Here is a 136,044-nt window from a genome sequence, read left to right as displayed (position 1 = left end):
TAAGTTAGAAAAACGTTAGGATAGTTAGTAGTAAGGATAGATAGAAGTGATATTAGAGAGAAGTAATTGGTTTAGCAAGAACTTGAAAGAAGCAGAACTTGGAATAGCAACTGGTGCGCATAAAAAGAAGTTGGGCTGGGGAAAAAGTGCGAAAGAAGTGTGAATATAAAAGACTTACGATAAAAATAAATTTCAATTGGAAAAGTTTGAGATAACTCAAGAAGTTGGAATATGAAGAAGGTTTAATACGAAAAGGTAAAAAAAAATATATGAATAAGAAAAAGGGGGAAGAAAAAAGTTTAAATAGCAACAAGTTAAGGGTAGAGAAAAATAAAAATATAAAGAATTAAGAACAGGGAAAATGTGGATATGAAAAAGTTAGGAAAAGAAAATTTAAATAGGAAAAGGTGTTGGAATATGAGGAAATTGAGCTCGAAATATTTTGAAGGAAGAGAAGCAAGGATCAGAAAAAGTCTGAATAGAAAGAGCTACGATAGTAGCAAATAAGAGATTGAAAAATATAACCATTAAAAAAATTGTAATATAAAAAAACTATCAACAGAGCAGCAGGAGAGCAAATGTATTTTCAGCAAACAGCAGATCAAGCTTTATGGCTCTAGATTATTAATATTGAATTATGCCAGAGTATGCAATTAAAGGGTATTAGCTAATCAAGCACTGCCAACTGTAGCAATCTTACTTGCTTTTTTCAACATATTTTTTTTGTGCCAGGATGCGTTGCATATGGCAGCTGGGGTGGGGGGCCGGATAAAGGCTGTGGCAGTGCGGCAGTCCATCAAAACGATTTGAATGCGTCGCTGACGTTGATGAGTTTGAGTGAAAAGCGTATCAGGAGCCGGTGGGCGCTGGTGGGTGGTGAGTGGTGGGCGTTAACAACAGTCAGGCAGGCAGGCAGGCAGCCAAGTTCGTCAATCAAAAGCCAAACCAAAATCTCCTCATGCGTGGCAGAGGAGCAGAGCAGAGGCAAAGCCAAAGGCTGATGAGGATGCCATTGCTGATGCCGACGATGATGCGTTCAGCTGTTTGTTTTGTTTTAATTTTCTCGATTTTTTTTCTCCCGTTTTTTTTTTTGCTTGCCTTTTCCGCAGCTTTTTTTTTTCGTTATTTGAAAAACTCTTCAGTTTTGAATTGTTGCCATGTTTTTATTGTTGTTGAGTTTGGTTTAGTTTGTGCGTGGCGCATGAGGCATATGTGGGGGCGCAGCTCTAAGCGGCAGCCAGTGTATCCGCATCCGTATCCGTAGTGCCTTACACACTGTTTGCCCGGCCAGCGGAAAGGGTACACGTTTGACATTTCATCAGGCGACTGGGCGGGCGACTGTCTGAAAATGCGAATGCTGCCGCAGCTAAGGATTTGATTTGATGTGCGTCCATCAAAAGGGAGTTGCTGGCAGCAACAATGCGCTGAAAATTGCATTGTTAGCAAAACACTACAATATGGCCAAAGTGCCCGATATACACACGCCTAATACACATACGCACACACACGCACACGCACCCATACGCATGCACTTGACAAGTCAACCAGGCTGGCTGGCTGGCTGGCTGGCTGACTGGCTGGCATCCCTGCATACACATTTACTTCCGTTTTTAATTAAAAATAAAAAATAAAAACCCAAACAAACCAAACAATAACCCACCGCAAAATACCAGAGAGAGAGAGAGAAAGATTCACAATTATTTGCGTATAAAATATAAAAAAATACACGCTCGTCCATATATAGGCAGTAAAAATATAAAAATAAAAAAAAAGTAAAATTGAAAACCACACAAATACATTTACTACATCAACAGCCCAGGCCAGCTCGGGCTGCCTGCCTGCAAGGGTCGTCCGGCACTCACATTCGTTTATTTGCATGCGTATCCTGCAGCTACGCACTTTGGACTGCAGCTAGCTAAATGGACCTTCGGCAGCTGGAGGGGGGCAGAGTGACAGAGTCGAGTGGGTTTGAGTGGGACAGCAGAGGCAGCAGCGGCAGCAGCTCTTAATTTGTCGGCAAATGCAGCAAACTAATGAAAATTACGCAATTTGAAAAATGAAAAAATAGAAGAAGCTAGCTTTGCTGGGGCATGCGCGACTAGCAAATACCCAGCTGCAAGCTAATGTATACAAGATTTGACACACTTCAAGCTTGCATAACAAGCATTATTTCTAGCACTTCCTGACAAACTTCAAGCTGAAAAACAAAAGATATTTCAAAAGTGAAATATTTTTTATATATATATAATTCCTATAAGTCTATATACCACATCTGAAAAGTCTAGCTCTTAAAGTCTTCAAGTAATGCTGAAGACTTCAATTCAAAAAATTAATTTTTATTAAAACTTTTATTATTATGTAAAGACTTCTAGTCCAGCATATTAACTCACAGCACGTACATAACTATGCATAAGCCAATATACCTCGTTCACACACTCTGCTAAGGTATACCAAAAGGTGGTTAACAACTGCTGATGGCTTACTCGGCTGCATATAACAAAATTTATATAAAATGAACTAATTCCATTTAAGGACAAGAGCTAAACACAGTTGCTAAGCTAATATTGCTGCATGAAACATTAAATTCTATTTGCAACTAATATGACCTCTCCACTAAATGTTGGCTAGAGTAAAATCTGTGTTTGTGCTCTCAATTTAATCAGAAATCAAATTAGAGCGACAATTTAACTGACGTTTTATTTATTTTACAACATATTTTTTATGACTATTTGTTTTTGTTTGCTGCCAAGCGAAAACCGCAAACGAGGAGACTAATTTAAATAGGCTTAAGCATCGGCTAATGGCATGATTAATTAGCTGCGTACCAAAAGGATCCCAGGCCGAAGCGATTCCAGGCAACAATTCCCAGCTTTGGTTGCCTATTTAAAATGCGCTCATTGGTAATGAACAAAATAGCAGAGGCAACTGTTGGAACTGCTGCCTGCAACAGCCAATGATGCCTCATTAAAATGCACTTAATTAAAATGCAATGGTAAAATCAACAGCAATTGCAACTGCAACAGCAACAGCGACAGCAGCGGCGACTGCCGTCCGCTGAGAGACCGCGCATATGACTAAATCCAGTTTGGGTTTCGATAGAAAAACAACAACACGAGCAGAAACTACAACGAAAAATTACAAGACAAGCCAAAGAACAAGCAAACGAGCAGCACCAAGAATGAAGAGTGTTGCAGCTGATGAATATGGAACTTGGCTTTGACTTTGTAACTATTTCACTGCATCTGTCCAAACGTCTGTCCGACCGTCTGTGCTGCTCATTGCCAGCCTCTTCCAGCAGCAGCAGCAGAAATTGCTGCACGAATTGCAGCCTCGGCTGCCTCGAGGCCAGCAAAAAATGTCATAAATAAATTGCTTAGCAACATTTGCTGACGCGCCAAATAAAATCCCATAAATGATCGAATGCGATTTTTAGTCTATGCAACAGCGGCAACGCGTCGCGTCGCGACGGTGGCGGCGACTTAAACCAAACTGGACAACGAGCAAAAGCCAAAGCAATGAAAGCGACAATTGGATGTTCTTTCATTAGAATGTGAAAGAACTGATTCAATTGCTATGATTAGTGTTATTGGTATATTTATTATGAATTCCATTGTCATTTTCATTGCTATTGCTAATACTTATTGCACTCTCTTTAATATCTATGGGATCATCATTATTAAATGCGTCATTATTCAACAGCTCATTTCTATATTTTATTTATTTATCTATGGGCTCTGATGATTATTATTAGAAGTATCATTATTAATCAGATAGTTTTTATATTTTATTTATTATCATTATTATATTCATTATCATTATTGATTATTATTATTCATTGTCATTAATCATTATCATTATTCATTATTATTATTTATTATCATTACTCATTATTATTATTCATTGTCATTATTCATTATCTTTATTTATTATCATTATTCATTATCATTGCTCATTTTCATTATTTATTGTCAATATTTTCTATCATTATTCGTCATCATTACTCATTATTATTATTCATTATTATTATTCATTAGTATTATTCATTGTCATTATTCGTTATAATTATTCATTATTATTATTTATTATCATTCCTCATTATCTTTATTTATTACCATTATTCCTTATCATTGCTCATTATTATTATTCATTTTTTTTACTCACTTTTATTATTCATTATCATTACTCATTGACATTATTCATGATCATTACGCATTATCATATTTCATTATTATTACTCATTATTATTATTTATTATCATTACTCATTATCATTATTCATTATCTTTTTTTATTATCATTATTCATTATATTGCTCATTAATATTATTCATTTTTTTTACTCACCTTTTTTATTAATTATCATTACTCATTTTCATTATTTATGGTCATTATTTTCTATCATAATTCATTATCATTATTCATTATTATTATTCATTATCATTATTCAATATTATTATTTATTTTCATTATCATTATCATTGTAATTGCCATGGCCACTATTTTTAACATTAGCACTAATGTAAGCATTAACATTATCATTACCATTATCATTACCATTACCATTGTCATTATCATTATCAGTCTTAACCATTAGGCTGACTTATGAACTAGTTCTGATTGCTGTGACACACTACATTCTTATACTAGTTCATGAATCGAACTCGCATACGCATTATTTAGTTGACCAATAGATACAAAAAATGTCATTAAAACTATGAATATATATATATGAATACATAAATATATATATATATATATATATATATATATATATATATATATATATATATATATGAGCTACACATATATACTATATCTAAAAGCTGCACTCGATCGTAATTAGTTTTGTATAGAGTATAGAGAAGGCGTGCTACAGTTGCTCCCCCAATGCTATGCAACTTTTTCTAGTCTACCTAGCTACTAGATGCTACTTTTTTAAGAATTTCAAATGTTTTTCCTGGTAAATTAACTAAAAATGCTGAAAACGCTTCGCAGTCGCAGTCGCGTCGTTTTTGTGTGCGTTGTCGATGTGAATGTGTCGATGTGGACAACCACAACGACAAAGCTGAAGACGAATAGTCCAAAGACAACGACTGGCGTTGATCTCGTCTGCTGATGAACGAAAAAAAAATGAGAAAAAGAAGGCAGCCAAACGCTCAAACGAAAGCAGCAAGCAATTTCCTATTTTACCAAAGTGGCTGCATCGTTGTCTTCGTCATTAATGTGGCTTTTAAATGCGTTTTTTTTTTCAGTTAGAGAGGTAGAGGGATGCTGGGACGAGGACTGGTAGAACGACGCCAAGTGTGCGCCTTAATTATGTGCGAGTCTTGAGAGTATTGGCTGATTTTGTAATTAGGTTTTCATTAGAACTTACGCACAACTATGGACACAGCATTTGAGTCAACTATATAAAGCTAAGTCTCTATGTGTGTGTGTGTGCCTGGCTGTCGTGGCTGATAATTTCCTGTGGGTCAAATGATGCCCAAATGGTGTGGCTCTTGCCCGCTGCTGATTGAGTTATATATACATGTGTAAACAAACAGTAGCCAAGTGGCTACAACTGTATACAGAAAACAAGAAAAAAAAAACAAAAAGAAAAACAAGCAACAACAACAACAACTACTGCATGTGGCAGCCGCAAGGCAAACGACTTAGGCTAACACGAGCCACACGAGCCACCGTCAGAGCCGCAATCAAAGTGAAAGATACGACTAAAGAGCCAGCGTTTGCGTTTGTCTTAAGCACGAGGATCAGCCAGTGAGCCAGGCAGCCAGCCAGCTAGCCAGCCAGGCAACCAGGCAGCGAGGCAAGCAGCCAAAGAGGCTGAGCCATTCAGCCGAGAAGCATGTGCGGCACTTTCTTTGGCTCGTTGCCATGGATTAGGCAGCGACTGAAGCTGAGGCAGTGACAGTGGAAGAGAAGCATGGAGACGGGCTGGCTGTGCCTCACGTCTCGGCTGCATTTTGATTTATCCACGCGCTGGCGGCGCTGCCTGCTCGTGATTAGCGTGGCGTTGCGGAAGGTGTGTCCCAAACTGGCATCGTTGGCAACTGAAGTAGCCAAATGCGCGCGCGCGCGCACTCCCAGCTACTGGCAAACACAATGGGGCAACAAGGCACCGATCTGTGGGCATGAATGAAGAGAGCCGAGCGATTACATCAATGAAATTGAATGGAATGTGTGCCAAGCATCAAATGTGCATTCAATGGACCAGCAGCTAGCGGCTAATTAGTGCAGACCACACACACAGAGGGAAAGAGAGCGAGAGAGAGTGAGAGAGAGAGAGACATACAAGTCAGCAAAGGCCAAATGAACGCAGTACAGATTTTGGCCCTTGGCTAAAACTTGTAGCACACGGCTCATAATGAAGAGAACAACAACTGCAACAAAAACTATTCGCTGTGTTAGCCTTGAATGCGGTTAATGCACCAAGAGACGATAAATGCCCTTTGGAGTGGTTGAACAAGGCATATTAGCTAGATGAAGAATATATTAAAAAGGGGGGAATATAGTAAGAGCTGCGAGTTGAGTGTTTAGTGAAATAAACTAAAATTGGTATATGTAGAAAATACTAAAGCAAAAATTGAAGAAAAATAGAGTATGAAAATATTTATAAAAAAAAATCCTGGCTTGGTACTTGATTCATAAAATGAAATGCAGTCATATCATATTTAAAATGTGTCTTAAAAATTGATAATGATTATGATCATGCTAATTATGATTATGTTTATATACATATTATCAGTATATATATATCTGATTTATCATAATATACATAAGCTTTAACCTTTGAAAATATATATATACAGATATATTTTCAAAGGTTAAAGCTTAGATGTTAAAGGTTGAGTTGAAGCTATGATTGCTAAAATTCATCAGCTTCATAGCATAATAATAAAAAAACAGTTAAAAATATTTATCGTAAGGAAAAATGTTAAATTATCATGGGAATCCACAAAATATAGTAGTTAGATATACATATATCCAAATTAACCAATCAGTTAATTCAGCTTTTCTTCATAGGTTTTGCCTATGTTTGTTTGAAAAGTTTTGTTCACAAATAAATAAAACTTAAAACATACATTATACAGCCTGAGTCTTTAGCAATAAAATAAAAGAAAATATTTTAAAAAATTTGATTCAGTTTATATTTTTGCTATTTAAATAATTTCGCTTAGAATTACACTGCGAATTTTGCTTTAAAATTAGTTCAATAGAGATTTTAGACAACGAACTTATGCTGAGAAGCAGCTTAAAATAAGATGGAAATTTGGAAAATTAATTAAATTAAATTTAGTTTCAATCATTTTATGGTCTTGCTAAAAAGATAACTAAAGAGAATCGCTTAAAATTTTTAGAATTTTAATTATTATTTTGACTTAAGCAAATTTTCAGAATATTCCTTGAATATTATTATTATGATATTATATATTAAACTATATAGTTCAGGCATGAACATGCCAGCTCTTGACGTCTTCAAGTGGACTGCGGGAGAGCATTGAGCAATTTATGGCCATTCTCAATGCCAACACATCGAGTTTAGTTTAATTACACGACTTGTGAATAAATCTCAGATATTTTGAAGGAATTTTCAATTAAAGAAGTTGTTTTTCGGAGGATAAAAAGTAAGTTTGAATACAAAATTAAATTGTACTAAATATAAAAATTTTAATTATATAATATTTCTTATTTTTAGAATATAATATTAAATTAAAATAAAATATGTTATTATAATATAAGGCAATTAGTATTTTAATACTGTGGCAACAACTCAGCCGAAAAAGCCAAAGATACGTGCAGTTGCTATAGGGTATTAGCTAGTCACAAACACCCTGCCAACTATTGCAAACAATATTATAAAAGTTGATATTCATTTTTTTTGTTCGTATGTTCTATAAAATGTTGAAATTATGAAAATTTCTTAAGCTCTTGTTGTGAGTGTGTGTGTGTGTGAGTGTGTGTTGCTTTGGTGCATTTTTTCGTAACTGGTTTTTAAGTATTTAGCTATTTTTGGCGTATTTCGTTTTGATTCCTGTTCTGTGGGACGCGTCAATGAACCATTGGGCCAGCCAAGTCAGCGATAAAGTTGTGGCTGGCACATGTCTATGAATTCTAATTGCTCGAATGTAGCTAAAATATGCAAAAATAAAAACTTTTGTCTGAGCTGTGCTGTGCTCTGTGTGTGTGTGTCTAACACTCACTCGGCGGCTGAGCATAAAAGCCAATCAAATCGCTGACATTTCCTGAGTGTCAATCAACTAAAAGTTATGCGCAAATTTTTCGATCATGCCCAATGTCTGGGACAATGGGCAGCCGCGCGCACACACACTTACACAGCACACACAAATCTGACAGCAATCAACGAGGGCGAGCAGTCATTGGACTGCACAGGGTTCATAATGATGATGAACATGAAGATGAAGAGCGGCCGCTGGCTGAGCAACTTTTTGCTACAGATCGCATTACAGCAGCAGCCACAACTTGACTGTGGTCAGTGTTCGCTGCTGCTGCGGCTGCTGCGAGGGGCAATCAAAAAATGTGTGGCAAGATCAGCGCTTGAAATACTCTTTTAATGAACCTCTTCCTTTCGGGCAGCAGATCTTAGCAATTTGGCGACACAAAATCAAAGTCATTGCAATGAAATGCATTTTATAATTGCGTACGCACTTTTTTTGCACTTTGACAAAATTAGAAGCAGCAGCAGCAGCAGCAGCCGCAACAGCAGTTGCAGTGGCTGCTGCAGCCGCCACAAAAAGTTGCAACTGTCTGAACATTAATGCTCAAATCGCTTCATGTTGCCATGTCAGCGCACATGGAGCTGCAGGCCAAGTTAATGACATTGCAGCCACAAGCATGGCTAAGAAAAAGCTACAAAAAAAATAAAAATAAATAAAAATAAATAAATAAATAAAGCCAGCGACAACATTGGCCGGCCAAGGCAGCATCGGCGTTGATGAACAAAAACTGGACATTTTGATTTTAGAAAAATATATAGAAAACCACTTTTTTCATTTGTTGTTGTTGTTGTTGTAGTTGCTGGCTCGGCCTGGCATGGCCATCAACGTCGCAGCGGCAGCTGCTTGGCCAACAAATGGCAACATTTTTACAAAAGTTGGCTAAAATATGTGCAGCAACCGCGCCGCTGCATTTTGTCAGAGAGCCTTCATTTTTTTCCTCTATTGCCGCAGCTTCTATTTTTTTTGCTCTGTTTAAAAGGTAGTCCAAATTTATTGTGTATAGTCAAGGTATAGGTATAAACCAAATTAAAACAAAAAGAAAAAGCTAAAAAATTGAAAGTTTTGAACCGAAGCACTCAAGCTAATGGGGCCTGAAGGCTAGCGAAACATAATTTTCTAGATATTCTGCGGATGCTGAAGCGCCTCAGGAAATTAATAACGACAAATTTTATGGGGCATCAGGAAACTAGCAGTAGTTTAAGTCAGAGATGTTGTAGTTTGAGAACTAGTGAGAGCAGTAGTAGTTAGAGCAGCAGGAGAAAACGGAGGAGTAATAAGAGAAGTAGTAAGAGAAGTAAGAACAGGAAAAGTAAGAGAAATAGTAAGAGAAGGTTGAGAAGTAACCATTAAGAGAAGTAAGCGAAGTAACAGAAATTAGAGAAAAAGTAAGAAAACTAGTAACAAGAGAAACAGTAAGAAAAGTAGTAGTAAGCGAAGTGAGAAAAGTGGTTGCAAGAGAAGTAGTAGTAAGAGAATTAATAGTACGAAAAGTATTAGAAGTACTAAGAGAAGTTAGAGTTAGACTAAGAGAAGTTAGAAAAGTGTTTGTAAGAGAACTAGGCGCAGTAAGAGAAAATTAGTAGAAACAGATTTTTAAAAAGAGAATTAGTTGTAAGAGATGAAGTAAGAAGAGTTGTAATAAGATAAGTTATGGTTAAAGAACGTGTAGTAAGAGAAGTAAGAGAAGTAGACGAAGTCACTAAAGCAGCATCTTGTCCTTGACAAATTATTATTTGCAATTTTGAGTTTTAGTGTATGCCTTCTACAAATACATAATTAATACATATTTTATTTTAAATAAAATTTTACACGTATTTCAAAAGAGCTGCAGAATCTCACTTTTACTTAACAAACCCTGCCTCTTAAGGCAAAAATCTCTCAGATGAGCACTCTACGAAAAATTGATACTCTTTTTTCATAGCCTTGTAATCATGTAGAGCTGAACTGAATACTATATTAAATATTATATTTATATAAAAATGCTTAAAATATGTTCAGCAAATCTTTAAGCAGTTTCTTAGCGAATCCATATAAATCGCTACATATAATAATAGTAATAAAAGATACAAATCTTAAAGGTTTATAGTGTAAATTAATTATTTATTAAATTAAATTTAAAGCCCTCAATATATAGTGCCCTATCCAGTATATTATATGCAGTTATTATTTGGTATATCCCCTAAAACAGTTGCAAAATAACAGACTTATGTCAGCAGGTCTGTGTCTGTGCTATAATTGATGAAAGTCTTGATAATTGTATCTGCATTAAGCATGACTTTAAGATAGATTATTGAAAAGAGACAATGTCAAGAGATTGGGTCTTGAAACTTAAGAGGTGCAGGCATATCTGAAGTGCGTGATGTTCTAGTAAATACTTTTCCTTAACTGTTCGACTCATTCCTTACTAACCCAGACTAATTAGAATAAGTAAAACATTGAATGTAGTTGCAAATATAAATATAAGTTTTTCGCTCAAAAATCTGTGAGCTAGTTTTGAACGCTTCTGCATATTCATGCGGACATTGCCATATTTGCATGCCAAATGCATTGCGACTGTGGCCCTATGAATATTCCGAATTAGCTAAACGATAACTGACAAAAAAGCAAATGGAGTGAGTGTACAGGAAAACCGATGGCCAACTAATTAAAAATTCAATTGGATTTTGTTTGAAAAGGTCTAAAAAAATGGAAGAGAGCAAAATGGAAAAAAGTGCAGAACAAAAGAAGTTGGCAACTTGTAGTCCAAATGCAATGTTAATTAAATATAATTTGCAATATGCTGACGGTCATATTTTCCAGCAAACAGCCAGTCGACCCAGCCGGGCAAAGGGGGCGTGGCGCCTGCGGCTGTCATGAGAATGTTTCAACAAACAACAAAAGAGCATGTTTCGAGGCAATAATAGACGATGTACTAAAATGTCATTCCATGGCCCATGGCCCATGGCCCATGGCCCAGGGAACCGCAGTCGAACGACCAATTTTTTCCTCTCTTCTTCCTTTTTTTTTCTTTTTAACGAAAAAAATTATCATAAACTTGTCGTTGGGCCGTTTAGATGTTGATGTTCCGACCAGTTTTAGCAACTCTCATGCCAATATACAGTATTTTTTCTGTTTTTTTTTTGTTTGTAGCCAAATATGCAAAGACTAAAACACGTGCAGCTAAAATGACCAACACGAAATGAGCTCAAATTTATAGCCGCCGACCAAAACAAATAATTTGAAAATTCGTCACACGCTAGTACTTAGAAATTAAAAAAAAAATAGATTGAAATATTTAACAACGAAGTGTGCATACACTAAAATTATAAAAGCAATGAAATATTTATAAAAAAATATTTATAAAAAATAATACAAATATAAGAGTTTACGAGCATGTAGATAATCTTCTAGCTTCCTTTTCTCTTTTATTCTGATCTCTTGTTTTCCCTTCATCTCTTTTCTGTGATATTTTTTTGTTGTTTTCTCAATTTTTTTTATTATTTTTTTTTATTATTTTTTTTTATTTTTTTATTTTACCGTCTATTTTCGTTCTTTTGTTGTCTTTTTCTCTATACTCTTCTTTTATCTGCTATTCTCTTCACCACTCTACTTCTCCCTCTACCTCTCTCTCTACCCTACCTCCCATTATATTCTCATTTTCTCTTTATCTCTCTATATATCTCTCTCTGCCTCCCATATCTGTTCTCATATCTTTTATTCTAGCTTTATTCTCTCATCTCTTATTTATCTTTTCTTCTACTCTCTTCTATTTTATTTCCTTTTGATCTGTTCTACACAGTTCTCTTCTGGTTTCTTATGTTATTTTTTCTATTATTCTTCTTTCTCTTCTCTTCTATTGCTTTCTCTTTTCTTCCGTTCTTACCTTTTCTTCTGAATTCTTCTCCCCTCTTCTATCACTTTTTCAGTTATTCTGTTCTCGTTCTTTCTTTTTGTTCTCTTCTGTTCTCTACTATTCTGTTATCTTCTCATCCGTTGTCTTATCTTCCTAACTTTTTGATAGTTTCTCCATTTAGCCTTGTATCATTTTGTACAGCATTTCGTTGTAGTCGACGCAGAGGCAACTGTACAACGGCCGTAGGACACTTGGCTTAGCTGCTTTGAGTGCGGCAATTCACTTAGGCTCCGTGGCTGTCTGCTCTGCTTAATTATCAATGCAAGACCTTTGTTTTTTAACATTTTTCTTTTCTTTTCTATTTTCTTCTTTTTCTTTTTCATTAGACTGCAAATGCAAAGAGGCCAGACATGGCTTTTGTCGTGCGCATGGGAAATGAATTTCCCTTTTGGTTTTTCGGCGACAGGAAATGGCCAAAGGCCGTTCAGAAAGAAGCACTCGGAAAAGGGCAGCACTCAAAAAACAAATACCATACGCTGCCTTTAAAAGTAAGTTTTAAATAATAAACTTAAACACAAAAAAGAAGAAATGGAAATAGACTCATAATTATGAATATTGCATGGGCAGCAAAAGCCACGTCATTTGCGCAGGGGACTCGCATGCGAGCACAAAAACAAAAAGTATTACGAAAAGTGCGTAATTCCTGCAACTGAAATCCGATTTACTTACATACACACTCACACTCACGCACACACTCACACTTGTGTCATATATAGGTAAATACTTTAGAAACGAGGGGCAAATTATACAGCGCCGATTTCGAGGACTCTGCTGTTTGCTGTCTTGCAGCACCCCTCGAAAGTCGCCGCCTTTTCATGGCAAAAAAAAAAGTTTTGCGGCTGGCTTTCGACCTGGCAGCCCCAGCTGCTGCCCCATGCTCCTGCCGGACCCCCTAGCTGATGCGTAATGGTCGGCTTTCTGGTAAGGGGCAGATCAATATCCTTTTATGCGTATTCTCACACACACACACACACTCACACACATGCGTTTGGCCTGCAGACTTTTGCTGCTGTTTAGAAAAATTGCGGGCAAAAAAAAAAAAGAGAGAATTGGAAAAAAGCTGGCCAAACAGCAAAAGAGCTGATTGCATAAGTGCGGCCGGGGCGTATATGCAATATTTGCCATCAATTGCAGCTGTTGGCCAATGGCAGCCAATGGGCAAATGGGCAAAGAAAATGGTCTGAGTATTAGTTACAAAATGCCTCTGCACTTGGCTGCCAAGCCAAACAGATATTTATTTTAGAATTTTATTTTAGCATTCAAGCATTTTACGCTTCAGTTTTAACTGAAGTTCTATTTGATTTAGTCGGCCCGGCCCTCTTTTGTTTGGCCTCATTGGCCAGTTGTGCATTTATTTGAGCATAAATTTATGATTAAGCCTTTGAAGTGGCAGCTAATGAGCTATATGCCAGGCATATATTGCTCAACAGTTGGAAATATGAATTAATATTGGACTTGGCCTTAGCCTGAGCAGCAATTGTAGAAACTGCAGTTAATATTTCGAATTCACAATCTTATGTATCCATATATCTAATTAACATGAGCTCAGCAGGCTTAGCAACTAAATTTGATAATGTTCCAATTGGACGCACAGATCGCAGCTAATTAGCACAGCAACTCGAACTCTAATTGGATGTTGCATCTGCGTATGTGAGGTTTTTCGTGTTGCGGTAATCATTCACAGTCGCATTCGCATCGGGCCAACTTGGGCTCACATTTTGCGACCTACAGCAACTGAAAGCTTGTTAACAATGAAAACAACTTGGCAAATGCTCTATGGCTTCCTGTGGCAGGCTGTCAGCCAGGCAACCAGTCGCTGCAAAAGTAACAGCAACAACAACAATAGCTTTGACGCAATGTCAAACACCTGCTGCCAATGTTGACGCCAAACACGAAAAAAGGCGCACGGCAACAATACAACGAAGCAAAAAGCCAAAGAGTAGGAGAGTAACAGCAGCAACAACAACAACAGCAACTACATATATATATAAACATATATATACATATATTGTCCGCCTATGCGTCCGTTGCGTTTGTTTCTTCGGCTGGTTAGGCAACAAATTCTGCGCAAAAAGTGCAATGAACTTTGCAACGCTCAAGGGAGCAGAGAGCAGGAGCAGGGCAAGACACACACGCACTCAAGCTGTGTATGTGTGTGTGTAGAGTATGGGAATGCTACTTCAGCACAATTTCTGTGCGACTAAAGAGTCACAAAAGATATCAAATACCCGAAATGCCTGCAAAAGAATGCTGTGAGATGGTTAATGTTCGTCACGATATACCCTGTAATTTATTAAGACTATACTTACTTATACTTATACTTATACTTATACTTATACTTAGCTTATACTTATACTTATACTTATACTTATACTTATACTTATACTTATTCTTATACTTTTATACTTATACTTATACTTATACTTATACTTATACTTATACTTATACTTATACTTATACTTATACTTATACTTATTCTTATACTTATACTTATTCTTATACTTATACTTATACTTATACTTATACTTATACTACTTATCTTATACTTATTCTTATACTTATACTTACTATCTTATACTTATACTTATACTTATACTTATACTTATACTTATACTTAACTTATTACTTATACTTATACTTATACTTATACTTATACTTATACTTATACTTATACTTATACTTATACTTATACTTATACTATACTTATACTTATACTTATACTTATACTTATACGATACTTATACTTATACTTATACTTATACTTATACTTATACTTATACTTATACTTATACTTATACTTATACTTATACTTATACTTATACTTATACTTATACTTATACTTATACTTATACTTATACTTATACTTATACTTATACTTATACTTATACTTACTTACTTATACTTATACTTATACTTAACTTATACTTATACTTATACTTATACTTATACTTATACTTATACTTATACTTTACTTACTTATACTTATACTTATACTTATACTTATACTTATACTTATACTTAGACTTATACTTATACTATACTTATACTTATACTTATACTTATACTTATACTTATACTTATACTTATACTTATACTTATACTTATACTTATACTTATACTTATACTTATACTTATACTTATACTTATACTTATACTTATACTTATACTTATACTTATACTTATACTTATACTTATACTTATACTTATACTTATACTTATACTTATACTTATACTTATACTTATACTTATACTTATACTTATACTTATACTTATACTTATACTTATACTTATACTTATACTTATACTTATACTTATACTTATACTTATACTTATACTTATACTTATACTTATACTTATACTTATACTTATACTAATACTTATACTTATACTTATACTTATACTTATACTTATACTTATACTTATACTTATACTTATACTTATACTTATACTTATACTTATACTTATACTTATACTTATACTTATACTTATACTTATACTTATACTTATACTTATACTTATACTTATACTTATACTTATACTTATACTTATACACTTTTAGGATACAGAATCGATTAGATCGTGACCTATGCTATATTTATTATTTTTCTAGGGTATTAGAATGTCATGCACTAGGCACACGGAACACTTGCTTCATATGATTGGCATGCAAGCTGTTTTTTCTTATAGATTTTTATGACACGCCATGTTTTTGGACTGCCATGTGGACATGCTGCAAGCAAATAATAGAAAAGCTTGTCAGAGGCATTAATTCCCAATTCATCAAGTTTCGGCCGGACACCAAACTCAACGCAGTTGAAAATAAAGTCAACTTGAAATGTGCCGCCAGTTGTTGGTGCCCGTTGTTACTGGTGGTGTTGTTGTTGTTGTTGTCTCCTACCCTTGGCCAGTTTTGTCTAGCTGCCTGGCCAAAGCATACTCAAAAACCTAAGCCACTCCAATGGCTCCTCGCTGTCAGTTTTCGTTGTTGAGCAGCCAAGCCAAGCCAAACCGAGCGGCTGGCCAAAAGCAGATGATGAAGCCCTCAAAGTCAACAACAACAACGACAACAACAACAATAGTCAGCAAGAAAAACTACAACAAAACAAGCTGCAACAGCGGCGCATCGGTTTAGGCCTTTGAAAGTCCATACGCAGCGACACTCCAAGTGTGTGTATGTTTGTGTGCCTTAGTGTGTGTGTGTGTGTGTGTGTGTATAGCTAGATAGGCCAGGCGACACATCTGCTCATATGTAACTACATAGATATATACATATTTTCTTTTTTTGCTGCAACTCTTTCTTATTTTCGCATTTCGCCTGCAGTTAAAGCGCAAATGTTCTCAAATTACCCATAAGCAAAAAAAATAGAGGAGGGAGCAGATGGGGCATAGACAGAGCCTCTGGTCTGTCGTTTGCTGCATTTCGGTTGCGCCTCATATTTCGTCTATGAAAGCTCGACGCTGCCTGCCCCAACCAAGATCTCACCAATACCCGGGGCCAGACAGACAGAAGACAGAAGAATTTGTGGTTTCCAACAACATTTTTCTGCGATTTTTTCTCTTGTTTTTTACTTTTTTATTTATGGGAAGACAATTGAAGGGCAACAGCAAATAAGGCAAATCAGCAGAGCATCCGATTTCACAGCACATGCAAAATGAACTAGTTCAATTATTTTAGGCAAAGCCACTTGAGGCATGCCTGAGAAATCTTGAGCTCAAATTATAACACTTGCTGCTCCATTTCGTAGACATAATACGTCTGTATCTATATATATACACATGTCTGTATGATTATTATATATATTGGACTAAATATTTGAGAGGCAGCTCATTAAGCTGCCGCCTTAACTGGAAATCATTATTATTTATGGGCCTTGGAAAAAGCATGGCGATGAATAGATACTCGATCTATAGCTATGGAAAACTGATTTAGAAATTATAGACAAATAGTTATATGAAATATTTAATGCTAATATTTTGTCACAAATTATAAACTTAGTTTAAAAATTAGTATCACAAAATTAATATCTAAATTTATATTTAAAATTTTTGTATTAATGCAATTGACCTATTAATTGACTGACTGACTGAATGAGTGACTAATTAGCTGTCTGATAGCACTTATTTGCTGATAGACAGATGACTAATGCACAGACTAATTATCATGCCTAAGATAAAGTCTTTTTAGCAAATGCGAATTCCAAATCTAAAAAAATTTATATAGCAAATAAATGTATGAAGGAAGTTAACAATTTTATAAACTCCTTTTTCAAGATCTTAAATCTAGATATATATTTATCTCTCACCTTTAGTAAAATAATATAATTATAGCAGCGAAAATATTTCAAGCTTTTTGAACAAAGGAAAATAAAACAAGTTAGCAAATTTGATCTGATAAGATCAACATTAATCTTATCTTAGCCACGGCAAAGATAGTTTTACTAAATATATATAGATTTTAGGTTTTTTCTATATTATCTATATTTCATTTTATATTTTTCTAAATAATAATAATATTTGTATATAAAAGTATCTTATTTAAACATATCCAAATGTAAACATAAAATTAAACAAAATTGATTCCCATTTGTTTTGCAACACAAATTCTTATCTGCCAATCCATTTGGCATAAATAATTTTATTACTATTAGCTCATTTATTGGAGCTCAAAATCCTATTCATATTGATAACTAACTTTCATTTACCAATGGCTTTTTCGTTATCAATGGAATTATTATACGTGCATTGCGAGACCCCCTGCAACATGTCTCACTCACTCCTTCTCTCTGTCTTGCTCTTCCTCTAGTACATGACGACACATGTAAGGCTGCTTGCCACAGTGCCATAAAGTGCTCACTTATAGTTTTTTATGCACTTTTGATATGCGCGCGTGTGTGTGTGTGTGTGTGTGTGAATGCATTTGCCAGTGCACTTTTCGTCATTTAATTCGTCAGTTTGACAATAAGTCAGCCAGTCAGTCAGTCATCATTCGTCTTTTGTGCATTTGAATGTGTGTGTGTGTGTGTGTGTGTGTGTGTGCTTAGCTCGCCACAACTTCATTTTGTGAATGCACAATGGGTGCCCTAACCTACGACAACCGAATATTCGCCATTCGGCCAAGTTCAATGAACCGCACGTTTAGTTGAATAAACTTCACATACACACACACGCACTCACACACACGCACTCACACACACGCACACGCACGCAAAGCTGTTGACGCGTCGAAGCGCACAAAAAGAAGCAGCAGGCAGAAACCAAAAAGAGCGTAGAATGTCTCTTAATGCATGATGAGTGTGTGAGTACATGTGTGTGTGTGTGTGTGCTGGTGTTGGGGGCCGCGCTGCTGGCTACTTAAATGACATGCTTTTGTGCATATGTATGTGTGCGTGCGCTGTGCAAATTGATAGCGCAACTGTATTCGTTCTTTCGTTTCTTTTACGCTCGTTTTTTGTTTTTGTCGCTTTGCCTTTTTGACTCTTTCAATTTGTCTAATTTTCAATGACGTCGTCAACGCACCGAGGCAAAAACAAATTAGTGCTGCTCTGCATGAGAAAGTGGCATAAAAAACATGCCAGTTACATACGAGTTTGTATGTCTATGTGCATTGGCATTGGCTCTGAGTTTGATGTCTAGTGATGTGTGTGCAGCGACGTCGGGCAAATCGAGTTAAGCAGCTGCTCGCTAAATAATTCAATAAATCGCGCTTAGCTAGAACCCAAACCGAATCCCAAGTGTCAGATCCGCAGTTCGCAGTTCCCGGTTCGCTGTTCCCAGTTCCCAGTTCCCAGTTCACAGTTCTCAGTTCTCAGCTCTCAATTCTCAGTTCCCACTTCCCGGTCACACACAGACAGCAAAGCTCAGTTTCATTTCACATATCAACACACACACAAATGAAATTTAATTTCGACGTGCAGTTTGATGGGGCAAACGGAGCAGAAACCCAACTAACCCAGCCAGCAATCGAAGAGATTCAAGGCACTCGCTGCCAACAAAAATAACTGCTAGATATTAATAAAGCAGCAAAAAAAATGCATATGAAATTTTAATATGCAAAACGAACGAAAAGCAGCAGGCAAAATAATAAAACGTACGAAATGCAGTAAAAAAAAACACTCCAAGAGATTGGGGTAGATAGTCACAGAGAGAGAGAGAGATAGAGTATACATATTTATATATATATATAAATCGAATGTTCAGTGGCTTGGCCCTGGGAAGCAGCTTGGCATAAACGCATATTACATTACGGCCAATCGAATAGACTGGGAGATAGACAGCTACACACTTGGACACTTGGAAAGGGCGTCAAGACGGACAGGCAATGATTTTTTTGGGGGGCAGACAACCGATAGCAACAAAAAAATCAAAATAAAACATGTGTCTATATATGTACCGTAAATAAGATGCTGTAAATAGCATTAAAAGGATAGCAGTTGGGATTTGCCCCGCAAAAATAAGAGACTATAAACTGAAATACCCTAACTGAACTTGGTTTTATGTGGAAGTCACATTTTTTTGATTAATTAAATTGACTTATATATGTAATATATATACGCTTTATAATTGTATATGTAATATAAAATATAAGAATATTGCTGCTATATATCATAGAAAAGTAAAGCTGATTAGTGCCAAATAAGTCTCTCACGCAAAGATAAATTTTGTTAGGGTATTTCAACATCGTATACACTTTCATGTACCAACAATAATTATGTATAATATAATATATTTTTCTATATACATTATGCTTGCTTAGATAATTGAATATAGTTTCTATATATTGTAAATAAATATATTTGATTAGTCGAAAATTAAGTCTCTGACATAAATAAATAAATTCAATTAGCACAAAGTTAAATTAAAAAAAATTATGTTTATAAATAGTTTTTCAAAGAAAAGAAATTTATTCAATTATATATTTTAATTACATATAGATATTAAACATGGCAGTTAAACATGGTTTGCTTAAATGATAAATAAATAAATAATAATATATATAGAAAATATAATTTGTAAAAAATAGATAATCAAATATTTATATAAACATAGATTCATAATTAATAATCTTGAAAGTTATTTTAAATGATAAATAAATAAATAGTAATATATATAAAAAATATAATTTGTAAAGTATTTGATTATTTATATAAACATAGATTCATAATTAATAATCTTGAAAGTTATTTTAAATGATAAATAAATAAATAATAATATATATAGAAAATATAATTTGTAAAGTATTTGATTATTTATATAAACATAGATTCATAATTAATAATCTTGAAAGTTATTTTAAATGATAAATAAATAAATAGTAATATATATATATATAAAATATAATTTGTAAAATATTTGATTATCTATATAAACATAGATTCATAATTAATAATCTTAAAACTTATTTTTATGAAAAAATTTTATTTCAAATTCTTTTTTTTATATAAGGATATGAATAAAAATGTATTCAGTCAAATACTAATTTTCAAAATTTAATCTTAGATAGTTTATATAGAGCTCTAAGCCATTTCAACAAACAATATGAACTGAAATGCACTCAAAATGTCTGATCTATTGGATCTAGATCTGTTCGCCTAGAAAGAGACAGCCTGAGAGACATCATTGAATCAATTCAATTCGCTGACACATTCCATGACCAAATTGTAATACCCTTAGCCAAGTCTAGGGTATTCAAATAAAGGTTCATTGAAATCTGCTTAGGGAAAAATGCAATTGAATTGTTGCCGACAAAAAACCTCAATGAAAGCTGCTTGCTTTGTGAAACATATGCACGACAAATAACATAGAATATACATAGAGAAACTTAATAAACTGTTCAGAAGAAGTTTTCCAAGCAGCGACTATAAAATTCCCATATCGAACGGCTTCAAGTTTTGTTTCACTTATGATAATCGACTTACCAAATGAAGCAACTGCAGTTTGTTCTAATCTCTATCTCTAGCGCTTCCCATTTGCTTGTGCATGTCGAAATGTTTGTTTTAAGGATGTTTCACACAATTTGCTTTTATGCAGCTTTGATTGAAGTGCAGCTAGAGGAAACTGTGATTACTGACTCACTGACTCAGTGGCCAGTTGGTGTTGCACTTGATTGCTGGTGTGAGCTTTCCTAGAAGCGATTACAGCTGCCGAGAGAGCTTACAATGCTGCCGTAAGCGCATTAGCGCCGACAACATGAATCATCGGCCAATTGCACAAACATGCGTTGCGTATACGCCGCGTGCCCGCATTTGCCAAAAATACAAGAGCAACAACAGCAAGAGCAAGAGCGACATGAAGTGCAAATAAATGCCGGCTGGCTGTTGCCACACTTTTGCCAATGCCAATGCCACAGCATGGTGCATGCAACAACAGCAAGTCGCAACTGACTGCGTGTTGCCGTCATCGTCCCATTGCCATAGATATATACGAGTATATATATATATATGTATATATCCAGTCGGGCCCTGGGCACGTTGTGTTGCTGTGCCAAAAATAACAGCCAGATGCACAGGCACCGACTGGGCAGACTGGGGCCGTGCCGCTGTGGCCTGGCCATGAATGGGCTTCGCTTTTTTTGGGCCTCTTTTTTGTGCTTGACCAAAAAGCGCAGCTGGCCGAGACGAAGGTCGCGCACGCAGCAACAGCAGACAGAATTTCATTAGACGCATCGCAATGCAAATGTTGCAAGCAGCAGTTGCCGTTAAGTGGCTGCTGGCTGCTGGCTGTTGGCTGTTGCTGGATGCAGCAACAGGATGTGGCAAGCCGCGTTTCACTGAAATGAAAACGAAAGTTGTTGCCACTTGCCTCTTGCCGGTTGCCGCTTGCCGCGTGGGTGGATGTTGGCCATCGCGTGCCATGGCCCCAGCCGCATAATCATGTAATCTTGTCTCTCTCTCCCCTTTGTTGCTGTTGCTGCTGGTTATATAAGTGACTAACTTCAATTAGGCGCTGCTTTGTGCAGTTGTCCGGGCCAGGACAATCAAGTTGTCAACGCAAATTGCACAGTTGTCATGGAATTTGCAGGCAAAGCGCCTGCAATTGGACGAGATTAATGGAATGTCAAGTGTTTGCCATTGCGTTTTAGCTGCTTTTTGTGAGCCAAGATAATTAACAGTTCATTGACAATAAGAGTTAAGCCCTAGTGTACAATTTACTCTAATGCAATTAAGTTATTTAGTAATTCAATAAGACAATTGCTTATGTTATTATTAATATAAATAAAAAAATAAGATTAAAAAAAAATTAAAAAAAAACTTAAAAAAACATAAAGATATAGTAATGAATAATAACAAATAGAAATTAAAAATAAAATAAAAAAATAAAATAATAAATATATTTATATATATATAGTATGTAGTAAACAATGAATGATAGCAAAACGAATTTAAAAATATAAAAAAATATTTAACACAAATTAATTTTATTTATGTCAATAAAATTTAAAAATTTGGTTTTTATAAATTTTTACTAAAAATGAAAACAAAAACCAAATAAAAATTAAAAACTCAATTAAACTAAAATTTAGTCAAGAAAAATAAATTAGTTTTAAAATGTAAAAATTAAAAAAATTTAACTAAATATAAAACAAAGAAAGTGTAATAGTAAAGACATAAAAAATGTAGTAACCAAAAAAATATAAAATATAAAATATAAAGATTTAATTTATTATATTTTAATTTATAGAAATATTTTTATAGAAATATATTATTTTAATTTATAGAAATATTTATTTTTATAATTAAAAAAACACTATAAAATATAAAAATAATAACAAAAAAAATTTGTTTAATTATTGATGTAATTTGTAAAAAGTAGTTCAGAAAATAATTCGTTTAGATGTTGCTCTGTTATCTAAGTAACACTTTGATGAAGTCTTAAGAATCAAAAATATATATAATATATATGCAGCAGCTTTTAAGAGCCTTTTGATCAAATGTATTTCTTAAATTAATTTGTTCGTAGCTTAAAGCTTAAAGATAATGATACAACAGAGACTTTAGAATCCTCAATATCTATGAAGCTAAGAGGTATAAAAATAAATAGATTAGAGATTTTGTCACTAATATATCAGATACAATCTGTCAGTCAGATCAACTACTTATCTGTGGAGCAACTGCAACTATACGAATTTCGTATAAATGAATTTCCCCAGTGCTTAGTCGTGCATTTGCATTCACTTAACCCCACAGACACAACTGTACCCCAAAAAGAACAAAGTTACCCAAATGAAGGGCATACAAAAATGGTGCACACACACACACAGACACAAATGAAATGAAAGAGTAAAGAAAAACACATACTTAGCCGTACGAAACATACGTGAAAAAAAGTTTGCCACTCAAAGGCAGACGCCCAGAATGCAGCCTGGCACACGTAGACAGCAGCCAGGGAGAGCTGTAGGTGTGGGTGGGCATGTGAGTGTGCGAGTAGTAGTGTGTGTGTAGGTGTGTAGCTGTGTAGACAACTGGTAACAATAACGGTATTTTCGATGCAGAGCAGCGGCAACGCCGACGTTGACGAAAAGGACGCGCAGGATGAGAGTTGGTTGTCGACGACGAGTTGCCAACAGCCACTTGACACTTCCGTCGTCACATGAATGGAGCCGTAAAAATGCGACGCTGCATTCGCTCCTTTTTTTCCAGCTTTTCATGCTCGCTCTACAAGTGATTCGGGTATATTCGATTCGTGCAAGATTTGTCTAGCGATGCTTAGATAAGAGACTTGAAATCAGCTCTGTCCGTTCGGATTTGGTCTCTTTACTGCTACTACTATTACTACTACTACTATTTCTACTTATACTCCTATTACTACTACTACTTTTTCTACTTCTACTACTATTTCTTTTACTGCTACTACTATTACTACTACTACTATTTCTACTTCTACTACTGTTTCTTTTAGTGCTACTACTATTAATACTACTACTATTACTACTACTACTATTTCTACTTCTACTACTATTAATACTTCTACTATTACTACTACTACTATTTCTACTTCTACTACTATTTCTTTTACTGCTACTACTATTACTACTACTACTATCTCTACTGATACTACTATTACTACTACTACTATTTCTACTTCTACTACTATTTCTTTTACTGCTACTACTATTACTACTACTATTATTTCAACTTCTACTACTATTTCTTTTACTGCTACTACTATTACTACTACTACTACCTCTACTTCTACTAGTATTACTACTACTACTACTTCTACTGCTACTACTATTACTACTACTACTACCTCTACTGCTACTACTATTACTACTACTACTACCGCTACTTCTACTACTATTACTACTACTACTATTTCTACTTCTACTACTATTTCTTTTACTGCTACTACTATTACTATTACTACTACCTCTACTTCTACTACTATTTCTTTTACTGCTACTACTATTACTACTACTACTACTACCTCTACTTCTACTACTATTTCTTTTACTGCTACTACTATTACTACTACTACTATTTCTACTTCTACTACTTTTTCTTTTACTGCTACTACTATTTCTACTTCTACTACTATTTCTTTTACTGCTACTACTATTACTACTACCTCTACTTCTACTACTATTACTACTACTACTACCTCTACTTCTACTACTATTACTACTACTGCTACCTCTACTTCTACTACTATTCCTACTACTACTACCTCTACTGCTACTACTATTACTACTACTACTAGCCCTACTGCTACTACTATTTCTTTTACTGCTACTACTATTACTACTACTACTACCTCTACTACTCTACTACTTTAATTACTGCCGTTGATTGAACATATATCTTAGCCAATTAGAAAAGTGAAGTTAAAGCATTTTTGTAGAGGGCTCACAGTTGAGTTATTCTGCAGATAGAACAAAATTGTTACTGTACAGCTCCTATAGAGACTGACAATAAAATCTATAATTTAATCTAAATGTATTTAAAGTATATTTCAATTTTGATGAGCTGCTTCGAACCTGAATTGCATTAAATATAGATCAAATAAAATATTTGAAATGTTTTTTAAATGTTGACTGAGCGAGCATTGCGCAGTCAGCTGCCTGCACTGGCAACGTACTTACCAGCTTTTTTCTGTTATATTTGGTTCTTTTTCTCTTTTTTTTTTGGGCCAGTCGAGGGCAACGTTTTTATTTGGGCAGCAATATGAATGGGAGCGCTTGTGCGAGTATGTAAAATGAAGCAAATACATTCATGCATAATTTTTATGGCACGTCGGGGGACAAGAAACGACTCTTGCACATCAGGCATGTGTGTATGTATGTACATTTGGGATGCCAAAACGTTTTATGAACACGTTTCTCCTGGCACTTAATGCAAGAGTTTACAAGCCACCTAGAGACATGGCATGGCATGGCATGGCATGGCATGGTGCGATGTGGCTGGAGGCAGGGCTATGGAGTCATTAGCGCAAATTCACAGCGATGATTAGTTAAAGGGGAGAGAGACGGGGACAGAGAGGGAGAGAAAGACGAGCTCATTTAGCTGGTCAATGCACGCCAAAATGTAAAATGGGCCGGGCGCCAAGGTAGGTCAGTCAGCGAATAGGGCCTAAATGTGTTGAAGGCTTCTACTTAGCGCATAGTAAACAACAAAGAACATGGCCCAAGGAGTAGCCGCAAGGGCAGCGGCTGGAGCAGGAGGCCGTGGGGGGTTGGCTAAGTGGGGGCGCTCTGTGTGTGCAGCGTTGCATGCGGCGCAGCACGCACTTGCAGCCTTAACACACGGCGCAGCAAACAAAACTGGGATCGTCTGTTGCGTACTACTGCTGCTGCTGCTACGATTTTTTTTACTGCTTTTTAATACCCTTGCAAGGGGTAATGTATATATATATATATATATATGAATATATATATATGAATAGCTTTATCTGTATATTAAGAAAAACGAGGCTTAAGAGTTCTTCCCTAATATAAAATTCATATTCCAAAATATACTTATATATATCTGTTTCAGCTATATCTCAAGTTAAAATCAAGCAAAATATGATTAGATTATATAACGTTTTATATGTTTCATTCAAATATATATTCTATAATATATATATAAAAAAAAAATATATATATATATATATATATATATAATATATATTCTCTAAACTCTTAGCAGAAATTCAACAAGTAAAAACTTATCTAGAACATCCCCAGCTACTATATACCCTGACCAGAGAGCGTATTCAGGCTTCGTCGTTGCTTAACTCGCCTGCTCCTTCTTGTTTTTGGTTATGATTGACTGATTTCTGTTGAAACTTTGGCGTCTGCTGGCACGCATGAATTACAATTTTCGAGTAACGAAAACCACATGCACCTACACACCTACACACACACACACACCCAGGGAGAGCGAGAGAGCTAAGCACTGGGAGTGCTACAATTAGCACTTTTTACACTTGGCTGTTTGGTTATTTCAAGTGGCTCTGATAAAGAGCAGCAGCAAACGGAAACTCAACCAACAGTTCGCCTTGAGCTAGGCGCTTGAACCCACCACCCCAGGCACGCACCCACTCAGCTCCCCAGGCCCAACTGTGCAATGATTTCAGGTAGCAAAGCGTTTAGCGGCCTAAAAGTGACACTGCCCACCTTCCGAGTAGTTCTTCTTTTCGTCGATAACAAAGTTTGCTCGAAAATGGCGCCCATAAAAAAATGTAAAGCCCAAAAGCAAAAGCAAAGCCTATTTGCAGACCGCATTCTCAGTCTGGCCGCTAGAGAACTGCACAAAACTCTGAGTGCGTTATAAGGTAAACATTTGTTTTTACTTTTTCATTTGGCAAATAACATAAAGCAACAAAAAACCGTTGAACTCGGTGAGCAGCACGTATAGAGTGTGAGAGAGAGCGCGAAAGAGAGAGAAGGATATACAATACATAGAGTTAGAGATAGGCATAAAGAGATAGTGAAGAATGGGCTATAGTGAGCATTAAAGGCGCTACTAGGAATTACAGTTATGTTAAATATGCTATAAATAGCTTAGTTGCAGATTGTGTACACATTAGCTATAAGAAATTCATATATTTTATATATTTTATATATTTTATATATTTTATATATTTTATATATTTTATATATTTTATATATTTTATATATTTTATATATTTTATATATTTTATATATTTTATATGTTTTATATATTTTATATATCTTACATGTTTTATATAATGTATATATTTTATATATTTTATATGTTTAATATATTTTATATATTTTATATATTTTACATGTTTTATATATTTTAAACATTTTAAAAATGTTATATATTTTACATATTTTGTGTATATTTTTATATATATAATTGATGCATGAATATACGAGTCGTATTGCCGGAATTATAATTCGGAATTAACAAAAGAACATTTATAATGGGCTCTATGTATATATATATAATATTATATCATTACAACTTTTTGTTCTATTGCAGTTTAATTTCCTATTGTTCTTATTGAGTCACTCTTTGGATGACGTCAAAGATTTACCTCAAGTATTAAATTTTATTTATAATTAAAGGACTAATCCTGTTTTAAGTAATGCATATTGTATTAAAAATAATAAACAACAAAACCATACATAAAGATAAGTAAATTAACTACATTTGAAATATGTATATTGTAATTAAAATTTGTAAATAATATTCAGCAATTAAATACTGATATACGTGGAATAGAAATGTACTTAAATATATATAATATATATATATATATATATATATATATATATATATATATATATATATATATATATATATATATATATATATAAATATATATATATATTTTTTTTTGTACATCTAAGTATTAGAATTTTAAATGTTAAAAAAAAAATAATAAAATAGTTTGTACTGTAAATATTAATGCATTAAAATCTCAATTTTTAAATTCTAATAAAAATAATATTTTAATTATAATTATTTTCTTTTTTTCTTCTTAAATGCATCAAAGAATTTAAAAATTATTTGTGTTTAATTATTGTTTGGCAGAAATAAAATTAAAAAACAGTTAAATTTTTAAATTTTTTTTTTTTTTTTTTTTTTTTTTTTTTTTTTTTTTTTTTTTTTTTTCGTTTTTATTTCTTTATTTTGTTGCAGCTTATTGTCTTAGACTCTATAGCGCATTTAGCTCTAAACCTTAACTAATGGGAGGGCAGATATGCCAATTATTCTGCACTTGTAGCTACTATCTTAATTAGTTCTAATATTGTCTAGAGGATGCAATCTCTTCAGTCTTCGCCTATTGTTGTTTATAGCCAGGTTGCTTGCGAGATGGTTAGGATGCGCTGCAAGTCTGTCCGCGTATCTTGAACTGTGTCGCCCAATGAGTTCAGCAACTGTGGGAATTGCTAAATCCCTATGTAAGACTGAGTTTCTTACAAACCAGCTGGCTCCAGTCCATCTGCGTAGTGCTTTATTCTGCAGGGTCTGAATTTTGTTCCTTGTAGTCTTCGCCGAGGAGCCCCATAGAGAGATACCATATACGAAGGTTGGGACAACTATTGCCTTGTAGATGGCGGCCTTGCTGCTGTAAGACAACTTGCTTGAAGCTCTCAGCATCCAGTCGAGGGTTTTTAGCTTGCTTTTGCATTTTGAGGTTACTTGACTTATGTGCGCTTTAAAAGTCAGCCTTCTGTCAAGAGTGATACCAAGGTACTTTACTTTTGAGGCTTTGGGAATAGTGGGCCCCAATGCAACGCTTGGGCAATCTCCTCTTCTAGTGGCGAAGGTAGTATGTACAGACTTTTGTGCATTAATGGTGATACACCACCGTTTTGCCCAGCGTCCGAAAGAGTCCAGATATTTTTGTAGTGAGTCTGAAGCTTCTTGCGCAGATACGTGACGTGATAAGATGGCGGTGTCATCTGCATAGGTCGCTATGAGTACTGCATCTGTACTTCCTATATTTGGCTCGGGAGTTGGCATATCTCCTGTGAATAAAGTATAAAGTGTTGGGCCTAGAACACTACCCTGTGGTACTCCAGCCATAATTGGTCTAGTCAAGGATACTGTTTGCCCCCTTGACACTTGGAAGGTTCTTCCAATAAGGTATGAGGATAGCAACGCGAAAAATGGGGCTGGAAGGGTGGTCCTCACTTTCTGCAGCAGTCCCAGGTGCCAAACTCGATCAAACGCCTGTTTGATGTCTAAAAAGACGGCAGAGCAGTACATCTTTTCTTCAAAGGCTCCAAGGATATGGTGCACAACTCTGTGAACCTGTTCCGGTGTTCCATGCTGTCTCCTGAAGCCAAACTGATGGTTTGGAATGGCCTCCTGGCGTCCCAGATGTGTCAGTACTCGTTCCAGAAATATTCTTTCGAATATTTTGGAGAGTACTGGCAACAGGCTAATTGGTCTGTACGACTCAATTTCTCCCACGGGTTTGCCAGGCTTAGGAATCATCACAATCACGGCGCGCTTCCAGCAGGCTGGAAAGTGCCGGATGCGGAGCATGGCGTTGTACACCATAGTTATGTAGTCTATGGTGGAGTCAGGCAGTGCTCTAAGGACTCTGCCGTTTATTAGATCATATCCAGGGGATTTTTTTGCCTTCACTCTTCTGATGTGTTCAAGAACCTCTTCTTTTGTACATCCAGTTATCTGGTCTTCAGCTGGGAGGGGCGAGAGAACGATGTCTTCTGTTGCTTCGATTTCTGAGGCCTCTGCGGTAATCACCGGCGTGAATTGGTCTTGAAGGTGGTTTGCAAAAGCCTCAGCTTGAGCTTCGTCTCCAATGTGCCAGGAACCAGAAATGCTCCGAATGGGATGACGTCGTATTGGCTGCCGTTTGAGCTTTCTTGTAAATTTCCATAATTGAAACTCTGCGTCAGTGGGCGATTCAGCTCGTACCAGCGCATCGCTGATACACCTCTTTTGAAGCAGGGCGAGAGCAGCTTTAAGATGCCTCGTGGCTTCGTTGTACATGGATTTGGCATCAGGCGTGCGTAATCTTAACCAGCGTCTCCTGGCCCATCTTTTGTGTATTAGTAGGTGTTGGGCCTCCAAGGTGAGGGGGATGTTGTACGGAGACTGTTGTCTTGTTTGGCAAGATGGTGGGGCGGCTTGGTGCGCAGCTTTGACTATTTCTTCCTGCAGTTTGTTTGCTGCGTAGTCCACGTCTTCAGGAGTGTTAAGTTCCATTTCTATGTGCAAAGAGTAATGGAGCTCGCGCCTAAAGACTCCTAAATCTGATCCTGCTGGCAGTAGTTGTTTCCTAATGGGCAAGGGCTGTGGCTGCGCGTGGATTGTGACTATTAGTGGCAGGTGGTCAGAGGATAGGTCCAAGGATTCTTCAATGGTCAATTGCCGGTCACAGATGCCTTTGTAGACAGCGAAGTCGATTGCCGAGGGCCTGTGTCCATTAATTGGGTAACGGGTGGGGGCTCCAGTCGCCAATATGCTGAATTGTAAGTTTTGAATCGCCTCAAATATGACTTCTCCGCGACGATTCGCACTATTGCTTCCCCAAAATGGGTGCCATCCATTCCAGTCGCCGCCGATGAGGGTCTTATTCAACCTTTGGCCTAGAACCTGTTCCATGTGATGATCACACAGACCAGTGTTTGGCGGAAGATAAATTGACGCAACTTCGATCGCTCCAATAGACGTAGGCAGGGTGATGGCTGAGACCTGCATTGTTGCGTTGCAAATTGGCAGTAAAGGTGTATGCGGTATTGTTGCTCGTATGAGGATTGAGGATCCACCAAAGCAGTTTGCTCCTTCACCATGAGCCTGATAGTGTTCGTATCCGAAAATTTGTGTAGTGGGGCACTCATGAGTTTCTGTTATTAACATTATATCTATGTTTTCTTGTGAGAGAAACGCAGCCAGTTCCTGAGTCTTGTTTCTCAGGCCATTGGCGTTCCAGATACCCACACGTAAAGCCATTATTTGTAGGCAAGCTTGGTTATGATGGCCATTAAACTGTTTAGCATGGTTGCTTGTTGGGATTGTACTTCTCGCATCGCTTTGAGCTCGGCATTAATTGCGTCAAACTGACGTTGTTGTTGCTGAAGCATTTCAGTGAACAAAGTGTCACTTGTGGTATTCTTATTTGACGGTCCACCTCTAGCGGCCTGTGCGTAAGAAACACCACTAATAGGCGTTGCAAAGCTCGTGGCTTGGGTAATGCTCCGGGGCCTTGTAATTTCGGAAGCAGTACTCGGACCCGTAGACGGTGTTTGTGTGGGACTCCTTTTTTGTGCTGGGGATTGCAATTTGCGCAACCGCTTGTATACTTGGCAGCCCTTATAGTTGGCTGGGTGCTGTAACTCACAGTGCACACAAGTTGGTGCCTGGTCCTTTTCGCGGGTGCAGTCTTTGGATGCGTGTTTCCCGGCGCAACGCACACATCTGGGAGCTTTGTGGCAGTAGCGTTGTGTGTGTCCAAATTCTTGACAGCGATGGCATTGTGTCAGGTCGTTGTATCTTCTTGGCAGTTCCACTGTGCAGCGTTGCCTGCAGACAACTCGAATGTCCAAAATTTCTTTGTTGTTGGGGGCCTGAGCCACGTCAACAAAAAATATATTTAGCGGTGTTTTGTCCATACGGCTCAGTGGGTTGTGCACATTTGTAATTGTGTGGCCTTTGGTTTCCAATTCCTTTTTAATTAGTGTTGTATCAGTGCTGGAGTGAAGCCCTTTGAACACGACTCTATATGGTTTGTCCTCCTTAAGCTGGTAGCAGTGGAACTCCAATTCCAGCTTAGTAAAGTGGTCTATAACTCTGCGATAGTCCTCACTGCATTGGGTTAATACACCTATGTTATTCTTCTTTGGCTTAATTACGTATGATTTAGCATCAATTACTTTATCTATTATCTGTTGAAGTAGGGCCACAGACTTGATGTTTGGACACCATATGGGGGGCGGACGAGGTTTCGGTGTAGTTTGCTGGTCGGTCAATACTGGGGCTTCTGGAGCTACAGGTGATTCGCTGTAGTCTTCATCTTCTTCTACGAGCAGTGAAAATCGATTTTCTGATATTAATGCTGCATTGCTGGTGCTTGGTTCGTCGAAGATGAGCCTTTTCTTGATGGTTTTTGGTGAATTTGGCTGTTTACGTTTCGTGTTTTTGTTGTTAGTGATGCCTTGCACGGAGGCGATATCTATTTTTGAGTTTATTGGCATGATGGAGGCTTGCCTATTTGCCATCACAACGTTAAGCTGGGCTTGCATTTCTGCATTTACCTTTACAGCTGTAGCGAGGTTATTGACATTAGATGTCATCGCGGATTGTGCTTTTGAGTGCAGGCGCACTCGCGCCAAGCGACGAAATTTCGTAAATTGCAATTAAAGCAATTGAGTTACGCGGAAGCAAGCGATAAGAAAACGCTGCGTGTGCGGTTTTTGTTGCTGTTGCGTTGAAGAATGCACCGCAAAGTTCTATTTTTAGAACTCTGCAGCAGTAGAGCTTAAGCGAAGGCTGTTCGAATTCACGTCTTTACAGGTCGAACGACTGATCGCGATTGAAATTTTTAAATTTAAAAACCAATGAAATGGAACATTAAAAAAAATAGCTTCTTTAAATATTTTTTCTGCTTTCTGTTTTTTGCACCAAATTTTAAGACTTTTAATCCAATAGAATTAAGAATTTTATTAAATATGAATAAAATATTTAACTGAATTTCTATCATATGCATATATGTTTATGTATATGTATATATGTATATATATATATATATATATATATATATATATATATATATATATATATATATATATATATATATATATATATATATATATATATATATATATATATATATATATATATATATATATATATTGATTATAATTTATAATTATTAAATAAATTGGAAATCTTTTCCATTTCCTTAGAATATACAAATATACTCCAATCGAAAAGCCATGCAATTCCAATAATAAAATTATCACCCGGCTTCCAAGAAATACCCAACCCAACCCAACCCAAGCCAACCCAACCATACACCCACACACACACTCTCACACATACAGAAACCCTCTTACAGGGGCGAGCGATTTAGTCGTTGCGTCTGACGATCTACAAGTGCTGAAAAGTTGATTGCACTGCGTGTCAGACTTTTGCTAAAGCAAATATTGTTTAATAACATTTTTAAAAATAAAATTTACTGATTACACGCGCGACTGCAACGACAACGACAGCGACGGCAGCAGCGAGCGAGGCAACAGTGGGACATCGGCCTCGGACCTATCCCAAGACAACAAAAAAGAAAAAAATTAAATAAATAAAAAATAGAAAGCAACAAAAAAATGATATGCCCCAGAGTCGAGTGACTCGAAGCGATTTACTACTGTAAGATGTACTGTGAGCTGCCAGATTGAAAACTATATTAATAAATATAACTAATATTCGTATCTAAGCCATATCGATGCGGCGCCACATTATACCATTAGAGGCATGTTACGTCCCTCTTGAATGGAGCGCATAATTTCCATAATCAGAATAAAGATGAGAAAGTTTTCGATCGACTGGCGCAGCAGCATGACGACTACTTGCTCGTTCTGCCATCGATCGCTGGACACCCACACCAGATTATCATCGCCCAGGGCATCCTGAATCGAGCGATTCGTATATCTGTAGGGATACAGCAGATGCACTCCAATCCGCCAGAACAGCACAAAAAATATGCTGGGACTTTTTGGCATTCGGTTATCAAATCATCTTGGACACAACACTCATCACACACTTACGCCATGTTTAGCCGTAGGGCAGCAGCTCTTAACTTAATCTGCCTTTCCCTAATTTTGGTGTTTTTTTTTTATTTTTATTTTTATTTAAATTTATTCAATGAAAATTTTGTAACTGCTTACGTCAACTGTATAAAAGGCTGCTTTGTATAAAATGGTCTATGTTCTGGAAGGAATATGTATTTAAAACCTTTGTGTTTAACTAATTCTAACTAAATTTCAATTTTCCATCAAATTCAAAAAGACGTTATTTAGCTGGTGCGAAACCTTGCTAGAGCGTTAGTCAAGACAGCTTGTGCTAGAGCGAGACGACCATATTCGTTGCTAAGTTTTATAGCAGCCAGCTTTAGAAGATGAAACAAAATAACTGTTATTTAAAAAGTGAAAAACTAACAGAAAACAAAATTTAAATATAAATAAATACACATAAATAAATATAAGAAATATAAAAATATTTATACCATTTACTCAGACAAGGTAATCAAAGTGGACCAAGGACCACAGACAACAGTATAATCACAGTCTTTAGGCACCTGCTGCACAGCATAAAAACTATCCAAGTAGCTCAAGTTGGGCGGTTGCTTGCCAAGTTGGCCGTGTGCACACCAGCCACTAGCCCAGAGTCGTCCACAACTGCGTTGGATGAGCGTGTGACGAGAGCCGGCGTAAGCCTTTAGAGGAGCACAAAGATCAGTTTCTTCAGCAGCTGCACAACATGGAGGCAAATCCTGCAGTTGAGGCAAGGGATAAACCGTGGGCTCCTTAAGCAAGCCATCCGGTTTCATGACGCGCATGCCCAGCTGGCCATTGCAATTCCAGCCCCAAACGTAGAGGTCGCCAAATGCGGAGATTGCTGCACTATGCCAACCACCAGCCGCAATATGTATTATCTAAAGAATAGGAATTAGTTGAATAACAAGATAACGAATGACACACCTGACAAAATGACGCACGAGTCTATTTACTTACCTTAATACCCGCCAGAGGCTCGAGTAAAAGGGGTCGCTCTTCCACACCCAAAGTCTCGTGACCCAGTTGCCCACGTCTGTGAAATATGCAAATGCCTTAAATCAGAGTCAAATTAATGACTAAAGAAGTCTTACAGCCCGTTGCCCCAACTGTAGACATCGCCATTGCCGTTGAGCAGCAGCGCGTGCTCGTGTCCACACTCGAGCTGCTGCACACGCCACGCACCTTGCGGAAAGCGATGCAGGCAACTGGGTATGCTGTAGACAGCATTCCTTGCACTGATGGCCACGTTGATATGCGAGCCACAGGCAATGTGGGCAACTGAGATTGCCTCGGCTGCCTTTGCTTGGCCAAATATGTCTCGCTTTGCAGCAGCTGTCTCTAGTTTGATGGGCAGCAGTGTAGCACTCAGCTTCGCTTGCAACTTATATAACTGACCATTCTGTAGCAACACCAGACAATGTGCATCACATGCAGCCAGAGCTTTAATCTCTGCAGCTGCATGCACTTCCAAGCTTTCGTCTGGGCTAGAGTCGAGCAGACCTTGCAGCCATAGCTTGTTGCCCATAGCAAAAGCCGTGTAACGCCAGCTCAGAGCAACAATTGCATTCCCTTTGCTATCACCTGGTGCAGTGATTTCTATAAAGGATTTAAACATACAGAATTAGCATTTAATTTGAGCACATCAACTTGTTGCACACTTACGAACCGGTTAGGGCATTGACTCGACCGGAAGTGCGTTCCGTGTTGCTCGCATTGTGCTGACCAAATGCATTGAAGCCCGTAAATAGCAACCGTCGCATCTTCCGCTTCTCGGAGAGCGTTTGCGCAGCGGGGCGATTCGAAACGGGGCGCTACCTGTGTCTGCTCTGTTGCTCTATTGTGTTTGGTCGACCGTTGTTCAGTTGCTAGCTAGCATTGCACCTGTAATGTTGTCGTTGTTTTTGGTGGTGGTTTTTAATCAGTTTTTCAAATTCAAGTGCTAGAAATTAATTTAACCGATCGTCGCCGAACGTGCTAGTATTGCAGTTGTTTGACAAAATGGTAGGTTGTACACCCACTCATTACATATCGTTGAGCAAATAATAGTACTAGTAATTATAGTATTTTATATTGTTTTTAAATCGCCTCGAATTATCCAATTTATAATTTGTTTATTATATGTTGTTGTCATGGCAACGTGAGCATGGGAGCACATCGATAACTTGCACTCATCACCAGCTGTTGCTGAAAGAGTGTGACCAGCTGAAAAAGCACGAAAGCTCACTCGATAATATCGGTTTGCATACAACGCGCCAATTAATCGCATTTTAAAAATTCAAATTGGATATCTAGTCTATAAAATGTAACTAGCTGCAACTTTTCTATAGCTTGCTGGATAATGTTGATTTGCATAAAAGGCGTTAACTAATTTCAACAAATTTCTTTCATTACAGGGTCTACTTTCTTTGCTGCGCAAGCTGCGCCCCAATCCCGACAAGGAGGCGCGTATTCTGCTGCTCGGCTTGGATAATGCCGGCAAGACAACAATTCTCAAACAACTTGCATCCGAGGATATAACTACGGTGAGTATTATGGAACAGATGCGCTTTTGCTTTCCTAATAGACATTACAATCATTCGCAGGTCACGCCTACCGCCGGATTTAACATCAAGTCCGTAGCAGCAGATGGCTTCAAATTGAATGTCTGGGACATTGGCGGCCAATGGAAGATAAGGCCCTATTGGAAGAACTACTTTGCCAATACAGATGTCCTGGTAATTGCGCTCGCAATATGATAATCATCAGCTACTCTTGAATACTCTTTTTACTATGCTAGATCTACGTTATAGACTGCACGGATCGGACTCGCCTCTCGGAAACAGGCAGCGAGCTCTTTGAGATGCTCATGGACAATCGCTTGAAGAGAGTGCCCCTGCTGGTCTTTGCCAACAAGCAGGACTTGCCCAATGCCATGACTGCCTCCGAAGTGGCCGAAGCGTTGGGCCTGGTGCGTCTGGAAGACCGCAGCTGGGAAATAAAAGCCTGCACAGCTGTCGATGGCACTGGCATCAAGGAAGGCATGGACTGGGTGTGCAAAAATATGAAAAAGTAGTTGTAAAAAAGAGGAAAATGTAAAATGAAAACAGCCAATGCTGATGTGAATATTGTTTGTTTAAAAGAAAAAGTAATTAAAAGTGCCTTTAAACATTTATAACATTATCATTTTGTTGACACCCAATTGAAAATTGTTACCCATCGTAGTAGACAAATCTTAGTAGTAGGTTGTATATGGGTGACACTTTCCAAAATATAAACAAACACAAACAAATTGCAATAGCCCTAAATGTCTAATCTATACAAAGGCGTGGCCACATTTCTGGGCAAGCTGCGAAAGTCGCCAAAGCCGGAGTTCAATGTGCTCATCCTGGGCCTCAACAATGCGGGCAAAAGCACATTAGCGGCCCGCCTCGGCATGGAAACCGATGATGCCGTAAGAGCAAATTGATTTTCGATTTTATAGCATTTCCTATATACCGTTAAGACAGGTAAAGCAAGTTACTCCTACGGTTGACCTTACGGAAAGACATTTGAAATTTAAGAAACTGAGAGTTTGTTTACGTGACTTGAGTGGCCAATGGAGAATGCGTCAGTCGTGGCATACATTCTATCAGGATGCCAACATATTGGTAGGTGGAACCCATGAATCCCAAACTAGCACCGCTAATGAGGGCAGCTGGCCTCGTCCATAGATCTTTGTTATCGACAGCTCGGATGCATCTCGTTTGAGCGAGGCACGCTGTGAGCTGTGCGAGGTTCTGCTCGACGAGCGACTCTCACACGTACCTTTGCTGCTTTTGGCCAATAAACAGGATGCATTTGGTGCACTTCCCAGCTCCATGATTATTGAGCTGCTGGGCCTGAAGCGCATCGAGGGACGTCCTTGGAAAATATACGAATGCTCCTCATTGGCAGGCGTGGGCATCGATGTAAGATTCATAGAACATATGTTAGATTGATGTATTTTTATTGAAATACTTCTCCCCCTTAGAGTACAGTCGATTGGATCTACGAGCGATTGAAGCACATGAAGCCAGCAAGTCTTTTTAGTAAGTTTTTCACTCCTTATTTTTTGTTTGGACCCACATGCTTATTGGATCGTCGGCGCCACGGTATGGACGATTAGTAAAATTTATGTAACTGGCACAAATCGAATAATTTATTATTCATTTCGAATACAAGTGAAAGAACTAACAACAAATAGGCCATGACACACACCAAAGACGATACGAAGTGACAGAATCGAGTCCATTTGTATTAAGTTTGTATACATTTGCATTGGATAACTAAAAATTAATGTTGCTACATGGACTTAAAATGTTCGCAGCAACAACGAAATTTTACTACACTTAGAATAATGAATTAAATGAGTTTTAACTAATCCCAATAAGATAAATATTAATGAAAACGTAATGTTTATGTTTATTAGTCAACAAATATAAAAATATCTAAATACAATTCAATGAAATTGACAAAAATATTGAACTGGCTTTGTTATTAAACTAGCAAAGCTCAAGTAATATTGTTTCTTTGCTTCGATGAGCTTTAATAACAGTTTGAGCATGTCGTAAAAATTGTTGTCATGTAATTCCATTCTGCAAGAGTAAGCATATATGTGTGTGTGTCTGTGTGTTAAGTTTGCATAAAGAACGAAAGAGAATTGAAGCTAAAGCATTGACTTTGACCACACCATAGCAAGAAGACCGACACAAAGAATGTGTGTGTAAAAAGAAAGTGGGTAGAAAATATAAACAAAGTTAAAAGCTAACAACACAGCCATAGAACGGCGCAAAAGTATTTTTATACACACACACACATACTCAGGCAAACACACGTCATGTACATGTTTATGCGGGAAGCAGTCTGACGTGGACAACCAGCAAGGCGCAGGCGTGAAGAATGAGCAAAGGGAGGGAGAGAGAGAGAGAGAGAGAGAGAGAGCGCGCGCGCGCAAGTTCGTGCTCAAAGCGGAGGAGAGCGCGCAGTGAGCACAGCTGTGCTCGAGATCGAATGCAACATGTTGCAGCGGCTCAGACGGGCGACTTAAGAAGTGTTACACACCGACTTCAAAGCACAGAAGAAAGAAAGTTTTCGTCTGGGTTGGCTGTGCTTGCTGCGCTACGGGCTTAAACACACATACCTATGCGTCAACATATATATGTACATTCATAATTTACTGTAGCAGAATAACAAACGATTTGGGATTTTGTCTTGCAATTTTTCAAGCCAGTGAAGCGTCGGCCGAGTTGCTCGTGTTGTTGTTGCTGTTTAATTGGCCCAGCAACAAAAGAAATAATAGTTAAATTAAAAAAAAAAAAGTATCTCAAGTGTGTGATTGTGAAAGTTCTTGCCGAAAAGAATATAAAGAAAAATAATGTATGTGAAACGGGCGCTGCTTTTGCTGGCGTTGTTCTGCGCACAGCCGTATGGTCATGTGGCTCACGAGGAGGAGTCCAATCCGTTACTGGACATGGCATCTGTCTTCATACAGGAGGCATTGTCGAATCACAATGGCGGCGGCGGCGGTGCTGCCGGCGGCGCTGGCTCTGGATTGGCAGGTGTCGCTTCCCTAATTGGCAGCTTTATGCAGGCCAATGGCAAAGCTGGTGGAGGCGGCGGCGGCGGTGGTGGAGGCGCGGCCATGCAAATCCTTTCTGGCCTAGGCAGCATGCTGGCCAACAATGCACGTGGCGGCAATGGAGCTGGTGGAGGCTTCGATCCCTCAATCATTGGCAATGTCCTGGAAATGTTTACCCATGGCGATGACGAGGATACGGGCGACGCACAGAAGCGCAGCAACAGCGGCGGCGCCGGCGGCGGTTCTGGTATTGGCCTGGACACCATTTTGCAAGTGGCATCCGCTTTCATGGGCAACCAAGGCGCAGCCGAAAAGCCCGCCACACTACCGCACCAGAAGCAAAAGAGAGCCGTCTCCGATGAGGAGCCAGAGTCGGAAAATGGTTTCATGAATCTGTTGCCTCTGGTCATGCAAGCAGTTAGCTCCTTCGCCGGACCCGAGGGTCAGCACACGCAGGAGCGCCACAAGAGCCATGCATGGGTATTGCCCCCGTTCCTGGAGCATGTGCACGTGCTGTGGGATCATTTCTCCAACTCGGAACTGGCAGATGCGCTCTACGAGAAGTCTGGCGTCAACAAGATAATGAAGGTATGTTCCGATAATTCTTAAAATTTTGATTTTATATTATGAGTAGGCAGAGGCGTGCTATATGTAATCGATAATTATTAATCGATTTTTTTTGGTTTCTTTACGTAAAGGGCTTCAAGGGTCGCGATGGCAAGGTCGATTACGATAAACTGTTCGAATCACTGAATAATCAATCCTTCCGTCGTCGCTGGATCAAATCGGCCACATTGTACTTGGCTGATTGGGCCAGTTATATAGCGAATCCGGAAAACTATCTCAGGTGAGTGGCTCCCGGTTGATCGATGCGTGTTAATTAGGGAACACGATTTTCTGTCTTAACGGTATTAAGCCGTTTAGCACCCTACTGTGATACGATTCTAACTCTCAGCGATTCCTACGTCTAATTGCAATACAAATGCGAGTACATTTTTAAAGCAACGCAACAGCTTCGTGCTGCCGTTGCCTGTAGAGTTACCGTTAGCTGCTACCTGTTTGGCATCGAACATGTTTGAAGCCAGCTCGGTCGCTCGCTCGCTTACCTTTTGACACACTTTTTTAGTGCTGGCAGCTTTTAGAACATGATTGTTAATCTGACTGGTCAACAACAATAAGAAGAAGGGGAAGAGGCAGAAGAAGGAAAGAGAATACAAGTCCAAATCCAATTGCAGGCTTCGCTTTTTCGGATTTGGGTGTGCGCGCACGCGCGTTTGCTTGTGTGCGTGTCTTTGCCTGTGTCTGTGTGTGTTACAGTTACAAAGACGATGGCATCATTAAGCATACAAATAAACCATACGAATGCCAGAACGGTTAATTTTGTATGCACGGTTCTTCTTATTCTTGTTGTTGTTGTTGTTGTTGGCAAAACCTGTTTGATGAGGAAGTGGGCCAAAGGCAAAGCAAATACTTGAGTGGAGTATATTTGGGTCAAGCTAAATCAACACACAATACACATGCAAAACTTTTGGCACTTTTGTAGACGCCCTCGCGCATCATCATGATGATCATCATCACCATCATCAGCAACATCATCATGATCATTGTTATTAGACAACAATAATAACTTCCACTTTCTAGCGGCCCTTTCACTCTAATAATGCTGCGTCAGCATTATATGAGCAACAATTTGATTTTCCTTTTCTTTTTTCTTTTTGCACTTTCCACAGATACTTCCAGACGGCGCAAATCATGTTTAACGGTCTATTGAAATCTCAAGGTTATCCCAAGCAGACCTACTTCGATCCGGCACGCCCTAGCGAAACAATTTCGAATCTATTGAACCACGTGGCCAAGCATCATTTGAATGTGAAAATTGATTCGCGTCAATACGTGAAGCCCGCTGTTGGCTATGCCAAGGAGCTGCTCAAACTGGGCCAAGCACGTGGCCTGCTGCAGTTCAATGCCACCGAGATCAGTGATCGATTAACGGATACGCTCAACCTAGAAGTAAGTTCAAGCTACAGACTGAATTGGAATTGAAAACAAATCAAATCTAAGCCAAGCAGATAGCACAAATGCAATTAATTACGCTACAACAATTTTCTCTTTTTCCTACGATTGTTCGATAAACGCATCAAAACAGGTTATCGAACCGGTGCTAAAAGTCCATCGCGCCTACAGATACATCTCTAAGTCGCCGCAATGCGATCGCTATGTGCTCTGTCAGCTAAATGCAGCTGCTCTCGAGCAGCAACAGCAGCAAGAGTCGAAGAAATCGAAGACTGCCTCAGCAGCTGGCGGTCTCATTGCTGGCGTTAGTCCAAAAATTGTTAAGATCGGCAGCATGGGCGCCGCGATCTTCATTAGCACTGAAACCGGTACACCGTTCTGGACTCTATTCGGTGTAATCAATGCGCCATATAATTGCGAGGTGAGCATCCGTCTAACCATTCCAATGTTTACCGTTATACTATTTGCTATTTATCGATCAATTGTGCTGCACAGGTTAAGTATCCAGTCGACTGCATTGGCTTCCACGAGGGCGAGGCCAAGGTGACCACGGAATACGTGCACAACGAGTTGTAGTTGCTCCAACTACCAACGACGACTGTTAAGCGTGCTTATTAGGATGATATAGTTTTAATAATTGATATTTAAATTAAAAAAGAAACGGAAAACAAAACAAAAAATTTCAAATGTAAATAGTATTACGAACCGCAATAAATCTTAATTTTATTGGATGTCTTGTGAAGTTTAATGGTTCCTCACGTATGGCGCAGAGCTCGATGAGGTAATTTACTCTTATATATTTTTATTTTATATATCTTTTAATATATAATTGGTGTTTTTTTCAAGCATTATGTTATATATATAGTATATATATGATATGCTTAATAGATTTTTCTTCATTCTACATATTTAACATTTATCTTTTTATATAGAAATTTATTTTGAATCATATTTTCTTGCTTTCAATAAGTCACGATTTGCATTAAATAAGATTTCTACTTAGTTTTCATAAAACTATATGAAAAATTTGCCAAACTTAATGCAAAAATCAAATATACATATTTTGTTTTAAAAAAGTTGTATATATAAATATATGTGTATATGTTTTATATGCCTTTTCATTCGGAAAACGTCCTGTGTAGTGCGGCGCTACTATTTTTATGAACAGAGCTGTATAAAAGCACCAAAGAAATATGAAAAATCGATGGATAGACGTATGAAAATTAATTAAATAATTAATACATTCTTTTTATTATATATATAATATAAATACTAAATACAAATACATATATAGAAATATTTAACTCATTTTCAACTTGTTTCAATGTGAAATGTTGAACTTTTATCTGTTGTTCGCTTATCTTTAAGTTCATTGAACAACAAAAGTTGTAGGACTTAAAAAAGATAAAATCTGTTTGTTTACTAGTCTGTAAAACTAACTATAACTGGTAAGATAGAAGCTACTTGAATTACAATGAAGCTAATGGGAGGTACTTCAGCTACAATTTACAATTATTAAGCCCGAGTGGATAGATACTTAAGTACCTATGCTCGATGTCTCTTTGAAATAACATACTAACATAGTATAGTACAGTAAATTGATCCGAAAACAACCCCAGCAGAAGTTTAGATGTTGTGGGTGGGGTAAACCGAGTGGGATAGATTTGTGCCGAGGCATTAAGCATTAAGCATTAAGCGTTGAGCACTTGGCTGACAATTTCAGCTGCTGCACTTTACAATCGCGATTGCAGAGAGCCGGTTTTATTTCGGTTGGTGCAAAAACAAGTTCAAGTTGCGGAAAACTTAGATGGATTCCCGTTAGCCTCACTTTCACCGCACGCTTGGGCTGACTTTCCACTTGGCTGTTGCTGCCAGTCGTTGGCAGACAGTGCAGAGAAAAGGTAGCAACAGACATGCAGCTCACCTATCGAGAATTGGATGCGGATATAGTGCGGCGCACAAATGCGGTATTTCCAGTGCAGGATTGCTTTGTGGAGGTGCTGCCGGATCGGCTAGTGATACCACGCAAGTACATCGAAATGGGTGAATCCATACGGGATTTGCCCATCTACAAAGATGACGTTTGGATGGTGTCGTATCCACGCACCGGCTCGACATGGGCGCAGGAGATGATCTGGCTGCTGGGCCATCAGCTGGACTACGAAGCGGCCAAACAGGATTTGCGCATGCGAGCACCCTTGATCGAGTTGTCCGCACTGTTCAGCACGGATCACCATCAGTGGGTGTCGTACGTATAAGACAACTTGCCTACATCTTACAGGTACACAAGTATAGCTCTAACATTCATACAGCGATGCCTTTGGCAACACAGTGGAGCTGGTAAAGAATCTGCCACGCCCGCGCTATGCACGCTCGCACCTCTCCTGGCAGCTGCTGCCCTCGCAATTGGATACGATCAAGCCAAAGATTGTGTACACTGCACGCAATCCCAAGGATCTGTGCGTATCCTACTACCACTACTGCAAGTTGCTGCATGGCATCAATGGAGACTTTGAACAATTTGTGGAACTCTTTCTGGGCGGGCACACGCCCATGGGCTCGTATTGGAAGCATGTGCTGCCCTTCTGGAAGCGCAGCTTCGATGACAACGTATTATTTATCAAATACGAGGATATGGTGCGTGATCTGCCTGCCGTAATAAAACGATGTGCTCAATTCCTGAATGTTTCGGAGCTGCTCAGCGACGACAATATGAAGAGAATTTGCCAACACCTTCAATTTGATAGCATGCAAAGCAACGGGGCTATCAATATGGAAACGTTAATTCCACAGCGGGAGACGAAGTTCATACGCAAGGGCAAGGTTGGCGACTGGCGAAATCATATGACTGATGAAATATCGGAACGATTTGATTCGTGGTCCGAGCAGCATTTAAGGGGAAGCGGACTTACATTTGATTACGATTAGGCCAATATTCTTACATATATGGTGCGCACTTTTTATATACATCAGTAAAACAATTCTAATTATGGATATAAAATACTTTTACAGGATTTCAAGTTTTTGCCTTGCTAGCCATTCTACCAACGTTTGAATGTATGTTTACATTAGTATGTTAAGATAATTTCACCACTTAGCAGCTGTAAACACAACTGAGAAGTACGGTGTGTGTTAAATGGACACTGTGACGTCACAAAGCCAAAAGCGCGCGCGTGAAACATTGAACGAAAAATAAAGTAATTTAGTGTATATTTAATACGTTCATATCAATAAACAAATGTAATACACCATGCTTAACTCATGTATATTTAAAACAAATAAAATATGTATTTGATTAATTTATAGTTTTATATTTTAGAAATGTGAGTTCAATGCACCTTTGGGGATGCAATATTTGCATATCAGAGTGAGTTGCATATTGAAATTCACCACACTGTTGCGCTGAGTAAGGTGCTCAATTGTAGCTTGCACTACAATATCAACATCATCATTTATATAAAACTTAATTTGATTTGTTGATATTAATCGAACATTAAATAAAGCATTTAGCATTTGTTGCTGAATAATCAGAAACAAGTAGAATTTAAAATTTAAACTGCGCAATTTACCGGTAAGAGTATAGCATGCTGTTATTAACAGTATGCAGCTATGTTAAGTTTGCGAAAATCGTAACATAAAACAAACAAAGAGAGTACAAAACTAGACAAACTGCTGCAGTGCTGCAGTTTCGCATCGTATTTCTTTGTTGTAACAACAAGTGTCCGCAATTTTAATACAAACGTTCACCAAGGTAGCATTATTAGCGTCTTCGCCATTTATTGTTTGCCTGGACAACAATAACCGCGCCGTGTGACTCATCAAAATTAATATTCACAGGGTAATTTTTAACAATGGCCGCCAACAGCAATATCAACAACGAAATAGAGTCCACAGACCAGGTAGGCATTCGCGTCGAGGCTGGTACCAACACAGACGACTTAACCGATGCCTTTGGCTCCGTGGGCTCAAGCAACAGTGCATCGACCTCGACAAATTACAACCAAAGTAGCTTTGGCAGCGGCGCCATCGGTCAGCTGGCATTGAATGGCTACGGTTCGTCTGGCTATCACAAATATGTAGCCAAAATGGTGACCGATCGACATGCAGCCGAATACAATATGCGGCACAAGAATCGCGGCATGGCCATCATCTTCAATCACGAGCACTTCACTGTGCAATCCTTGAAGGCGCGCGCAGGCACAAATGTCGACTGTGAGAACTTGTCTCGGGTGCTCAAGCAGCTGGATTTTGATGTTAGTGTGTATAAGGATTGTCGCTATCAGGAGATTCTGAGCACAATTAAATATGCTGCGGCACAGAATCATGAGCACAACGATTGCATTTTGGTGGCCATACTCTCGCACGGAGAAATGGGCCATATATATGCGAAGGATACGCAATATAAACTGGAAAATATCTGGAGTTACTTCACAGCCAATCATTGCCCCACACTGGCGGGCAAGCCCAAGTTGTTCTTTATACAGGCCTGCCAGGGTGATAGTTTGGATGCGGGCGTCACCATGGTATCTGGTCGCACCGAAACGGATGGCGACTCCTCTATGAGCTACAAGATACCCATCCATGCCGATTTCCTGATTGCCTACTCCACCATACCGGGCTTCTATTCGTGGAGGAACACCACACGTGGCAGTTGGTTCATGCAGAGTCTGTGCGCTGAGCTGGCCGCCAATGGCAAGCGTCTGGACATACTCACCCTGCTCACCTTCGTCTGCCAGCGTGTCGCTGTTGACTTTGAGTCCTGCACACCAGACACTCCAGAAATGCATCAACAGAAGCAAATACCCTGCATTACGACAATGCTAACACGCATTTTGTTATTCAGCGACAAGGAAAAGGCACCGGCCGCACGCAATTAACTTCAGACTAATCGAGCTGCTGCTGAAGCAGAGTGATAAAAAAAATTGGATATGCGAAGACCTCAAAACAAACACAAATAATTACTTAATTAAGCAAATTCTGAAAAACTCGAAAATCTTACATTTTTTATACAAATGGAAAACAAAAAAAAAACCTGGTGCAATTTTCCTATGCCAGCTCCTGCCATGTCTTTGTCTTTCCTGCCTGCTATGCGTCTCGTGTCCGTCATATTTTTTATATATACATATATACTTATATAACAATTTATATCTCTTAATCTTGTTAAGCTCAAAACTTAATTTCTAAAGTTTATATACAAATTTTTACTTTTATATTTACACTATATAATTTTAGAAAGAATAAAATGAACAATTATTTGACTTGCTAAATAAAGTATATTAAATGAAATGAATTGACCTCTGCCTGTGACTCGATCAGACCATTTAGGAACGTGCACGACCGCACATAAAGGAAATTTTTCCGATTTGGTGCGTCAAGTTGACCCACGTCCGCTGAAAAGGAAGTGACGGATGTATGCCAAAATTGACCACTAGACGACCTCGTGGCACTTTGAATACCCATTGAAAATGGGCAAATATGGTATGATGTTTCTGTGATATATGCAATTACTCTCGATCAGGCTCAACAGCAACAGACATCGATAACAAATCGATCAGGCTATATCGAGCTTCAGTTATTCGAACTTAAATATTTCGCACATCTCAAGTGCGAAGGTAATAACAAGTTTAGAATGTAAAGTTTACGCAGATCGAATAGTTCTCGTTCAATATCACATTCCACATTGAGTTTTATAATCACAAGCGAGTGACGTGAGTTAGTTTGTGTGTTAGTGTGTGTGTGTATGTGCATTTTACTATTTCTGTCTTGAGATAAGTTAGAATGATTGAAGCAGAAAGCCCGCTAGAAATGCAGGGTATCTCATAGTCGTTGTTTATGATAGCATCACTTCAATTTATTCGTTAAGGCTTGACACGACAGATTCCAAAAATAAAAAGCAGACATTGAATTTGACTTAAAGCACTACGGGGACACTTGGCTCTCTCAATCGGCACATCAATCGTTAGAGGCTAGATAAATGCACGTTTCTGATAGAAAGTAATTTGAGTTCAAAATCAAATAGAACATAGAATTTTGCTCACAATTTTGCTGGGTTGCTCGCTTAGATATGACCACCAGCCTTTAGCTTAGCCACCAGAGCATCCACGTCGGCAACAGCAGCGCCCGCTTGACGCACTGGTGGATCTTCAACAGATATAACCTCAATGCGTGGCGTGGTATCTACGCCCAGATCTTTGGGTGTGACCTTCTTCAGGGGCTTCTTTTTGGCCTTCATGATGTTAGGTAACGTGGCATAACGTGGTGTATTCAAACGTAAATCTGCGCTGAGTACCGCTGGCAATTTGGTCTTGATGGTCTCCAGGCCGCCGTCGATTTCACGAGCGATCGTTAAGCCCGCATCCGTCTTCTCCACCTTGTTGCAGAATGTGCCTTGGGGCCAGTCCAAGACGGCTGCGGTCATCTGTGCCGTCTGATTGGCATCATCATCAATTGCCTGCTTGCCCAATATAACTAAGTCAGCCTTTTCGTCCAGTGCCAGCTTGGCAAGTATTTTGGACACATGAATTGGCTGCAGCAGATCATATTCAGCTGCTGATACCTCAACGTGCACGCCACGATCTGCGCCCATGGCCAAGGCAGTACGAATGACCTCTTGCGATTGCGTGGGACCCACAGACACGGCAATTACCTCAGTTGCCAGCTTCTTCTCCTTCATCTTGACAGCCTCCTCGACGGCAATCTCGTCGAAGGGATTCATTGAGTGCTTAACACCTTGAGTAACAACGCCATTTTTCTCCGGCTTCACGCGCACCTGAAACAGTCCCAATCGAAAGACATTTAATTAAAAATAATAAAAACGATTACGCAAAACGAAGCGCAACAAGTGATAAGAGGAAGCATCTAACGGAGCTTCATACTAAATTTACTCACCTTAACGGCATAGTCGATCACACGCTTTACACCAACCAAAACACGAGCCATTTTCTAAGAAATTTGAAACTAATAATTATATATATACCTAATTTAATTTTATTAATCGTGCACTATGTTAATTTACCTCTCGAGCAACAGCAGATATTGTTGAATATAAGAGGGGGTGGTTGGGGGTCCAAAGGTTGTATTTGCCGCAGCGTTGCCACTTACATAAAAGCGTTGCCAGACTATTAGTATGTTGATCATTGAAGGTAGTATGCTGATGTTAGAAGCTCATATTGTTATACTTTTATATATAAGCTATTTATTATATTATAAAATTTGTAAATAAATAAATTAAATAAAAATTATAAGCGTCATATTTCTGTTATTAAAATAATATTTAATATTTTAATAATATATTATTAGAATATTATTGCATTAATATTTTACCCACTAAATTTTGCAAGCGTATGAGCTGCGTACCCTGCCTGGACGCGCAGCTTACAGCTGTTTTGCTATCTTTTGTGCATAAACTAAAGTGAAAGCGCAAAGTATTTCGCAATAGAAATCATTCCAAGTCCAGAACCACTTAAGAATTAAGAAGATGGCCACAAACGCTCCTCTTATTATGCGAATAATGGCATTGTCCATTAACACTGCCAAACGCGCCGGCGTCATCATACGCGATGTCCTCAAGCAGGGCGACCTGGGCATTGTCGACAAAGGCAAAAATGATCCACAAACAGAAGCTGACCGTTCTGCACAACGATGCATTATCGCATCGTTGGCAAAGAAGTTTCCCAGCATAAAGATTATTGGTGAGGAGGGCGGATCCGATTTGAATGTGTGCGATGATTGGTTGGTCGGCGAACAGGATGAAGCATTCCTTAAGCAAGACTGCCCGGCGGATTGGAAAGATGCACAGCCTGAGGACTTTGTAATATGGGTTGACCCACTAGATGGCACTGCAGAGTTTACACAAGGTGACTTGCTTTACCGCTATACTAGTTATAACAAACTTCTATCTGAATGTATTTTCCATCTTAGGATTTGTGGAACATGTGACAGTGCTCATTGGCATAGCTGTAAAGAACTCAGCTGTAGGTGGCATTATTCATCAGCCATTCTATAAACAATCCAGCGGCGAGTTGGGCCGTACAATTTGGGGTCTCAAAGGCTTAGGCACTGGTGGATTTACGGCTGTGAAACCGCCAGCAAATGAATTTATTATCACAACCACCCGCTCGCATTCCAATGCATTGCACCAGAAGGCAGTGGATGTATTCAATGCCAGCAAAGTGCTTAAGGTAGGTGGGGCCGGCTTTAAGGTGCTTCAATTGCTTGAAGGTAAAGCACACGCCTATGTATTTGCTACGCCCGGTTGCAAGAAATGGGACACTTGTGCACCGGAGGCTGTGCTGGAGGCAAGTGGCGGCACCCTGACCAATATTAATGGCGACCATTACGAATACCATGAAAATGTGGAGCATGTCAATCGACGTGGTGTGCTCGCCAGCAGTGGCGAGAATCACCAAGAGCTGGTTGAGAAAATCCCGGTAGAAGTACGACAGGCCGTAGGCGCTACACAGACGTAATCAGTAATCTACTTTTATTTGTTTGTTTTGTTTTGATACAATTATAAATTAAGTAATAACAAAGAGAAGTAAAAATTTGGATTATGCTTTATCAATTATTAAAAAAGTAAAAGAGATATACAAATGACAAACTGACAATTCATATAATAATAATCGTGGTCGTGAATCGACAATATTTTACATTTAGCAACTACTGTTGTTGGAATTGTTCAAGAAACGATTGCGCTTTGCCTTGGCCACTTTGCAAGAGTTGACGGATGCGGCAAAGCGCAGGGATTTGACCGACTCCTGAAAACAATCCTGGAACGGCGAGACATTGATAAACATGAGGGTTTTGGAATTACCACCTAATGCAGGCATCAACAAATGGGTTAGTTTTGAGTTGCGATACGGTATATGATCCTGTTTTTGGAGCAGTGCCAAAATCACATTCGTTAGTTCAGAGAGCGAACGATTTATGTTTTTCGTTTCGGTCATTCTTATGCTAGTCTTTGGCGATTCTGAGCCCGCCAAATCGACCAAGTTGATGGAGCCCACAGATACCTCCTGTTTCTCAACATGGCGGCCGATCAGTTCCAGCTTGGTGACCGCATGTGAACGCGAGGAACGCTCATTTCCCACTGTAGATGCTGTGGCACGATTCATTTTGGCCAACTGCATTAACTGGCGCAATTGATTGGGATCTGTGACAGTTTCCTCCGTTATGTTTGACACATAGATTTCATTCTTGTTGCAATTTTTGGCCATACGTATTTCCATTTCCTTTTGTTCATTGCTCAGCAGATCGTACAACACTTCATTGTATATTTCTAAAAATGTTGCCTTTATATCATATTCCCAGCCCAAATTGCGATAGTTTTTGATAGAGTCAAAAAGTAGATCGACTGTGCGTGGTATAACACCCACATTGTCGGGCACGCCGTCCATCGTGTACGTCTTTCCACTGCCCGTCTGGCCGTAGGCAAAGATGCATATATTGTAGCCATCGAGTGCTGATTGAATCAATGGAGCAACCATTTCAAAAATACTATTTTGATTCGAGTTCGGATGAAACACCTGATCGAAACTAAATAACTGTTGTCCCATCTTATTCTTGGCCTGAGCATCTAAGCTCTGAAGTTCCACTGTCGCCTCGTCATGGTATATCCAATTGCACATCAAACGATCCAATTCAGATTCAAGTGGCGGACGCACTCGGCAGAAGACTCTTATATTGCCACGCAAATCCATGACGAGGTTGTGCAGTTCCTTGCGCTCTATATTCGACTGGAACAGCTGCTCCCTGCATAAGTTCAGGTCGGCAGCCAACTGTTCATTGCTTCGCATGAGCTCCTCGTTCCGACTACGCAGATCTAATACCTCCGCGGAGAGGATTTCGTGCTCTGCTTTAACTTCCTGTAATACAGTATATAAAATATCATGCTTTACAATGTGTTAACCTTGTGGCTTACCTGATGCGTAACTTTAAGATCTTGCAATTCCAGTTTTGTCTCTCCTAATGTGCTGGTTATCATCTCAATTTTTTCCGTCTGCTGCTTCACTTGACGCTGCAGACAGTCGTTATCTGTTTGAGAATGCTTAAGTGTTGATTCCGTAGCAATTAGTTTGGTTTGTGTCTCTTCCAGTTGCATGGGCAGCGTTTCCAGTTCGCCCATTTCATTAATTTGCTTCTCATATTTCGTTTTAAGCGCCTTATGTTTTTCCAGTAAGTCATGAAAGCGCGCTTTAAAATCGTAAGGAGCAATGCGCTTGGGTCCAACTCCTCCGCCACCAGCAGCTGTTGCAGAGGGTTTGGTTTTGTTAGTCGTCGCTGTCGCTGTTGCTGCCCGCTGTAAAGGACGCGTTGAACTAGTCGACGGAGCCGCTGATACTGGATTACGCTTAACTGGGACTGATCCCGCTCGGGCCATACGAGTCGTAGAAGTTGAATTCGAACTCGTTGTTGAAGTTCCAACATGTCGAGGGAATTTCGTCGGAATGGTTGGCAAATTGGGCACACCGGTGCGTTTAAGATTCTGCCGCAATTCGGTGATGTCACAAGCTGATCGGCTGCGCCGCAATTTTAGCCGGTTTGGTCCACTCAATTTCATTGAATCGGGCGAGGTGGCTCGAGCTACGTGGTAAATATGGTTAAAAATTAAATAATTAAAATGTTTAATTTTAAAAAATACCTCCTTGTTGTTTTAATGCTTGCGGAATGTTTTGCAAGTCTCTCGTTAGCGGCTGTATTGTTGTTGAGCCGCTGTATATTAAATTTGCACTAGTAGCCGCTTTTATACGCTCAGTGGGTAATATTGGCTTAATCGCCTGCGTGGGACGTTTTAGGCCTGTCGGCTTAGGTAAACGTGATTCCATTATAGTTTTGCTTTCTTTATGAAATTTGTTTTTAAGAATTCCGATACGGCGATCAGCAAATGCAAGCGACGCCAATTTTACATTCGCGCCGTTAAGTTTGGATGTAGAGTTGCATGAATTAATCAATATCGATAATTCACGTAATCGGTATGAAGTTAGTTCCCAATTTTTATCGCTTTCCAGCACTGTTTAAAGTATAGTTTTTATAAGGCGGTTTAAAATTTTGTATGCTTTTCCATGCAGCAATTTTTGCAATTAATAAGTCATGACATTCCCTTCATTAATATATCGCTCAGAAAAAAACCTAAGGCACCATATTAGACACCAAACATAATTTAACATATTAAATCAACAGTGCGTAAGCGCATATTTACACATAAAGCTTACAGACGAATTATGACAAATCGATAACAATATAAATTTTGAAACTTTGTCTAGTACGATATTGACTTCAAGTTAAGACACTCAAGGTTCCTAAAAAATAAAAAGAAAGAACCAAAACTAACATATTTGTTTTTATTTGAGACTAAGTCTAAATATTTTGGTGCTTGTTAGTAAGTATATTGGACTAATTGATGTGTGCACTGGAAACAGCCTATCGCATATATCCGATAACTTGTAAATGCGATAACAAAATGTTTGCTATGGAAACATGGCAATAGTAAAAAAAATTAAAATTTGATTTGTGCAACAACAAAAATTATAAAGAAGAAACGCTCTCAGCAGGTCCGTCAGCGACCACACAAAAAAAAATTTAGTGATGGCGGTGCATGGGCATGCAGAGCTCAAGGAGTTGCAGATTTTTGAGCTTCGTCCGCTTATTACGAATTTCAGCTGTAAGCTCTCCACCGTCACAGTCGCACCGTTTGATGAAAAGCAATTCCTGTGCCTGGTCAGCGAGGAAAATGAAATTGTGCTGCGTTATATTAGCGCTGGCGGTGGCCAAGAGGTGCTCAAGATGATCTCCTGGTTTCGACGCACTAATCGTGTCATACACGATGTCTGCTTCGATCCTGCTGGTATTTGGCTGCTTGTTCTCTGTAAGTATGTGACGTTGTGTAGTGGCGTTAAGGGCAGGTGTATGGCTGCTAGGGGTGGGGGTTCCGGTTCGGGCGTAGTGTGCTACACATAGTAAAACCTAAAATTACTTTTGATGCTGTAGGTGGGAGTGCAAAGCGTTTGTGTATGCGTGCGTGTGTGCGATTTACATTATTGATTTTCTTAAGCACATTTTGTTTTGATTGACTGCTTCGTCAGCGGGGGCAGGTCTATTAAAGTGTTACTGAACTCAACGCTAACCATGCCCATTGTCCTATCTATCAACAGGTTTCGACAATACGCTGCATATTGTGCCCGCCCTGTCTCTGGTCGATAAAACACACAATTTGGCCAGCTGTTCATTGTATAGCACTACACAGGTGACGTCCTATATAATACCATTTGTTGGCCCGCACGAATGCCCCAATTCGAAGAAGTGTCCCAATTATTCTACGGCACGGAATGAAAATGTGGAGCATCAGTGGAACTTGGATCAGGTTTCAGACCAATTGCAGCATGTTAAGCTAGACAAAGAAGGTGCTAATGTTAATGAGGAAGAGCCGTTAGGACATGAGCTTCCAGAGCATTTGTTAGCCAATGGCGATTCGGGGGACTTGTCTTGCGAGGCCATTCAAGTGCAAGCCCCGCCTTTTGATACAACAGGAAATAGCCAGGTCATGGCTACCTCATTCATGGCTTCCAAGACATGCCCGTATCCGTTGTCCGTGGTATGGTGGAAAACCTATTCCGGGTTAAATCGTGCTATCATTGGTTACTCTGATGGCTCGATTTGTTTCGTGGGCCTCAGTCCAAATTGTCCCATGATAGCCAGCACAGCCATTCAAACTGGTTCAGTGGTGCGTTTAACTATTTGTAAGGACAATACTTTCGAGGGGGTCATGTTACTGGTAAGTTAATAACTTAAGTTTAAAAAATAAAGTTCTCAAATTTTTGCTTTCTTGCTATTTGACTAGGTCACATCCTCCTTAAAGGCACAATTCAAGTTGCTGCTGGAGCAGAAGGCCATAAAGTATGTCTATCCTGGTGATAGTTCGCCCACGACTCGCGAGGGTGCTTGGCAAATTGTGATGTCCGTGCATGGAAAGAATCAAAGTGGCGCTAGCTATGATGCACGGCAAAGCAACAGCTCTGATCCAGCATCGGATAGCAGCCAGCTAGAGGAGGATGTCTTTGCACCACCCTCCAGCGAAGACATTGCTCCAAGCACCCAAACAGTTCCGCTTTCTACCGGTGTTGTTGAGTCCAATGTGGTCGCCAATGATGGTAATTCAAAAATGCCATCATCGTCGCCTCCGCCGCCATCCTTTATTGAATGCGGCGGTCGTTTACATCAGCAGCAATTGGGCGTGAATAGCTTTGATGGCATATTGCCAGCTACGCGGGCACGTCTTGCTTCGCTTAAAAGCCTCGGCTCCAAAAAATTGCAAGCTATTAAGATGCGGTTATCCGATCAGCGGCAGAAAATAGAAGAATGTAAGCGCTGGCAACAGTTTGAAAAACAATCTTCTAATATATGATCTATTTTTTCTTTGCAGTCATGCCTGAGACAAATATGGGCACATTTGCTATTATGGACTCGCCATCGGTTACTCCGGAACCTCTGGGGAACACGAATGGCTCGTTTTATAATATACAGAATCTGCGTAGCACTTATCTGTTAAGCGCCTTGCATAGCACTAGCTGCAGCCTGACGGTGCATCGAATTGATATTAATTTAAAGCCATTGTTCGTATATAAGATACCTCAACACTGTGTGGATATACTGATTAGCTCTAACATATTGTATGGTATACAATATGTGGATCTGCATAGTCGCAGTGAATCAGGTGATTCTACGTCATCATCGTCGCTCGAAGAGCCGTTGATGGCAAACACCGAAAAGGAAAGTCAAGATGCAGACACTGAGAAGTTGGAGCAAACGAATAAAAGCGACGAGACGAGCGCAACAACCACAAGTAATGCATCGAGCATCGATCAAAGCGAAATGCCCACCAATGCAATAAATGCGGTTAGCGTCATCAGCAGCGCAATGGCCTCGTTGCATACCACCGAAGATGATGTAAGTGTGTGCTGGAATAGTCGCCTGCGTGTTATACAGTAGTTAATTATCTTTATAAATCCTCAGCGTTTCAATCAGCAAGCTCAGCTGGCGTTATTTCGCTTTGAGCAGGAAACTGTGCTGCAGCTTTATCAAATGGCGCAATTTCGGAATCTGGGTGGCAGCAATAACAACAATGCCGAAACTCTGACAAAGGAGGAAAAGGCAAAGGCGTTCGAGATCAAGGATATACATACACCCATGGACTACGTACAGTTCTATGAATCGGCTGATAGTAGCAATGAATATTCGTTGCGACAAATGGAGATAATGCAGAGCGAGTTTCCCAGGATCAACTATGATCCGTGCTATGTTGTAACCAATAAGAATGTTTATACTGTCCAGCTTAAGTGAGTACTTAAATATGAATAGATAAATCATAGATATATATTTGATACCCTGCAGAAAGGAACCATTCGAATTGTTTTTGGACGCTGCGCTGATGAGTGAATGGAATCAGTGCCGAGAGTTTTGCAACACGTTTGATCTAACCTTCGAGCATTGCATTGAGTTTGCTGGCGATTATTTGTTGCGTCGCAAAAAGATTACCCAGGCCTTGATCACGTACAATGTGGCGCGCGTTAAGCCCATACGAACGGCCCTCAAGCTGGCCATGTATGGGCATACCTATGCGCTGATGCAATTGAGCGCCATGGCCCTGAAATCATCTTACATATTGCGATCGACCTATTTGTGTCATCCGTTGCTGAAGAGCATTCAGTCGGATATCACATATCGCCACTCGGAGGATGTGCGCGACATCTTGCAAGCGAAAGTGAAAGACGTGGGCATTGTGGTAAATAGTGGGGTATCCTGCAGCGATTATCACTATGGTATCGATGAGTCCATTAGTGCATTGCAAATGTCACCCTCGTCACAGTTTCATTTGGCCAATTTGCTGTTGATTACGCTAGCCGAGAAGGCAGTCAACGATAAAAACTATCTGCCTTTATGGTAAGTAAAAGCTGTTTTTATTTTTGGGATATATACATTTATTTAATGTTTGTTTTTATTTTAGGAACTTTTTGGTTACCAACACGAAGTATCATACGAATATGACCAGCATTGTGCTCTGTCAGAGCGGCCTATTTTCGGCCGCCATTATTTTGGCAAAAGTGCGCGGCGTTTGCTTGGATACCTTCAATGCTTTGGTCAGTGTAGTTGCCCAGGAGTTTGGCTGGTATAACGAGCTCAACGTCTGTCTGTATAATCTAAGCGAAAATATATTTATGGAGACAATCACATATTTGCCGCACGTGTCAATGGATTACTTTACTTTCATACAGGACAAGTTGGAACATATTCGACCCTGTGTGTTACAGGTGAGCTCTTTGTTATACAATTCATTTATGGATATGTTTACTAATGAGAGTTTCTTATCTATTTGCAGCGCCTTGCCATGCAGCTAAATCCTTTCGCGCCCTCGCTGCGTCCCATTGTTTCGCACAGCAGCAGCTCAAGCAACAATGACAATAATGAACACATATTTGAGTTCAGCAAATGCCTAATCGAAACCTATTTGGCTGTGCTCTTACATATGGAATCGCAGCGTGTTAAGCACGACTCTATTGTAAATGCTTTATCAAACTTTCGCATCAGCTATGAGGACAATCAGGCAAGTGTGAGCAATATACAAAGGACAACTGTAAATCTCACAATTGTTTATCTTAGTTTGCCATCGAATCATCACGTTTCAAGCCAATCTCGGCTGGCTGTGCCTATTGCGCCTGTGTTGTGGATGGTGTGGCCTATTTCTGGGGGTCCAGCGGCGTGCCCTGCTGCTTTAGCGCCCAGAAATCAACAGGTTGGTTTTTCTCACATTTACGGATATAATTTCAGTATACATGCATATATACTATAGAACCACCGGAGCCTGCACATGCCGTGAAGACGTTGGAGCTGCTCTCGCAACTCGATTTGGAGGTGCATGCGCTCAAGTGTGGACGCCAGCATACACTGATACTCACCAATAATGGCGTAGGTTTTACGGCTTTTCCTCTTATCTAGTTACTAATACATCTAATTTCCTACAGCTGTATGCCATTGGCAACAATAATCTCTGCCAACTGGGTGTTGGACAGCAAATGCAAATGGCATTACAACCTATGCTGGTAACTGCTTTGGATGCCATGAATATTACCATGCTGGAGGCGGGTCAATATCACAATGCAGCCGTAGCAGATGGCAAGCTATATATGTGGGGGTGCGTGTCATATATAATCTAATAGCACAAAGTTAGTAAACTAATTAATGCATTGTCTTAGCTGGGGCATCTATGGTCAACTGGGCAATGGCAGCTGCGAGAATATGGCAACACCCACACTAGTCAGTTTCTTTAAGTACAAGGTGCGTGTAATATACGGTGCTCTTATTTCATTATTTAAATTGTGTGTTTATCATGTATCTTATAGAAAATTTTACAAATTTCGCTGGGGCATGCACACAGTTTGGTGCTATGCCAGGCATCCCCCAACAACTATACAGAGGCTAATAGCAGTGGCAACGAGCTCTATGTGTTTGGTTCCAATCATTTTGGACAGCTTGGCACTGGCAATTCCGATCAGAGTCAGGATACAAAGACGAGTGTGCCATTGCGCTTGGAACTGGGCAACGACTGCAGCTTAAGACTGATACATACGAAATTTTTTACAAATGTGAGTTAGCAAAGTCTGAAATGAAACAGTTAAACATTTGTGTTTGTTCAGCTAGCTGTAGATGATCAGGAACGCATGTATACATGGGGCAGTTCGCCTCAAGCGCTTCGTCTGGCCAATCAAATAAGGCGTCGTGCCAATGCCAAGCAAAAGATGGAGGAGAATCAACAGCGTGAGCTGCTGAGTAAGCGACTGGAGGAAACGCTGCTGCCAGCACCTAGCAACAACAGCGTATTGGTGGAGCCAAGCACATCGTATGCAGCTGTTGTGGCAGGCGCAATACCCAAATCCAGTGGAGAAACCAAAGAGTCCGCCCAAGATGAGGCTTTGCCATCTGATTCTACGGATAATATATCAGTGCCCAGTAATACAGAGTCAATGCCAACATCATCTGCCTATTCAACTGGTCAGCCAATCGGTCTCGAGATTGATCCAACGGAGCATTTGACGCCACATCTAGTTGATACCAGCGAGGTTGCTGGGCAAATATTACAGGTAGACTGATCAACTTACTTCTTATACTTGTTAATATTTAAGATTATTTAATTTATGTTTGTATTGCTGCCGATAGATCTCAAGCGGCCTGTTTCACTTTGCATTGATATCATCTTCGTGCACGCTATACACGTGGGGGAAGAATCTCGAGCATCAGCTGGGCACCGAGGACAAAGATCGCCGACCTGTGGTCAAGCCATCGCCCATCGATAGCATCGAGAGACCAATGTATGTGGATTGCGGCGCTGATTTTACCCTTGTTATGACCACCGATCACATTGTCAAGGCCTTTGGTGGGAACTCGAATGGTCAGTGCGGCCGCGACTTGGGCGCCAGCTTGGATCGTATGCGACAACGCGTCGTTTGCCTGCCCACCACCAAGCGGTTAATGCGTTTCGAAACCCAATGCGTTGATGCGCCTGTGGAGATTAATTTACCGCGTCCACGAATACGTTTAGACCAGGAGCCAGTGCGTTACCTTAAGGTGATTCCGCCATATCAGCCACACTTTTTGCAGCAGGCGAATATCAGCTTTGAGCATCGTTACTCGCCCGAAACGCTTAACTATAAGTCCAGCACAGACCAGGCGGTCACTGGCCAAGATTCCGATGACCTACTGAGCAGCCTGGAGAATCTAAGCCACAACGATGCTAGTTACTCATACAATGCGCAGCATATAGTCGACGTGAACAGTTCCCTGGAGCTTGACTATTCGCCAGAAGAGCAAAGCTATGTGCCCTTGCCCAACCAGGAAGTTAGGGGACTGGCTGACAATGTAGCTCCACTACTGGGGGATAGAGATGATGCCAGCACCCGTACGCCCAGCACGGACGGTGGGGATGTGAATGCATTGCAAGCGCTGCGCCATTATATACACTACTGCCTGTATGCCTTCCATGGGCTCTACAATCCGGACAAAATAGCCGAATGTTCACGTCTGCTGCGCAATGAATATCGCATTAGGATCTGTATGCTCAATTTTCGATTTGTGGAGGCCTTTCAGCTTTGCCTGCAGAGCTGCGACAGCTCCCAACGCACTCTTAAGCTATTTGAGTACTTCAGTAAGGACACGGGTTATGTGCCCCTGCATCGATCCGATCTCAAGCATCTCATCTATCATATGTGTGTACACTTTTTGGAACATAAGTTCGATATGCTCGAGTGTGAGCGCTATTTCATGGCCGATCTGGATTACTATCTGTTGGAGCTGGCATACGTGTTCTACTTTAACAACAATAATTCGGCACTCGAACAGAATCTCAATCAGAAGTTCAAGTCGCTGATTGCAGCATCGGATAGCAACCAATCGGCGTCCACGTCGTCGTCGAGTTTGCTGCAGGATACGGATGCCATTTTTGACAGCTTTTCAGTCAAGTTCAAGACGATTCTGTGCCAGCGCCTGCTTAGCTATTGTGATCAGGATGCCAGCGGAGGTAGCAATTAGCAGTGGCTTTGGCTATGCGGTCAATGGCGACGCTCGAAGGAATCGCGGTTCTTGCTTTGAATTTTGTTAAGCTCTTTTTTTCCTAACATTCAACTTTGTATAAGTTGAAAGTTTACTGTGTGTATATTTCTTTTTTGTTGTAAAACTTTTTTTGGTTATAATTTTTAAAGTTTTTACGATTTGTTGTCAATTCGAGCAGGAAACCAAAGATCAATAATGGCGTCTCTTGCTGTGCCCGCCCAGACACCACACACACACATTCACACTCGCAAAATACACACAGATACACCATACACACACACACTTACACACACACACACATACATAAGTAAATATTATATATTATTGTCTATTACCCGCCCACACAAATGTTTATACTTAATTAAAACTAATTGTTGTTTGCGGTTTTGCTGCGCATATTTATATAAATAGCTTTTACAGCGACGTTGTTTAAGTAAAATATTTAAGGCAAACAAATTGTTTAAAGAATTTAATTTTTTGTAGTGCTTTGTTTGCAATTGGTTTAACGCGCTTTTTGTTTACTCAATAAAAAAGAAAAACGAAAACAAAATGTTTAAAGGACACCACACACACATTTTTAATTGATATTCAGCTTGTGATTTGCAAATTATTTAATACATATATAAAGTAAATTTTTAATAATTACACATATGATATAAAGACAAGGTAATAAAAAATACATTTATACAAAGTTTGTTGGCAGCTCGCTAAAGCTTCAGTTTGATGTTGTCCGTAGTCCAGCGTTTGCTTTGTAGAGATTTGAGCGCGTTCTCACAGTAAAACTGCTCCTCGGATCGGTCGGGTAGCGTTTGCTTTAACTGCTGCAATTCCTGTTGCTGCTTGAGACTGACCATTGCATCGATGACTGCCTTAATACATTTGACACGTTGCGCCAGCACCAGCTTCTCGGGGCTGTTGCTCATCTTGGATAGAAATAGCTGCAGCACTGTGGCGGGCGCTTTCAGCTCAAAGAGACGTTGTACGGCTAGGGTCAAATCGAAGCTGATGTGGAACTGCTTCGATTTGAGGGGATGCCAACCGGACACGCGCTCAAAGATGCACTCCAAGTCCGCATAGGCCTGTGCTTGGGCACGCTCATTTAAAGCCGTCCATTCGTACTGTGCCGGCGAGATTTCCTGATCGGCAGCAAAGCGCTGGGGTGAGCTAATCTTAAGCATGTCCTGTTCTTTCCAATTCTTGTTTTGTGAACAGCACACATACAGCAGCTCAATGGGGGTGGGCTCATCGCCGAGCCGCTGGCTAAGATCACCAAGAGCATCCTTCTCCCTGACCAGCTGCAGCTTTAATGCTGAATGAAAAACCTGCTCATATAATGGTATTATGCCCACTCCTGCGCTCGCATATGCATCGATTAGTCGCTGCAGCTGCTGTTTTCGCGTGGCCAGTTCATTGCAAGCCATGGCCGCTTGAAACTGTCTGAGAGCTGCTTCCTGATGACGCCCGAAACGTTGCAGCATATCAATATAGCTGCTGACATCGCCACTTTGACGCAGATAGCTGAGATAGTGCTCCAAAGCCTTCGGTCGCTGTTGCAGTATACCATGGAACTGGGTAGCATTCAGGGTTCGCTTGAGGAACAGTAGAACTCCAATTATCGCATCGCCGCCGTTTGCCAACACTGCATCTAATAGTTGACGTTTCTCTAGCAATGATTTAAACATTTCCAATGGCGCCACTTTGCCATGCAGCAGTTTTTGTGCGGTTAGCTCTAGATTGGGGCTGTACAGCGTGCTTTGTATTTGGCGTCGCAGCAGCTTAAGCTCCTCCTCAGGTGTCACACCCTTTGGCATAACGTGGTCGTCCACTGCTTGTTCCTGTAGCACCAGCTTAAGCGCCTCATCGCTTAATATAGCTTTGATTGACAAATGATTTAGTGTACCCAACGCGGCGCTATTATCAAAGCTGGCCTCAGAAATGGTGTCGTCATTAAAAATTGCATTATTATCCCATTTGCTGCTCTGACTGGCCTGTCCTGTGCTTGTTCTGGCGCCGACATCTCCAAGATCAACGTCATCTTCATCGTCAAAGCTGAACGCAGCTCTCGATGAGCGGTTCCAATAGTTTTCGCTGTTATTAATTTTTAATTTAGCTACTTTAGTGCGATTATTTAAGTATACCTACTCTGTGTTATCAAATTGAGATTCCATTGATGTTTATTATTAAATATAAAACAGCTGATAAGGTGACCAGCATTTCATATTATTCGATACTATCGATACTTGTAAAAAACACTTACTAAACAATGGGTCACGTTTTTAATATATTATTTTAAGAAATTAGATACACCTTGATTGAACGTATTATCTATGGAGCCACCTTTCCTTCAGGTGGTAGATAAATGAATTAAGCTCGCAATTATCTAGTGGTGTCAATAACATTTGTCTTTAAATTGCGCGGCTTGCCTGGCAGCAAGCCTACAACCCTGAATACAAGTTCAAAGTTATCGATTATAACTTGTTCGATAATTTAAGAAACGATATTTTTTAAGAAATAGGCGCGATTCCAAACGCGCAATTTTTTAGAGGAAGTACAAAATATTATATATTTAGTGAAACATATGTATAAATTATTATTTACACTTGTGATCCATATTTCAATAAAATTAGCGGTCATCAATAATTAATGTGTGTATAAATATGTATATAAATAAGTATGCTGTGTTTATTAATTTTCAAATATTTATTTACACTGAAAACTTAGTGATCTTATTCAAGCATCGATAAAGAGTATTAGCTTGTATGTCTATCTGCTCTAATTTCTTTGTTATTCTTTAGCTTAGATTACACATACATACATACATACATATATATATAAATAATCAAGCTGCTCTCAGAGGTGATATTTGATAGGCGTTGTGTGCAATCTCAGTTTAATATAGTTTGAACCTTTCTAGAATGAACAAGTTATCGCTCCCGTTGCTGTTGTTCAGTGTGGTCTTCCGGCCTTACGTTGGGGCGGCCAGGTTCTGCACGAGCGTCGACCAATGTGCCTTGGGAGGCATTTCTGAAGCATCGGCTGCAAAGGCGCGCTATGATCACACACGCATATACAGCGTGGAGCTGGCAACCGCCACTCAAGTGGGAATCATGCAGGCGCTAGAGGATGCTAGCGATTCGTGCGGGTTCATGGGCCATGCGCGCATGCCCGGCCAGAAGCTGACGATTATGGTGACTGGCCATAAGGTGGCCGACTTCGATGATCTGCTGCACAGCTACAACATCAGCCATCGCATATTGCACTACAACTTTCAGGAGCTCATCGATGCCAACTACCTGGAGGTGGCACCAGAGAACACGCCGCCGGAGGAGTTCGATTGGAAGCGTTACTTTCAGCTGGACAACATATATGGCTGGCTGGAGAAGCTAGCTCGGGATCAACCAGACGTAGTCAAAGTGCTGGACATGGGCTTGAGTACTCAGGGTTTGCCCATCAAGGGAGTGAAGTTGGCCTTTGGAGGCGAGAACCTAACCAGTGTGTTCATTGAGAGTGGAATCCATGCGCGCGAGTGGATTGCCCCAGCTGCTGCGACCTACTTTATTGATCAGCTGCTCCACTCCAACGATTCGTCTGTTCGGGCTCTGGCTCGCTCTCAGAACTGGTTTATCTTTCCTTCGGTAAATCCCGATGGCTATCGCTATAGCTTCACGGGAGATCGCATGTGGCGCAAGAATCGTCAGATCTTTGGCATTTGCCGCGGTGTCGATCTGAATCGCAATTTTCCCATGAGCTGGAACACCACGGGCGCCAGCGGCAATCCCTGTAAATACGATTTCTCTGGCCCAGCTGCTGGCAGCGAAGTGGAGACGCAACGACTAATGCAATTTTTGGAAACCCATGTCGAGTCCGAGCGCATTCGCACCTTCCTATCGCTGCACAGCTACTCGCAGCTGATCCTGTTTCCATATGGCCACACGGCCGAGCACGTAGAGAACTATGCGGATCTGAAGGAGATTGGCCAATTGGCAGCGGCACGCATCAAGGAGTTGACTGGACGGGTATATAAGAGCGGAAATATATACGAGACTATCTATCCTTCTAGTGGCGGCTCCAAGGATTGGGCTTATAGTCAGCTAAAGGTGCCAATCACCTTCACGTTCGAGCTGCGCGGCCTGCCAGACAGCGTCGAGATGTTCATTCTATCGGCCAAGGAGATTGAGCCGACGGCTCGCGAGGCGTTCGCAGCGGTGCAAACCATCGTGGAGGAGGCGAGCAAACGTGGCTATTACCAGTAAAGCGCAAGAAAATTGATTTCAAATTTTAATTAGTTGTAAAGAAATTTGAGATAAATATTGATTATGCTTTTAATCTGTATTCGGTCAATTGTCTAGCCCTCAAAGGAGGATACCAAAGGTGTGGTTGTTTCTACCATTACCAAGACGCTGTGGGCCAGCGGAAATACATCGTTCACCTGGACGTAGTAGCCACGCTCGCACTGCTCCTTGGATGAGTACAGGCTGCAGAGGAAATGTTTAATTTGGCACAGAATGTCGGGATTCGCCAGCTTACGCCAATATGTCCACTGGCTCCATGATCAGCTCAGACTTGTAGACCGAAGCCAAGAAATTGGTGAAGGCTGCTGTGTTGTTGCCCAGGTCCAGCTCCGCGTTGGGTGTGCAGACCTCTAGGCCCAGCCCGCTGCTGCTGGAGCCGATCTCAGGCAGGCCGTTCCGAGTGCCCCACACGGTTATGATATTGTCCTCGGAGGCAACAATGGTGCACTGGTCGTTGCAGTTGGCCTTCTACAAATAGGGGAAGCTATTAGGTTAGGCAGCCAAACAGCTGGCTGGATGCATGCCCAACCACAATGTAACGTGCGCGTATGGTATCCACCAAGGTGGCCTGCTCCACTGCATTGCAGTGCCGGATGCCGCGCTGTCCCTCCTTGTTGCGGCCCATGGTATAGACATAGCCGCCCTCGACAAGGAACACTGAATGCGTCGACGAGAAGCAAGCGTTGAGCACCTTATAGGGCAGCTGCAGCTTTTTCTAGAAGAAGACATTGTTGAAATAGAGCTGGAAGAAGGGTCACAGGACGCGTTACGGCATACAAATGCTGTGATCCGGCCAGGACGATTGAAGCCCAGCTTGTTGTAGTCGTTGCTGCCACACACATGCAGCTCGCCGTTGGTAAAGAGCACAGCGGACGTGTCCGGGCCGCAGTAAATCTTCGAGACTTTGCTCTTGACATGCGACAACAATATCTTCTGTGGATGCTTTCTGTGCAGGATAATGGAGAGTTGAAGGGGTAAGCGAAAGTGGTTTCTGAGCCACCAAGCCACTCACTGCTGTTGCTGGTAATTGCCCAGGGCCAAGGCGCCCGATACGCTGGTGCCCCAAACGTAAACGGCGCCCTCTCGACTCAGGGCCAGGACATGATGCAATCCAGCTGCGATCTGCTCGATGCGCACATCCGCCAGCTTGGCTATCAGCTTGGGCGTAAAGTAGTCCTTCTGTTCCTCCTGCCCGAGGGCAAATTTCGTGTTACTTCCACAGCTCAGCAGATTGCCGGATTGGGTAAGGAATATGGTGAAGCCATCGCCGGCACAGGCACTAACCAAATGGTAATTGCGTACGCTCTGCACCAGGCCAGGATAGTGTTTCCAGGTCTCCAGCGAGCTGAGGCCCAGCTGGCCGTGTGTGCCCTCGCCCCAGGCATAGGCCGAGCCATCATCATTGATCACCACAAAGTGCGCTTCGCTCATGGCCACGCAGACAATCAAGGCCTTCGGCGGCAGCTGGATGGGACTCATGCTGAAGCTGTTGCCAAACGCCTTCAGCTGGTACAGCACAGAGCTGGCAATGTAAACCGAATGATCAGCATCCAAAGCTTTCCAATGATCCCTGAACTCACCGCCTTTCGATCACCTCATGGGGCGCCACTGTCTCGGCGCTCATCAGCTTCCGCGTTTGGGTTTGGGCCGTGGGCAGTTCCATGGTCAAATTGCTGCAGCTGGCAAAGAGAGACGTTGGCGCTGCCATCAAGCTGCCATTGCCATTCACATTGTCCTCATAGGTGTAGCTAAAGGTGGGGATATGTCATTGGGATAGCAGCCCATATTGGCATGCTGGCAGCTCACCCCTTGTTCTTGCCCAGACTGCGAAAGATGAGCGGTATCCAATAGACGAGCACCTCGGATGCAGTGGGTCGACGTGCTGCATCCACCTGCAGCAGATTGGCCATCAGACTGCGCAGACCCGACGTATAGCCAAGCGGCACAGCCGTATAGGAGCCGGCCATGATTTTGGTGACCAGCTCGGAGAGATTGGAGGCAGCAAAGGTCTTCTTCAAGCAGCACAGCTCGCCCAGAATGCAGCCCAAGGCCCAAATGTCGCTCTTGTTGTCATATTCCTTGCCCTCGCACTGCAGAGATTGGTTAACTCATCAGGATTTTGTAGCAACATCGCTAGGCTAAGCCCGCTCACCATCTCGGGGCTGAAGTAGTAGGGCGTGCCCAGCACAGTCTGGGCGTGAATCTTGGCATTCATTATCTTGGATATGCCAAAGTCGCCAATCTTCACAATGCCGCGTCTATTCAGGAACACATTGGCCGTCTTCAGGTCGCTGTGAATGAACGATAGGTGACTCTATATATGTGTATATATCCTATAGATAGTAGCTGAATACCGATGCAGTATATTCTCGGAGTGCATATAGTTAATGGCGCTGGAGATCTGCTCAAAGACCGCGATTATGTAGCGTTCGGGAAAATGCTGTTTGCCCTGACGCTCGGCTATGATCTGGGCCAGGGTGCCGCCGTCCGCGTACTCCATCTCGATGAGCAGCGTATTGTCCTTGATGAAGCTGCCCAGGTAGCTGACAATGTTGGGATGATGCAGCTTGGAGAAGACCTCCACTTCGTTCATGGCCAGATCGCGGCCCGGTGGCGTCAGCTCGCTCAGGTTGATTTGCTTGAAGACAATGTGATGGCCATCGATTTTGCGCCTGTACAGTATGGCTATGCCAAACGAGCCCTGGCCCACCACTCGCACCTTTTCGTAGTTGGCCAGCTCGGTGCCGGCTATGTGCAGCTGTTCCTCCTCCTTGACCAACGCCAGCTGCGGCGGCGGCGGCACCTGATTGATGGCCATTGCCTCGGCCAGCGAAGTGCTGGGCACGTGGCCCATGTTGCCATCGGTTATGGTAAAAACTGAGGCTGTGCCCCGCGCGGAGAGCTTGCGACTGGCAGCCGGCTGCAGCGATGTGGTCGTCAATGTGGTCGCGTCCATGATGCGTCCATTGAAAATCGGCAGCGAGCTGGCTTTGTTGCGAAACCCTTTCATAGCAAGCACAAAAAATGAACTGCCGAACTCTGTCTGCCGTGTGCTCCCCAAAGGATACGTCACTGTCAACGTTGTGGACACTTTTCGGTTGCTAGGCGCCACAGCTAGATAGAATAGATAGCGGAAATGGAAGCACTTAACTCACTAATTGACACATGGAAACGAAAATTGAGCAATTCAGCTTGCTTTTCTGTATTATGCATGTATAATTGATCAGATCCAAGCAAAACCAGTCCACATATAGACATTGTTAAGTTTTGTGTTTCACTTTAAAAGTTGTTTTTGCAACAAGTCGTTACAGGCTTACATTCAGATTCGCATAATTTTATACAATATATTCAATATATATATATATATATATTTAGACTTATTTAGCTTAACGAGTACACGAGTTAGTTAATGTAAAAATGTTTATGTATTTGCACGAATATGCTAAAAATTATTATTATTATGCTATTCTTGGACTATCTTAAAAAAATGCACAATCTGTACGTTTTACATAGGCTTTGACTCGACTCGACTCTGTTCATGCATTTCAAATGTTTTTGTTTTTTTTTTTTCTTTTATAATTTGTTTATAATTTTTAGCGTTATTGTTAATAACATGCACAAACTTGGCTACATGAATTGTGGCTGCTAGAGCTGTACAGTGTACATTGTGGACAACTTGTTCAGGTTACAGCGGCTCGAAGGGGGTCTCGGCGTTCCGAAAGGGAGTTTAGCAGGTGCAGCGATTCTCGCCCGACAAACTGCCCAGGCTGAAGGTGCCCAGGCCATTCGAGCCGGGCGATTTCTTGTCCTGTTTCTCGTCATTGTCGAAGTTGTCGCCCTTAAATAGATAACATATTGATTCAGATTCATTTCAAGTTGAACATTTCCATTGTAACTCACTCGTCTCTCGCGCTGTTCACGTATCTTGCGAGCCAGCGATAAAAATGCGTCCTCAATGTTGATATTCGATTTGCAAGAGACCTCAAAGAAGGGCATATCAAAGTTTTCGGCAATCTGTAGCGTGGTACATGGAATTAGTTATTGGGATTAATATAGATTAATAGAGATCTTCATGGATATGCAGAGACTTGGGGATTTCTTTTACTAGCTTGGTTTTCATTTAATTTTTTATTTGTATTTCATTTCAGTTATGCGTATATTTTTTATGGATAGAAAGGATCCTTTCCTGCTTGATGTCTGACTTCTGATCTATAATTAGTTTTATATGTCTGTCTTATATAGATTTCTGTGTACATATCTATTCCAAATATGCCTAGCTGATGGTCAAGATCTGTCAGTAACACTATATATATCTATATTTATCATATATATATCATATATTCCCTCAAAATATTCAGTTTTCTTATATACTTTATATCTAAAATCTATTTAATGTATCTGGCATATATCTCTCATATAATTTATGTATCTACCAGATATCTCATATTTTGTTTTTTTTTTATATATTATTTATCTATAATTTAAGTAAGATTATTTTTCTCTTGCCTGTATACTTCTCTGTCACATACTCCCTCTATATTTTTGCTTTATTCTATATTATATAAATCTATAATTTATTCAAGATGTCTACCTTACTTTCTGTTTAAAATGTATCTATATGTCCAACATTTCTAAGAAATATCTGCCCTTGCCTCCTCTTCATACATATTCGCATATTGCTTCCCTCACACTTATCCACTCATATCGGAAGCAAACACTATTCTTTAAATATGCATCTGACTGACAAGTGACCCTGGCTCTCGACTATTTTTATATATTAATTATTTATTTAAAATATAACCTCTTCCCTCTTTCATGCCCACTAGCTTACCTTTTCGCCTCTGTCCTTGTCCACCATGCGCTGTGTCGTTGAGCATTCGCATTTGTTGCCAGCCAGCACTTTGACCACATCTGGCGAGGCATTCTCCTGTATGTTGCGCAACCAATAGGACAAGTTGTTGTAGCTCTCCAGATTGGTGACATCGTACATCAGTAAAATGCCCATGGCGCCGCGATAGTAGGCTGTTGTTAATGTGCGAAAACGTTCCTGCCCGGCTGTGTCCCAGATTTGCAGCTTTATGGGCACACCATCCAGATTGATGAGCTTCTGTTTGAAGTCAATGCCTGTGTATGGGATGGGTAAAGGATGTTTGTTGTCATTGAAGCCAGACAATAGTGTATGTGTGTGTGTGTGTGTGTGTGTGTATATAACAGCGACTTGTCACACTCACCGATTGTGGAGATGTATGTGTCGTAGTATTTCTCATCGCAATATCTGTGCACGATGCACGTCTTGCCCACGTTGGAGTCACCGAGCACCAACACCTTGTAGGTGGCCACAAAATCCAAAGCCATATTGCGAAGTGCTTACGAGCGGGCTTACAGTTACAGATGGGCCTCTGTTGTTGCCTTTTTGCTGATGGCAGTGGTGAAGGTGGTATGAGTAGAGGTGGAAATGACGATGGTGGTGGTGGGTTTGGCCGTGGGGGTTGAACGTATCTAGTTTACTGTTTATGTATCTGTTTGTTGTTGTTGTTGTTATTATTTGAGGAGCACACGCAGCTGTTTGCCTAGATGCTGCTGCTGTCGAACTAATTATTTTCGTTTGTAAATTTTCACAGTTTCCTATGCATTTTCGCAGCTGAGCTGCAGCAATCGCAACGACAACAACAATAATAGAAACTCGCGCAGACAGTATTTAGGTGCAAATGAAATGGGAAACCCAAAAGAATTGGAAACGCGTTACGTTTTGCTTATTTATATGAATTTTTCTTTATTTATATTGATATATTTGAATAGTTTTCACTTAGGAAGAAATTAAATAACGCTGCTCGCTCGCTCCGCACAGCATGAATCAACATCGACATACGGCCTCTACCTCTGCCTCTGCCTCTGCCTCTGCCGCTGCCGCTGCTGCTGCTGTCGACTGCGCTGTCGGAAAAATCAATAGAGCTGCGACGGCGCAGCGACGAGAATCAAATCTGGTTGAAGATGAACTAACTAATCGTAATCGAAATTCAAATGCGCAGTTGTTGGAAAACGTTAGGCGCCACACTTAGATACATACATAATAGAAATATAGTTATACAAAATATATATATATATAGTCGATTCTGGCTTAATGATAATGATAGTATAGTATATAGGGGGTTAAAGTTTAACAAAGTCTGACATTTAGACTGTTCGTTCGGCTTACATGATAAATACCTTGTCGATTTTCGGTTTTGTAAACTTAACTTTCGTCACCGGGCAGGTAACGGTGCCATCCTCTTTGGTTATCTTCGGCAAAGCGAGCCGACCGTAGATCTGTCCGTTGGGCAGCATCATCGGCTGATTGTGCTCGTTCAACGGCAAGCCGGTGACGCGACAGATGAGGCGACTCTGTACACAGTGAGAATATGGCAACTTGAGCGCAATCTGATGGAAATCGTCCTGGCAGACGGGACAATTGAGATTGCGGCAGGTCTGAGAGTAGCATTGGGGCGTCTTCAACGCTGAGAGGCCAGCCTGTATGGCTGCCGAAAAGACTGATGTGTTTGACAACTGGAACAGGCGGTAGTTTTCGTGGCGAAAGTCCAGCACTAGCTGTTCCCAGCGCTTGGGATCCATGTATTTCTTGCAGTGCTCCATTTCCGAGTCGGTTGGATAGGCCAACAGCGCCATTACGTGACAAATCTCATTCAATTGGGTCTTCTCATAGGCTGGAAAATAGCGACGTGAATGCTTGACTGCTTCCAAGCGCTGATTTTGACGCACTAGCTCGACGAATTCCTGCACGCGCAAGCTAAACTCAATGGTTGAATTGATTTTCCGTAGCTTGGACTTGTTGTCAATGCACCAGAGCACACATTTAGTAGTACTGTGATTTGCCAGATCCTCCTCTACCTCACGTGAAGTTTGAAAAATTTCCACATTTGTCAAATGACGCACTTCAGTGCGTGTCGCCAGCTCTTCGGCCGTCTGGTAGTAGCCCATGCGCAACAGATGTTCGATAACCAGCCGATCGATACGTATACGTTTCCATTGATCGACCGTTCCTGGAAACATCTCTCCAGTGCAGCGAGGCATGATGCCCTTGAGATGATGTAGCTTACGTTTGCAAATCTGGGTGACACTGAGCTCGTCGTTGATGCTCTCGTCGGCTTTGCGTTTGAGCACCTGAAGTTTTTGGGCAACATTGCCCATTAACTTCGCCACATCTGACAATATGGGCGGCTGCTCGGCGTCCAAGGCCTTTTCCACTTGTCGCGAAACATTCATTACTTGGTCAACTTCACGGTCGATAATCTTTTGAGCAGATCGAAAGCGTTTGTTTAGTATTTCGTATGGCACTTTCAGTGTGGCGTGCTCCAACGCCTTTATTTCCGACATTCTGCTGATTTAGTTCCGCAGATTTTGTTATTATTTTCGTTTTCAATAATGAGACGCAATTTGGTCGCTGCTTTGTTCTACAGCTGTAAAATTATCGATGCAATTATTGATAAGTCAATACGTATTTGCATCGATTATAGCTGCATTGGTTTGTGGTGGTTGCCGATAGTTTTGTGTATTCCCATTTTGAACAGCTGGCAGAAGCTGTAGGGTTGATTTAAGTTAATCGGATACAGCTGTTCAAAATGTATAGCGCAATACACTTGTATTAAAGAAATCTGAAGCATTAAACAATTATTTATTTTACAAAGGGTAAGATGAGATTTCTTATATTTAAAATGCTCATACATTAAGTGAAATAAGTGTATCGATTGTAATTGTAATATTCTATTCGGTATATTTAACTTGCAACTCTACAGCTGGCAAAGCAGTGCGCGCGACGGCCATGTTATCGGTAAAGCAGGGTGCCTTCTTTCTTTCTTTTTGACCACGTTCCGTGCGAGTCGTATGAAATGAACATGAACCTAAACATTTCAAAGAAACGTAAGGTAATTAAACGAAAATTGCATTGCAATTAAAACAGAAAAGTACACTGGCCCTGTGCACGTATTGTGTGATTAAAGTTGTGTGAACAATCATCGCGGGAACCACAAAAAACAAAATCAAACGAAAGTTAACCTCAAACCGCGGGCGTCTGCGGCAGGCGTGGAGCACCCGTGTAGCATGACACTCAACTTGAACGACAACAACAACCAACAATGATAATATTTGTTAAATCTTTGAAATTGACGTATGCCGTATGCCTAACAATTTGTAATTTGTGATTTTGCAGTTCGTCTCCGACGGTATCTTCAAGGCTGAGTTGAACGAGTTCCTTACTCGTGAGCTTGCCGAGGATGGTTACTCCGGTGTTGAGGTGCGTGTGACTCCATCGCGCACTGAAATCATCATCATGGCCACCAAGACCCAACAAGTGTTGGGCGAGAAGGGCCGTCGCATTCGTGAGCTCACCGCCATGGTACAGAAGCGTTTCAACTTCGAAACCGGCCGCATTGAACTGTACGCCGAGAAGGTCGCCACTCGTGGTCTCTGCGCCATTGCTCAGGCTGAGTCTCTGCGTTACAAGCTGACTGGTGGTCTGGCTGTGCGTCGTGCCTGCTATGGTGTGCTGCGCTTCATCATGGAGTCCGGCGCCAAGGGCTGTGAAGTTGTTGTCTCTGGCAAGCTGCGTGGTCAGCGTGCCAAGTCGATGAAGTTCGTCGATGGACTCATGATTCACTCCGGTGATCCATGCAACGACTATGTCGAGACTGCCACACGTCACGTTCTGTTGCGCCAGGGCGTGCTTGGTATCAAGGTTAAGATCATGTTGCCTTACGATCCCAAGAACAAGATTGGTCCCAAGAAGCCACTGCCAGACAATGTGTCTGTCGTTGAGCCCAAGGAGGAGAAGATCTATGAGACCCCAGAGACGGAATACAAGATTCCGCCACCCAGCAAGCCCTTGGACGATCTCTCCGAGGCAAAGGTTTTGTAAAATTAAGTTTTACTGTTTAACTAGAGCAACAGCAACCACAACAACAACCAGATCAACAAGTGTGCAGAGTTTGCGATAAATACAACCAGAAAAAAAAAACAAAAACAGCTAATTGAAATGTGTGTATTTTAATAAACAATGTAATATTTAGTAAACATTTAAAATGTAAACAACTGTGCCACAGTTTTGTGCAGTGTACGAGGGCCGTCCTGTATAGTTCTGCTTATTCGACCATGCCACGGGCGCTCGTCCTCATTCCGAAATGGCAAACCAGTTTGAGGCTCTGTTTTCGTTTCCAGCGAAGCGGAAATCAGCGATTAAAAAAAAAGAACGCAACTGATTTATGCGCTTGTCCTTCGCTTTGCGTGTAGCCCGGACACTGTCCGATAACTGATGTTGCTTATGGGTCGCATATTTATCATGTTGATATGTTTATTTGGCTGTGACATGGCATGCGGTTGCAGCAAATGCAACGTTTGCCGCCGCCGCCTCGCAATCAACGAAATCAACTAATTTATCAACATTTTTGCAGGCTGCCCTAACATAGCGATGGGAGAAGAGCGGGCAGTACACTTAGAGATGGAACAGCTAAAGGCAACTTTTTGAACAAGTTCACCTCAAATTCGAATTTGCTAGTCTCTCGTATTCTCTCGCACTCTCAATGAGCGAGAATCCCAAATGTCATAATCCTAGGGCGCTTAAAAGAGATGGGTGGCTTGGCTCATTTGCTTACTCCGCTTTGCTCTCTTAATTGCAAGTGACAGTATGTGAGTATGCATGTGTGCGTGTGTATATGTATATATGTATATATGTATATATGGTTGTATGTGTGTATTTTCAGTCTCATTTTCTTCATTTTAAGTGAATATTATTGCTAAATATTTAAAATCCTTAGCTTTAACTTTGATTTCTTATGATTTTTGGTAAGGGCATCAAAGTGTGTGTCAGTAGCTTTCATTACATATAAATTTGTTAGTATTTCCAGGCAGCAGCGATTTTTCTTGTAGTCGCAATCCCATCAGGCAGCAGCGGCTGGAGCACACGATCTGCTGCATGACAAATGTGCCACATGCAACAGCTGCCCATTTGCGTCTGTTTGGAGCAGTCGCACGGCCAACCTACCTGCCTGCCTACCTGCCTGTTGCATCATGCATCAAGCTAGTCGCGATTTGAGCCATAAATCTAAATTAACGTTTCACAGCAATTGCTGAATAGAACCTGGATACATTAGGATTAGCCTGCCATTCGGGCACAATGCCCATCAATTGAATGAAGAAAAAAAACCGAACTATCCAGAGTTTGTGCAGCTGGATGCCAATTGCTCATCATAGCATCTACTAGGATGGCTGAGCTGCAACGATGTCCATCAATTGATCCAAACTGTGAGAAGCTCTTGGCACACACACACACACGCTCACACATTTTGGCTTTTCAACGCTCGCATAAATCATAAAGAACCTTTTAAACACGACTTCGAACGTTTGATTTCAACACAAAAATTTGTAAATAAATTAGATCGTGATTATGCTTACTTACATCCATATCATCATCAGCAACAAAGCATCAGCAGCAGCAGCAACATTATTAACTAGCCTAACAGGCTTATTGACATGTGTTGTTGTTGCTGTCTTTTCTTCCCTCTTCGAGCCATTGCCAAGCTCATATTGACAGCAATAACACTAACTATATATTTTAATGGCTTAAACAGCAAGGGGAGCAACAACAACAACATGCATTAGGCTTGTTTGCTGCTATTTAATGCTCGACTAGCAAATACCCTGGTAGTAGTGGATGTAGAACTTATTTCTTTGATGTCTTTACAGCGCAAGAGCTTGAAATATTTGGAAATATAATCTTTTTAATATAGTCTCATCATCAAATAAGTATGCTGCAGCTGGTTAGCTTGTAGTTTCAAGATATATAAAGCAGCTCAGATTTTTTTTAATTTTTCTATATTTTTTTTTGGTAACCTTTACCTCAAAAAGATTCCATAAAAAGCTTAGCTAGTTGCAAGCTTTAACATATATTTTTTTACATACTAATATTAGTTAGATTTTGGTTATTATTATATATATTTTTAAAATTTTTTGTAGGCTTAAATTTAATCTAATCTATAAAACAAAATAAGACTTCTTTGCTATATAAACTAAAATTATTTGAGGATCTATCTAGTGCTAAACAGTATACAAACTCTTTAGAATGATCTCATCTTATATAGATTTTCCTGAGCTGCTAGCTTCTGCGCCCAGCTAGAACTCCACTGCTGCTAGCATATTGAAGCCTGAGATTAAGCAGCTAAATAATTTAGAAATCTGCCAATTTTTGAATAATTATATATATACATTATTTACATAATCGATATGCCCGCTTTATCATATGTGTCGTCTATAATACGCCAGCCAAGACAAAAGCTGCCGTCAACAAGTCTGCGGCGGCGGCTGGCAACATGTTGCTAAACATTGTTTTTGTTGCTGTTTCATATAAGTACAAGCATGTGTCTATATTTCTTTAAGCTACGTGCCACATGCATGTGGCATATGGCTGCTTCCAGTCGATCTGCGCAGGTTCATAACTTTTGCGTTTCTGGCCATGTCAACACAGACAAAAAGAGGCCAACAGATCGTGCCGCACCGCGTATGCCCTATCGGAATCAGCCTCCACAGAGTCATCAGTGCGCTTTATATGGCTGTCAGTGTGGTTCCCGTTGGCTCTCGGCTGTAGGTATGTATATACGGTAGATGTATATGTATATCTATTGAGCACAGATTTATTTGCTTTGATTTATCAACATTATTGAGTGAGGCTTGTGTCATGATTTTTCCATCATTATTGTACATTAAGAAACGCTGGCGCGTAATGTGTTTTTCATGTGAACTGCCACAGAGCAAACGACACATTTATCATCATCATCAGATGTTGCTGCCGTGGCCGTTGCCATTGCCATTGCCTATGCTTTTGCTGATGTTGCTGGAGCAGTTGCACACTAGGATGCTGGGCACAGTCATGATTGTTTGCGCCAACTGCCCGCGCAATTGCCATAGATTGCCTTTAGCTTGGCAACATGAGCAGCATTTGCCGATTTCTCGTGATTCGCACAGCTGACGCATTGACGCTCGCTGGTCCTTACCTGTTGCAGTGCAGTGCGAGGGTGGACTCAACAGTTGCCAATTCAAAAAGTTAAAGATGAAGACATATAATTTATATACCTCATGTTTTGGCTTGTAAGGCTGACCCAATAAGAGCGTTATTATTTCCAATAACTAAATTTCAGCACTTGCTTGAGCTGTAAATATTATAGAGCTGCCAAAATATTCTATAAGATTTGCCATTTGATCATGATACGTCTTACGCCTGCCAAAGATTAGAAATAATTTAAAAATCGTATCAAAATTTAAGCTCAGCTTTTAATACATAACACAAATCTCGTAGTGAAGTCGGGCTTTATCATATCTTAGTGCGCAGGCCTTTCGTCGCTCAGTTGGGTAATTTAAGCATGAATATAATCTTTTAAAGCCGAAGACAACATTCAAATAAAGATTGGCAACAAGTGACAAAATTAGAGCTGCTACAGCAAGCAGACTTGAAGATGGCTCAGAAGCAGCGTTTCAGCACCAAGACTCCTGAATGGTAACACAAATTGTAGAACAGTTTATTTAATATTGAAGTATATTTTATTTCAAACATAATGGCATAGATGTAGCTTCAAAATAAAGTTAAAGACAAAGTAATATCATAAGAATATTTAGTGTTATTTCAATTTATTTTTCTATCACTCTTATGTGGTCAGCCCATATACATTCTGCTTTTGGTTTCAAAGCTTCTCTGTCAGCCCTCGCATATCTATAACATATTTATGCAGTTATCTCGAGTGTTACTATTTGGATTAGGCATTCGTTTTAACAGGTTTGGGCTAGGCTTTACTTTTGACACTCGATCTTCAACACATGCAATTCTTAGCTTAGCTGCTGCTGCTGCTGCGCTGGCATCGTCAGCTCACCGTGGGAAAGATCAACCAGTTTTTTTTTTTTTTTTTTTTTTTTTTTTTTTTTTTTTTCGTTTTTATTTCTTTATTTTGTTGCAGCTTATTGTCTTAGACTCTATAGCGCATTTAGCTCTAAACCTTAACTAATGGGAGGGCAGATATGCCAATTATTCTGCACTTGTAGCTACTATCTTAATTAGTTCTAATATTGTCTAGAGGATGCAATCTCTTCAGTCTTCGCCTATTGTTGTTTATAGCCAGGTTGCTTGCGAGATGGTTAGGATGCGCTGCAAGTCTGTCCGCGTATCTTGAACTGTGTCGCCCAATGAGTTCAGCAACTGTGGGAATTGCTAAATCCCTATGTAAGACTGAGTTTCTTACAAACCAGCTGGCTCCAGTCCATCTGCGTAGTGCTTTATTCTGCAGGGTCTGAATTTTGTTCCTTGTAGTCTTCGCCGAGGAGCCCCATAGAGAGATACCATATACGAAGGTTGGGACAACTATTGCCTTGTAGATGGCGGCCTTGCTGCTGTAAGACAACTTGCTTGAAGCTCTCAGCATCCAGTCGAGGGTTTTTAGCTTGCTTTTGCATTTTGAGGTTACTTGACTTATGTGCGCTTTAAAAGTCAGCCTTCTGTCAAGAGTGATACCAAGGTACTTTACTTTTGAGGCTTTGGGAATAGTGGGCCCCAATGCAACGCTTGGGCAATCTCCTCTTCTAGTGGCGAAGGTAGTATGTACAGACTTTTGTGCATTAATGGTGATACACCACCGTTTTGCCCAGCGTCCGAAAGAGTCCAGATATTTTTGTAGTGAGTCTGAAGCTTCTTGCGCAGATACGTGACGTGATAAGATGGCGGTGTCATCTGCATAGGTCGCTATGAGTACTGCATCTGTACTTCCTATATTTGGCTCGGGAGTTGGCATATCTCCTGTGAATAAAGTATAAAGTGTTGGGCCTAGAACACTACCCTGTGGTACTCCAGCCATAATTGGTCTAGTCAAGGATACTGTTTGCCCCCTTGACACTTGGAAGGTTCTTCCAATAAGGTATGAGGATAGCAACGCGAAAAATGGGGCTGGAAGGGTGGTCCTCACTTTCTGCAGCAGTCCCAGGTGCCAAACTCGATCAAACGCCTGTTTGATGTCTAAAAAGACGGCAGAGCAGTACATCTTTTCTTCAAAGGCTCCAAGGATATGGTGCACAACTCTGTGAACCTGTTCCGGTGTTCCATGCTGTCTCCTGAAGCCAAACTGATGGTTTGGAATGGCCTCCTGGCGTCCCAGATGTGTCAGTACTCGTTCCAGAAATATTCTTTCGAATATTTTGGAGAGTACTGGCAACAGGCTAATTGGTCTGTACGACTCAATTTCTCCCACGGGTTTGCCAGGCTTAGGAATCATCACAATCACGGCGCGCTTCCAGCAGGCTGGAAAGTGCCGGATGCGGAGCATGGCGTTGTACACCATAGTTATGTAGTCTATGGTGGAGTCAGGCAGTGCTCTAAGGACTCTGCCGTTTATTAGATCATATCCAGGGGATTTTTTTGCCTTCACTCTTCTGATGTGTTCAAGAACCTCTTCTTTTGTACATCCAGTTATCTGGTCTTCAGCTGGGAGGGGCGAGAGAACGATGTCTTCTGTTGCTTCGATTTCTGAGGCCTCTGCGGTAATCACCGGCGTGAATTGGTCTTGAAGGTGGTTTGCAAAAGCCTCAGCTTGAGCTTCGTCTCCAATGTGCCAGGAACCAGAAATGCTCCGAATGGGATGACGTCGTATTGGCTGCCGTTTGAGCTTTCTTGTAAATTTCCATAATTGAAACTCTGCGTCAGTGGGCGATTCAGCTCGTACCAGCGCATCGCTGATACACCTCTTTTGAAGCAGGGCGAGAGCAGCTTTAAGATGCCTCGTGGCTTCGTTGTACATGGATTTGGCATCAGGCGTGCGTAATCTTAACCAGCGTCTCCTGGCCCATCTTTTGTGTATTAGTAGGTGTTGGGCCTCCAAGGTGAGGGGGATGTTGTACGGAGACTGTTGTCTTGTTTGGCAAGATGGTGGGGCGGCTTGGTGCGCAGCTTTGACTATTTCTTCCTGCAGTTTGTTTGCTGCGTAGTCCACGTCTTCAGGAGTGTTAAGTTCCATTTCTATGTGCAAAGAGTAATGGAGCTCGCGCCTAAAGACTCCTAAATCTGATCCTGCTGGCAGTAGTTGTTTCCTAATGGGCAAGGGCTGTGGCTGCGCGTGGATTGTGACTATTAGTGGCAGGTGGTCAGAGGATAGGTCCAAGGATTCTTCAATGGTCAATTGCCGGTCACAGATGCCTTTGTAGACAGCGAAGTCGATTGCCGAGGGCCTGTGTCCATTAATTGGGTAACGGGTGGGGGCTCCAGTCGCCAATATGCTGAATTGTAAGTTTTGAATCGCCTCAAATATGACTTCTCCGCGACGATTCGCACTATTGCTTCCCCAAAATGGGTGCCATCCATTCCAGTCGCCGCCGATGAGGGTCTTATTCAACCTTTGGCCTAGAACCTGTTCCATGTGATGATCACACAGACCAGTGTTTGGCGGAAGATAAATTGACGCAACTTCGATCGCTCCAATAGACGTAGGCAGGGTGATGGCTGAGACCTGCATTGTTGCGTTGCAAATTGGCAGTAAAGGTGTATGCGGTATTGTTGCTCGTATGAGGATTGAGGATCCACCAAAGCAGTTTGCTCCTTCACCATGAGCCTGATAGTGTTCGTATCCGAAAATTTGTGTAGTGGGGCACTCATGAGTTTCTGTTATTAACATTATATCTATGTTTTCTTGTGAGAGAAACGCAGCCAGTTCCTGAGTCTTGTTTCTCAGGCCATTGGCGTTCCAGATACCCACACGTAAAGCCATTATTTGTAGGCAAGCTTGGTTATGATGGCCATTAAACTGTTTAGCATGGTTGCTTGTTGGGATTGTACTTCTCGCATCGCTTTGAGCTCGGCATTAATTGCGTCAAACTGACGTTGTTGTTGCTGAAGCATTTCAGTGAACAAAGTGTCACTTGTGGTATTCTTATTTGACGGTCCACCTCTAGCGGCCTGTGCGTAAGAAACACCACTAATAGGCGTTGCAAAGCTCGTGGCTTGGGTAATGCTCCGGGGCCTTGTAATTTCGGAAGCAGTACTCGGACCCGTAGACGGTGTTTGTGTGGGACTCCTTTTTTGTGCTGGGGATTGCAATTTGCGCAACCGCTTGTATACTTGGCAGCCCTTATAGTTGGCTGGGTGCTGTAACTCACAGTGCACACAAGTTGGTGCCTGGTCCTTTTCGCGGGTGCAGTCTTTGGATGCGTGTTTCCCGGCGCAACGCACACATCTGGGAGCTTTGTGGCAGTAGCGTTGTGTGTGTCCAAATTCTTGACAGCGATGGCATTGTGTCAGGTCGTTGTATCTTCTTGGCAGTTCCACTGTGCAGCGTTGCCTGCAGACAACTCGAATGTCCAAAATTTCTTTGTTGTTGGGGGCCTGAGCCACGTCAACAAAAAATATATTTAGCGGTGTTTTGTCCATACGGCTCAGTGGGTTGTGCACATTTGTAATTGTGTGGCCTTTGGTTTCCAATTCCTTTTTAATTAGTGTTGTATCAGTGCTGGAGTGAAGCCCTTTGAACACGACTCTATATGGTTTGTCCTCCTTAAGCTGGTAGCAGTGGAACTCCAATTCCAGCTTAGTAAAGTGGTCTATAACTCTGCGATAGTCCTCACTGCATTGGGTTAATACACCTATGTTATTCTTCTTTGGCTTAATTACGTATGATTTAGCATCAATTACTTTATCTATTATCTGTTGAAGTAGGGCCACAGACTTGATGTTTGGACACCATATGGGGGGCGGACGAGGTTTCGGTGTAGTTTGCTGGTCGGTCAATACTGGGGCTTCTGGAGCTACAGGTGATTCGCTGTAGTCTTCATCTTCTTCTACGAGCAGTGAAAATCGATTTTCTGATATTAATGCTGCATTGCTGGTGCTTGGTTCGTCGAAGATGAGCCTTTTCTTGATGGTTTTTGGTGAATTTGGCTGTTTACGTTTCGTGTTTTTGTTGTTAGTGATGCCTTGCACGGAGGCGATATCTATTTTTGAGTTTATTGGCATGATGGAGGCTTGCCTATTTGCCATCACAACGTTAAGCTGGGCTTGCATTTCTGCATTTACCTTTACAGCTGTAGCGAGGTTATTGACATTAGATGTCATCGCGGATTGAACCAGTTTTTAGCTTATCAATAATAAATAAGTGGCTTTAGCAGGTGTCATGCTCCATGAATAAACTTAGTTCTTGACTGCTTAATCCCAGGTCCCAGCGCAGCGGCATATGTGCTTTCCATTCGAAAGTCTTTGCCTGGCTGCCTGGCGCCATTCACCCAGCGCGCTGGCAGTTCAGCGGGGTCGTCCAATATAATTGTTAGCTTCTGGCCAGGCACGCGCGACCATTCGATGAACCCACACGAGTTGCCGGACAGCAAAAGCCGCTACAGCCGAGGCGCTTGCTCCCAAATCATGTGAGATATTCGCGTGTGTGATCGTAGCGTGCCTGGGCTAAAAGTCACTTATGGCTAGGACCTGATGTAGTAGCGAGCATTAGGATTGGCTGCCACCCACAATAGCAAAAGTCAAATGGAAGCAGAGCGAGTGAGGGAGATAGGGGCAGAGACAGGAAAGCTTTGGGTAAGGGAGAAAGAGAGGCGTAAGGATTGAAAGTAAGAGATTTATAGAGAGAGTTGCAGGGGGAGAGGGAGAGAAAGAAGGAGAGCAGAAAGACATGGAGAGAGAGAGAGAGAGTCTGAAATAATGATAAAGTAAGAAAGAGATAGAAAATAAGAATGAGACAGAAAGATAGAGAAGCAGAATGGAAGATGATCAAAGATAGATTGAAACTGATATGCAGAGAGAGAAAAAGGAGCTAAAAGCAGATAAAATAGAATCAAAAGACAGAGAGTGGGATCAGGAAATATATATATATTTGTACAGAAAGATGTGGAGAAAGAGTGTAAGCGAGCGAGGGAGAGAAAAAGTATTCATTCGACGAACAGAAAGAGAGTAAAAGAGTGGAAGATGAGACTCCTTGCTACTCCGAAGTTTTTCCATTGCTCTATTAACTAGCAGGATAAATTTATGCCTTTCTACACTTTGGTTTTCACACAACCTTTAGTTGAAATTTTTGTTACCTTATCAACAGCATTAGCTGTGTTCAATAAATTAATTGCTAGGTCTGCCCCCTTTGGCAAAATGTTGCAATGGAATCAAGCGATTTATGAATGCCTTTCATAACACATCATTAGCAACATTTTGGTCAGAATTTATAGCGCAATGGAATTCGAAAACGTTTAACGAGCTTGTTCTAAACATTTAGTGGCTCAGGCTAACCAAATTCGGCTGAAGCCAAATGGCCAACAAGTGCGCAACGATGCGATGTTCAGTCGTTAGTTTGGCTTAAATGTTGCAGATGCAGAAACCAATTACAGTTGCACATGCATATGCAAACGTGTGTGTGTGTGTGTGTGTGTGTGCGCATAAATTTGTCGCATGCCCCTGGACATGGGACGACTCGGTTTCGATGAGCTTTTAGTGTTAATTTATAGCAACACAGCTGGAATCAAAATGGCGTCTTTTCTTTCCAATTCGACTGCTTGGCAGGCTGCACTGCTTAAACCTGCTTGTCAAACGACAACAACAACATCAGCAGCAGCCACAGCAACAACAACAACAACAACAACAGTAACAGTAAGTGGCGTTATGCAATCGTCGCGTCACCCGCTCAAAATGCATTTCTTGTAATAGACTTAACGTGACTTGGTCTTGAGAAACCAATTACAGAGCCACATTAATATTGGCAACATTTTCAAGCTAGCATGCAACAAAATTTTAATTAAGGACACTTTGCCTGCTCACAGACACACACACATGTAGTGGAGTGGGGGTGTTGCCAAAACTAATCTTATCAACATTTTGGCAATTAGTTTTGCCTTTTCATTTATACAGAAGCTGCCTTTATGGCTGGCTGGCTGGCTGCCTGCTTGCCTGCCTGTCTACTTGACTGCCTGTTTGTTGCCCATAAATGCATTTTAATTTCTTTATTTACAACAACTATAAATCATGGCCTAGGTGTTTTACCATAATTCAAAGCTACTCGCATTCGCACTATTTTTGCAAACATTTCGTTTCGTCTTCGCTTCGTAATGTGTGTTGTTTTTTTTCTTTTTGTTTTTATTGCTAATGGAAAATGGCCAGTGGAGCGCTGGCTGGCTGGCTAGCTGGCTAGCTGGCCGGCAGGCCTCTGCTGGTGTTGTAAAAATTCCAAAAATACCGTCGCACCGCGTTGATCACGTCTGCTGGCCGTTGGCCGTTGGCAGTTGGCAGTTGGCAGTTGGCAGTTGGCCGTTTGGCAGCCGGCTTCATTAGGTGACGTACGTACATATTAATTTAAACGCTGCATTTATGGTCAACGGGCCGCTGTGACATTAAATCATCATCTCAATCCAAGTCCGGGGCGTCGTTTGATCTGCGTCCGTTTTCGATATGTCGGGCGCATATGGAAATCGTTGCAACATTGCCACGCAATGCACGCGCACATTGCATGCGCCGCTTAATTGGCAACACTTCATACATGTTGGCAACACAGCAGCGGAATGCGGCGGCATTTGGAAATTAAATTCAAATTAATAGCAAAGAGATAATTCAAATATATACATCTACGTACAAAATCATAAGTAATTGGATTAATTGTCTAGATCGCTTACACTGCTTCTTTATCTTCCCCCGACTCGACGCGACTCCCGACGCCGCTCGACTCGGTTCGATTTGATATATAAATCAAGGAAATGTCAGAAATTTGCCATGAGTTGTCGCCGTGGCATGTGTTTGTCAAATCAATGCAGCTTTGTGTAAATTACTCATTAAAAATGAAATAAATTTAATGCTAGCCGGCATAAATCACGGCCCATAAACTGTAGCACAAACTCCAGCAATTGCCACAGCAAATCTTCAAACAAAAGTAAAAAAAACTAGGAAAAACACACGAAATCGTATTATGAAAATTTTCATTTCTTGACTTGACTTGACTTGTTATTGTTGTTGTTGTTGTTGCTTAAGAGACGCCAATTAGATATTTTATTGCTAATGTGCGCCTGTCAGCTGTGCTCGAGCTCGAGCTCGAGCTCGAGTGTCCAGCTCGGCTGTCCAATATGTACGGGCGCTGTCTACATCAATTAAAAGCGCATTTGACAATGATATTCGCTTTGGCTCTGGGGTCCGCTCCGCTGCTGCCATTTGCCGGGTGGGCAACCTGATCACTGATCACAACTGATCACTGCTGATCACTTGTGCAGAAATGAATCCAAATTGGCCACAAAAAAAGCCAGCCGAAAGCTGACTCTTTGATTACACCAGCTCAACTGAAGCATTTCGTGCATACACTTCAAATAATCGGGTGGCAGTAGGAAATAATTCGATTCTGAATATCTAGAAATTTTTTTGGAATTTTTAAAAAATCTTTTATAAGAAATAATTAAATCTCTAGAGAAGCAAAAGAATTAAACAGCATGACCAAATAAGAGCTATATGAAAAGAAATGGAGTCAAGCAAAAAATGGTTGCAGTTATAATATTGAATTTAGTTTTATGTCAAAGTCTCATGTATGCCATTATATAAAATATATCATATTATGCCAAATAAAAATAACTTTTCCCAAACTTATCAACTATGCGATGCGTTGCTCATGAACTGAAGCCATGGGAACGATTGACATCAAGACGAAATTAAATACCAGATTTTTGATAATATTTTAAAATATTTTTGTACATTCGACAGATGTAATACAATTTATAATCAAATGGCAAATATTAATAAACACTTTAAATATTAAATGTTATCGATAACTTGAACCACTGCACACATATAGTTATCGAAAATAGTATCACTCTTGCTTGGTCAGCCGCTGCTATAAAAAAAAGTTGCTATAAATTAATTCATTTCTTTACAGTTTTGTGCATTTAAACTTATGTACACTTACGCTTTAGTTTGTCATATTTGTTAAGGCTAATATATTAATTAAGCTCATGAGAAAGCTACTTAAGCCACATCATTTAGATGCATCTGCCTATTAGCGCCTGTGCTTGAATTTATCCATGTGGCTTGGCACATTGATTAAGTTATACATATTGGCCACATTGGCAAGTTGGACAGCAACAAGCAGGCAACATTGGCAACAGCGACAGCAACAAAGTTGCTGCTTACAAATTATCAACAGCCAAGCAAGGCAACGGGGCCCCCGTGCTGGGCAAACATGCAGGCTTGACTAAAACAAATGTTAAATGTTTGAAAATCGTAACAAAGTCGCATGCAATATGTGGCAATATCTATGATACACACACACAGAGACATGGCGAAGACAATGACCATATTTGTTTGGCAAAAAGCTAATGATGTGGTGGCTGTGGCTCGGGCTTGGGCTGCCGTTGGCTCGTGTTTTAATTGTGAAATTGAAATGCGCCGCAATAAATTGTGAGATGGCCAAAAACCACGACGATGTATTGCAGGTTTGTTTGAAACAATTTTGTTATACATATATTCGCGCTGTGTCCTGTGCGCCAGTTCAATTACAGCTCAATTTCATGGCTGTGGCAGACGTAGGTCCATTTAGAGCGCTTGGCGACAATTTGTTTATGGAACCGCCATGGACTCTAAAATGGTGCGCCGCATAAATCATGCAGTCCACTTGGTCGCATTGTCAATTGCAGGTGCTCAGTAATTGGGCTAGGCAGCAGCGGCAGCAACATCACCCACCAACAGCAGCAGCAGCAGCAACATGCATCATTTTGGCATTAAACGTGCTTCATCCCTGGGGGCATTTGTTATTAAAGCCGAAAATAAAAAAATAGAAAACAATTTTGCATGCTGCTCCATTTGCAATTAGATCGGCGTGTTGGCCGCGGGGCGAGCAATTTGCTGTGCAACATGTTGCAAGAGCTAGCTGGCATTTAATATCTTCATTTCGCAGTGCGTGTCTCTTTACCTTTGCACTGTGGGCCACATTCGCCCGTTGTGCTAATGACATCATTTGGCTGGCTAAGTCGGCAAACAAGTTGCACATAATTAAAAAAGAAAAAAAAAGAAGAAAAACAACAGCAATAGCAACAGCAACAGCAGCCATAAGTGGCAGATTGCATGCGGCGTTGCTTGCAACACGCGGCCAAAGCGTAACTCATAAATGTGGCAAAACGCAAAACGCAAAACGACTTCCTGCTCCTCGAACATGTCATGTCTCGGGCAGCAAACATGCAGCCAAGGCAGTGGAACAGTGCAACGGCAACACCATATCTCATACACGCAGGCGCCTCTTCAATAGATGCCTCTGCCGCCTCAACTGGCGGCCTCTTCAGTCAATAAAAACCGAAACGCTGGCAAAAATGTTGCTCAACTCAGCGAGAAGCGGCAGCAGCCGCAGCAGCCGCATGCCAACATGATTTTTCTTGCTTTTTCATTATAATGCTATTGCGACATTTTTGTGTTTGCTGCTCTCTGCGAAATCAAAGCACGCCAAGCAACAACAGCGGCAGCAGGAGCCACAGCAACATCATCAATTCAACATGTTGCAGGCGGCGCTGGCAACAAATCGCTGGCAAAATTGTGCGCGCTATAAATTTATGTTGGAAACATCAAATCGACGTAAATTACGCGCCGCCTGACTGCCACACACTCAACTAGCAGGCGGCGCTTTGGCTGTTAAATTCTTGACTTGTCTCGACTTGCAATTTAGCAATAGCAACAGCAACAGCAACAGCAATGGCAATCGCTGCAGAGGACTTTCCAAGATGTAGTGACTCGGCCAAGACATTAATTCGCGCGTACTTAACACGACTTGGCCACGTCTCCAGCGGCAGTGTCATCTATCTGTAATACAAACGCATGCCTTGATTAAAGAGCAGCCAGCAGCAGAGCAGTAAAACGAGCCGAGCCAACAAATTGCTGATTGTAATTGATTTAAATACGTTGATGATGCGTTGCAAATAACTTAGAGCAGCAGTTAATTATATAGATGTATATAGATATATATATATATCTCCCCCTCTCTCTATAGAGGCTTACATAGATGCTATATGGGCGCACATTTTTGCTTAATTGTTGCTAGATTCGTTTCTCGCACAGCGAATTGGCGGCGTGAAAGCTGGCAATAGCTGCAACAGTTGCCAATTATCAATGTGATTAATGCCTTCTGTCAAATTGCATATTCGTAAGCGCGATTCATAGTAAGTTTCCCCATCAGTTATCCTGGATCGCAAACAAACAAATTTGCAATAAACTGCACACAGCACGGTCACCGGTGAAAAGGCAATTTTCTGCAGGGTTAAAGGCAACAGGCAACAGGCAACAGTCAACGGACAACGGGCCAAGCAGCAACATTCAAACAGGCAACTGGCAACAACTTCAATTACAATCACGTCAACATTATTTTCAAACGCAACGAGATATATTTCTATTAGCCGATTTAATGTCAGCATAATTAATCACATTCTATAATGTACAACAACAACAACAGCAGCAGCAGCAGCGACGGCAGCAGGGTCAACAGTTCAGCTTATGTTATTGGCTTGGTTCGAGAGATTGGCCAAAAGTAGAGACCTTCACACTTTGTTTATTTATTGGCCACATTGCGTAGGTTGTAGCTGTGTGCATTTCGTTTGGCTTTTATTATTCGCTTGGCTCTAGGCCAAACTCTTTAGCCAGACGAATTTGCTTAGCACTTATTGTTGACGGCAAAAAGATTTCCTTTCTTCAACTTGGGAAAAGGCTTGAGGCGCTGCTGAAGTTTCTAAAAACTTTTATCGAATCAACGAGCCACTTATGATACTAACGGAAATAGCAAAAGAAAAAAAATAGTTAAACTTGGCTAAATTTGATCGGCTTATCAAATTTTCAACTAGCTTTGATTTATTTTATATTATTTTTTATTTGGCATTTGCAGCGTGCTGATGTTAATCAATTTGCGCAAATTAAAAATTAATTGCAAATTTATTGCTTTTAATTTTCCAATCGTTGATTTATGCCACCAGAAATCGCACCAGCAACAACAACAACAACAGCAGCCGCAGCAGCAGCAGCAACTGCGCATTGCCCAACATTTGGTGCCCCTGTTGTGGCTTTGCATCGGGTGCACTTAAGATATTTGTAAAGCTGTTATTACTTTATTGATACTTAAATATATATTAAACGGGAGTGACTAGAGAGAGCGTAAAGCAGATACCCTGTTAAATCTGAATATATAAGAAAAATACAATGAAGCTAACCTACTTTGCTTCCCTACTTGCTGAGATGCAATGAGAATTGCATGGAAAGGATATAGAGAGAGAGAGAGAGAGAGAGAGAGAGAGAGATATGCAGAGATGCACAGAAAAAGCCAGAGGGAGCAAGAGAAAGATACAGATACATTTCGAAGATAGAGAGAGAGAGAGAAAAATAAAAGGTTATAAAATGAAGAAGGAGAGACGGAGACTGAGAGAGAGCTATACAAACAGATAAAGAGAAAAAGAGAGAATAACATTGAGAGAGAGAGAAAGAGAGAGAATGGTAGGGATAGAAAGCGAAAGAAATGGAGAAGAGAAAAGAGTCGAGAATATACAGAGATGGTGGAAGAGGCAAAGGAAGAGAGAAAGCAGAGAGCCTGGAGAACAGAAACAGAAAGGAGAGAAGCAAGATGATGAAAAGCAGGCGATAGAAGAGAGGCTAGAGAAGAGAGATAGAGGAGAGAGATAGAGAAGGAAAAAGTTAAAAGAGAGACAAAGAAGAGTGAAGAGAGAAGAGAGGAGAAAAACAGAGAAGAAAGGGCAGTGAAGAAAGCAGAACGTAGAGAAAGAAATTTAGAACAAAGAAAGAAAAAAGGGGTTGGAAGAGATGATAGAGAAATATAGGATAAGGAAAGAGTGGCATAAAGAGGGAGACAGGTAGACAGGTAGAGAGGAAGTAAAAGTGGAATAAAGAAAAAGGGAAAAGAAGATATATACTAAAGAGCACGTGAGGAATCAGAGGAGGAACCAGGAGAAGAACATTAACTCTGCCCATTATTATAAATTTGTCAAAATTGAATATAAAATAGAGAGAGAGAGAGAGAGGGAGAGGCAGAATGAGATAGAGAAATAGAGGGGGAAGAAAGAGAAAAAGTGATCTTCATTTGCTCCCACAATGCCTTGATCCATCTTCAGCGAGACCTATAAGAATAGAGTGAGAGGCAAGAGGCATCTTCTCTTAAGATAGAAGAACAGAGCAAGAGAAAGAGAAACTTCTCTAGCTCTCATTCTCACTCTATTCTTGTCAACTCCCTCTCAGTATTTCATACCCATTCTTGCTTAGTTCTTTAGAATGATTTCATATTCAGCCTGTCCTATGTGTCTCTTATAGTCGGGTACACCTGCCGTCTGCTCTTTAGTACAGGGTATAGTTGTGCTATCGCCGTGAGCTAATTGTAGGTTTTGCATTTTAGCACCGATAAGCGAAAAGCAGTACCAAGTGGTCATTGCAATAAAAGCTGTTTAGCTTGAGCTCGTTTTTGGCCTAAGAACCAAATCGGAAGCCGCGTATCAATGTCATAAATAATATTCAAGATTGCATTAGGCGTTTGGGCGGCATTGACAATCTGGCTGTGTGGTTCTTCATGATGGTTTAGCTGCGGGCTGGGCTAATAATGATATTCGAATTGATACGCTTTTGGGACTGCCCAAATTATTCAAAAGTCCAAATGCCAAACGATTGGGCGAGCTCAACGGGCAACGACGTTGGGTCTCTGGCCAATTGTCTTGGCCAGATGATCAGTGGACCATTGCCACCAGACGCGAGTGCCTGCAAGAAAAAGAAGAAAAACAATTTATGCAGCCAGCAAAATGCAACAATAAATCTCATTTTATGCAGCGCAGCGAGAACGGCCCTTTTATAGGTAACGCTAATGTAGCCCAAAATTGAACTTGACATTTGAATGCCCAATTAACCGTGACGTGTGCGCGAGCAGCCCCAGCCTCGGCCTCAGCAGAAGCCTCATCCTCAAGCTCCGGCTCCACTTTAGCTGGACAGTTGGAGCAGCGACTCTCCATTTGAGGTCAACTTTTTGGGCATTCCAATGCGTTATGTTTTATTGGAGCAATATAGCAGTGCATTGTGCGAATTTATATACATATATACATACATATATATATATGTATATACATACATGCATAAATATATTCACATCAGCTTTGGCTGCTAATTAACCCACTTTCTAAGACCGCGCGACCTTTTTTTATCTGCGCCATTCGAATCACGGGCCAGCCATGTGCACAATTTGCCTGCCATTAAAAAGAAGGAGAAAATGTGCTCAATGGACATTAGATATTGGATGTTGGAAGTTGGATGTTGGACATTGGTCAGTTTGGTCAGCTTGGACTGCATGCGATTCTCACGCATGCCAAATCGGCGATGCCGTTATTGCATGCAAGTTTGGCTGGTTGTTGTCTTCCTCCTATAAAATCACGATAAATATTTATACCGCACTTAGATTTATGGTGATTCATATCGCTCCAGCAGAAGTCATCGGCCAATGGGCATCGGCCATAAACATTTTTATTAGCCATAATTGCACAATCCCAGCATCCGATTCATTTGCGTGCATTGGCCAAAAGCGTCAAATCGCCAGATATGAATATGTTTATTAACTGCCTGGCCAACTTGTGGCATGGCATTTGTCATCAGACTTGACAGGGCACAAGATTTCGTTATCTAGCTTAGCCTTGACACGCTCCATGCAATCGATAAATGGCCCTAACGCTTTGGCTAATAGCCGTAATCGTAAAAGGCCTGAAAACTAATTTGCCAGCACATAAAATGCAACATTTAAATTAATAGAATTATGTTCGCTAATTTTGTTTAATAGCTCAACTAGCGCACAAGTCCCGCGGCCTCACAATCACCTCCTCTACGGATATATATATATTATATACATATATATATTTATATATATATATATATATATATATATATATATATATATTTATGCAAATGCATTTGTCCATAGCGAATTGACTTATAGCCCAGAGCTGGGCAGCTTTATGGACTTATATTATAATCTCTTTACTTTTGTTTTATTAGACCAAAGGCAATGCTTCAATTAGACTTAAGGTTTCAATTTATTTTATATAAATAATTTGAAAATGTATTTTGAAATGTCAAAATACTTTCAATAAATAACAAATTGATATTTTTATTTGAAATTAAATGAATTGAAATTTTTAAATTATGGTGTAAAGAAATTAATGTTGATGAAGAGCAGCTGAGCTGATGATTGGCTCGACTATGCCTCTGCATGAAGCCAATGATCTCGAAAATTATAAAATGTAGAGAGCTGCAATTTAAAATATAGACAAGGTACTTTTTAGTCGGCTACTCCTTACATTTTTTAAATAGATGAAAATTTATATCAATACTTAAAGCATTTCTTAAACGGAATGCTAGAGACTTTATACTATTAAATATTTATATTTTAAATAATCTTACTTATTAAAATAATTAATTTATTAAGATAATTTCAATAACTTAATTTATAATAATTTATATTTATATATATATTACTAAATTTTTTAATTTATTATTTTTTAAATATTTTATATTTTAATTTCTTTATATTGTTAATATTTGAAACTTGATAAATTGCAAATTTTCGAACTCTTATTGTTTCTAGTTTTCAATCAGATTTTCAATAAATTTTGTTTTTGGCTTTGCATAACTTTTATTTATTTATTTTCATTCTTTTTCAGCACTTTTGTGCAGCCTTCAGGTTCGGTTTGTTATAAATAAACGTCTGATCAATGACACATTGGCAATCGTAAACTGTGATAATGTATTTGACTGTGCAATTGGGCTTGGTGGTGGCCCCGGACCATGGGAGTATTTGGGGCCCTGTCAGACGCGTAAGTGGCGCTAAGTGTTTTCTCTTGTTATTTACAAATGCAAATTGTCGAATGACAAAATTCATTTCAATTGCTGCAATTTATTGCAAGCGCAGTCGCAGTGGCCGTGCTTCCTTTTGACCCAGTTTGTGTGCGCGTTTGGCCAGCAGGCCGCAGCACTAATACCAAGCATCCTCCTTCCATGGACAAACTAGTTTCAAGTTATTTAACGCATGCATTGCGTGTGTCAGCAGTCGACATCAGAGAGAGATATTTAGATATATATATGTGTATGCATTTGTGCGCTGGCCTTGATCTAGAATTTCGATTTTCCGATGCTTGCGATTTCGTTTGCGTTATGAGAGAAGAGCATGTCCCAATGCTCAGACGTACAACTCGGCGTATGCGCGATGGCATGTGATCTTCGCTCGCGGTTGCGTAATCTCGTTTTGTGTACTAAGTACCGGTTTAAACGCACACTGGACCAGTTCACAATTTAGACTCATATGCATCTAAGTATGCAGCAGAGCCAAGCCAACACAAGCCAGGCCAAGTCTAGCCAGGCCGAGCCGCATTGAGTTGAGTTAAGTTTTTTTCTGCACTTATAATTTATTGAGAAATTTAATTGAATTCGCTTGCTAACTAACTGGCCAACCGGTCGTATAATTTTGGCCCCTGATTACAGATTGAGCAATTGCATGACGTGTTAAACACTTGGCTTTCGATAGCGCCCCATATCTTTCGAAAACAATTGGTTCTATTCGGCTGCTTCATAGCAAAACAGTTGTTAGTTCGTTACGGTTTGTACTATAAATAGAAGTCGATCATTTTAAGAAGTTCAGTTTACTTTCTGGATTGAGTTACACAATATGAAGTGCATAATTGCTCTGGCGTTGCTTCTGATATTGGCGGACTTGGCTTTGGTCCAGCACGTTGACGATGATGCCTATTATAATTATAATGTACAAAAATCTCATTTTGACAAAATCAACAAAGGTACGTCTGATTGAATTAATATTTAATGGAATTTTGTAGCTAACTTTTTGCGTCTTGCAGCCATTTGCTACACGAAGCCAGACTATGGAAAATGCCAAGGAAATCGTCAACTTTGGTTCTTCAACAAGTACAAGTCCAAGTGCGAGAAGTTCAAATACTCGAATTGCGGCGGAAATCAAAATCGTTTCTATACCAAAGATGAATGCGATATATTTTGCACCGAAAAAGTCAGCGAGTGGCTGAAAACAGATATTGGCCGTGCAGGTTGACGAATATTTAATTATTATTAATTATTATTTAATTATTATTAAATAAAATAAACGAATAAGAGTGCTCTAGTCGTAAGTGCCCTGCTAGAGTACACACTGCGAAAAACTGATATATCAATCATTCGTTTTTTCTCTCTTGAAAGCATCAAATAAACACAGCTCGTAATCTTGGGTGGCGCCTGGGCTGCGCTTGTGGGTTGCCGACTTTGATCTGAAAGTTAAAATTTGACTATGGGAAAAAGGAATTTAGAGAGGCGTACGTAGCGTCTTACAATTAGTTATCCGTCGTGCGTCTTAGCCTGTGCAACGATCGAGTGCTCCTAGTTAGCCTGGATGCAACAGAAATATCAAGTTGCCCTGAAAGAAAGCAGTAAATAAATAACTATAAATCGATAACTAAAAATCAATAAAAATATAAATTTAAATGTTGGATTTTTCAATATATATATTATGATCAATCAGAGCAGTTTGTGCTACGATAACAACGATCTAAAGATTGAAAGATTATTTTGAATCAAGCAGTAGACCTAGAATTGAGATTGTAAAAATATGTTTCAACGAAGTATTATTAATTGCATGATTAGCAACAGGGAGTCTATTACAAGTAAACGTCATTGATTAGCCACACAGAAAATGTTTAATTAAGTGAGGTCATATTGCTTATATTTGCGTAGGGGATCAGGGAGTTGGCATAGCAGAGATGAAGCCTTCTATCATCTGCTCACATAAATAACCTAAAACTAAATATAGAAAATACTTACAAAGTTCTTAGTTAAGTTTAGGAGAGTATCAAACTATACTTAGTAAAATGTCTAATTGAAATCATCGCAAAGCTAATCAATTGTAGGGAACAAACGTCGCGTCACTCAACTACATATATTTAAAGCCAATTAACAGTAGGTACACCAAAACAGATTTCCATTTTGAGCTGCTGCTATAAAACAGCCTCGCACAGATTTTGTTCTTACAGTGCTTCATTAGGCTCGATCAGATCGAAAATGAAAATTGCCTCAGCTCTATATTGCTTTTTTGCCCTGTTGATGATGTCGGCAACAGAGCGAACAGCATTGGAACAGCAGATAGAGTTCAGAAATCGTAAGTCATATTGCTCCCAGAGAGCATTTCGAATAATTTTATTCGCTCTTCCTGCAGGCATTTGCTCAGCGCATCCTCAATATGGCAAATGCAACGGACATCGACGGTTGTGGTATTATAATCCCACTTACAAGCATTGTCAAACATTTATTCACTCCAACTGCGGCGGCAATGGCAACAGGTTCTTCTCTAGAGAGCAGTGCCTTAAATTTTGCGTACTCCCTAAACTCAACTAGAGGAAAAGATATAGGAGTGTGTTGAGAATACGATGAATTCTGTTAAATTTAAATATTATTGAAAATTAAAACTAGAGTGTAGATCGATATTCTGAAGAAAGTCCGAAGGACACCAAGAAATTTTAGTATAATATAAATATTATACATATATAAATATATTTCAAATGTAAAATGTATTTTAAAAAAATCACATTTGTGATTTTAGAGTAAATTAAATGTAATATCAGTTAATACAGGCATATGCTTACAGCAGGTCAGGTGCGGTCTGTTAGACTTCGAAAAGCTTTCTATTGGTTGCTCTAACTGGAACATGATGCACACTGAACAAGAATGCAATAAATATTGCACGAAAAAATTAAGAATAAAGAATGTCATGTTTGTACCTACATGTATAGAATATATTACATCTGTTAAATGATAAAAAAGTTTACAAAGAAATATATCTCAAAAAGAAAATTAATAGAAAAAAGTATTTTGAAAATATTTTGTTATATATAGTATAGCTTTAAAACTTGTATTATTACAATAAAATTAAATTAAAAGGAAAAGGTAGTGTAGAAATATTCTTTGCTAATTTGAATTCTTAACATAGTAAGAAAATGGTCTAAGCCCTAAAATATATATTTTATATATACTTATTATGTATACAAAATATATAAAATTGTTTATATCTGAAATATCAAAAAAAAATATCTTAAAAAAATGTATTTCAAAATAACAACATAGAAAAATTGTACCTAGTTAATGTTTATTACTATTGTAAAATGAATAGAAAAATATCAGTGCTAAAAGTGATTCAATTCTCAACAAAGTCAAAAGGCAAGCAACAAATAGGTGAGAATAAAATGTTTTCTTGGAACATTGCGCATTTGTTGCGGCAACTAAATTACGAATCGCTAGCGTTTCCAGGCACTCGCCAGAAGCGCGTTTCACCGACGAACGGCGATTTTTTGGTACAATTTTTAGCAGGCGAGCAGCAATGTGCAATACACATAAAACAGCTGCCGAGTGCTTTGCTAATTTACAGTTGGTTTAAATAGACAGCAAGTGTACACACGATAATACAGTCACACACACGCACGCGTAAGTGAGCAAGGGCTGGGCAAACATTGCGCTGCTTGCTCGCATTTGGAGCAGGCGAACAGCTTTCTCAGCAAGCGCTCTGCATGTGTGTTTGGGCTTTTTGTTTTGTTTGACTGCTGTCGTGGTCGTCGTTGTTGCTGCTGCTGCGGCTGTTCTCGCTGTCAAAGCGAAAGCTCGCCCGAAAGTTTTACGTGCATGCCTACACAGAGGTACGTCAGTGCTGGTGTGTGTGTGTATAGACATGTATTTATGCAAGTTTATCTCTCTTTTCCATTGAATGGCAACAATGGCAATGGCGAAATCGAAGCATAAAGTCACGCAATTTCAATTACAAATAAACGCACAGCGCTGGCAATGCCAAATGCCAGGCCTGCCGCAAATTTACTATGGCCAATAATAATGCTTGTAATAATGAAATTGTGATAAGCTGTGCGCCACAAATTGCACGCTAGCAAACGATGCAAGAGGCGCGAAATAATTTAAACCGTTAAGCGTTGGATGCGGCGGCATCAAGCGTCGACATTCTGGCTAGTACCATAGCGCTGCTCTCTCGTTCCCACTCGCTATCGTGTTGCTTGGCAACATTTGACGCACGCCGGCAACATATTGCTGGCAACATTAGCGCGTGTGTGCGTGTGCCAGGGAATCACTGAGGCTGGGAGTTGGAGTTGGTCTCGCTGTCGGGGCCATAGCTCTGCGCTTTGGTGTTTGCCAATTAATATTCGTATGATCAAATGCTTAACGCATTTAGCCTTATACAAAAAAAAACCAACAAAACCGGCTCACGTCCAACTTGTGTAAATGATCTACGTTCTCTGATGCACAGATGCGAACTGATGCTGCAAAGCTGCAATCGTTTAGGCTCGCGGCCTGTGGGAAAGCCACTCTACATATACACAAGCGCAAATCCAACAAGTTAAATGATAAACAAATTGTGCATTCATTTAATTACATACATAATTATGCATTTATTTAGTATGAATTTTGTATAAGGTTTGTCTGTAGTTGTACATATGTGTATGTATGCATGCATGCAGGCATGCAAGTGCGTATTTGCTCAATATTTAAATAATCTTTTTTTCTTCTCTTAGTATGTTTGGTAAACTTGTTTATGCAATTTGACGAAGACAAATCAGGTTTACAGATTTTTTGTTTTCTTTTTTTCGTAAACATGTTATTATTTTATTATTTTTTTTGCTATATTTTTTTATGCATAGATCGCTATTAAATTTCATTAGTTATGCACTAGGCTGTATGTGTGTGTGTGTGTGTGTTTGTTTGTATGTTTGTTTGTATATAGTTCTTCGATTTGTATGTAGTTTATATAGGTGCAAATGCACATTAATTATAGTAGACTTTTTCACATGATGATTTAATGATTTAATGGATAGGTACTTCTTATGAGCATTGTTGTACCATACAGCAGGCTAACATTTAAAGCATTGCACACATTGATAGATAGAGACTTGAGAAATTAACTAAAAATGTTTTATTTAACAAATGATAACAACAAGGCTTTGCCTTAAATTAATTTCAAATAAAATCAAAGACTAGTTTAAGAAATTTGATTTTTTTTAAATTAAAAAAATAACAAAAATAAAAACAAATGTCTCACAAATATTAAATGTAATTTTCATTTGTTTTAATTTTATTTTCAATTTTTTTTTCATATATTTTTTGTTTTTTAAGCTAATTTGCTTATAACTTTTATGCGTTGTATTTCATTTTGATTAGAGTTTTGTGAATTGATTTAAAATTATATAACAACGCGCAGTGTCTCAAGGGATTAGTATATATATGTATATATTTATCGCTTGTATATAGCCAATTTGTATTTTATGTTTTTGGATATGAATTTTTCATTGCTTTCTTAAGCAGTTCGCTGTTGAAACTATTTTACAGCTTTTAACATCAATAAAATTGTTTATGTGCCAATAGTATGTTAATAAATTTATACTTTATGCTCGTTTCATGGATTAGATAAATAGCTAAAAATTTGCTAAAACTTTATATATATATATATATGTATATATATATAATTAAATGCAATTGCCTTTTATATAGATACTTAAAAAGTTGTAAATGCATTTTTATTATATTTTTTTGTTGCTCTTGCCAAATGATGATATTTTGGAATATTGTGCGTTCGATTCTCAAATAGTTTAGCTGGATTATTTTTGGAGTATTCAAACATATATATATATTTATATTTATTTATATATATATATTTATAAAATTTGTGCCTTTTGTGTTAGTCTTTCTGTTCAATGTACTTGTTGTTGTTGTTGTTCTCTGCGCAAGGACTAGTTTCAAATCTTATTGGAAATTTCCAACTAAAGCTTAAACAACGCTCCATAGTTGGTCAGGCAAAATAGTTTGGCGCACAGGCTGCGACTGCGGCTGTGACTGCGATTGGTATTGTTGGCCAAAGACTGCGTGGGTTTACGGGCGATGGCCAGCTCCTGGCTCTATTTGCTGCCACCGCCGCCACAGTATTCGCCCTGCAGCATGCCGTTGTCAAGCAGCAGAGCTGGCGTCGTGGCGATGCCGTCGCGCAGTGCCAGCTGATAGGCCACCTCGAAGGCCTGGCCCAGCGTCAGTATAATCTCGCTAGCCAGATCCTATGGGAAACCGATCGATTAATACAACATCTAATAGACTTAGCTATGACTAATACGTACTGTGCTCTGCACTAGAAACACATGGCAGTAGTGCATGTCCTGCTCCTTGGTTATGTAGGCGAAGTGTCGCAGATCCTCCGCGTCCTGGCAGGCGCAGTTGATGTTCTGTATCTCATGCTCGCAGATGACACGCTAATGGAAGCAGCAATTGGATTAGTGGTTTGATCTTTCAGTACATTCCACTACACTTACTCTGCTGGCCACATCTATGAACTCCACGCCGCGATGGCAAATGGCCAGGGACAGCGGCGCGCCCTGCTTGTGCAGCTCTTGGTTTGCCTGATCGCCGGAGGCTTTCAGCTTCTGTATTGATTTCTTTGTGGACTCTGTGCCACGCAGTTCTTTCACAACCGTTGAGCCTAGGTACTGAACAGGAAATAATGGAGCTTAGTAAGTTGGAGCTGGCTGCTAACGACTGTGCAATACTCTATCTTGGTGTTATGATAGAGCATGTTTCAGATTAAAAGTCTTTAGAGTGTATCTCTTGCGGAGTTTTATATATATTTTATGACTGTAGATATATATAACTAGCTCAGAAAAAACTCAAAAACTTTCGCCTTAATGGAAAAGCCCTAAAATTAATTTATTCAATCTTTAGAGAAATTCAATTTCATCTGCCAAACTTGGTATTTCTTGCTTTAAGTCTGTGACTGATATTTTCTAGAAATGCCTGAGATATTTTATATGATTTGAAAACAATATCAGCTGCTGGTCTATATATGAACAAAGAGAATAGTAGTGCTAAAAAGGTGCTTCAATTTGTGATACATTCAGACTATACATAAAACTCTGAGATGAACAAGGAAAACTAATATGCTTCCTTGACTCTTACTGAAAATACGAGGCATAAATAAAATGCCTATGCTCTCAGATTAATATACTTCTTTTTATATAGTAGTGCGAACCTATGACATTTTAAATATTTATTTTATTTTTTAAATATTTATGTGAGTTAAGTGTCCAGTTAGAAGCGGCATCAATGTGAGCTAAGTTTATAAGAAAACTAATATGCCCCTTTCACTGCCCAAGCGCGCATAGTCTTAGGGTATAGCTAGTGCGAATACTCTCACTTTAGACAAGCATCTAGATGCATTACACATGCAAAATATGCTCTCATATGGCATGCTAAGTGCGCTCACCTGGACCTCGTATTTGATGTGCTCGTTAAGAAGAGTTTGCGCCGTGTGGCGCCACTGGGTGGTGCGCATGTTGGCGGGCAGCCCCAGCAGCAGCTCGGAGGGTGCGCGTATCTGAAGCGGAGCCGTTGCTTCAATGGTTTTCAGTGCCGGCGGTGCAGGCGGCGGTGGTGCGGGTCTGAAAAATATATGTCAAAATTAGCCTAGTCATAGATGAGTCATACGTTAAGTCCTACCGATTCTTGCGATAGCCCGTTATGGAATTTCGATGCGGCAATAAAATTGTGGTTGACGTGTTGCTGCCAGTGCTGGCCGCTGGGTTTGTGGCTGTGGCAGCCAACGGCTCCTTGTTGCCATTCGTTGTCATTTTGTTGGTTTCGTTGTTCTCGGCCAGCGGCGTTTTCTGTGACTTCGCCTCGCGCATTTGCCGTATGAAGGCCAGCGACTGCAGAATGCGTCGCCGATGGCCCAACTTATTGATTTCGAGCACAGTTTGCAGCTCCACATCCCAGACACCGCAGACGCTATCAATTGTATTGTACAGGTGCTTGCTGCCGATGTGGAGGAATAAGTCTTGACATGTTCAATCCGCTTCAGGCTTCGCATACTCACTTGAAGAACTCCAGGTATTCGGGCAGGGCGATGCTGTGCAGCCATTGCTGCAGCGTGGCCACGCCCTGCTGCTTGTTCTCCTGCTGCGTCTTGAAGGGCACCTGGGGCAGGAACTCCGCTGGCGGCAAGGTCTCCACGAAGCGCAGCAGCTTGCCCGCATCACGTTCCGGTATATGCAGCAGCGGAATATCCGGCTCCTCGAACACATTGCGCTGGAATGCAGAAGGAATCAGCTGGATATTCGAATGAAATGTGTTGAGCTCTTCAAGCTTACCACAAACTTGTAGTTGTCGTAGCCATTCTCGAAGAGTAAGCGCTCCAGGTGCAGCAGGCCCGCATTGCGCAGCCGGATGGCCAGCTCGCGACGCTCGGGCAGCACCTCCTGATCCTCAAAGTCCAGCTCGAGGTCATGGGTGGGCGTTATGTTCGTGTTGAGGATGCCGCTGCCGAAGTTCTCAATGATCTCGGAGATCTTCTTGCGCGCCTCCTCCGCGTTGAAGGGGCTCAGCAGATTGAGCGAGTTGCGCGCCAGCGACTGGCCGCTGCCTGGAGACTTTGCTGGCGACTTGGCTGGTGACTTGTTTGGCGACTTGCCAGCTGAGCGGGCGGGCGATTTGTCAGCTTTGCGCGTGGACATATTCTCGGTATCGGCATTGCCATTCGTTTCCAGCTTGAGTTCAGCATTTTGCTGCTGGGTGGGCGTTGTGGGTGGCTTCGCGAACTTGCGCTCGGGCACCTGCGGCTTGGTTGGTATCGGCGGACGCACACGTGGTGGCTGCACCTGCTCGGCTGGCACCTTCAGCTCCTTGTGCTCCTTGTTCGAGGCGCCTTTGAGTAGGCCTGCAAAGGGCACGTCGCTCACAAACTCCTCCACATAGTCCGTGGAATGCGAGAGGCTGTGATCCGAGCACGAAATACTGGAACTAAGTGAGCCCGACGACGGAGCCGGACAGCGTGGCACCACCGTCACCGTATCATCGTAGTCATAGCCCGGCGTGCTCAGCGTCGGCAGCAGCTTCGACGGCGACGAGCCCGTCTCGATCATCAGCTGCTGCGCCGCCTGCAACTGCAGCAGCGCCGATCGTCGTTTGTACTCCTGGCTCAGTGGACGGATGCGCTCGTGTATGGTGCGCTCGGCCTGGCTAGAGCTAGGTGGCGGATGATCCGGCGTGGGTGGCTGCTTGTAGTGTGTGGGACTGCTTGGAATTTGCTGCTTCGCATCGCAGTTTTGCTCAGCGTCTTCCGCCTTCTCGACTACATTTATAGAACTGTTAAAGGGCGAAATATTTCCTTGTTATTGATATAGATAGAAATCGAAATAATCATGATTAAATGGCAAGAGTTACTAAATATTTTAGCATTCAAATGTTATCGATAACTCAAACTGTTGCCGAAATATTGTTATCGAAAATAGTATCACACTTGCTTGGTCACCCTGCATATCTCGAGTTTTGCTACTCATCGAGACAGATTAATAAAGCACAGATGGATGGAACCGATGGACAGTTCGGAAATTTTATAGTTTCATCTTCAAGCCTTGCCAACTCACCAGCTGTTGCGATTGCGCTTGAGTTTGCGGTTGGGATTGTACGACTTGAGGGTGGCATTCTCACAGCTCTTGAGCAGCTCCTTTGAGAGCTTGGTCGAAGCGCTGCGCTGCGCCGGTATGGGTCGCTTCATGGAGTTGGTGGCATGGGCAGCTGGCGCTGGCGATTCTCCACTGGAGTTTGGCACACTTGTCTCGCTGTTCAGCTCCGAGCTGCTGCACTGACGATCCAGCATGTCATCTGGACAAATAGGGAAATATAGCTTATGGCTTATAGCAGTTGCTATTGGTGTACTCACTGCTGGAGCTGAGGCTCATGCTGCCGTCCACGGCAGAGCGCGTGCTCTGCCTGGCGCTGGCGTAGAGTCGATCGTTGCGCTGTCGCTCGCGCAGCTGGGTCTCATCGAAGCTCATGCCGCCGACGCTGCCGTGGCTCTGGTGCGAGTAGGGACTCTCGCTGGCGGGCTGGCGTCGGCGACCCTGACTCTGACCCTGGCCCTGGCTGGATGGCGAGCTGTAGCCGAACTGCTGGCCTGGGCCGGCATGGGTGGGCGAGACAGAGAGATTGCGACGCGGCGGCTTCTTGGGCGGTCCGCTGGGTGCAAACGTGCTCATTACAATGGGCTGAGCTCCGCCGCCGGTGGAGCTGCGCGAACGTGGCGACACGGACGCCGGCTCAAAGCTGCTCAGCGAGGAAGAGGGACTGACACTAAAGCCGCCGCCCATATCGCTGCAGAATGAGGATGATTATAGTTAGCTAAAGCCCGATTTGAATAGTCAACTCACTTCTGTATGTGCAGCGGCGAGTGCGCGTTGAGATCCTGGTAGAATCTGTCCTCTGGCTGCAAAGCGCTGTCCAGCGACTTGCCGCCATTGTAGTGGCTGCCATTGCCGGCGCTCAGGCGCTGCTTGCTGTAGCCGGACTGCTGCATGGAGTGCGAGTGGTTAAGCAAGTGGTTGTTCGAGTTGAAGTGATAGTGGTTATGGCTGTTGGGCTGCTGTGGCTGCTTGGAGCTCTGGCCGCGCCCGGCTGTATGTGAGCCTGCGTGCTGCCGATAGATAACCTCGTCGGCCTCATCTGTGTCCATCTGGTGTCGGAAGTCTGTGTGGATGAAAGACTCATTCGTCTGCATTTATCTGCATAGGCGCTTATCACATTTGTTCAACGATGTCAGGGACACAAATGTTGACTTGGAGACAATGTGAACTATATTACGTATACGTACTGTTAATCACGGCAATTATGTGCTTGGTCACATGTGGCGGAAATTCACGCAGTATGTCCAAGGCTGTGCGTCCCTCGCTGTCCGTGGCCGATAGATCGATGCCGGCCCGCAGCAGAGTGCGCACCACATTCTCCTTGCCGCACAGAGCTGCCTCATGGAGTGCCGTGCCCGAGGGCGTCAAAAGGTTCACACAGACGCCGGCAGCGAGTAGCACATCGACGACGTTCTTGTGGCCATTGCGGCTGGCCAGATGGAGGCAGGTGTGCGGAAATATGTGGCGCGCGGGCGATGAGGGTGACTCTGCGGCGCCTCTGCCGCTCTCCACTGCCGCAGTGCTGAGATGTGAAATGAGTTCGGGATGCGCTCGAATGAGCATTTGTACGGCCTGCAGGCGTCCGTATTGGGCGGCCAGATCCAGTGGCGTCTCGCCGCGTGAATTGCGCATATTGGGATCCGCATCGTGCGAGAGCAGCAGCGCCAGTGCGCCCGTGTGTCCATGCTGGGCGGCACAGTGCAGCGGCGTCTCCTGCTCAATGGTTTGCAGATTGGCGCTAGCCGGGCGATAGGGTTGCGTCAGCAACAGTCGCACAATGTCCGTCTCGCCAGCCCAGGCGGCCAAGTGCAGCGGCGACGAGCCCCGCGAGTCGGGCAAATTGGTCGAAGCCTCATGGGCCAGCAGCAGTCTGACAATATCCTCGTGCCCATTGAGGCAGGCATGATGCAGAGCCGAGTAGCCGCCGCTGTCCTGCACGTTGACACCGGTGCGTCGCAGGCTGGCCAACGGCCCGGCGCGTTTGCCCTTCTGGGCGAGCACCTTTTCGATGTGGCTGATGTTGCCGTTGCGTGCCGCCTCGAGGAACTCCTGATCCTTGCCCATGCTGAAGCGTGCCTGCCTGCAATTTAATGGCCATTAATGGACTTACTCAACGATTTTTTAATCGCATTCAGAATCTGTGCTGAGTTGATTTACTGAAAACGAATTATGACTGTCAAGTGTACTTCATTAAAACGCTGCGGGCTTTGTGGCTTTTTAGCTTTTAAGCTTTTAGCACGGGTCGCCTTTTAGCTCTAATGACTTTCGCATGCAGCCCCACCCAATGCCTGTCTAAGGACTGCCATTACACAAAATAATATGGCACAATACGAGATGGAGCACTCATGTGTGTGGCTGCCCCCAGAGCCTGCCAGCCTCACGGCTGATGAAGTGCTTTTCAGCCGTTGAAATATCTTTGAGTATCTTTGATACGTGCCCTTAAGGGCGTCTACAGTGGATCGCATTTATAAATGTTCCTGCTCTATTTGCTGAGCTCCAGTTGAGCTTCTTAATGTGCATGCATAATGGGCTGAGCTAATCATGTTTGCTTTACGTTCGTGAAGAAAAAAAGGCTTATATAGGGTGACCAAGTTAGAGCCATAGATAAATAAATTATAATATAATAAATAAGGCTAGAGATGGTAAGTGCTTTCGGGTCTTTTTTTAAAGCTACATAACTGACATTACCTATGAAATAGTCTGGTAAAAAAATTGCTGCTTTGCATAGGGTGAGAGTCCTCTGGGACTTGTCTAATACTGATGGCCAAATAAGAGTTAGGAAAATGACATAATATGCAGCAGAGTATACTTAACTGTGCCACAAATTTGCTGCACGCTGAACACTAAACACAAAATTAACTTTACGCTAGAATTTAGCTGATATTTGTTAAAAATATTAGCAAAAGCTTAAAACGCTTAAACTATAATTAAATGGCAATTATTCAGTAATATATCAGCAACTAAATATGTTTGCTAACGGCAACAGCTGCGGCAATATTATCATATGAAATAGCATCACTCTTGTTTGGTCACCCTATATCATAAATATGGTGCGCATAGCTTTGGTTTTGGCTTATGCTTCTGTGCGTATATATAATTTTACCGTTTCGTAGCCTTGTTTGTAGCGTTCAAGCACACTTTCTAATTTAACTATTTAATACTTTGTATTGGCTAAGCTCTACATAGGCAATTCTAACAATAGAGAAATTTGTAATATTTCGTATGAAAAAAGTGAGAGTCGTTAATGTGGGCTGATTAAAGACGTATTCAATTTATATATACATATATGAAATTTTGTTGAACTTGTGTGAAACGCCATCCATTGTACCCTCAGTCTGTCTGCGGGCTCGTCTGGCCTTTCCGTCTCTTAATATCGCTCTATAGGGAGACAGAAATTGAAAGCACGCTGCCTGACAGTCTGTCACAGCGGCTTCAATGAGATAAATACGACGCTGCAACAGATAATCACCTGCTTACACACGCGCTGTCACACACACACACACTCGCACATGGGGTTTTATTATGCTACTATAGAATTCAACTCAAGGTAGGTTAGGCACGTCCTAGCGCCAGCAGGAGAGAGAGCGAAGGAGAGGGAGAGAGAGTTAAGCGTGCGCGAGAGAGCTTTCGGAAGTGTGTAACTCCAGAGACAGAGACAGCAAGAGAGCGCGAAAGCGAGAGAGAGAGAGAGAGAGAGTGAGTGTGTGTATTCCTGGTCGGCCTTTGACTGGGCTGCTGCCGCGCCCACCAACTAATGGGCGGGCTACGCCTCCCACTTACTACTCCATACGCAACGTTTGCTTATTTTTTTTTCTTTGCTTTTCGAGAAACTGCGAGGCGTGTGCCATGTGTCGTGGCTGTGGGGGAGTCCCAGTTAGTCCATGGCAAAGAAAGCCAACGGAAATTGAAGTCCATTATAAACGAGTTGACACTGTCAGTGGAGGCGCAGCAGCAGGGGCAGCAACACAACAGCGTTGTCAATTGGCTTAGCTTATGAATTTATAGTGCGCTGCCATAATTGGGTCAAAGGATATTGACCTGGTCTAAGGCACTTGGCAAATGGCCAGGCAATACTGTGTGCATATGGGAAAATCGGCTCAATTAGGCAGACGACAGCTTGTCTGGAACACATTTCCTGTTTCCCTTGTAAACAAATTGTGTTCAATTTGAGCTGCGAGAAAAGCAAAAAGCAGAAAACAATATCAAAGCTGCGCTTGCTGCTGCTGCTGCTGGTGCTGCTGCTGCTGCTGGTGCTGCACTCTAAAGGCGTGTACCTCCATATACACACACGCACATCCACTCGGGCACTTGACTACTATATGTATATACACACACACTCACCCACACACTCACACACATTTATGGCTACTTCACAGATACATTTTCTGACTGCAATTCGTTTAGCTACCTTTTGCGATTAGTTTTTTTAGATGCGAACACTATGTGTGTGTGCTTTTTGTTTCTGTTTCGTATGTCTGCTGGGATGTGTGTAACTTTTCACTTCCGTTCGTTGGGCTGTGCACGTCTTGTTCAATTTAATAAATTTCATTTGATTGGCTTGCCGCGCCGTCTGCGTCTCCAGCACATTTCCATTTACGAAATGAGTTTGCAACGCCCGCGTTTCGCTCCGACCGCGTACAGACGACACTGACGAGACTCTGACGGACGACTCTGACGACTCGGCCGGGCCAGGCGCTGTTGGTGACTCTGACTCTGACTGTGACGCTGTCAGTGAGTGTCTGGGTCTGGGTTCCGTAAGAATTTCTGTTACATTTTTCACACATCGCGCGGAGAGCGCTCCGTGTGCCGTGCTCCGTGCTCCGTGCTCCACGCTCTTTGACTCCATGCGCCGTGCACTTTGGCTCTTGTGCAATGTACGCGTAGTCGTATCTATATCTGCTGAGCAGCAATGAAAGTTGTTGTATACAATACAGCACAATAAGTTTAGATATGCTCAGCGCTTTCACTTGATTGTTTTGGCTCTGCTGCCATCACAGTCGTCGCTCTATGCGGGCCAAAGAGCGCCAGCTACAGAGAGAGCAGAGCAGAGCACTGAGAATACATAATTCGTTTCTGTTTATTTACACGATATTAGGCATTTGTTTACGTATTTTGTTGTGCTAAACTGACAGACACCACAGTTAATCAGAGAGCCAAACAGAGAGAGAGAGAGCGTGCCAGAGGCATGGGCAGCCAGAGAGAGAGAGAGAGGGAGAGTGTGTGTGGGAGCGTGAGCATGGGAGTGAGAGTTGCGAGTGTTGTAAAAATAGTATCAACTTGCTTTATTTTGTTGTTATCATGAATAAAGAATGTGGCAAGCGGAACGCCTTGGTTGCCACATAAATGCATTCTATAGATATATATCTATATATAAGATCATTAATCTAGCTGAATCATCAGATGTCTCATAAATATAAAAATAAATTCGACTAATCCCTTATTGATGATTAAATATCAAGACCTAAATCAATTGGAGCATACAGAAGCCTGTGGTATATTTATTTTAAATTTATTATAAATATTGTGGCATGCAAACAGAAATATAAGTTTATTATTTATCAACGGTCTTGCATAAAAATATAAATAAATGCAAATATTCTTAGACTGATGATAAAATGTTAAGACTTAAATTTAAAAAAAAATGAAGACTTAAATTATAAATTAAAATTAAAATATATTTACAACATATTTATGTATAAAATATTTTTTAAAATTTGTTGTGGAGTTTTAAATTATATTTTATATAATTTTATTTTAACTCAATTTGAATTTATATATATAATATAAGAATTATTATTAATATTATATTTATTAGTTAAAAAATGTGATGAAAAATTTATTAAATTTATTAAAATATTATTAGCTAGCATTCCTTTGCTTAAGAGTTTTATTGGCTGTTTAATGATTTCATGAAGTAAATTTTTTTATAATATTCCCAACTTAAAAAACTTAATAATATAATTTTCTATATTGTTGCTTATTCTAGTTAATTCTAGTTTACACTTTATTTACAAAAAAATTTCTGTTAGTAAAATTTCTTATATATATTAATAGTTAAACTTTTTTTTATTCTTTTCAAGTTTCTGTTAATATAGAATGTAAATAAAAATAATTTAAAACTGTTGTATAATTAATCCATCTCTAATTTAATTTTTTAATAAATAGTATTTCACAATATATATATATATTGATTTTATTTAACATTTACTTATGTATGAATATTTTATATTTAATTTTTTTAAATTATTTATTTTATTGTTATATATATATTTTGTTTAATTTACGTATAAATTAAAAAATACATAATTGAAGTTTTAAGATTTTTAATATTTATGTTTACGTACATTTTTATATTTGGCTTTTAAATCTGTGCTTTAAATGCAGCGCTGCTGAGCTTACGTTGGTTATCAATGCGCGCGCGCTCTCACCCGCACTCTCCGCCTGCGCTCTCTCGCACGCTCTCAGACTCTCTCTTTGCTCATTAGACATGCGTCGCACAGACGAGTGAGCAAAAGCTTTCTTATCAATTTAGTGCCTGGGGCATTGTTGTTGTTTTGCTTTGTGTGTGTTTGGGAGGGGTGGGGGGAGAAGGGCGTGCAAAGCTTTTGAACAGCTGTTCGATAAGAGACGCTATTTAACCCTTCGATGGCCCTTCAAATGGCTATTGTGCAAATGTATTGGACATGAATAATGGCTCGCTTGACTGCGAATGTGACTCAGTTGTGGCGTTGTTTGACCAGCGGCACTGTGGGCGGACACAAATGGCTTTGTTGTGGCATGCCACGCGTACACAAACAAAATCGACGGATGACGGCGAAAAAACATAGCAAAACAGACAAACGGCTAACACCTACGAGCTCGACCCACCGCACGGGTATTCATATACGAGTGCCACAAATGCCACAAATATGTGTAATTGACTTGAAAATGCGGCAAGCAAATCAATCCCCAGCACGGACTCGGGCTATGGCCCGCAGTTGCTGGCCAAAATCTCGACCCCAAGTGCAGCGCGTGAACTCATTCTCATTCCGCGGCCAGCGCTGTGTGATTGATGAATGTTGCATATTTTGGACGCAGCGGGACGTCGCCTGCCGCTGGCTGCCTCCATTGTGTGGCATTAATGAGACACTGGCCATTTGTTTGACTGACCGCCCGACCACCCGACCGTCCGCGTCTTGCCCGTTGCACTCAATGACGTTTCAACGCTTTAATATGCTGTGCTCGACTGCTAATTGCCAATCGCAAACATTTGTGCATTTGCACAAATCGCTGAGATCGTTAAATTTTATAGAAATTGTAACACATGGGCTTGACGCTTGGTTACTTGCAGATTCATGTCTGTCGGTACTGCTGGATGCAGCTAAAAGCAAAAGCTAGCGGTTCTATTTATTACCATAAATAATTGTCAAAGGCAGCTAAAGTCAGCTGCTATGCAGCCAGCCCTGGACGGGTTGCTCGTATTTATTTCACCAAACGGCACACTTAAAAGGCAGCAAGCCGACGACTGTGGCACACCCCTGACGTCATGTTGGTTAGTGGGTGCAGCCATAGCAACAACAACAGCAACATTGCTCATAATAAAGACATTAGAATGTGCGATACGATTCTGGCTCAAGAGTCGGCATTTGATCGCGCAGTCTAAGGCGTAAATGATTTAGTTCCGCTGCATTGGCTACGCAACTTATTGTTGTTGTTGTTGTTGTTGTTGTCATGGAGCCTGGAGCTGTCTTAAGCGAGATACTCAACATCCGCAAAGCCAAGAAAATGTCTTCTCTTCTCAATTAATATTTCTATATATATTCCAGAGCAACCAAACATAACAATTTATCTAAATATATAAATTAACGTATCTAATTTCTTAAATGATTGTGGATTTCTTCGCTATCAGACAAACTATCATCTTCTGTCGACTTAGGTTCTAAATCATAATAATTCTCAGTTATTATTTCTTCTTCCTCATAAGTTTCGTCCTCACTTTCGTATTCGTATTGGTCGTAATATTGTGGGTCGCCGTTGGTGCCTGGCGGAATAAATGTTGCTTTGGGATCGTCACCAGAGTTGTATGGACCGTACTCTGGCTCAGTGCTAGACAGGCTGCATTTTAGTTCACAATACGCAAGGTTGTTAAACCGATTCGGATTCCCCCCACAGCCACTGTAATTGAATGCAGAGCAATAGCCGCCGAAGACGTCATATGCATACTTTCTAAAACTGCCTTTACAAGGACCAGGATTGGCAAGATGCAAACATCGATCTGCAATGTTGTGAGATTAGTATATAAATAGATACAAATTGATAACAATATAGAGCTTACACCTGGATAAATATAGAGGATTCTTCCAGAGCTTCACCTCACATTGTACGAGCACAGCTAATGAAATTAGGAGCAACTTCATGACTTCAGTTATAATTGGAGACAGAAATCAGGTCGACAAGCTCAGAGCTCTAAAGTAAATGCTAGTATTAGCTTAAATGGAAAACTATTTAAATATTGTTTAACAATTAGCTATTACAGCGTGAACTTCATGCAGCTTGCTTTGTTCTCACAGAACGTTCAAATGAGGCGCTCCCAAAGGCAAAGATCGAATGGACGCTCTGACATGAAGCAGCAGCCGCTTGGCAACATGTTGCCCATACAAATGTTGCTAACAATGCACAGTGGTTAGAGCTTGAATAAAGGATTAATTATTTACCAATTCCGAGTATTTTAACAATGTTTTGAATATTATTATAAATTAAATATTAAATATAAAATATTAAATAAATTAAAGTAAAAGTTTTTCAGTTACTTTTTGTTATTTATTATTTTTTTTAACTTATTTTTTGCCACTTTTTTTTTTATGTTTTTTTTAGTAAGCAATCAGTGTGCCTGGGATTTGATGCTTTGACCGTCTCGTCATTGTCGCACGACTCACGACGGTGATAAATAATCATCTGTCTAAGAAGCTCCGACTGCAGTACGAGCACAATTGAAGTTAGAGTGGAGCAGCTGCCCTCGTCCAATGTGCTTCTAATTAAGCTGCGGCAATAGCAGGTACTCGTAATTGCATAAGGAGTAACGGCACTTGCTGCTCCTGCCTGTTGGCCAAGTTAAGCGACTCGTTATTATCGCCATCGCTTCGGCTCTCATTTCTTCTACTGTTGTTGTTTTTTCTTTTTGGCTTATTTTGGTTTTGGTTTTGGTTTTGGTTTTGGCCATCTCATAGCATAGACGGCACAGATAGCCAACTGTATTGGCAATGACATTTCAATGCATTTATGATGTTTATCTTGGGCAGCAGGCCATGCAAAGTGCTCCCAGTACGATGTATGCAGCATGCTGCACCGATTTCGATAAATTGTGCACGTTTTCTAAGGCAGGGCCTTTATCAAAACAACTTCATCATCAGCAGCAGCGGCAGCTTATTGACTTGGCTCGCTTAATTGGCCCAAAACCCTGAAAGTACTTTTTAATGAAAAAAGCTGGCAAAATAAATAAAATAAAAATCAAAATAAAGCATACAAAGGATGCCGCCAAGCCGGCTGCTGCTGCTGCTGCTGCTGCAACTTAGATCCTGCTCATAATTCAATTTGGATCGTTGTCTCTTGCACAGATTTATTTGGCTGCTCACTCGATTAACATACAATTAGAGCATTGCTGCATTTTATTAAATACTAGTTACATAGTGTTTCATATGTAAATTCATGCATATATATATATATATATATATATATTCGTTGCATTATTATGCAAATGCAAGGTGCCTTAAATCGAAGGTCCAAGTACAATATGAGCTGCATAGCTAAATATAGGCATATATTTGAGCAGGATTTTTCTTTTCATTTTTTATGTTTTTCTGTTTTCTGTTTTTTTTGGAAAGTTTTTTGCTATAAGCACAAAGTTTACTGCTATACAGTGAGCATGTTGACCGTTAAGTGCCATTAAACAGGCAACTGCTGCTGCGGCATTGTTGCTGCTGCCGCTGCTGGTTGCTGGTTGCTGGTTGCTGTTGCAGTTGCAGTGTTGCCGCTTTCTAAGAGAAGAAGAAAATGAAGCAGGTGCGCAATTGTCAATTTTCTTGCTAGCTGCAGGAGAAATATAGAGAGACACACAACAAAAACAATGAATAACAAGGCAGAGCGGCGTCTAAAGGATGAACGAAGTTCGAATACACTTTCTGCTGTCTGAAGATGCTCCTCAGCTAAGGCTCACCAAAGTAAATGAAATTCCGTGACACAAATGACATGATTTTTGTGGATCAGAGACTCGATGCTGACTCAGAGCTTGGCTAAGTAAGTAGCATTTGTAGGCTTTTAGCAAACTCCTTGGCATTGCTCTGGCAAAAGTTCGTCGGGCTTTTATGCCTGATTTTTGTTAGTGTATTTCTATATCTGATTGTTTTGTGCACAGGTTTTTATCAGTCGCATATCGGCTTGACATAGACATAGTAAGTAGCTTTTGTTGCCTGTTGTCAGTTGCTGCTGCTGCTGCGGCTGCTGAAACGAGTGGCCAGCCCGTTGTGACTGTGATTATTATGATTGTCCAGTCAAGCATGGACGATGCCTATGCCTAGGCCAATGCCGATGCCGATGCTGAAGCTGAAGCTGAAGCTGATGCTGATGCTGATACCTATACCGATGTCTATGTGTACCGATGCCGATTGCTGCCGGCCACAGCATTGCCAAGCCAAGATTTATGACCTTTTTCTAAGCAAGATTTTTTTTCATTTATTTTTTTTTTGGCAGCGGCGCTTGTTCTACGAGCTGTTGTCCACAGATATCTCTTTATATAGCTGCATATGGATTCATATGGCATGCAATAATAACTATAATTTGCCTGATTTATGATTTGGTTTTGTGACATCAATTTGGCGGTTGGACCACGTCTGCGGCGTTGCTTTTATGCAATTTTAATGCTAAATTATTATTTGGCTACAGATTAAAGATTTTCCACTGCTCTACTAAGTAATTCATAATCATTTGAATATTGATTAAAATGCGATTCATACATAAAATAAAAAAATAAAAGAGTTCCATTTTCGATTGGAAAAGTTGCGAAGAAATTTCTATTTCTTATGAGCATGAATTTTTAACTGCTTTTTTAAGGCCTGAAGCCAGTAAAGAGAAATGAAAAATCAAGGCATAATTGCTAATTAAAATTGATAGAATTGACAGAAGCAGGATAGAACGCAGAACGACCAGCTGAGTCGATATGGTCCTGGCCGCCTGACTGTTTGTGCGTTTGTCTGTCTGTTCCTCCATCTGTTTCTCCCTCCATCCGTTCACCCAGCCGTCTGACTGTATGTATGATATATCTTAAGACAGGCTTGCATATATAATCTCATTCCATCATATTTACTTAGCTTGAATATAAAATTAAAATTAACATAATATTGAAAATTGTTTTGAGCTTTGTAGAAACTTCTTTTACTATGACTTCACTCAACTTGTGTTTATATGTTTCTTAAATAACCTGAAAAAAACTCATCTTTGTTGTAAAAATATTTATATTTGCTATATATATATAGCTGCGTGTCCCATCAACTACGTCTACTGTTCCCAGTAACAATTGCTGTCAATCTTAGCAGCATCCAAACAAGAAATTGCCATTTCTCCTATAATTGTAGATGTCAGGCGTCTGTGGCTATTGGCTCTGTTCTAACCTCGTTAACGCAATGTCAGCAATAAATGCCATAGATCATTGTTTATGGGAATGCCTCATGCCAAGTATAGGCAGCAGCGCGCCTGGGCCTGGTGTGGCCACTGTCGCTGCCGTTTCGGATGTCACATAAAGTGGGCAAACTAATTTCCGCTGTATGCTAATTAAAAGTGCCAATGGCATGACTGCCGATGGGCAAATTGCAGCCAGTGTGTCCCTAGCAAATGGGGCAGGCAAACAAGTGCCTGATCGAGGTTCTAGGAAGTGCAGCCGGCGGCACATGCTGCGCCTGGCTAAGCCATGCCCAGCCAACCAACCAAGCAGCCAGCCAGCCAAGTCGTTTCGTTATGGTTTAAATGAGCAATTTAACAAGCAGACAGCCTGAGCTGCAAGCGGAGCTGCCGCTGCTGCTGCTGCTCCATGTGGAGTAAGAGATCAAAGATAGAAATCTCGGCAAGAAGCGGCAGACAGTGGCAAACAGGCACACGGCGCTGGCGGCTCAGTTGGTTAGGGCCATATTGCTTGTTGTTGTTGTCGACTTAATAGCGGCGCTTGGCGCTGTTGTTAATGCTGCTGCTGCTGTTGCTGCTGCTGCACTTGAAATTGAATCTGAAGTAAAATCGTGCACATTCTGAGGCGACACCGAGATGCGGAAACGGCAGCACAACAAGCACAGAAGCCGTTAGTTAAACTGCTGCCACTGCCGGCGGCCAGCGGCCAGCGTCCAACTGCAGCTGCATCCCGATCGAATGTTGCCGCGAACCCTGCCCTTGTCGCCTGTCATAAAGGCTGCCCGGTTCCTTTTTTTGTTTCTTTTTTTTTTTTGAGGCATATTAATTATTTTTTCGGGCTTTTGTCGTTGGCTGTCGTTGTGTTTGTTGCTATTGTTGCTGTTGCTGTTGCTGTTGCTGTTGCTGCTCTTGAGGATATGTCCGTGGCTGGGCCCGCAGCAGCTGCATGCGCCATGGTCAAAACGCCCGCCAGCGATATTTGGGCAGAGATTTGTGCCGTTGTTGCGAATCGTGGCCAGGCATAGAGCAAAAAGCACACCAGCAATGAAATTTTTCGTACATGTTATTGTCCATGTCCCTCGGTCCAGAGCTTTGTTGCTGTTGCTGTTGCTGTTGTGTTGCTGTTCCGCCAATGTTGCCGTCTCGCTCGCAGCTCGAGCCACCCATGGCGGGTTCAATCGGGTTTCGTTACAGTTTTACTATGGGCAACATTGTCGAACGGCCCCTAGTTGTCTTTTAGCGTTTGGCATTTTCAATTTCATGTTTTGGCTGTTGCTGTTGTTGCCGTTGTTGTTGCTGTTGTTGTTGCTGGGTTTCTGTGAAGCACGATAAGCATTTCTTTTGAATTCGTTTTGTTGAGGGCGTGTGCACACCAAAAATCACAGTTACATCAAATTGTTAATTCGTTTCATTTTGCACTGGCCGCGCACTCTGATATGAAGTCTTGTAGCTACCGTTGCTTGAAGCACTCCAGCAGCAACAGCAACAAGAGCAACAACTTGAGGTCAATTGAAATAGTGCATAAAATCAATTGACAACATTTTGTGGTTTTGTCGCATATAGAAAGAAACCGTTGAAATCGTCATTTGGTTCCAGACAAAAAATACAAAAATTAACTCCACTCCACGATTCGCTCCGCTTGAGCTGAATATTGAAAGCATGCCAATTGTCGCATTATTGATGCTTAATTTATTACTTTCAGTCTCATAACTCACTGTCACATTGGATTACAGCTAATTAATACTCATAGATTTCATTTTTGTCAGATGTTTTTTTCTATTTATTTTTAGAGAAGAAATTTTTAGTCAAGTTTAAATGAAATAAGCTAGAAAACTATTTTTGTTTAAGATATTTTTTGGGTGACTCATTAAGAGCTATTCAAAAATGAAGTGCTATAAGAGAAAAATGTATTGCAATGTTTTTGATGGATGCTGAGCAGTTAATGATTAAAATGCTCGCTTCGACTTCAAGCTTAAGCTTTAGTTTTGGATGACTCTGCTTAATATGTGTCAATATATGGGTCTTCTTCAATACTAGTTGCTACAGCTGTTATATTTTATTCTCTCTACACTCATATCCAACTAGTTTTTTTTTATTATATTTACTACCTTGTGCTATAGTTCAGTTATTTGCAAATTGTTTTAGTGTTTGTCAGAGGCAGAGAATCTTTTCTCTTAATTTTATTTTTATAACATTATATTTTGGCATATATATATTAAATATGTTAAAAAATTTCACATACATAAATATATATATTTATATATATATATAAATAAATAAAAAGATGAATATATAAATGTATTATACATAAAAATATTTAATATATTAAATAATAACATTATTTGCTAAATAATCTGTAAATAAAGAATTTTTATAATACAACTTTTTCTCTTTAAAAATAGACAAAATGTCTGAAATAAATAAAAAAAATAGTAATCAGTTAGAACATAACAAAAAGGAAATTTAAAACAATTAATATATTAATATATATTCTCTATATATAATATATATTTATATATACATATATTTAATGCCCTTCAAGAATTATTTATATCGTTTATTATTATTATGCTAATATCGTTTATTATTTGTCTTTTTTTGTAATGCATATAGCTATAAGCTATGAAAAATAGGAGTGGTATCTCCTGGTCAGAGTATCTGCCAGTCGGGCAGCCCGTCTAGACATTCTTACTTGTTTCTCAGTGTACTTCTGTTTAATTGCTTGCAGGCCTCATTGAAATTGTCTTTTTTTATCTCTACTTGAGCTGCTGCACTTTTCACATGGCCACAAATCAAGTGCCACGCCCAGTTGCCACCGTTTTAGCCCCGATAGATTTCCTTAACTAAATTATGAGCAGGCAACAACGTAGCCAGTATCTAAATGGAAGACGGCAGATGTGCCATGAAATTTCCACATAAATTTCAATTTGCCTGCCATTTCCCCCAAACTGTTGCACGCAGTGAAATTGGCAAAGAAAGCGAAGCAACGGCGGCCCACACGGCCAGCACCGCCCAGCTGCAGCAGAGAGCAGCTACAGCAACGGCAACACGTTTGCCACCGCCGTTGCCACCCACTGTTTTAATTAAGTCGAAATGCAAATGAGCAGCGGCAGCGAGGGCGGGGGCGGGGGCGGCACAGATCGGACTAGCTATGCGATTAATTGCGCAAAATTGGCGCGGCAAGTGAAAGCCGCAGTGGCATCTTTATTTTTATGGCGCTGCACAGAGAGAGAGAGAGAGAGAGAGAGGGAGAGGGAAGGAAGGAGGTAGGTAGAGATCAATCTGCTGGGCCTAGATAGCCCAGTAAACGCCAAATCACTTAACAATCAACCGTAATAACAACCATAGCAACGTAACTACAGCTGCGACACTTTTGAAACTCGTTTGACAACGATATTATGCGGAGATCGATGCGAGTTGCGGCTGTAGTTGTAGCTGGAGGTGGATACCCAGCCAAGTGCCCAGCTCCCAGTGCCAGTCGCGTTAGATTAATTTCCAAAGGCTGTCATTAAAATTCCAACGGGCTGCAATTTATATGCCACACACATGCCGATGCAGCGTCCGTCTCGCCTTGTCTTGGCCTCGTGCAATTTTTAATAAAAACAGCTTTATATTTATGATATCAGAATTTATATGGCAGAAAAGAGAGAAAAACAACAAAAAATAGACATTGACAATAACAACGACAGCGACGACCACGCGCCGCTCGTTAGTTCGGCTGTGCCTGTGCCTGTGCGACCGACCGACAACATCATCAGCAGCATGCAGCGTGCAACGTGCAACGTGCAACAGTTGGAGGCAGGCAGCGACTGCTGAAAGTTTTGCATGACAAACTCAAACTCATCCATCAATCAAAGAGCGCAGTGCAGTTGGTTTTTTGCTAACTCGTTGGGACCCCTAAGCCAAATAATTTCACTTTTAATTACACACAAACACACACACACACACAGGCAGACACATATATGCATATGTCTACAAATATATTTGCACGCTAATCCCTGCCAGCAACAGCAGCAGCAGCAGCAGCAACGGCTGCATATCGCAGTTGTCGCCGCTTAACGTACATTTTCACTCGTCTCTTTTTGCATAATGTGGATGAGCTGAGTTGGAGTTGCCTGCGGCCGTGGCACGGGCGGCGCCATAAAATCAATTTGCTGCCACGCACTGTATGCGTTATCAGTGCGTGTGCGAGCGAGATGGATGGCGTAGTGATGTGCGCGCAGCTAGGCCGACAGAGGAGCTGGTGCGTAGACAGCGCCACCTGTCGTCGCTCGTTAGCGTCATCATAAATAATTTTAGCAGTTTGAACGTTGCGAAATCTATGCAAATTTATGACAAGCTCGCATTGATCGGTGTGTTTCCTTGTTGTGTCTGTGTGTGTGAGTGAGTGTGTCTTGGCCATGTGATAACGAAATGACCATAATGGCCATTAGGTGCATTTGTTTTTTGCTGTTGCTGTGCATGTGCATGTTATTGCAGCTGCCCGCTGTGCCACGAAATGCATTCAACTCTTTCTCTCTCTCTCTCTCTTGGCCTCTCTCTGACTCTGTCTTAAAAAAGTATATATATATATATATATATACATATATATATGTATGCACAAAAATAATTGTAAATCGTTAGATTTATGACCAAAAACACAGCCACGAATTATGACGCCGGTCACAGGTGGAAATCGCATGCTGATTTCTACTTGATTTGCTTGCCATATAATTGCAAATTGTATTTGTTTAAACACGTTCACATGGACCGACCAATGTTTCTATATCTGTATGAATGTGTGTGTGTGTGTGTGTCTTGTGTGTTGTTGTATGTTGGTTGGCTCTGGGCTCTCAGCTTGGCATACACGAAATTGGCATCAAGCCAGCGCACGTCGCATGTTGTTTATATGTTCACCAACATGTTGCCTGCTCGCTGCACGCCCACGTAAACACTCGACCATTGTCTGAACATAAAGAGAAGTTTAGTGATTGCCCATTGGAACAGCTTTGAATGATGGCTTGACGTGTCTTTTTGGCATCCAACAGCTCATCCATCCATCGCGCCGCCGCCTCAAGTGTGCCTGTTCACAAATTGTTATTATTTTATTATTATTATTATTACTCGATGTGTTCGTTTTGTAATGAAATAATTAAACGAGCAATCAATCAGCTAACGTTTTCATCAGAAGTCAAGGCTGTATCAGCCAGAGAACCAACTGCTCTAGCTCTTGTCTCAGTGTCCACTCTATTCAGGTGAGGTCTGTCGGTTTTTATAGGTAGGGCTGTATCAAGCAGACATCTATTTGATATAAATATATCTGATATACTTTCCGCTGACTTCTGGGCATTTGATACAGTTTGCCTTCAACTAAGTTGGCATATTTAATGGAACTGCAATGTCATGAAGTCTTTCAAGCGAACACATTTTGATGTCTCGTAATGAGCTGCAGCTGCGTGTTGCCACTCCTTCGGCTTGGCTGTGGCATCCGATTTCGTTGGATTTATCTCGTGCCACATGCGTGCTCCATTTCATTTTGGCCAAAAGGTGGCAATGTGGCAAATGTGGTACGCTTAACATTTTTATGACCAACATAAGTTAGTAGTTAGGCTTAGAATGTGGCAAGAAGTGCGCGTGTGTGCGTCTGCTAGCGGCCAGGAGCAACGTCTGGGCTGCCGCTGACACTTGAGGTATCGGTTTCATTAGCGAAATGTTTCCGTAAGAATGCCAAAAGGTCGCAATTGATGCCATTTACAAGCGCTGCCTGCTGCCTGTGGCAGCAACAGTTGCAGTGGCAACAGCAGTGGCACTGGCAGTGGCAGTGGCAGTCCCACTATATTGCCCATTATAATTTGTATTGAATTTCGTTTGTGTTATCGCAGGTGATTTGTTTTTTGGTCGCAAAGTCAATAAATTTATCAATCTGAAAAATGCGCAATCAAAATCAAATCAAAGCGAATCCAACAACAGAAACTGCAGCAAACGTAACATAGCTAAATGTTTTGCTTTTCATGGAACAACTCGCCTTGCGCCTTGCAATCAGTGCTTGGCCCCACCTAAACCCTGTTGCGGTTAGGGTATACCAAATGACTTGCGACAAAATGACGAAATTTATGTTAGATTTTCGTTTTAGTTTCTTTGGCTTTGCTGGCTGCAAAGTGCAGTCGCAATGGGCGAGTGTGCAGCAGGGCGGGGCATGTTGCCTGTTGCCTGCTGCCTGCTGCCTGTCAGCAACAAATGCAAAGCGCCAAAAACTGCGACACTTTGTATAAATTGTGTCGAAAAACGGCAGCGGGCATCGCGTCGCGTCCAACTGGAACGCCAACGCTGCCAGGGACAGTTAGAGCCAACTGTCTGCCAAAACAATTTGTTGGCCTGACTGCCAGCCTGGTTGGCTGGCTGGCTGGCTGGCTGACTGCCTTGCTGCTTGGCCACACCCCCTTCGGGCAAATTCAACAAATTATTGTCATCAATTTTTAGATGCAAAGCTCGAGGAGTGACATTTATTGAAGCGTGGCTGTAGCGAGGGCCAGCGGGCAGCGTTTCATGCCAGGATGCAGCCGGACGTGATTGTTCACATTGCTCTACATTGTAGGCGACCGGCTGGCTGGCTGGCTGGCTGACTGGCTTAATGTTGATTATAGTGTGCCGTCTAGGAGTGACACGTTTTCTGGCTGATTGCTAGGAAACGATGGCCAACGAGAGCAACAAGTGGCCATCGGGCGGACACTTAAATTAGCACTGAGCTAGTCAGCCTTTATTTTAGTTTCTTTTCGGGTTTTTCTTGCCGCGGCTGCTTCATTAGCGCACCAAAAAGTAAAAGCACCAAAAAAGAATATATATATATAAACATGAAATTATGTCCATATTTGTGGTAAATTATGAGACCCTTTCATAAATCAGCACCGGGGGCAGCAGCTGCTGCAGCAGCCGCAACGACCTAGCCAACTAGGCTGGCAGCGTTCACAGAAGGACTACTTAAAGGCCAAAAAGCTATCCAAAATGGTCCATGGAAATTTACATTGTGCGCTGGACAATCGCCAGCATTTGTGACTTGCTTTAAACTATGCCATTTATCATACACATAGCGACCGATATACGTACTATATACACTCGTATATATATCGTTAGATATATAGACTATGCGCATTTTGTCAGTCCGCATTTGGCCTTTTGCTATTTTCACCATTTCTTTCGCTTTTCAAAACGAACGACAACAATTCCATTGTTGTTAGCTCCAAAAAGGCTACCGTTTGTGGAGCGCCTTTTTTTGTTGTTTTGTTTTTTTTTTGTTTTATTGTGGCTTTGCGCCACTTATCCACTGACCGAGCTGCGTGGCCTGGGTGGTGCTGCATTTGGGCCGCGACAATGACTGGACAGGCCAGCTAACCAGATTAGAGCCACTAACAAACTCAAATATGATGCTCGATGCAAAGACTTTCCAGTGCCTGCCACATTCTCCCATTTTCATTTTCTAGCAGCGCAGCCTAAGCAATCAAAAGAAGAAGCATTTGACTGCAAAGGATAGCCTGGAAGATACTCTATAAAGAATTGCAAGTTTTTATTAACTGTTTGAGTAGCTCAGGATATTTTATATCATTCAAAGTATCTTCTAGATACTTCAGCTTGAAAATAGTCATCAAATTGTCTCTTGTAGATCTTGAAGTTACTCTTTAAAGTTAGGCAAGTTTTTTTTAGTAAATGTTCTTTATAATCGAAAAATTTGAGTGGCTAAAGATATTAAATATCATGAAGAGTATCTTATAGCTGGTAGATTATAGATACTCTATACAGCTGTTCAAATTGTAATAAATTGTTTTTCAAATCTGTGCTTAAATTTCAGTATACAAACATATCACGTTTTATGAAAAGTATCTTGTAGATACTATATCTTGTAGATATTATATCTTGTATATATATTTTTTAAAGGAAAGCAAGCTTTGATTAGAAGTTTTTCGAATAGCTAATCAAAAGTATCTTGTAGATACACTATCTTTTAGATACTCTATAAGGAAATTCAAGCTTTGATTAGCAGTTTTTCGGAACTGTGCAAAAATTTTAATAGCTAATCAAAAGTATCTTGTAGATACACTATCTTGTAGATACTGTATAAAGGAATTCACAAGTTTTGATTCACACATTTTTAAATCTGTTCTTAAGGTTAATTAGATGAGGTCTTTAGCTATATAGCATGAAATGCGTGTTGTAGATATTTATATAGATTTCCTGTAAAGTATTCAAATTTTGTTTAAAAGTTTTTAAATTAGTGCTAGGATATCAGCACCCAATGATATCAGACATCATGCAAAGTTGTTTTGCATTAGTAAATGCTTATAGAGACGTATGAATTTTATAACGTGAGAAGAGGCTTAGCGGAGTCATTAATATAGATAACGTTCTGCTGCGTGAGTTATGGAAAATTGTATCAGAATCCACTTGTTTAGCTCCATGACAAAATAAAAGAAGCAAGATCTGATTCCTATGCAAGCTGAAGTTGTTGTAATATATATGTAATATATATGTAATATATGTAATATATTGTTATAGCAGTAATTAGCGTAATATAAGACAAATATTTACATTCAAGTAAAGGCAGCTTTTGACATATTTCGGCGCATTAAGCAGACATGCTTGTAGTTTGCTTGCACTTATGAACTTTTGAGGCATTCTACAAATTGTCTCCGTGGACGTAACTTATGCCAATTAAAGACTCCATATGACCCGCACCATCCACGGCTGGGCTGTCAGCGTTTTATTTGGTTTTTTTTTGGTTTGGCTGACTTTGGGATATGCGCAGCTAATTGACCGACAACAGCGAACGCAGATGCTGCACTTCATCAGCGAGCAAAAAAGTGAGACCTGGTCGAGTGGCGCGGCATTACGTCAACGTCAACTCAATTTGGCGTTTAACAAGCATGGGACACAGTCGAAGATGGAGTCCGTGTCCGAATCCGCAGCCGAGTCTGAGTCCGAGCTCGAGTCTGAGCCAGCGCGGGTCAAGTGCTGACGCATCTGCCAAATCGAGTGAAGTGCATCAAAACTTGTAGTAACCAAAATAAAAAATGCTTGAAATATAATGAGAGTTGTTGCTGTATGCGTCGTCGCATCGTTGCTCGCAGCATCATTAAGAGTGATCATCTGTCAAGCGGCTTGAAACATGAAACATGAACGAGATCTTTGCCTCATTTATGTTTTTTATGTTTGGCTGTGGTCTGCGCGCTGCGCGCTATTGCGTTGCCCCGCGACAGCTCATTACGTTCATATATCCAAATTTCCATTTCAAAACTTGAGTTTGTGAAATTTTCAATTAAAGAAGTGCACTCTATGGACTCGAAGCATCAAATATTATACAGCTGACAGTGTGATACCCAATTTTTATGTTTCATAAAGAATGGAATATATGTGAATACGTTTAGAATTAAATTTGAAGCAATTTAAGTGTTTGGAAATTAAATACTAATGCATTTTGTGGGTTACTACAAATTAAGCTTAAGCCATGGCTAATACAAATTTCTGCTTTTAGGTCGCTCGTTCAACTTATCCTAAGTAAAACATTATTTATTTATTATAAGCACTGCAAGAGTTCTGTAAATTATAGCGATTGTAGCTGGAGATGAGATCTTGATTATATAGTAGACCCGTACTCCGTTAAAGTTTAAGTTTAAGCCTCAACCCTAAGCCTTACAACTTTCGCCTTGACTTACATTAAATGCCAACTTTAATAGCTTATTTACATACTTTTGATCAAGTTGCATAGCTGAGACTGAATTAGCCAAATCCAAGAATATTTCTGCAAATGTTATGCAGTTCGCTTGCCTGTTTTCTATAACAACATGCTAAGAAAATTTTAAAACTTACTAAGTGGATTATTTTAATGCTCAATTCCAGCTGTCGCACAAAGAATGTGTTTGTTAAAATGCCTGGCTTAGGTTTCACAGGTGTTTGCTCTACGCTTCAAGTTAAGTGGAAATTGTCTATAAAGTGCGCCTGCACGTTGAGCTTTTATTTCAATTCTCAGTCGAAGCTTATTGCCAACATGTCCTTTGCAAATGATCGGCTGTTGGCTGTGACGCTGCTCTTGTGTCTCTTGGGAGTGGGCAACGCAGCACACAATGCGACAGCAAGTCAACAGGAAATGTATTGCAAAACCGAACACTGTGGCGTTAGGAATATAGGATGTCATAGCTCCAAAGTATGTATGAATATTATGCGGCTTTGTGGCTAACTCAGTTGGTGTTTCGTGCAGGACATGAGCCTTATATGCGCCCCGGATGCCAAGATGATTAATATGTACACGTACAAGGCGCTTTTACTGCATCATTTCAACACCTTTCGCAACAAGGTGGCCTTGGGCTATACACGCACCTTGCATCCGGCCGGACGAATGGCGCGGATGACTTGGTCCAAGGAGCTGGAGAACTTTGCTATAATATTCATCAAGAAGTGCACGTTTTATCCGCATCCCTGCATGTCTTCGTTAGAGTTTACAACCATTGGCTGCATCTACGACGGACTCACCTATACGGGGAATGTTCATTTGCACAAGGTGCCGGAGATTACGGAGGAGCTGCTCAACGGCTGGTTCGAGGATGCACATTACGTGACGCGGCATATGTCGATGAGCCTGACTGTTGATTTCCCTCAGCCGTTAGTAAACTTGACATAATCTCAGTCCTACTCTAATTCCCACTCATCTCCTAGATCTGTGCGTCAGGTAGTGCTGCTCATGGCGGACCGCAACACGCATGTCGGCTGCAGCGGCTTGAGATTCAAAACTGGCATTTCATATCAATTCAATTTCGCCTGCGCCTTTGCCACCGACAATATGCTACTGAAGCCCATCTACAGGCCTTGGGCTGAGGCTGGAGCCCTGTGCAAAGCTCGCGATAAAATCTACACAAATCTGTGCGCTCTTGGCGAATCTTACGACAATAACCATACGTACACGCCAGGCGAGCTGCTGCCCACTTCAGTGGATTATTTATCTGGGATAAGCGTATGACAAGCCAGCCCGATTTCGTGATTTCGATGGAAAGCTTCTTAAATAAAGCGCAATGTCAAATTGTATGAGCTATGCTCAATGGGCTAAGAAAAATGTAAAATGAAACTGAAATCACGAATCAGCTAATGTCGGTATCAGTATTATGAGGTAGCTTAATTTTTTACTAAACCTTGAACCCACTGAAAATAAAAGTTATGGATATTCTGGTCTTGTTAAAATATATGTAATATGCAGATGCAGACGCGGCAAATCCAATAAGGCCGGCCGTCCGTCCGTTCTTCCGCCTATTTCTCCTTCTGCCCATTTGTTCGACCGTCTATCAGTCAATCCATGCGTCCATGTCTACTTGACGTTACTCAAATTAAATGAATATCTAGCATAGATAAATTTATAGAAACTTATTGATTTAACTTATGTTTTTATTAATTATAATTTCATTGCAAATTTTGCGACACTCTTTAAAGCTATTAAAGCGGTTTGGATTGCCTCCACAGCCGCTGTAGTCAAACTCTTTGCACTGAAGATCTAAGATGTCAAAGGCAAACATTTTCTTGTGACCTTTGCATGGCCCTCGGTCAGTTAAAAAACTGCATCGAACTGAAATTTAATATTTAGCCTTTGGTAGATTTCATTTCAATTACTTAACATACATTGAGCAGAGTTCGATGCCGCACAGTCGGCAAACAGAAGGCCTAGTAGGCAGCACAGCAAAATCGAGTTCATATCAGCTTAAAGTTCAAAGGTTTCATCAAATTATCAACTTAAAATAAAAAAAAAATCAATTTTTTGTTTTTATATATGTTTTATATTTTATATGAATATATTTTCTCAATCTGACGTACATCAGAAAGCTTGCTTGAAAAATCTCATCAAATATGCGTTTCTTTCTCTTTTTATAGGCTGCTAAGATATCTCATTGAATCCTCGAGGTTGATCTCAGTGATGATTGTATTGTATTCTGAGAATTTCATTTAATTTACATTGCGTATACGCAACGTGGAACGTTAGCTCAAGAGCGGCTATTTACTTTTTGTGAAACTCATTTTCCAACAGGGAAAAGTCTTGCGTACAGAGCGATGATTAAGCCAGCTGATTGCCAATGGCCTCATGGTTTATTGCCGTGACCTGGCCTTTAGTGCCATAATGGAAATTAGTCCAGCTGGACCGTGCACTTGATGGAGTTGCTCTACATTCTAATGGCTGGTGGAGTCATGATCGTGATAGCAGCAATTGAAGTAGAGCAATTATAGCATGTTAGTTGTAATAACAATTATTGCAAGCCTTTAAATGCATGCAATATTATTAATACATTATAATTTCAAAGCAGTGATTAGACAGTTTGAAAAAACCATAACAATTCCTTGCTACTTTTCCAAATTGGAATACTTTTGAACATGGTAAGTCTTTTAGGAACAATTTAAAAAACAATTTAAGTTTGTGATTATTTATGAATCCTTTAAAAGCTGCAAAACATCAATCAACGTCATGCAGTTGTATGCCCGCAATGATTTCTCCACGAGCTTATTGCTGGCTTTTGCCTTGGACTATCTAACTGCTGAGCTGCATTAAAAACAAGCTGATTTCAATTATTTATTGCTAATGAAATATCACAGTTTCGGTGGGTCAGTTAGATTTATGGCAGATCCATTTCATGGTAATAGTTTTGTGAGAAGTTTAATGGAACATCTGCAAACGCCTGCTATGAAGTTAGATGAGCACGTTAATTATATTCTATATGACAAGCAAAGTAGTCGGATGTTGTCTGTAGTTTATCTGATCGGACTTGCCTGAGAGAGAGAGATCTGGAAGCCAACTTAAGTCACATGGCAACAACGCGGGTGATCTTCATGTGCAGCTGCTAGAAGCCAACGAGACATTTATATACAAATTGTTTACCTACAGCTGGGAAATGCAGCTGCTGATATTCGAGGTACTATATTATTAATATATATAATATAAATGTTTTGAAGTTTATACTGCACGTTAATTGCCTGGAAGGTCATCAGGTTCTTCCAGCTTCGATGCACACCATATAACTGCACATCTGTTTATTGGGATGCTGCTATTGGGTACAGCTTATACTTTTCAGCATATGAGATCAGCATATTTAAGGAACCCAACTTGAAAATAGTTGCATATCAGTTTGATTATAACGAGACTTAATTTTTTTTATATTCCCAAATGTTTTCTATAATAAAAAAACTTTTACAGTCTGCCTGAGCAGGTTTAAAGCATAGTTATTGGAATTCAAAATTAACTCTATAATATGTTAATATGTTTTATTAATATTGTAATGCATGTTAATGTATTTTAATTTATGTATGTTATGTTAACATATTAATGTATGTTAAAGTAGGTAGTCTGATACTCTCTTTCCATTTTCCTCTTAACTTACTGGGTGAAGCTTGAGAGATTTAAAGTGATTAGAAGAGCTAAAATGCTTTGCTTTTATTAAAAACGTATATAAGATAACCAGATTAATAGTTCCATTATATAAATAATATTAGTATAAACAGTGAACTCAGAGAACAAATTATAGAAAAAATGTTTCAGAGCCAAAAAATTATTTATTTTGAGTCATTGAAAACAGCTAAAATTTGTGTTTTGCTTTTGCTGCATGAAATTTGACAACGATTTTTTTTTTTACAATTTTGCACATTTGCATAAATCGACTAAAGACATAAATTTAAAAATTCAAAATTTGAAAGTCATTAAATATTAATAAAAATATTTAAAACTGATTTGTTCCGTCCATAAATTAAAATACTTTGCAAATGTTTTCATTCTAAACAACGAGAAATACTGAAGTAAAATAGTTTATTAAAATAACATGTAAAAAAAGCTGAAAATAATATTCAATGAAAATTGTTATTGATTAAAATAAATACTTGTAAAAATTCCTGTGAAGTTATGCCGGCCTGACACCTTTTTAGCCCACTGTCATAAGTGATTTTAATACAAGCAGCGTGGACAGCGTTTGCTTGTAATCTCCAGGGTTTTGTTTTTATGTGAGGCTTGTTTAGCGCTAATTTGACATTTTTTTGTGTGTTTTCGTATGGGATCATTAGTAACCCTTTAAAAAGGCAGTGATATGAAGCGGTGTCCTGCAGTGGTTCGTTCCTGCTCGCCATGGCTTGTCTTTGGATTATTTTGCTGTGGACGCTCGGCCCAACAGTCGAGGCGCATAATTCGGAAGTTGTGCAGCTGCTGAGCAGCATTAAAACTCAAGAGCATTTTAATTATATATTGCTAATGAAATATCAAAATGATAAGTTTACGAATGATCTCAATGAGGAGTTTGCCAAGAGTTTAATGGAAAGCCTGCAAATACCTGTTATGCAGCTCGACGAGCGCGTTACCTACTTTTTGTACGATAAACAAAGTAATCTGATACTGACTGTGGCACATTTGACTGGAACGGATTTCGAGCAGAATAAAAGCCTTCTTAACGCACTGGTTAAAAACTTGAGAATTATGACCGTGTCTCGGGTGGTATTCATAGTGCAGCTGGAAGAAGCGAACGAAATCTTTCTATACAAATTGTTCACCCACTGCTGGGAAATGAGATTGCTGAATGTGTTGGCCATATTCGAGAACTACAAGGTACAACGCCTAGGCACTCAGCTATAAAGATATTGACTTTCATATTATATATTTCAGATAACAAACACCTTCTATAGCTATTCGCCATTTCCCAGTTACCATTTGGAGCAACGTCAATACGATCCCAACTCGATCATCTTTCCTGACCGTATGCGTGATCTTCACGGATTTGGTGTGAAGGCAATACTTGGTGGCGCCTCTCCGCGCATCATATTGTATTACGATAAACATGGAGAGATCGTCTACAAGGGCACCTTGGGCCACTTCATGGAGGTCTTTCAGCAGAAATATAATTGCATCATTACGCAGCCGATTCCTGCCAAGCCGAATGACTTGCTTCCATCAACGGAGCTGGTCGCCGCTGTGCGAAACGAAACTGTGGACATCTCACTGGCCATTACGTTCCCCGAAAGGTATGATATGCTGGGGTACACCTATCCGTACGAGCAACTGAATTGGTGTGTGATGCTGCCTGTGGAAGCGGATATACCACGCGCCGAGTATTACATCAACGTGTTTGATCTGGAGGCATTTTTGCTAACTCTGGCAACCATGGTTGTCATTTCTATGACACTTTCAGTGGTTCTGAAGCACCATGGCTATACGGTGCAGATATACGAATATATTTTGCATGACAACTGCCTGAGAGGAGTTTTGGGACAATCCTTTTATCAGGTTCATCGGGCCTCGTTACTGATACGTGCAATTTACATGCACATTTGTGTGCTGGGCATTCTGGTGACTGCTTGGTACAATTCCTACTTCTCGGCCTACGTGACCAGCATACCTAAGGAGGCGCCCTTCCGCAGTTATGATGATATTTTGGCATCTAAGTTGAAAGTGGCTGCCTGGAAGAGTGAGTATGGGGAGCTCATTGCACGTGCCAAGGATTTGCGGAAGTACGAGCCCATGTTCCTGGTCGAGCCCAGTTTCAGCAAGTTTATACGCATGCGTGATACCTGGGATACTTCGCATGGCTTCATGATGCCAACAAGCAAATGGGTTGTAATAAACGCGCAACAGAACATCTTCAGTCAGCCCATGTTTCGGCTGCGTAACGATTTCTGTTTCTTTAATAATATTCCGCTCGTGTTTCCGGTGCATGAGAACTCAATTTATAAGAATCCCATAGCCAGACTCATCTTGCAGGTGACTGATACGGGTCTCGTAGCGCATTGGACAGCAAATGGATTCTGGGAACTGGTCGAATCCGGTGAACTGCAATTTTCGGATCTCAGTCCACGCAGAAACTTTCAATCCATGCAGCTGCAGGATCTGCAGTATGTCTGGTGCGGCTACGCTTTTATGGTCGTATTCTCCTCAATTGTTTTTCTTATTGAAATCTTCTCAAATTGGTTGAAACTGAGACGCCAGCGTAGGTCTATTTTATATTAAACTCCTAACTCTGTCCCTCTGTCAATCTGCCTTTTTGTTCGTTCGTCTGTCCGACCGTCCGTCTATCACTCTGCGAATCATTTTGCTGTTAGTTAAGAGAAGTACATTTCGGATTTGGGGTCTATACTATTTGGTAGCCTCGCCTTGTATATTTTGGCAATTTTGGAATTACTAAATTAAAAATATAACAGCTTTTATTTAAGCTACTTTTAAGGCTATAAACATTAAATTTGGAATAAAATATATTTAAATATTTATTTTACCTGGGGTCATGCCACACTTCGACTAAGGGAGAAATAACTTATTGCTAGTTCTTTCTCATTTTCTGTCCTCTTCCTTACTCAACCTTAGAGCTCGGATTACCAAGTGCCGTAGGCTAATTATTGTCGAGCTTAACGACTTATAAAGATTTATCGGAAATTAATCTTTAAGCAATATTTGTCGTTGTTTGAGGCCGTGAATGAGTATTAAGAAGTCGCTTACGCCCGAGCGCAATGTTCTTAATTCTTTCAATAAAAATTACTATATTGATTTTAAGGCTGCTTTTCGCTCACATATGTGTCTATGTTTAATTGATTCCCACTTTTATTTTCATCTTGGATAATTAATTTGTCAAAAGCTTGTGCAAAGTGTGCATAGTTCGGCGTCTCTTTGTGCAAATGGCCGTCTGGCAGGAGATGCTGGCTCAAAGTTCATCAAATGCAATTAAGATGCTTGTTCATTGTGGCTGCGAGCGCGGCTGGGTCTGCTGCAGGTCCCCCAAGGTGCCACGAAGACGTCGCGACGTCTCGAATGATGTGAGCCACCTGCGCCAGCAACTGGCGCCTCTTAAAATTCCCTAATCGACATGTTTCGATCTCAAATGACTTGCCGCTCACTACGCTCACAGTTGCCTCTTGCCGGCCAGATGCCAGATGCTGCAAGTAAAACATTTTCTCTAATCTGCACTGATGTTCGCTGTTGGCGCTGTTGACGCTGTTGGCGCTGCTGGCGCATGCGGCACGCATTTGCTGCAACCCGCGCTTGCCCCACTGCCCCAACGACTGCCACAAATCTGCAGCACAGCTCACTGATGATGCTGTTAATGCAGCAGTAGCTCCGCACTTTGATTTTGACTGACAAGTGCCGCCTGTGTAATGTTGCAGCCGCTGTTGCTGTTGCTGTTGTTGCTGCTGTTGCTGTTGTTGCAGTTGTTGTTGACATGCGCAGCTGCATGCGCTTGCATGCGCTTCCTTTATTGGAGAAAATTATTTATATGCCCCTGATGATCTGCCTGTAAAACTAATTAACACAACGCCACAGACTCTCACTGCTCGGCCATGAATTTAGATATTTCAATAAAACTTTTTATTTTCTTTATTTTGATGTTTAATGTTTGCAATACTTAAACTAAATTAAATTATTGTAAGGCTTAGCTGCTAATTTTTTTAATTTTTCTTTTTCTTTTTTTTTTTTGCTTTTGTTTTTCTGCTTGCATAAATAATAACTAACAAACATTTAACTAAAGAATGTAATTCGATTCGATAAAATTACAGAATTAATTATGTACATAAATTAAATTCAATAAATTAAAAAATATTGCAAAATTCACAGTAAATATATATATATATGTAACAATAAGTGTAACGTGACCCAAACACCAGAAATGAAGTTTTCTTTTTTTAATTTTTTATTAAAACTATCACATAATAATTGGCAGTTTAATTAATTATTAATTAATCATTAACTAAACGTAATTATATTCAATTTGTTTTACTTAGCCTAGATCTAGCATAATTTTAGCTCACTTTTTTATTTGTTTATTTATTTATTTAATTATTTATAGTACATACAAACAGCGGCGAGTGTCAGAAGAAGAAGTTGGATCTAGTTAATCGAGTAAGTATAAACGATTTATCAAATAAACAAAATATAATGGCAAGTGCAATGCATTGAAGCATTTTGTTTGTATTCTGTAAGTAGTTGAGCCGTGGATAACATGAACACTTCTCAGAGCTGGCGAAAAAGAGGTTTAGCTTGTGCCTGGGTATGAGAGATCCTTGAAGAAAAGACATATATAAATTCGTATTTTCAGACGAGGGAAGTTTCTGTTATTTCGGGGCTTGTTCTTTTGAATTTTATGAAGTGTTCAAGCTTCTTCTCATTGCTGGCTTTTAACTTAAGTTACTATTTACATTGACGAACTTTAACCTTATGCTAATTAGGGGGCAAAGCAACTAAAATCAAATACTTCTAATTTACAGGAAACGCTTCACAAAATATATATATATATATATAATTTTTTGTTGTTAAACATAAATATTATTTTCATAATGTGGGTGAGTTCATAGATTTTGTTTTCTTTAGATTTTTATTTGTATTTATTTTTTGTTTAAGGAAGCGTTTGGCCTCATTTAGATATCACCTCGCGTAAATTTGCTTTGTAGCTTCGTTTTCACTTTTAATTGTTTAATTAATATTAAGAAATTGCTCTTTACTTTAACTTGCTTTTAAATTTGGCACATTTAAAATTAATTTGTGTGTGTGTGTGAGTATTTTATTTGAAAGTGCATTTAGTGTGTCTTGATGCATTTGTGATATAGGAATTGCACAGAAAGCTGAGATAGGAATTCATCAATGACATTCAACACTTTCCCAAGAGTATTCAAATAGTTAGCTTAGTTTTTTTATAATTCATTTTGTTGTTAGTAAGGAACAAGAAATAGTTTGCTGTTTGTGTTTTTATTTTTGTGGAACATAGCCTATATATATGTGTATGTATATAGCCAAGGTCGGCTCTACTACCTGTTTGCCAAGAGACCATTAGCTGGCGGTAAGACGCCGGGCGGCGTATTTGGGCCGCTCAGCACGACGCCGGCACTCATTAAACTGGGACTGGCCACCGCGGTGGCCACGGCGCTCAGCTGTCGCTGTTGGCCAAGACTGTTGGCTGCGCCCGCGTTGCCAGCTGCGGAGACCGCGCGCTGATGCTTGCTGGAGCTGCCTTTGATCAGATTGCCATTGTTCTTTTGGGTCATGTGGGTCTGATAGTGCTTGGCCAGGTGGGCCTTCTGCCGAAAGCTCTTGCCGCACAGCGAGCATGCAAATGGCTTTTCGCCCGTGTGCGTGCGTATGTGCACATTCACCGAGTACTTGTCCTTGAAGCCCTTCGAGCAGATGGAGCAGTAGTGCAGCGAGCGCTCCTTGCGCTGGCTGCCACCGCCGCCGTTGCTGCTGCCCGAGTTGCTGCCGCTGGCATTGCAGTTAGCTGGCGGACTGTTGCTGCTGCTGCTGGCACTGCCGCTCGACGAGGAGCTGCCGCCGTTGCCTATGACCACGCCCAGTACATTTTTGTTGCTGTTGCTGTTGTTGTTGTTGGTGTTGCTGTTATTATTGTTGGCCACATTTGGATTGTTGTTGTTGTTGGTGCTGCTGTTGTTGCGCTTGTACTGCTTCTTGGGCTTGCTGATGCCACCCAGGCGACCGCCATGCATAGTTGTGCCCACAGCAGCGGCTGCTGTCGATGTGGACACCTCGGGCTTGAGTGGCTGCGGGGGCGGGGGCGGTGGCTGTTGCTGTTGCTGTTGATGCTGCAGCTGCTGCTGTTGCTGCTGTGCATTGGTTAGGGGCTGCAGCTGCTGTGCTGTGTTTGCTGTTGCGCCGCTCGGCGACAGCTGCATAAGCACGTCGCTGCTGGCGTAGTCGCCGGGCGTAGGGGCGCCCTGGCTGGCGCTGCAGAACTGCTGCACCTCATTGGCTATGCGCTTGATCTTCTCGAAGTCGTCGCTGAACGCATTCTCCAGCGACAGGAACATATCGTCGACAATGATGCTGCTAGCATTGCCGCTATGCTGGCCGTGATTCGATCCAGGTATGTGCGCGCCAGCGCCTGCATGACCCATCGCCTGGGCATCGTCGAACATTTGCGCCGTGCCGAGCGTGGAGTCCGCAAAGCCCAAGGCATCGGCAGCATCGTCTGGCGTGAAGAGTAGCCTACGCATCTCTTCGTCCTTCACCACGGGCAGAGCCAGACCGTTTTGCATGTGCAGCCCCTTGGCGTAGCCCTTGCCCTGCAGTGCACTGCGCAACAGAGACTCCGCCGTGTTTTGTTCCGCCTCCGCATTGTGATCGGCCATGTGCCAGTCGTTGTTGTTGTTCTGGAACTGGGCTAGCTGGTGGCCCAGCTCGTTGACACCGCCGCCTGCTATGGAAATGGCCGTGACCAGCGAGGGTAGTGTCTGTCCCTGCAACTGGGACTGGGAAATACTGCTGAGGCCATTGGCATCCGCTCCATTGACAATCGCATCCTTGCCATCCGTGCTGAATCCGCTATCATCGTACGGATACTCCGACTTGATGTAGCCCGGAAAACTGCCCAGCAAGCTGTCCAAGTCCAGCGCGCTGGGCAGTTGCTCCGCTTCGGCACGCTTCAGCCAGGGCTCGCCGCCATTTAATACTGTCAAAGTGTAGATCTGGCCGTCAGTTGTGTCCAGGCTGCTGATGGTATCGCTGCTGCTGCCAGCAGCGCTCGACGAGCTGCTCGCATTTGGCTGCTGTTGCTGTTGCTGCTGCTGTTGCTGTTGGTGCTGCTGCTGTTGCTGATGTGGATGTGGATGTGTATGTGGATGCGATTGCGGAGATGTGGGACTTGGCTGGTTACTGCAGCGCACGTTGCTGGCATTGATAGTGGTCGTGGCGCTGGCTGTGATCGGCTGCTGCTGCCAGCAGTAGCGATCGAGGTCCTCGAAAATCGAGCTCGAGTCCAGGCGGCTGCTATCCTTGTCCTGATGCCAAAACTGTCAAACGAAAGCGACAAAGCGAGCAAGAGTTGATTTAGATAAACAGTGATTGATGCCTCAAGGGCTGTCCCAGCTTGATGTCTCGTAAACGTCTTTATACTCACCTCGTAGCCTTGTAACGTGGGATCGCCGCCATTGCTGCTGCTGCCATTACGATTGCTTACTGGGACAATGCCAGCGCCACCGCCGCCGCCCTCGCCAATGTCGTGTGTCATGCTGCTGGTGGTTCTCGCGCCGCCGCCGCAGATCGCCTGCTGTGGCGTTTGTGATGTCGTTGGCAGATGACCTTGGCTATGGCTGTGACTGTGATGTTGTTGCTGCTGCTGCTGCTGCTGGTGCTGGTGGTGTTGTTGCTGCAGGCTAACGCCCACATCGACGCCAACGCCAATGCCAATGCCCATATCCGGCGCTGTGACAAAATCGAAGAAATCCGTCTTTGAGAGATCCTCGGCACGAAAGGATTCACTTATATCCATGCCAGTCGATGTGGACATGTCCTCAGTGCCAATCATTTGTTCTGCGTGTATTTCCAGTTCGCAAAATTCCTTTTAGTGCTGGCCACGAGAATAAATGTTGCTTAATATTTTCTCTGTGTGCTTTTAGCTGCAAAAGATGGTAAGAAAAAAACTATTAAAATGTGCATTTTTTTTTAAATAAAGATTTATATTGCTTTGGTAATTTATATAATTGAAATTTAATGTATTCTCAGGCAAAAACCCGCTCTAGGTGTTGTTGTTGTTGGCAACTTCATCCACGCCTCTGATTAGTAAACAGTTTCCCTCGGACTCTTTGGGGACATGCATGTGTGTACATTAATTTATTTAAGCCACTTGTCAGCTGGCTGCATAAGTCAATCAGTCATTCATTCGCCCATTTCTTGCACTCGGCTCACCTCGGCTCGCCGGCTCGCCGGCAGTTGGCTTGGACGTGCATTCCAGCAATACTTGCATTTTAATTTGGCCAGCTACTTTAGCCTTCTCAGCTTTTTGCTGGCTATCTGCAAACAAATAAATCAAACTGACAGAAGGGTGACAAAGTGTAAACACATTTGGCGTGCCCGGCTCGTAAATCTCTTGAAGCCGCACTTGGACTTTGGCTAAAACCAAATGCTGACGCGGTGACACAATGTTTTCGTTTTTGTTTCTGTTTTTTCTTCTCTTTTGCTGTTTTTGTTTCATTTGCATAGATTCTGCGAGTCGCATTTAGAATAGGCATCGGCGTTGGCGCTGCCAAAAAATCAACATTGACTGCTGCAGCCTGCAGGGTGGCTGCTGCCTTGATTAGAAATCCATTTGGTCAGTCCGAGATCGAGCTATCGAAATTGTATTGACAGCTTGCGTGCAGTTGCCGTTGCCATTGCAGCGATTCGGATTCGGATTGCGATTGCGATGGCGATGGCGAAGGCGAAGGCGATGGCGATTTTGATCTGCTGTTCATGTGTTTTGTTGTTGCTGCTATTTAGCTTGGCCCGTCAAAGTCGTGCAGCAAGTACTAAATGTTCAAATTGTCAATTGATTTGCTTTTGTTTGAAATATTTGTAGTTATTTTTGTTTTTGGCTTTTTTGGGGTCTGCTTATAGGAAAAATATGGACGGCATTTCGAGGTCTGGTGTGGCAGCGTGAGAACCACAAACAGAAATGACTTAACAAATTTGCATACAGCACAGAGAGCAAAGAGCTTGGCGCATAGCTTAGATAAGGGCAAAGCGAAGAGAAAATGCCTCGGTATAAATATTTCAGATGCTATTGCTAGGAACATTTAAGTGCAATCTACGCAGAAATCAACTGCAATGTGAGGCCAGGTCTTTGAAATGCTTAGT

At 40.9% G+C, this 136,044-nt stretch overlaps 24 protein-coding genes and 1 long non-coding RNA gene across 29 annotated transcripts; 13 read left to right on the top strand and 12 right to left on the bottom strand.

The window, feature by feature from the left end:
• Nucleotides 1-33,372: 33,372 nt before the first annotated feature.
• LOC111594821 lies at nt 33,373-34,201 on the bottom strand. Its single transcript, XM_023308286.2, has 2 exons — nt 33,816-34,201; nt 33,373-33,759 (listed from the first exon to the last, which is right to left on the bottom strand). The coding sequence occupies exons 1-2, from the start codon at nt 33,818-33,820 to the stop codon at nt 33,507-33,509; spliced, it is 258 nt and encodes an 85-aa protein (XP_023164054.1). The 5' UTR covers nt 33,821-34,201; the 3' UTR covers nt 33,373-33,506.
• Nucleotides 34,202-34,258: 57 nt separating this feature from the next.
• LOC111594804 (RCC1 domain-containing protein 1) lies at nt 34,259-44,458 on the bottom strand. Of its 2 annotated transcripts, XM_023308266.2 has the most exons (5): nt 44,325-44,458; nt 35,491-35,705; nt 34,916-35,420; nt 34,782-34,857; nt 34,259-34,702 (listed from the first exon to the last, which is right to left on the bottom strand). In XM_023308266.2, exons 2-5 carry the CDS (start codon nt 35,582-35,584, stop codon nt 34,277-34,279), a joined length of 1,101 nt encoding a protein of 366 aa, XP_023164034.2. In that variant the 5' UTR covers nt 35,585-35,705; nt 44,325-44,458; the 3' UTR covers nt 34,259-34,276. The 2 variants fall into 2 exon arrangements, with proteins under 2 accessions (XP_023164034.2, XP_023164035.2); XM_023308267.2 differs by lacking the exon at nt 44,325-44,458 and having other exon boundaries at nt 35,487-35,561.
• On the top strand, nt 35,704-36,914 carry LOC111594808 (ADP-ribosylation factor-like protein 3). The gene is made up of 4 exons (XM_023308270.2): nt 35,704-35,825; nt 36,218-36,346; nt 36,407-36,538; nt 36,601-36,914. Exons 1-4 carry the CDS (start codon nt 35,823-35,825, stop codon nt 36,874-36,876), a joined length of 540 nt encoding a protein of 179 aa, XP_023164038.1. The 5' UTR covers nt 35,704-35,822; the 3' UTR covers nt 36,877-36,914.
• On the top strand, nt 37,020-38,225 carry LOC111594807 (ADP-ribosylation factor-like protein 3). The gene is made up of 4 exons (XM_023308269.2): nt 37,020-37,254; nt 37,310-37,450; nt 37,514-37,750; nt 37,813-38,225. Exons 1-4 carry the CDS (start codon nt 37,108-37,110, stop codon nt 37,945-37,947), a joined length of 660 nt encoding a protein of 219 aa, XP_023164037.1. The 5' UTR covers nt 37,020-37,107; the 3' UTR covers nt 37,948-38,225.
• LOC111594803 lies at nt 38,899-42,103 on the top strand. The gene is made up of 5 exons (XM_023308265.2): nt 38,899-39,987; nt 40,098-40,246; nt 41,130-41,409; nt 41,546-41,833; nt 41,908-42,103. Exons 1-5 carry the CDS (start codon nt 39,196-39,198, stop codon nt 41,986-41,988), a joined length of 1,590 nt encoding a protein of 529 aa, XP_023164033.2. The 5' UTR covers nt 38,899-39,195; the 3' UTR covers nt 41,989-42,103.
• On the top strand, nt 43,251-44,504 carry LOC111594805 (estrogen sulfotransferase). The gene is made up of 3 exons (XM_023308268.2): nt 43,251-43,660; nt 43,725-44,361; nt 44,425-44,504. The coding sequence occupies exons 1-2, from the start codon at nt 43,326-43,328 to the stop codon at nt 44,338-44,340; spliced, it is 951 nt and encodes a 316-aa protein (XP_023164036.1). The 5' UTR covers nt 43,251-43,325; the 3' UTR covers nt 44,341-44,361; nt 44,425-44,504.
• Nucleotides 44,505-45,053: 549 nt separating this feature from the next.
• LOC111594818 (caspase) lies at nt 45,054-46,702 on the top strand. Its single transcript, XM_023308279.2, has 2 exons — nt 45,054-45,163; nt 45,250-46,702. Exon 2 carries the CDS (start codon nt 45,264-45,266, stop codon nt 46,287-46,289), a length of 1,026 nt encoding a protein of 341 aa, XP_023164047.1. The 5' UTR covers nt 45,054-45,163; nt 45,250-45,263; the 3' UTR covers nt 46,290-46,702.
• A 526-nt stretch (nt 46,703-47,228) lies between these two features.
• LOC111594820 (electron transfer flavoprotein subunit beta) lies at nt 47,229-48,506 on the bottom strand. Of its 3 annotated transcripts, none has more exons than XM_023308285.2 (4): nt 48,428-48,506; nt 48,301-48,354; nt 47,451-48,181; nt 47,229-47,378 (listed from the first exon to the last, which is right to left on the bottom strand). In XM_023308285.2, the coding sequence occupies exons 2-3, from the start codon at nt 48,349-48,351 to the stop codon at nt 47,471-47,473; spliced, it is 762 nt and encodes a 253-aa protein (XP_023164053.1). In that variant the 5' UTR covers nt 48,352-48,354; nt 48,428-48,506; the 3' UTR covers nt 47,229-47,378; nt 47,451-47,470. The 3 variants fall into 3 exon arrangements, with proteins under 3 accessions (XP_023164053.1, XP_023164052.1, XP_023164050.1); XM_023308284.2 differs by having other exon boundaries at nt 47,230-47,396; nt 48,301-48,369; nt 48,428-48,462; XM_023308282.2 differs by having other exon boundaries at nt 47,232-47,396.
• Nucleotides 48,507-48,729: 223 nt separating this feature from the next.
• LOC111594819 (3'(2'),5'-bisphosphate nucleotidase 1) lies at nt 48,730-49,906 on the top strand. Its single transcript, XM_023308281.2, has 2 exons — nt 48,730-49,268; nt 49,333-49,906. The coding sequence occupies exons 1-2, from the start codon at nt 48,890-48,892 to the stop codon at nt 49,878-49,880; spliced, it is 927 nt and encodes a 308-aa protein (XP_023164049.1). The 5' UTR covers nt 48,730-48,889; the 3' UTR covers nt 49,881-49,906.
• A 140-nt stretch (nt 49,907-50,046) lies between these two features.
• LOC111594816 (protein claret segregational) lies at nt 50,047-52,671 on the bottom strand. Its single transcript, XM_023308278.2, has 3 exons — nt 52,052-52,671; nt 51,332-51,993; nt 50,047-51,275 (listed from the first exon to the last, which is right to left on the bottom strand). Exons 1-3 carry the CDS (start codon nt 52,233-52,235, stop codon nt 50,064-50,066), a joined length of 2,058 nt encoding a protein of 685 aa, XP_023164046.1. The 5' UTR covers nt 52,236-52,671; the 3' UTR covers nt 50,047-50,063.
• Nucleotides 52,672-52,737: 66 nt separating this feature from the next.
• LOC111594815 lies at nt 52,738-60,399 on the top strand. Its single transcript, XM_023308277.2, has 15 exons — nt 52,738-53,275; nt 53,562-54,181; nt 54,248-54,767; nt 54,830-55,353; nt 55,420-55,742; nt 55,798-56,346; nt 56,411-56,714; nt 56,783-57,007; nt 57,064-57,196; nt 57,254-57,369; nt 57,426-57,595; nt 57,657-57,738; nt 57,804-58,046; nt 58,098-58,541; nt 58,618-60,399. The coding sequence occupies exons 1-15, from the start codon at nt 52,996-52,998 to the stop codon at nt 59,983-59,985; spliced, it is 5,901 nt and encodes a 1,966-aa protein (XP_023164045.2). The 5' UTR covers nt 52,738-52,995; the 3' UTR covers nt 59,986-60,399.
• Nucleotides 60,400-60,690: 291 nt separating this feature from the next.
• On the bottom strand, nt 60,691-62,249 carry LOC111594827 (vacuolar protein sorting-associated protein 16B). Its single transcript, XM_023308291.2, has 2 exons — nt 62,149-62,249; nt 60,691-62,094 (listed from the first exon to the last, which is right to left on the bottom strand). Exons 1-2 carry the CDS (start codon nt 62,172-62,174, stop codon nt 60,714-60,716), a joined length of 1,407 nt encoding a protein of 468 aa, XP_023164059.1. The 5' UTR covers nt 62,175-62,249; the 3' UTR covers nt 60,691-60,713.
• Nucleotides 62,250-62,746: 497 nt separating this feature from the next.
• LOC111594828 (zinc carboxypeptidase) lies at nt 62,747-64,283 on the top strand. Its single transcript, XM_023308292.2, has 2 exons — nt 62,747-62,862; nt 62,921-64,283. Exon 2 carries the CDS (start codon nt 62,922-62,924, stop codon nt 64,257-64,259), a length of 1,338 nt encoding a protein of 445 aa, XP_023164060.1. The 5' UTR covers nt 62,747-62,862; nt 62,921; the 3' UTR covers nt 64,260-64,283.
• A 48-nt stretch (nt 64,284-64,331) lies between these two features.
• LOC111594825 (serine/threonine-protein kinase Nek8) lies at nt 64,332-67,591 on the bottom strand. The gene is made up of 9 exons (XM_023308290.2): nt 66,653-67,591; nt 66,451-66,589; nt 66,105-66,388; nt 65,879-66,046; nt 65,311-65,820; nt 65,076-65,244; nt 64,828-65,013; nt 64,534-64,766; nt 64,332-64,481 (listed from the first exon to the last, which is right to left on the bottom strand). The coding sequence occupies exons 1-9, from the start codon at nt 67,306-67,308 to the stop codon at nt 64,352-64,354; spliced, it is 2,475 nt and encodes an 824-aa protein (XP_023164058.1). The 5' UTR covers nt 67,309-67,591; the 3' UTR covers nt 64,332-64,351.
• Nucleotides 67,592-67,857: 266 nt separating this feature from the next.
• On the bottom strand, nt 67,858-69,750 carry LOC111594831 (ras-related protein Rab-8A). The gene is made up of 4 exons (XM_023308296.2): nt 69,530-69,750; nt 69,130-69,422; nt 68,199-68,312; nt 67,858-68,136 (listed from the first exon to the last, which is right to left on the bottom strand). Exons 1-4 carry the CDS (start codon nt 69,651-69,653, stop codon nt 68,026-68,028), a joined length of 642 nt encoding a protein of 213 aa, XP_023164064.1. The 5' UTR covers nt 69,654-69,750; the 3' UTR covers nt 67,858-68,025.
• Nucleotides 69,751-69,833: 83 nt separating this feature from the next.
• On the bottom strand, nt 69,834-71,792 carry LOC111594829 (E3 ubiquitin-protein transferase MAEA). The gene has a single exon (XM_023308293.2). The coding sequence runs from the start codon at nt 71,667-71,669 to the stop codon at nt 70,491-70,493; it is 1,179 nt and encodes a 392-aa protein (XP_023164061.1). The 5' UTR covers nt 71,670-71,792; the 3' UTR covers nt 69,834-70,490.
• A 325-nt stretch (nt 71,793-72,117) lies between these two features.
• On the top strand, nt 72,118-73,324 carry LOC111594830 (40S ribosomal protein S3). Its single transcript, XM_023308295.2, has 2 exons — nt 72,118-72,217; nt 72,502-73,324. Exons 1-2 carry the CDS (start codon nt 72,182-72,184, stop codon nt 73,204-73,206), a joined length of 741 nt encoding a protein of 246 aa, XP_023164063.1. The 5' UTR covers nt 72,118-72,181; the 3' UTR covers nt 73,207-73,324.
• Nucleotides 73,325-92,926: 19,602 nt separating this feature from the next.
• LOC111594810 (protease inhibitor carrapatin-like) lies at nt 92,927-93,484 on the top strand. Its single transcript, XM_023308273.2, has 2 exons — nt 92,927-93,122; nt 93,183-93,484. Exons 1-2 carry the CDS (start codon nt 92,996-92,998, stop codon nt 93,389-93,391), a joined length of 336 nt encoding a protein of 111 aa, XP_023164041.2. The 5' UTR covers nt 92,927-92,995; the 3' UTR covers nt 93,392-93,484.
• Nucleotides 93,485-94,348: 864 nt separating this feature from the next.
• On the top strand, nt 94,349-94,825 carry LOC111594824 (kunitz-type serine protease inhibitor 2-like). The gene is made up of 2 exons (XM_023308289.2): nt 94,349-94,486; nt 94,544-94,825. The coding sequence occupies exons 1-2, from the start codon at nt 94,390-94,392 to the stop codon at nt 94,720-94,722; spliced, it is 276 nt and encodes a 91-aa protein (XP_023164057.1). The 5' UTR covers nt 94,349-94,389; the 3' UTR covers nt 94,723-94,825.
• Nucleotides 94,826-98,023: 3,198 nt separating this feature from the next.
• Nucleotides 98,024-103,888, bottom strand: LOC111594823 (ankyrin repeat and SAM domain-containing protein 1A). The gene is made up of 11 exons (XM_023308288.2): nt 103,007-103,888; nt 102,567-102,882; nt 102,080-102,510; nt 101,784-102,021; nt 100,509-101,502; nt 100,235-100,446; nt 99,859-100,173; nt 99,626-99,800; nt 98,679-98,852; nt 98,487-98,618; nt 98,024-98,426 (listed from the first exon to the last, which is right to left on the bottom strand). Exons 1-11 carry the CDS (start codon nt 103,881-103,883, stop codon nt 98,274-98,276), a joined length of 4,017 nt encoding a protein of 1,338 aa, XP_023164056.2. The 5' UTR covers nt 103,884-103,888; the 3' UTR covers nt 98,024-98,273.
• A 5,781-nt stretch (nt 103,889-109,669) lies between these two features.
• Nucleotides 109,670-110,273, bottom strand: LOC111594822 (tissue factor pathway inhibitor). Its single transcript, XM_023308287.2, has 2 exons — nt 110,134-110,273; nt 109,670-110,073 (listed from the first exon to the last, which is right to left on the bottom strand). Exons 1-2 carry the CDS (start codon nt 110,213-110,215, stop codon nt 109,670-109,672), a joined length of 486 nt encoding a protein of 161 aa, XP_023164055.1. The 5' UTR covers nt 110,216-110,273.
• Nucleotides 110,274-123,470: 13,197 nt separating this feature from the next.
• LOC111594812 lies at nt 123,471-124,778 on the top strand. Its single transcript, XM_023308276.2, has 3 exons — nt 123,471-123,639; nt 123,694-124,094; nt 124,149-124,778. The coding sequence occupies exons 1-3, from the start codon at nt 123,484-123,486 to the stop codon at nt 124,447-124,449; spliced, it is 858 nt and encodes a 285-aa protein (XP_023164044.1). The 5' UTR covers nt 123,471-123,483; the 3' UTR covers nt 124,450-124,778.
• A 72-nt stretch (nt 124,779-124,850) lies between these two features.
• On the bottom strand, nt 124,851-125,271 carry LOC111594814. Its single transcript, XR_002751148.2, has 2 exons — nt 125,100-125,271; nt 124,851-125,046 (listed from the first exon to the last, which is right to left on the bottom strand). It is a non-coding gene; the product is annotated as an uncharacterized LOC111594814 (long non-coding RNA).
• Nucleotides 125,272-127,325: 2,054 nt separating this feature from the next.
• LOC111594811 lies at nt 127,326-129,454 on the top strand. 2 transcript variants are annotated; one of them, XM_023308274.2, is made up of 2 exons: nt 127,326-128,052; nt 128,110-129,454. In XM_023308274.2, exons 1-2 carry the CDS (start codon nt 127,579-127,581, stop codon nt 129,445-129,447), a joined length of 1,812 nt encoding a protein of 603 aa, XP_023164042.2. In that variant the 5' UTR covers nt 127,326-127,578; the 3' UTR covers nt 129,448-129,454. The 2 variants fall into 2 exon arrangements, with proteins under 2 accessions (XP_023164042.2, XP_023164043.2); XM_023308275.2 differs by having other exon boundaries at nt 127,942-128,052; nt 128,130-129,454.
• Nucleotides 129,455-131,976: 2,522 nt separating this feature from the next.
• LOC111605542 (putative uncharacterized protein DDB_G0277255) lies at nt 131,977-134,752 on the bottom strand. Its single transcript, XM_030223804.1, has 3 exons — nt 134,330-134,752; nt 133,071-134,222; nt 131,977-132,995 (listed from the first exon to the last, which is right to left on the bottom strand). The coding sequence occupies exons 1-3, from the start codon at nt 134,735-134,737 to the stop codon at nt 132,228-132,230; spliced, it is 2,328 nt and encodes a 775-aa protein (XP_030079664.1). The 5' UTR covers nt 134,738-134,752; the 3' UTR covers nt 131,977-132,227.
• Between the last annotated feature and the right edge of the window lie 1,292 nt (nt 134,753-136,044).

This window comes from Drosophila hydei, unplaced genomic scaffold, assembly GCF_003285905.1.
Source record: "Drosophila hydei strain 15085-1641.00,03,60 unplaced genomic scaffold, DhydRS2 tig00000290-arrow-arrow-pilon, whole genome shotgun sequence".
In the NCBI taxonomy this organism is placed as follows: domain Eukaryota; kingdom Metazoa; phylum Arthropoda; class Insecta; order Diptera; family Drosophilidae; genus Drosophila; species Drosophila hydei.
This window is presented reverse-complemented; position numbering and strand designations above follow the sequence as displayed.

Excerpts from the sequence above, each read along its gene's own strand:
- LOC111594812 (XM_023308276.2), top strand. The coding sequence starts at position 123,484 with ATGTCCTTTGCAAATGATCGGCTGTTGGCTGTGACGCTGCTCTTGTGT. Across the intron at positions 123,640-123,693 it reads TAGGATGTCATAGCTCCAAA|GACATGAGCCTTATATGCGC; the intron begins GTATGTATGAAT and ends TGTTTCGTGCAG. Across the intron at positions 124,095-124,148 it reads ACTGTTGATTTCCCTCAGCC|ATCTGTGCGTCAGGTAGTGC; the intron begins GTTAGTAAACTT and ends CTCATCTCCTAG.
- LOC111594831 (XM_023308296.2), bottom strand. The coding sequence starts at position 69,653 with ATGGCTTTGGATTTTGTGGCCACCTACAAGGTGTTGGTGCTCGGTGAC. Across the intron at positions 69,423-69,529 it reads CACATACATCTCCACAATCG|GCATTGACTTCAAACAGAAG; the intron begins GTGAGTGTGACA and ends TCCCATACACAG. Across the intron at positions 68,313-69,129 it reads ACAAGGACAGAGGCGAAAAG|ATTGCCGAAAACTTTGATAT; the intron begins GTAAGCTAGTGG and ends ACCACGCTACAG.
- LOC111594827 (XM_023308291.2), bottom strand. The coding sequence starts at position 62,174 with ATGGAATCTCAATTTGATAACACAGA. Across the intron at positions 62,095-62,148 it reads TCTCAATTTGATAACACAGA|CGAAAACTATTGGAACCGCT; the intron begins GTAGGTATACTT and ends AATTAATAACAG.
- LOC111605542 (XM_030223804.1), bottom strand. The coding sequence starts at position 134,737 with ATGATTGGCACTGAGGACATGTCCACATCGACTGGCATGGATATAAGT. Across the intron at positions 134,223-134,329 it reads CCACGTTACAAGGCTACGAG|TTTTGGCATCAGGACAAGGA; the intron begins GTGAGTATAAAG and ends TTCGTTTGACAG. Across the intron at positions 132,996-133,070 it reads GCGGCGCAACAGCAAACACA|CCACCGCCCCCGCCCCCGCA; the intron begins GCACAGCAGCTG and ends CAACAGCAACAG.
- LOC111594811 (XM_023308274.2), top strand. The coding sequence starts at position 127,579 with ATGGCTTGTCTTTGGATTATTTTGCTGTGGACGCTCGGCCCAACAGTC. Across the intron at positions 128,053-128,109 it reads CCATATTCGAGAACTACAAG|ATAACAAACACCTTCTATAG; the intron begins GTACAACGCCTA and ends TATATATTTCAG.
- LOC111594807 (XM_023308269.2), top strand. The coding sequence starts at position 37,108 with ATGTCTAATCTATACAAAGGCGTGGCCACATTTCTGGGCAAGCTGCGA. Across the intron at positions 37,451-37,513 it reads ATCAGGATGCCAACATATTG|ATCTTTGTTATCGACAGCTC; the intron begins GTAGGTGGAACC and ends CCTCGTCCATAG. Across the intron at positions 37,751-37,812 it reads TGGCAGGCGTGGGCATCGAT|AGTACAGTCGATTGGATCTA; the intron begins GTAAGATTCATA and ends TCTCCCCCTTAG.
- LOC111594823 (XM_023308288.2), bottom strand. The coding sequence starts at position 103,883 with ATGGGCAAGGATCAGGAGTTCCTCGAGGCGGCACGCAACGGCAACATC. Across the intron at positions 102,883-103,006 it reads CATAATTGCCGTGATTAACA|ACTTCCGACACCAGATGGAC; the intron begins GTACGTATACGT and ends TCATCCACACAG. Across the intron at positions 102,511-102,566 it reads TCGCCGCTGCACATACAGAA|CGATATGGGCGGCGGCTTTA; the intron begins GTGAGTTGACTA and ends CTCATTCTGCAG.
- LOC111594805 (XM_023308268.2), top strand. The coding sequence starts at position 43,326 with ATGCAGCTCACCTATCGAGAATTGGATGCGGATATAGTGCGGCGCACA. Across the intron at positions 43,661-43,724 it reads GATCACCATCAGTGGGTGTC|CGATGCCTTTGGCAACACAG; the intron begins GTACGTATAAGA and ends ACATTCATACAG.
- LOC111594820 (XM_023308285.2), bottom strand. The coding sequence starts at position 48,351 with ATGGCTCGTGTTTTGGTTGGTGTAAAGCGTGTGATCGACTATGCCGTT. Across the intron at positions 48,182-48,300 it reads TGATCGACTATGCCGTTAAG|GTGCGCGTGAAGCCGGAGAA; the intron begins GTGAGTAAATTT and ends GGACTGTTTCAG.
- LOC111594829 (XM_023308293.2), bottom strand. The coding sequence starts at position 71,669 with ATGTCGGAAATAAAGGCGTTGGAGCACGCCACACTGAAAGTGCCATAC.
- LOC111594804 (XM_023308266.2), bottom strand. The coding sequence starts at position 35,584 with ATGCGACGGTTGCTATTTACGGGCTTCAATGCATTTGGTCAGCACAAT. Across the intron at positions 35,421-35,490 it reads TCGAGTCAATGCCCTAACCG|AAATCACTGCACCAGGTGAT; the intron begins GTTCGTAAGTGT and ends AATCCTTTATAG. Across the intron at positions 34,703-34,781 it reads AGCCTCTGGCGGGTATTAAG|ATAATACATATTGCGGCTGG; the intron begins GTAAGTAAATAG and ends CCTATTCTTTAG.
- LOC111594808 (XM_023308270.2), top strand. Across the intron at positions 36,347-36,406 it reads CATCCGAGGATATAACTACG|GTCACGCCTACCGCCGGATT; the intron begins GTGAGTATTATG and ends AATCATTCGCAG. Across the intron at positions 36,539-36,600 it reads TTGCCAATACAGATGTCCTG|ATCTACGTTATAGACTGCAC; the intron begins GTAATTGCGCTC and ends TTACTATGCTAG.
- LOC111594824 (XM_023308289.2), top strand. The coding sequence starts at position 94,390 with ATGAAAATTGCCTCAGCTCTATATTGCTTTTTTGCCCTGTTGATGATG. Across the intron at positions 94,487-94,543 it reads GCAGATAGAGTTCAGAAATC|GCATTTGCTCAGCGCATCCT; the intron begins GTAAGTCATATT and ends CTCTTCCTGCAG.
- LOC111594810 (XM_023308273.2), top strand. The coding sequence starts at position 92,996 with ATGAAGTGCATAATTGCTCTGGCGTTGCTTCTGATATTGGCGGACTTG. Across the intron at positions 93,123-93,182 it reads TTTTGACAAAATCAACAAAG|CCATTTGCTACACGAAGCCA; the intron begins GTACGTCTGATT and ends TGCGTCTTGCAG.
- LOC111594815 (XM_023308277.2), top strand. The coding sequence starts at position 52,996 with ATGGCGGTGCATGGGCATGCAGAGCTCAAGGAGTTGCAGATTTTTGAG. Across the intron at positions 55,743-55,797 it reads GTTTATACTGTCCAGCTTAA|AAAGGAACCATTCGAATTGT; the intron begins GTGAGTACTTAA and ends GATACCCTGCAG. Across the intron at positions 57,596-57,656 it reads GGCAAGCTATATATGTGGGG|CTGGGGCATCTATGGTCAAC; the intron begins GTGCGTGTCATA and ends GCATTGTCTTAG.
- LOC111594822 (XM_023308287.2), bottom strand. The coding sequence starts at position 110,215 with ATGAAGTTGCTCCTAATTTCATTAGCTGTGCTCGTACAATGTGAGGTG. Across the intron at positions 110,074-110,133 it reads TCCTCTATATTTATCCAGGT|ATCGATGTTTGCATCTTGCC; the intron begins GTAAGCTCTATA and ends ACAACATTGCAG.
- LOC111594816 (XM_023308278.2), bottom strand. The coding sequence starts at position 52,235 with ATGGAATCACGTTTACCTAAGCCGACAGGCCTAAAACGTCCCACGCAG. Across the intron at positions 51,994-52,051 it reads AGCATTAAAACAACAAGGAG|CTCGAGCCACCTCGCCCGAT; the intron begins GTATTTTTTAAA and ends TTTACCACGTAG. Across the intron at positions 51,276-51,331 it reads ATCTTAAAGTTACGCATCAG|GAAGTTAAAGCAGAGCACGA; the intron begins GTAAGCCACAAG and ends ACTGTATTACAG.
- LOC111594819 (XM_023308281.2), top strand. The coding sequence starts at position 48,890 with ATGGCCACAAACGCTCCTCTTATTATGCGAATAATGGCATTGTCCATT. Across the intron at positions 49,269-49,332 it reads CACTGCAGAGTTTACACAAG|GATTTGTGGAACATGTGACA; the intron begins GTGACTTGCTTT and ends TTTCCATCTTAG.
- LOC111594830 (XM_023308295.2), top strand. The coding sequence starts at position 72,182 with ATGAACATGAACCTAAACATTTCAAAGAAACGTAAG. Across the intron at positions 72,218-72,501 it reads ACATTTCAAAGAAACGTAAG|TTCGTCTCCGACGGTATCTT; the intron begins GTAATTAAACGA and ends GTGATTTTGCAG.
- LOC111594818 (XM_023308279.2), top strand. The coding sequence starts at position 45,264 with ATGGCCGCCAACAGCAATATCAACAACGAAATAGAGTCCACAGACCAG.
- LOC111594803 (XM_023308265.2), top strand. The coding sequence starts at position 39,196 with ATGTATGTGAAACGGGCGCTGCTTTTGCTGGCGTTGTTCTGCGCACAG. Across the intron at positions 40,247-41,129 it reads AATCCGGAAAACTATCTCAG|ATACTTCCAGACGGCGCAAA; the intron begins GTGAGTGGCTCC and ends CACTTTCCACAG. Across the intron at positions 41,410-41,545 it reads CGGATACGCTCAACCTAGAA|GTTATCGAACCGGTGCTAAA; the intron begins GTAAGTTCAAGC and ends GCATCAAAACAG.
- LOC111594828 (XM_023308292.2), top strand. The coding sequence starts at position 62,922 with ATGAACAAGTTATCGCTCCCGTTGCTGTTGTTCAGTGTGGTCTTCCGG.
- LOC111594825 (XM_023308290.2), bottom strand. The coding sequence starts at position 67,308 with ATGAAAGGGTTTCGCAACAAAGCCAGCTCGCTGCCGATTTTCAATGGA. Across the intron at positions 66,389-66,450 it reads ACTACTTCAGCCCCGAGATG|TGCGAGGGCAAGGAATATGA; the intron begins GTGAGCGGGCTT and ends CAATCTCTGCAG. Across the intron at positions 66,047-66,104 it reads AGTCTGGGCAAGAACAAGGG|CTACACCTATGAGGACAATG; the intron begins GTGAGCTGCCAG and ends CCCCACCTTTAG.